We start from the raw sequence: 144,179 nt of genomic DNA on the forward strand, positions 1-144,179 counted from the left end.
GAATGCAACAAGTTGGTTTTAAGTCAGAATAATGCCCGTAATTATAAATAGACATGGTTCAGACTTAAAATACAAAAGAAATATAAATGGATAAACATTTACATAAAGAAACTAGACATGCATATAGAAAGGATCTTTTTTACAGATCTCAAAAATGATCTCCCATTAGGGAGATATGATTCTAACAAAATGGGTAAAAAAACAAAACCTCAAAAGTGACACTGTATAACATGGTTGCAGTTTTTGGCCAAACTCAAACAATAAAATACCATAAAAATTGATAAAAAAATTACATGACAAAACTAGACTCAATGGTAGAAATTTCTCTTTTTACAGATTTGAAATATCATCTTTGATTAAGGAGAAATCACTCCAACAAATTGGTCTAATTTCAGGGAACATCTGGATGAGGGTAAACAAAAGGGTGTGAATCCTGATTTTTTTGAGGGATTAAACCAACTCAAATTGATCTGATTTTTTGTGTGGATCCCGAAAACATATTAATAAATATGTGGTAAAAACATTAGAACAAAATAAGACCTAATTATATGCAAAATGATGAAGGCAAAAACAGACCAGAATTGAAAATATCATCTCAACACAATTGAATGGAATAGAATCTCAAAATCGCATTGATCCAATGATCAAAATGTGAGATCTATCATTCTAGATCTTAGATGATAATTAAAATGATGTAGAAATATAAATTGAAGCATATAAAATAAAATCAGAATTATTGGGTTATAAATTGAAATTGATTTTGCTCATAAAATATAGAATTTGATCTATTAAAGATCAAATCCTAATTCTAAATGGCTAAAATGAAAATACACAATATAAATAGCAATTTAAATGGATCAAAATATAAAAAATGAAAATTTACATAGAATTAAACTAGATCTACATTGTTATTACACGAAATTGAAAGAAAGTGCAAGAAAGAAAGGAAGAAAGGGGGGGGCAATTTTTGAGAAATTAAAAAAAATAGAAAGAAAGAAAAATCAAAAGAAAGGGAGAGAGAGGGCCTACCTTGGGCTTCTTCTTTCTTGCTCCAGCCACCAACTCCAAAGTTAAGCCACCAATGCAAAAGAAGAGAGTTTTCTTCTTTGAAAAACTCATCAATCTCATGGGAAAAGGAAGGAGAGAGAGAGAGAGAGAAGAAAAGAAGGGAAAGATAGAACTTTTTTTGTTCTCTCAATTTCTCAACTCTTCAACTTATGAGAAGAGAGACCCCCAAGGGGTCTAATTATAGTTTGAGAATGGGGTTGACTTTTGCAAAACTTTAGATATGGCACTAAAAATCTCAAGGAGAAGCCAAGCCCATGTAGGTATTTTTCTTTTTTGTAAATGGATGAAATGGTCTTTTTAGAAAAGCTAGGACACATGGCACCCATTGTAAATACCACAAATTTTTTAAAGTTTCAAAATTCCCTTTTTTTGCCCCATGACTTACCTTCTGAGTCATTCAGAAGGGAAATTGAATCAATTTCTAATCATTTCTCGGGTTCACTTGTTGAAGATCCGAAATTCAATTTCATTTTCTATACTTGACCCAATCTCGGATCCAGATCAGGCATCCAAATCCAATTCTGAGCCTGATTCTTCTATTTTCAATTCAAATCTAAAAATCTAAAATCAATTTTCTGTATGGCTCAGGTATTTCATTCAGATCCAAGCTCTATTTGGATTCATTCCTCTCATTTTTCCTCAATTCAAGATCCAAATTTGATCTCCATTCAAAACCTCAAATCTAGATCCATTTTTAAAATTCAATTTGTTTAAATTTGATTGCAAAAGCTCTCCTTTGCAAAATTCTCAAATTTCAAAGTCAATATTTTATAAAATCTTGTAAAACTCTATCTAGATCCCATCTCTTAAATCCCTCACATTTTCTTATATTTTAGGTTTTCTTTCAAAAAAGGGGTAAAATTTCAAAAAATAACTTTAGGCCCTTTTGAAAATCTTTGTAACTAAAACCTTCTCTTTGAAAATTTTGAAAAACTGAAAGAACTATTTTTGAAAAAATTGCAAATGTTCTCTCCTTTATAAACACAGGCGAAGGAGTGGGGAGGCAGGTCGATTCCCTACTTCATTAGCTACATCCATTTGCATCTATACTCAGATACAATGTGCAGCTCATCATATAATGCATTGTCATTCATCATTCATCTACACATCGACATCTGAAGCATATTAATATCCCATGTTTTTGTGCTGTTTGCTTTGTCTTTCAGCGTCGTTGCATTAGTCATTGCACGCCTGCACTTATCATTAGTCACACCGGAATTTGCAAGCATATCATAGTATAACATTAACATATCATTAGTTAGTTCACAACATTAGTTAGTTCACATCAGTTAGTTCACTACCTAGGCACACACACTAGTTAGTTCACAGCATATCATTCAATACAGTTGCATATGCAATTAGATATCATAGTTTAATTGAAATTGTGAAGCTTGTTGTGTACCTGAATCACAGTAGCGTGAGGTCTAAATCACAACAACATGAGGTCTGTTGCTTAATTGAAATTGAAATTGTATACCTAGAATTGTTTAGGTTGTTGTAAGGTCAATTTATTTTTGCACTTGCATATAAGCTTGTTGTGTGTGTGTTATGTTGCATACATTACATCAGTTAAAGTGGCAAGTGGGGCATTACTCATCGATGCTCGGGTTCAGCTTTGACATCTCCAGACCTGAAACTATCTTCACCTCCATCTTCTGGTAGATCAGAAGTCCAAAGAGTAAGATTATACTTCAGCAACTGCATGATCAAAGTGCTATCCTTGTAGGACTCTTCGCCTAAGGTATCCAACTCTGCAATTGCCTTGTCAAATGCTTGGTTTTCCAGATGACAAGCCCTATCAGGAGAATTGATAATTTCATAGTAGAAAACTTAGAAGTTGAGAGTAAGACTGAGGCGAATCGAGTGGGATGAAGGAAGGTCTTTGATGCAATTTGATAAGCCTTGCGAGATTGGTCTGATACTTCTTTTCTTTCCTGATCAGTCTTGAATTCTGTAAAATAGCAGTAATAATCACCCTTCATTTTGTAATAGAAGACAATGGATTCTCTTGTCCTAGATGAAGGAATTCGATGCTCATCAATAATGGTCAAGATATCATTGCAAGTCTTTGAGAATTCTTCTTCCACCTTCTGTTGATAGGTCTTGATGCGCTTGATATAAGTACTTGCACATATATCACACAGCAGTTAGTCTACGGCATATTATTCACCTGCACAGTAGATTAGATTAGTTAATTACCTGCACATTAGATTAGTTAATATCATTCATTGCACATTAGATCGGTACATTCACTTGCATATTAGCTTCATTACATCATATGCATTTGTTTCAATATCATCCTCATTATTCCCTTTGTTCTTTTGTTTACTTATATCTAAGTATTTCATTTGCATAAGCATGTCCTTTCAAGTATAAGAGGTGTCTTCATTGGCGTGAGTTTAGCCTTTGTGCATCGGCATTCCATTTTGATATCATATGCATAACAAATTTCATTCTTTGCATTGGATTTCATAGTGAAATCCTAATTCACATCGATTTCACTGTGAAATCCTGGAGCTACATCTATTGTGAGAATGCTATGTTCGGTTGTGAAATCATACTAATACATGTTGAGAGATGTGCTCTCACTCATTTGTTCATCGGCATATCACTCACTGTGTCATCTGCACCTCACGGCCTCCCATTCTCACATCATCCCATTCTCACAGCATATCACTCACTGTGTCATCTGCACCTCACAACCTCCCATTCTCACAGCACTCCATTCACTGTGTCATCTGCACCTCACGGCATCCCATTCTCATAGCATCTTCATTCACTGATATACCTCCATTCATTACATTATCTTGTTCTCATAACACTCCATCCACCACAGCATCTTCATTCACTGATATACCTCCATTCGTTACATTATCTTGTTCCCACAATACTCCATTCAACTGCAGTACATCAAATTTGTTGAGATCTCGGCAACTCTATATACTCTGATCATCTCTTCACAACAGAGCATCAGTTGGGCCTGATTCTGTCATCTACACTCATTTAGTTTAGCATATCATTTAGTTTAAGCATCGTGTGTGTTGTGTTGTTGCATCGTTGAGTGAGTTCAACTTGCTGAAGTCGATTGTCGATATTGATTTCTGAAATCGGTTTACTTGTATAAGTTCAAGTTGTGAGAGTTTGATGTATGAAATTGATTTTCTATGTGAAATCAAATTGAGAAATCTGCTGTGTGAGTTTAATCTGAGCAACATTTCAGAATCATATGCATTTAGCAGTGTGTTTGGCTAGCATTTAGCGAATGTGCGTATGTGTTTAGCACTACATGTTTACTTGTGTTTTAGCATTTAGCCGTTTAATGTGTATTTAGCGTTTGTTGTGAATGTGTGTCTGCTATTTAGCGATTGATGTATAAGTTAGTATTTTCACCTGTGTATGTTTAGTCTTTTTACTTTGCATTTGTTTGCATTAGCATTTAGCATTTAGCCTTCGTTTAGGAAACTTGCATTCATAATTGTATCGCATCCCTTCTAGCCACTCTTCTTTCATGTTGCATGTGTGTAGTTTAGCCTACAACTTCTGCCAGCAAACCATTCACTTTAATTGTTGCAAATGTGAGGCATACATTTTCTGTTTTGCGCCAGTTTGAGAAAGCCAGAAATACTAAATTTTAGTGGATTGGTTGAGGATACCGCGCACTGTACAGAGCTGAAACTTGTACCAGCACTTGTCGATGTTGCTCTTCAAACCGCTGCTAGCATTTTTGTTTCATCTCAAGTGCTATACATGTTGGCCTAAGTCTATTTGTGTTACAACATCATTGCATCATCATTTTACCTTCTGTTTTAGCTGCATCCATTTCTACATGTATTGTGCTTAGCCAAGATGTGTATCTCATCATTTGGTGCTTCGCTATTCATTCTTTATTTATACATCTGCATCTAAAGCGTACTAATTTCCCCTATCTTTGTGTTATCTTCTCTGTTTTTCTGCATCACTTACATTCATAACATCAAGTGACACAACATCCATTTAATTCATTGCATCTTATTCATTACTGAAATAACATTTCATCCCATAACTGCCTTTTGATTTTGTTACATTTTGTGTTTTTCTTATTTCACCTTGCTTTCACTGTTTGCTATCCCTGCCTGTGTACATCAACCTTCCTACATTTTGCATATACATATGCATTTACATTTCCTCTTAGCATACGCATTGCATTTAGGCATATGCATTTCCTCCTAGCATACGCATTGCATTTAGGCATATGTATATGTGTCTTCTCTTAGCATAGGCATTGCATTTAGGCATATGCAATGCATTTAGGCATATGCATATGCATTTCATCTTAAGTATATACATTGGATCTTAGTCGATGGATGTGCATCTCATATACGCATATGCATTGCATTTTAGCATATGCATGCGCATCTCATTTCAGCATATGCATATATACTTCATTTTGGCATAAGGCATATGCATTTCATTTTAGCATAAGCATATTCATTTTATCCTATGCATTTTACATATTGTCCATGTTATGCTTTACTTTGCAATTTCATTTGTTATCTTTTATTGTTTATCGTTTAGTAGCTTGTTAATTATAATCTCCATAATTTTCATCCTCTTTTATCTTGTATCTTTGTTGTTCTGTATCATCTTGTGTTTTTGCAGGAAATGAGAAAGATATTGGTTTCTCTTTTAGATTAGGGAATTTCAATATTCAATTTAAATTTGAAATTTGTAATAATTTTATTTAATGAGAATTTCTATTTTCTGACTAGCTTAGAATGGATGAGCATGTAGTTGCATTTCAAATTCTCGTAATTGATTGTGATATTTTGTTTTTATTTTCTTTCAAAAAGAGCATATGGTGAAACATGAATGGCATGTTGTTATCATCGCAAAATTTATCCCCTCCCTTGCGAGAAAGAAACGAATTTCGCGAGTCAAACTCGACCAAAGTTTTGAAAATGATTTTGAAAATTTACTCGCCTTCGTTTTTAAAATTTGCGGGAAAATTCCGTGAAATGGGATCCGCCTGTCGGTACGAGGTTCAACCGTTCCTGGCGCCTTTACCAGGGGTAATTGAACCAAGGATCAATTACGTGCTTTAATTTGACTCAAATAGCTAAATTATGCTCTATTTTTACTAGAATGCACAAAGAATCAGGCTTGTGCTATGAAATTTTTTAAAAAATGCAAGTTTGAGAAACTATGATGTTTGCTTTGGAAAATTGAAATGCATTTGGAAAATGATTGGAAAAGTGCTTGAAATTGGAGTTTTTGGGAAAATCATTGAATTTCATTGTAAATCAGAAATTTGCATTGAAAAGTGATTTCTCAGGAAAACTTGAAAATCTGAGAAAATTGGTTTTGAGATTGGAAACTTGGAATTGCTTTTATAAGAAAATGGATTTGAGAATCTTGAGAAAATCTGAGAAATTTATTGGAAAATGACTTTTGAAATGGAAAATGAATTCTCAGAAAAACTGAAAAATATGAGAAAATCGATTTCTGAAAACTTGGGATTTTGAAATTTAAGAATTTGAAAACATAGGAAAATCTTGATTTGAACTTGGGAAATGCTTTGAAATGTCATTTGAAAACTTAGGATTTTGAGAAAATCAGATCCTGAGAAAGACTTGGAAATTCTTGAGAAAATTGAATTTTCTGAAATTGAAATTGGAAAATGAGTTTAAAAATAATGCAATTTGAATGATATGAATGAATGAATATGAATTTGAAAAGGGAATTTCATTGAGGAATTGGGAAATCCTTTTGAAACTTTGAGAAATGCAGTGCATTTTTGAAGTTAGCCTAAGAGTGTAGGCTGAATGTGGCTGATATAAAGATCATAAATCTTGGTTTTCTTCGTATTCTGACTATGGCCATAAATACGAATCCCACCGAGTTTATAAACTCCATAAGAGCTTGTGCACGTGCCATTCGTGTAAACCATAGTGAATTTGAAATAATGTGCATGAATCATACATCACATATTGAAATTTGCATAAATTAAACTATATGCAATGCAACCCTATTCTAAGCAGAAAAGTAACTCTTATTCCAAATTATTACATTTGAGGTTACATTGAATTGAAATAAAAAATAAAAGCTAAGTCTTCTTCTTGAATGTTCCTGCAAAACTAGAAAACAAAGTTAGCACAAAAATGTAGGTTTTTCTGAATTTATCCAAAAATATGGAAAATTATCGAATATTATTCAGATATAAACCCAGAATCATACCCCCTTTGATATAAACATGAAAAATAATGAATAAATTTTGAAAATAAACTTGAAAATTCGAAATTGGGGTCAAAATGACCAAAATACCCCTGATGACCTTGAAATCAAGGTTTTATGAAAGAATTTTTTTGTAAATTTTGGAATTTTGAAAATCAAATGAAATAAATCAAACATAATATGATAAAATATGATGATATGCATGAAATTTTGGAGAATTAGAAATTGAAATTTCGAAATTTAGGTCAAAATGACCAAAATACCCCTGATAACAAGACTATGGCCTTGAAACCAGGGTTTTCTGAAATAAATTTTGCAAAATTGAAAAATATGAAATGCAAATGAGATTAAAATTAACCCTAATATGATTCTACATGCTTATGTACATGATAAAAACCCTAACATGGCGAAAATATCATAAAATATCGAATTTAACTTGATTTTCGCTTCTGAATTTAAAGATAAACTAACACATGGAGCAAATGAACTTGGAATTAAACCAAATTTGTCATGGACAACTAAAATAACCCTAGAAACATAATGGAGCTCGAAAATCTATTTTTTTGTATTTTTAAATATAGAAATTCAAATAAAAACCCTAAATTTTGTGATTTTTGCCTAAAATGTTGATTCTAAAGGAGATTTAGGATATCAAACTTCCATAAAAATTTCCCAAATTTTATGGGGTGACAGAGGACAGTAAGGAAAGGATTTTTGCCTTTTACTGTTACTGGTTTTGACCTATGGTCGGAGCTGTGACACTCCGGCAAGTCGGATCGGAATCCGGCGACTCTAGGATTTAGGGGAAACAGACAGGTTTCGGAATAAAATGTGGGAAAAATAGCAAAAAGATGGGAAAAAAGTTGAAATTGTGGGAAAATGTCCCTGACAAACAGAGAAAGATTTGATATTTTGACACCCTTGGGATTCGGGTTACGGTTTGGAAAAGGCCACACTGTTATCAGAGACCTAAATCTCTGGAATTTCTGGACATTGGAATCTGTTAGACAGAAAGAGAAAATCCGGGAAAAATAATTAAACAGATCCAAAAATTCCCACATTTTGGGAAATGACAGTAAATTATGTTAGGAACAACTTTCATGTTGAAAGTTTTTGCAGACGGTTACAGATTTGGCGGACTTGATGCATTAGGGTCTGTCTATACCTTGACAAAGGAAAATTGATATTTTCCCAGAGGTCTGAGAAATCCGATTTTTTTAAGAGGGCAAAACTGCTTGGAAAAACATAAAAATTTCTAGATCACTAGTAGATTCAACGATGAATCCACTATGATTTTTGGATGATGATCCGGATCTCCCACAAGGGTGGTGCCGGAGGTTTTTGTCTACTAAAGATGGATCTGGAATTCCCAGTGAGTTTGAAATCCAAACTCAGTTTTGGATTTATTTAATGGGACTATAAAATTCAAAGGGAATCAAATTTTCGGCAGAAAATTAACAACAAGTAAACCTAATTAACCTAAATTTTTTGAGATTTATGAATGAGAACTCGCACATGAAATAATGATAGTATTATGGCTACAACTTATAGATTCTAAATTAAATACAAACCAAAACCATACAAAGTGAACAACATGAATAATGAGACTAGAATAAATGCAATACTTAAATATGAACCTACATGGAATACGAAAATAAAAATAAAAAATAAAAATTGACAGGGATATGATTCCGTTTTGATGTTGGCTCTAAAATGAGAGATTCGATCCAACCGGTGGATGAACCTCTTATTTCACTAGCCTCAATAGACAAGGTGATTATCACATCTACTTGATTTAAAACTAGGAAAGAGACATTCATGTGATTTCGAATCTGACTTTTAACTTGATTCCATGACATTTATACAAAAGGAAATCCAAAGACCCCCAATCCATGGATTCCATGGATGAACATCGTAGGGGCTTTATTAATAGCTAATAGAAATCACAAATCAAGAGAATAGTGGCTCACCTTGAGGAGGAGTCTGCTGCAATGAAAAGGGCTGGTTGGAACAAGGTTGCAAGGAAGGTTGGGCTGCAAGTAGTATCTTGATGGTGCTGGACTGGTGGTGAAGGTAGAAGACTGCAGTTGTTGAAGGAAGTGACTGGATTTGCTTGAAGATTTCCTTTGATGTTGCGAAGCTTGAAGGGGACTGGACTCGGCTGCAATAAGGAAGCTATGATAAAGGCGGTTGTAGATGGCTGGAGGCTCCCTTTGATGCCGCAAAGCTTGAAACTGGTTGGATCCGGAGGAGGCTGAAGGATGTTGCTGGGCTTCAAGGTGGCTGGAAGATGTTATAGTTGTTGGAGGAGACTAAGGATGGCAGCTTGTGAAGGAGAGAGGGAGCTGAGGATAGAGGTCAAGATGCACATCCGTATGTGCCCTTTTTGTTATAACTTAGGAAAAATAAAACCAAAGACCTAAGTTTCTAATGAAAAAAATGGGTTAATGGGAGATGAAGGTGGCTGTCAAAGTGTGGTTGACGCAGGTGGCTGGAGAAGGGAGGTGCTGTTTGTTGTGGCTACAAGCTGGTGGTTGTTGTGGATCCCTGGTGGAGCTGGCTGCAACAGTTTGAAAATCGGAGGTGGTTGCACCCAATGAAAGGCCTTCACATACTGTAATGGCTGGTGGAGGTCAGCTGCTACCAAAAACAATGATGGAGCCTGTTGATACTCCAAGGGAGTTGCTGAAGCAAAGGAGTTGGAGGATGCAGATGCTGTGATCGATGGCTGCAATGGTGCTGTGCGTGGAGGCTTCCAGTTGGTGTTGCTGAGGGCTGCAAGGGTGTTGTTTCAATGGCTGGAAGCTGCAACCAAGGGGTGAGAAAGAGAGAGTTCAAGGGAGAGAGAGAGATGCGTGAGATCAGAGGAATAGGCTGCAGTCGTTCTTTTTTCTTCTTCTTTCTCTTATCACAACTTAGGTTTTGATAAAAATCAAAACCTAAGTTTCTAATATTGTTTCAAGAAACAGCATACGTGAATGGTTGTAGCCATATTTCTTTGGAGGAAATAGGGAGGGAGTAAGAAAGAAAGGGGAAAGAAGGGAAAGAAAAGGAAAGAAGAGGGGAAGAAGGAAAAGGAAAGGAAAAGAAGAAAAGAGAGGGAAAGAAGAAGAAGGAGGGGGCTGGAAAAAAAGCCTACGTAAGTGGAGATGGAGGAAAGAAAGGAGGAAAGAAAGAAAGAAAAAGGGAAGAAGAAAGAAAGAAGGAAAGAAAAGAAAAATAATAAAAAATAAAAAAAATAAAATGGAGGAAGAAAGAAAGGAAATGGTCTGGATTGAGGGCTAGGATGGTCAACCCCCTTGTGGGTCCCACCTTAGGAAAATAAAATAATAAAATAAAACAAGCAAAAAAAAATAAAGGAAAAAGGTAAATTTTTTTCTTTTTTATAAATTAAAACAGAAAAAGCAAATGGATGGGCCATCTCAGAGCGGGTCCAAATTCCACTTTTGAAATTCATTTTGACGATTAAAGGGGTAAAATAGTCTTTCAGAAAATTTCCAAACGAAACGAGCTATTTGTGGCAGTTTTTGAAACGAGCTCGGATTTTGAAGTTCAATACCCCGTTGCGAAGCAAATCCAGTGTAGAATTTAAAATGTAATTTTGAAAGAAATCCAAATTGTTTTTCTCGAGAAAATGCTTTCAACAAAATGAGCTATTTTTGGCAGTTTTTGAAACGAGCTTGGATTTTGAAGTTCAATACCCCGTTGCAAAGCAAATTCAGTGTAGAATTCAAAAAAAATTGAGTTTGAAATAAATCCAGATTATTTTTGTTGAGAAAATATTTCCAAATTTAGACTCTTGGTGGTAAAATGTCAATTTTGGAAACCCAGGGTTTGAAATTGATTTCTGAAAGCTTTTAAAACTCGATCTGGATTGAAATTTATAAAACTGGAGTTCTGGACTTCGAAAATGAAATGAAATGTGATGAAATGTTATGAAATGCTGAGAAATGATATAAAATGACATGAAATGCTATGCGAAATGCAGACCCTGAATGAAGAATTTTGGATGTCAGACCCCGATTGACACTTGTATCAGTTCAAAAAGTGTTAAAATTGACAAAATCTGCAAAAATGGTTGAAGAAATGATTTTCGAGCTCTGCCAAGCTAGAGTGACACTGAAAATTAGGGTTTGAGCTGGATTCAACTGAAATGAACTGGATTGAGCTGGGTTTTAGAGTTTCAGAACTCAAATGAACTCACCGGACACTGACTCAACTGACCTTTCCAACTGAATTTTCAAGAAAAGCTACCATTTTTACAGAAATGGTATGGAATGGTTATTGGAATGAAGTGAATTACGAACCTGAACTGGGTTTGAGATGAAACAAAGGTCAGTAATACTGAGGTGAACTAAAATCGAAGCTTGAACACTAGCTCAATTGGCTGAACTCGACTCAATTTCAGTTGAAAGAGCTGAAATGGACTAAAATGGGCTCTTGGACACTTGGAAATGGTTTTGAACTGAAACTGGAGCGCTTGAACTTCTGATGAGCTCAAGTTAGACTCTAGGGAGTATAACTGACTATGAATGACTGATTCAGAGACAATTGGCTTGGATTTGAGTGAGAAATGAGCTCATTTCTGAAGAGATGATCCCATTTTGGCAGTAATGGTCAGAAATGAAAATGGCCTGTTCATTGTGAGTTCAGATGAGCTTGAGATGATTGACATTCTAAATGTTCTGAACTGACCAATGAGCTTGGTTGACTCCGACTAACTGGGGTCCGGGATGACCTAGGGGTAAAATGGTAATTTTCTAAATAAAAGTTGGTAAAATGGTGAATTTCTGAAACTGACTCGGGGTTTGACTCCTACACTGACCTAACAGGGTTGACACTGCACTTGGAGGGTTGTTTGAGAATGGATGAGGAAAATTTGGGGTGTTTACACATGTGCACCCTTTAATAGAGGATAAATAAAACTAAATAAAGTTCGTATTTACGACCACAATCGGAATACGAATAATACTTCGAATTATTATTCTTTATTAAAATACAATTCATTTTCAAAAATCATCGTATTTTCAAATATATTTTCTTCCTTTATTAGAATCTAAGATAAAGATTAAATCAAAGTATAATGATGGCCATAGTCATAAATATACAAAAATTTAATCTTGTTTTAATTCTATAAAGGCACAAAATTCATTTTATTTTTTCTTGGAATTTAGATAAAGATTAAATCAGAATATGTTTGTGACCATAGTCATGAATATATTAAAATTTAATCTTATTTCAATTCTATTAGAGAATAAAATTTGATTTTAATTCTAATTTTAAACAAATTCTTTTAAATGCATTCATCATTTAAGATAAAATTGTGCATCCTTATTTTCAAAATTATTCAAAACATTTTCAATTTCAAAGCATTTTCCAAGTGATTTTTGAAATTTATTTTCTATTTAATTTTATTTTCAAGAATTAAATTCAAAACTGTTTTCGAAATTGAATTTCAACTTCAAATTTAAAATCTTTTCTAAATTCAAAGTATCTTCAAAACCATTTTCAAAATCCAAAATAAATTCAATTGTGTTTTCAATTTCTATTTCAATTTCAATTATCAAATTCGAATTCGATCTTCAATTTAAAATTCCTATTTCAAATTCAGAATTCAATTCTAAACTTCAAATTCAAAATCTTTATTCTAAGTTTTAATTTCAAATTTCATTTTCAATTTCAAAAGTACGAATTCAAGTCTCAATAAAAATTTTATTTCAACTTTTAAATTCCAATTCAATTTCAATTTACAAGTTCATCTTTCAAAACTCAATCTTCCATAATTCCAAACTTCAATTCTAATTTCAAGTTCAATTTTGATTTCAAATCTCAAAATCAATTCTTAAAGTTTAATTCTCAATTCAAAATCAATTCAAATTCTATTTTCAATCAATTTCAGATTTCAAAGTTCTCGAATTTGAGACTGATTTCAAAATCTTCAATTTCAAGCTTTTTTATTCAAGTTCACTTCAAATTTCAACCCTCCAATTCACAAATCGATTTCTGAATTTCAAAATTTACTTCTCAAAAGGATGTTTTCAAATTCATTTCAGAATCACTTGGAAAAATCCAAATTTCTAAAATATCTTCAAAGAGCATACACATTTTTTTCAAGTTCAAATAGCACAAGCCTGATTCATTGTGCATTTAGGACTTAGAATAATTTCTTAGTCAAATTTAGGCAAAGCAAAGTCACAAATTTGATCCATGGTTTGATTACCCTTGGTAAAGGCGCCAGGAACTGTTGAACCTCGTACCGACAAGCGAATCTCGTCTCCTCATTTTCCCGCAAATTTCAAAATAGAGGCGAAGAATTTTAAAATATCTTTTTTAAAAGATTAAGTGGACCTTGCAGAGAGTTTCTATCTTTTTTTCCTTTCAAAAGGAAAAGAAAGGGAAAAAATTTTCAGCGATCACAGGTTTGGCGACCATGATAGGACTTGTCTTCGTTTGATCGAATTAACGCCTTTGCCTTGTTTAAATTCGTCTAAGTCATTATTCACAAATGTCAGCTTCATTTTTCATGCAAACTTAGGAGCCTAGACTCTGACCCAGCTGGCATGATTCATATAGGCTTAAGTATGGTTTGGTAGGACTAAATTGAGGAGATTTATTCATGCTCACTTAGACTTAGGTCTGAAATATAATCCTCCTCAATTTAGGGATTGAATGCAATGAATATATACAAGTTTGTGGTTCTTAATGATTTTCAAAATTCTATTTCTTTAGGACTTTTCATTAGAGACATCTGGTTTCTTGCATATTGATCATATTTTTTAAAACATCCCTACCTATATTGTCTCGGTCTTCACATTGTTGGGCTTTCTCACTGAACCATAGTTTGGGAAAAATCCTCACAACTGGGCCAATTATTTGGGCTAATACCCCCCCTGCCACGTACTAAGGGTCATAGTCTAAAGTATATCGGCAGGTGCTCAAGGATGTTGGAAAACTATTTACCTTAGAATCAGAGAATTATTCTTATGTCACATACTTCAAGCTTCAGCTTGAGTATATCAGCATATCTTGATTGGAATCAGATGATTTAAACCTTAGAGTTCGGATCAGGGTCCTACAGCTATTTCAAAATTTGTGTATTTGGAGTCAGCTTTTAGGGAGTGTTGTTTGTGCATCCCTGTTTGTACAGCTTTGATTATGTAATACTTGTGTATTCTCTTATATTTCCTTACCTTTTTCAGAATATTTTTTCTCAAACCCTGGGTATTTGTTTCAAAATTTTCTCTCTATTTTCAAAACCTCAGTGTATATTTCCTCTTTCCATATTTCTTCAAATCAATTTTCTAAAAACCCGAGAAATCCTTTTCTAAATTCTTCTCTATTTTTTTAAAACTGTAGGTGATTTTCTTTCTTTTCTTCCTTTCTTCTGGATCTCGAATTTCCAACCTTATTTTAATCTTGCATGCTATTTTCCTCAAAAATCGTGTATTCTCCTCTTTTCTTTTTCTCGTGAATTTTGATCCCTATATTTCAATCCCACTATCTAATTTTTAAATCTCTTCACCATATTTTTCTCATGCTTTCTAGTAAATCCTCTGATCATTTCAGTGAGACTTGTCAGCCCGAATCTTCTATTTTCTTACTCACTCGGTTGTCATGGTTGGCGACCCTGCCTGGGTAACAAGGCGTATTTTCAATTGTTTACTTTCTTTATGGGAGTGATAACGCAATTGTCATGACTTTCGTGATGACCCAATCTCTGATAATGGGATATCTTTTCCAAATTGTCAACCTGATTCTCAAACATCTCCATCATCATCTCTCTTTCTTCCAAAATTTCTTCAGTCTAAACCACCCCCTCTGTTCTGCAGGAAGCTTTGGCATTGTCACAAAATCCAATTAAAAGATTGCATCATCTCAGTGTGTCAGTTATAACAGTAGTAGCGAGCAAGAGATGGATTCTTCGAGATCTGTCAGAAGGCAGGGTCAAACAAGCATGGATGACATTGATCCCTCCATATGTCAGTTGTTCAAAAGAATGATTATCAAGATACAGTCAGAGCAATCCGGTGCAAGTTCAAAGAAGAGACCCTCCAAGGAGAAATCTAAGGGCAAGCCTGTGAAGAAGCATGTCAAAATTGCCAAGGAAAGAATTCAGTATAAAGATACCTCAGAAGTGACAGATTCTACAGATGAAATCTCTGATGAAGAACAAGAGGCATCCCGACCGGCTCGCCAAGTATTCAAGAAGCAAATCCTAGAGTTTGAACCTGTCAATAAGCCCAAGGATCAGCTAGATGTCAATCACATCCAACTACAGTTGAGGGAAATAAGTCGCTTAGTCAAAGACCTTGGATTTCTATGATGGCTTCACGGAATGCGTAAAATTCAAGGCACCTGCCAGGGAAAAGACGCATGTTGCCTCATCCAAGAACATCACTAACAACAACAAAAAAACAACGTAGGAGGCAGAAGCAACAATAAAGGCAAAAAGGGAGACACCTTCAAACAAGATTATAAATCATTTCAGTCAAGCTCTCACCAGAAATCCCTGCAGAAAGAAAAGATAAAGTGTGACAGTTAGGATGGCGACCGCCAGTTTACTCCTCTGAAGCAGCCACTCGAAGAAGTCCTTGAATGCATGTTGGCCAAGAGACTAGTCAGGCTCCCAAGAGCCACAAACTCTCCCACAATCATGGGAAGATTCCTGAATCAATTCTGTAAATTCCATCGAGTAGTAGAACATGACACTGACTACTACTTCATCTTCAAAAATATTGTTCAAGACTGCATCAGAAAGAGTTTTCTTGTCGAAGACAAAGAAGGAGACCGACCAGCTGCCTCGCCCAAGACTGTTCAATCCCGCTCCCAGCATAAGGCAAACACTCAGCAGAAACCAAAACACGATGGTTGGGGTTACAATCATGAATTCACTCCTCTAGATTAGCCTCTCAAGAAGGTTCTTGAGTATATGCTGGTCAAGAAAATGGAAGGATTGACTTTGCAAATTCCACAAAGCAATGAGGCACGATACTGAACATTGCTTCATCTTTAAGAATATTGTGCAAGATTGCATTGACAGAGAGCTACTTATGAAAGATAAGGAGAAGAGTCAGCCAACTCTCTCGTCGACACCTTCCCCAGCCACTCAAGAGGATGACGATGTCAATGCTCTCTCGTTCCTTTCATTTTGCTTTTGTCATTTTTAAAGTGAGAGTGTAGTCCCAGTTCTTTTTCCTCCTTATGATGTCATGTCATTCCCTAGTTGTTAATATTTTAGTAATGAAGCATTAAGTTTCTTTGCATCTCTATCCAATATTTCTTTCCTTTGCTATATTGGGGTATCTTTTATTTTGAAATTCTATTTTCACTTCCAACGTCTTGTATACAGACAGGACTGGACAAAAAATTTTTATCATCAAATTTTATTAATTTTCATCAATTTCCTATTATTTTCCCTCTTTAGGATAAGGGACAATCCTGACATCATTCATGAGAGCGATAGGATTACCTATAGGGGTTTGTCCAAAATTGCAAATTTATAAAAAAAAATACAAAATCTCCATCATGATCACTGAGAGCTTTTCAAAGCAACATTCTTTTTCAAAATCTTGGGTTGAGTCTTTTCGTCAAAACCATTTCTTACTGATCTCTTTCCAAAATTCAACCTTCAAGGCGAGTCTTTTCGTCAAAAATTAAATTTTTACCAATCCTTTTCAAAGATCAATCCTCGTGTTGATCTTCTCTCTTCAAACCTGGTTTCAAACCAGTCATTTCCAATCAATCCTCGAATTGATCTCTTTCTTTCAAAACTGACTTTGAACCGGTCATTTTGAATCAACCCTCATGTTGATCTTCTTTTTCCAAAACTAGTTTTGAACCAGTCATTTTGAATCAACCCTCGTGTTGACCTTTTTTTCCTAAAACTGGTTTTGAACCGGTCATTTCGAATCAAACCTCATATTGATCTTCTTTTCCTAAAACTGGTTTTAAACTGGTCATTTCGAATTAATCATCGTATTGATCTCCTTTTTACAAAAATTGGTTTCGAATTGGTCATTTCAAATCAACCCTCGTGTTGATCTTCCTTTTTACAAAATCGGTTTCGAATCGGGTATTTCGAATTAATCCTTGTGTTGATCTTCTTTTTACAAAAACTAGTTTTGAACCAGTCATTTCAAATCAACCCTCGTGTTGATCTTCTTTTTTTCAAAATTGGTTTCAAACCGGACATTTCGAGTCAACCTTCGTGTTGATCGCCTTTTTTTTTACAAAACTAGTTTCGAATCGGTCATTTCAAATCAACCCGCATGTTGATCTTCTTTTTTTCAAAACTGGTTTCGAACCGGTCATTTCGAATCAATCCTTGTGTTGATCTTCTTTTTCCAAAATGGGTTTTGAATCAGTCATTTTTCAAAATCAACTCTCGTGTTGATCATTTTCTCAAAATCAGCTATTGGGTTGATCCTTTCTTTCAAAAATTACATGTCATCAGTCTCTCTTCGGGTTGATCCCTTTCTCAAAAATAATTTTTTACTGGTTTTCAAACTAAACATTTCCAATTTGCTTCAAAGATTCCATATGCAGGCAAGATCAAACAAAATCTTTCGTCGACAATTCTTCATCAATTTCCAACACTTTTCGTCAATCTATGGTTTTCCCATTCAAGATAAGGGATAATCCTGAAACCATTCATAGAAACAACACAGTCTTCTATAATAGTTCATTCAAATTGTGAATCTTCTTGAGTATAGAATTTTCACAAAAATATCATCACAATCATCAAAAATTCTCAGAGCACCAATATTTTGCCAAATTCAGGTTATAAGTCAAAACCTAGTCCTCGAGCTGGTTATTTTCAAAAAGAAACAAACTTTCGATCATAGATCGAATTATTTTCTAAACCCAATTTTTGCACTAGTCATTTTCAGTCTAATTTGCAACTTAATCCAACTTTTGAGTTGGACAAGTCTTTTCTTTAAAGATCTGAGTTTCGACTCGGACTTCCTTTTAAAAATTCAACTTTTGAGTTTGACAAGTTTTTCCTTTGAAGATTTGAGTTCTGACTCAGACTTCCTTTTAAAAACCCAACTTTCATGTTGGATCGATTTTTCCTTGAAGATCAGGGTTTCGACTTGAGTTTTCCTTCAGATTATTTTTCCTTTTGAAGATTCGGGTTCCGACTCGGGTTTTCCTTCAAATTAATTTTCTTTTGAAGATCCGAGTTTTGACTTGGGTTTTCCTTCAAATCTATTTTTTCTTGAAGATCCAGGTTCCGACTCGGGTTTTCTTTCAAACTAATTTTTCTTTGAAGATTTGAGTTTTGACTCAGACGATTTCTCAAGAACGAGCTCCGACTCGGACGATTTCTCAAAAATGAGTTCCAACTCGGATGATCTCTTTCAAAAATGAGTTTCGACTCGGACGATTTTTCAAAAACAAGTTTTGACTCAGACGATTTTCAAAAATGAGTTTTGATCGAACGATTTCTTCCAAAAATGAGTTTTGACTTGGATTTTCTTCCAAAAACGAGTTCTGACTCAGACTTTCTCTCAAAACTGAATTTTGACACAGACTTTCTTTCAAAAATCCAACTTATGAGTTGGACTTTCTTCAAAACTCAACCTTCGAGCGGGTAGAACTTTCAAAATTCAATTTCATGCCCAGACTTTCAGGTCAACCAATTCTATCAATTTCAATCATTTTTCAACTTTCGAGTTGCAATTCAATCATTTTCAATCTTTGGGTTGCAATTTTATCAATCTCAATTGTTTTCCAACCTTCAGGTTGCTTTTTTCGCCAAACAAGTATTTCGAGATTCGACCCTCGGGTTGAACTCATTCTCCAATTGGCCAAACATTTCAAATATCAATCAATTTTCTCTTGTGAAGGACCCTTTTCCTAGGGAGAGTTTGAGGGAGCTTGTTTCTTTCGCATGCAACCAATTTTTTGTTCGCAAGAACCCTTTTTCTAGGGAGAGTTTGAAGGGACTCATTTCTTTGTGGGCTGTTTGCAAAACAACAATCATTTTTTACACAAAGAAACCCTTTTTCAGGGAGAGTTTCGACGAAAGCTCATCTTCTTTGTGGCCCCCAATTTCTCATTTTGGCCTCCCCGCCATAGAGGATCCCCTTTTATAGAGAGAGTGTGATGGACTCGCTCCTTTGTGATATTCATCAATCTTACCCACTGGTCGCCTTTCCATAATAGAAGCCTAAGATTAGGAAGTTTTAATGAAAACTTAATTTCTCTTCAAAAGTTTCATTTTGCAAACACCTCATTTTTTAGGGAGTATTCATTACCCGTTCAGGTCAAGGGTCAAGCCTGAGCCTCTCTTTTGGAGAAAAAGATAAAAATTTAGTCACGAATGTGTCAATCTGATATCAAGCAATTATTTCACAAAGGATTTAAGAATATTTTGCCAATTTATCACCAAGAACAATTGTTGATTTCAATTTTATTGCACAAAATTATACCTCAAGCTACCTTCAATATTCTCTCTAAAAGAGCAAAGTTTTCACGAGGAAAGAACAAAATTCAACATTTTTTCTGTTGGTCGACCAAAAGGACGAAGAAAAATCTTTGATATGATTGGCAAAGGAGAATTCAATGAAGTTGAAAAGCCATAAGTGAATCGATATTGATCATATCTATGGCACATCTTTAAAGATGATCCTTTTGGCAATAAGGCAGCAGAATTATCCTGGGTAATAAAAAGAATTCACTCAATCTCAATATCTCTTCAATCATTCAAGCTGTCATTATTATCTGCGAAAGGGATCTCTCAGCTATCGTCAAGTTGAAGGTTGATGAACGAGTTAGACCCCCGAGACTAAAGGAGACTCAGATCATCTCTAAGTTGAAGGAGTATGTAACATGCCCTTCCCGAGAAAGTTTAAATCATCGCTAACTTTAAGGTTGATGCGATGAACCTCCCGACAATCCCTCAAAGATATCTGGTCGCTGTTATCATAAAACGCTTTTCAATCCAGTGAGACAATTTTATCAATCTAATTCTTGGGACCAAAGAAGACTCGGATCATCTCCAAGTTGAAGGAGTATATGACGTATCCTTCTAGAAAAAATCAGAACATCGCCAATTTGAAGGTTGATGTGATGAAATTGTCTCCAAGTCCCAAGAGAGCTTATTTTTCATGTCTCAAAAGAGCGTAAAAGATCAGTAAGAGACTTTCAATTAAAGAGACAACATCACAATTCCCGGGATCAAAGAAGACTCAAAAAATCTTCAAGTTGAAGAAGTTTATGATGTGTCCTTCCAAGGAAAATCAAAACATCACCGAGTTGAAGGCTGATGTGATGAAATTCTTGCCAAATCCCAAGAAAGCTCACTCTTTGGCTCAAAAGAGCACAAAAGGATCATCAAGGGTAAAACCCAGATATCAAGTTGTCGAAACTGTGAGAAATCATCTTTACCTATGTGAAATTCTTTATCAATATATTTTCATCTAATTGCTTTTAAGAAACTAAGGATATTTCTTTTTCTTTTCATATCAAGGAAATGAATAGCCTCCTTGAAGAAGCTCAACAACAACAAATTTGAATTTGATTCTCGATTCTACGGAGTTAACCCAATTAGAGTAAATACTCCAAGTAGAAAAAGGAATATTTTCACACAAATGTGTTCACATTTCAATCATTTTGAATTAACTACAATTTTTATCTTATTGGCAATCTTTTCTGGCTATCCTGACATGAAACAAGAACTTGATGTCCATTTTGATATATCCTGGCGTTCCTTTATCTCTCATTAGGACTTGATAACAGGAGTTTTTAAAGTCATTCCCTTTTGTTTGATTTGCGCATCTGGTTCTCAGATCTACACATTTCCTAATTTGTCCCCATTGTCCCACCGTAGACAGTTCATTTTCAGGTCAAAGGTGGAGCCTCTTTTTCTCGCAAAAAGGTCATTTTCAAACGCTATTCAGTCTCAGTCATGAGACTCCCTAATCAACTCCTTTTCAAAGCTTTAGAAACCCCCATTTTTCCTACCTTTTGCAACCCCTTTCGGATTCTTTTTGCGAAATCCAGAAGTCCCATCATAGTTTCTTCATTCGAAGATTCTGTATTTTTTATATTCGTTCACGTTAAGGATTATACATGTGCCTCGTTTCACGAGGTATTTTAATTCCCCTTCAGGATAAGAGCTAAAACCTGAATCATTTTCAAAAAAGTCATCTTTCAAACAGCTATTCAGTCTCAATCATGAGATGCCCCAATCGATCACTTTTTTAAAGCTTTAAGGAATCCCATTTTCATTTTCATGTCTCTTGTAACCTCATTCCAATGAGATACTCTTCACCCCTGTTCAGGTAAGGGTCAAACCTGAGCCTCATTCCACGAGGTATCTTTCGTCCCATCCAGGTCAAGGGCTAAACCTGAATCTTTCAAAAACTTATTTTGTCTCAGCCATGAGACCTTCCTCCAAAATCTCCTTTTTTCACAATTTTGGGGCTTTCATCCAAAAGTTTCATCATGATTTCTACGTTCTTCTTTATCAAAATCATTTTCACAATCAATCCTCCCATACTCAGTTTAGGTTTCCTAACTGAGATATTTTTATTTTGAAATTTGGTGTGTTTTTCTTTGCTACTAGCTCTGCTTTCAACCGGCTTAGCAGCAAATAGGGGCATCTGTAAACACCCCAAATTTTTTAAAGTTTCAAAATTCCCCTTTTTTGCCTCAGGACTCACCTTCTAAGTCATTCAGAAGGGCAATTGGGCAATTTCTAATCATTTCTTGGATTCACTTCCTTGTTAAAGATCCGAAATCCAATTTCATTTTCTATACTTGACCCAATCTTGGATCCAGATCAGGCATCCAAATCCAATTCTAAACTCGATTCTTCTATTTTTAATTCAAATCTAAAAATTCAAAATCAATTTTTTTTATGGCTCGGGTATTTTATTCAGATCCAATCTTTATTTGGATCCATTCCTCTCATTTTTCTTCAATTCGAGATCCAAATTCGATCTTTACTCAAAACCTCAGATCTAGATCCATTTTTAAAATTCAATTTATTTAAATTTGATTTCAAAAGCTCTCAATTGCAAAATCCTCAAATTTCAAAGTCAATATTTCGTAAAATCTTGTAAAACTCCATCTCGATCCCATCTCTTAAATCCCTTGCATTTTTCTTATATTTTAGGTTTTCTTTCAAAAAAGAGGCAAAAATTCAAAAAATAACTTTAGGCTCTTTTGAAAATATTTGTAACTAAAACCTTTTCTTTGAAAATTTTGAAAAGCTGAAAGGACTATTTTTAAAAATTTTGTAACCATTCTCTCCTTTATAAACACAGGCAAGGGAGAGGGGAGGCAAGTCGAGCTTGGGAGAAGAGTTAGTTTGGTAGAGTGAATTCCCCTCCTCTCCTTTTCACTCCTTCCTTCTTCCTCATTCCCTCCCTTTCCTTCCTCCCCATCTGAAGGCATTTTTCATCCGCTCTTCTTCACCAGAGGACGTTGAGAAGTCGACCAACTCGTTCTTCACATTAGTCTAGCCATGGTAAATCTCTTCTCTCACCCTTTCAATCTTTTTGGTTTATCTTAATGTCATCAATTAGAAGTATGCTTGCTTCTGTTATATACATATTGTATTTTATTTCTTTCCTATTTTCTTTCAAAGTTATGCATACGTGAATTTAAATTTATGTTGTTTAATAATTTTTCGTTAATACTATCGCATCTCACAACATATCGCATCTTTTTTTCTTTCTGTTGTTCTTCATTGTCCCTTATAGACATACTTTGCAGCATCGATCTTCATATAGCAGCATCAATCTGCATATTGCAATAGTAGGTCGCTTATTTCTTTTCTTTTCTTTTCTTTTCTTTTCTTCATTTGCATACCGCATACGTTCCAACATTACTTTCACTTCCATTTCTGCATCTTATTGCACTCTTGTATCTCATTTTATGCTACTCGTTATTTAGCATTGGTTCTTTCACTTGTTGCCATTTCATATTTCTCATTTGTATTTTATTTCATGCATTTTATTGATTACAATTCTGTGTGTTGGCATTTAGTGTTAGGTTTGCTGTGTTTTGCGATTTCATTTTCATCTGTATCTTATTTTCTCTTATTGCAATCTTTCTTCTTATTCACACTGATCTCCATCGCATCCGGTTGTTCATTGCATATCATCCCTTCAATAACATTTCTTGTGTTTCTTTCCTTTATCATCCGTATGTGATTTCATGTACATTTCATTTCCTATCCATCTACAACATTGCATTCCATCTGATGTAGCATCATCATATGCATTTCATCTTCTGTTTCATCCTTATTTATATTTCTAATTTCTGATATGCATTCATTATATTTACATTGTAGCATTCATTTCATTGGTGTTGTCGTTCCTACATATATCGCATCTCATTTCCTCTTTCTTCATTCATTCATTCCTGCTACTTCATGTGTTCATTATCTGCATCATATGCATTGTTTTCCTCTGCGTTTCTTCTATTTGCTTGCATTTTTCCTATTCATCGATTCCCTGCTTTATTAGATGTATCCATTTACATCTATACTCAAATACAATGTGTTGCTCATCATATGATGCATTGTCATTCATCATTCATCTACACATCGACATCTAAAGCATATTAATATCCCTTGTTTTTGTGTTGTTTGCTTTGTCTTTCTGCGTCGCTGCATTAGTCACAGCATGCCTGCACTTATCATTGGTCACATCGGAATTAGCAAGCATATCATAGTATAACATTAGCATATCATTAGTTCACAACATTAATTAGTTCACATCAGTTAGTTAACCAAACCAACTATGCACACACACTAGTTAGTTCACAGCATATCATTCAATACAGTTGCATATGCAATGAGTTATCATAGTTTAATTGAAATTGTGAAGCTTGTTGTGTACATGAATCACAGTATCGTGAGATCTAAATCACAGCAACATGAGGTATGTTGCTTAATTGAAATTGAAATTGTATACCTGGAATTGTTTAGTGTGCTGTAAGGTCGATTTTTTGTTGCACCTGCATATAAGCTTGTTGTGCGTGTGTTATGTTGAATGCATTAGGTCAGTTAAAGTGGCAAGTGGGGCATTACTCGTCAATGCTTGGGTTCAGCTTTGCAATCTCCATGCCTGAAACCATCTTCACCTCCTACTTCTGGTAGATCGGAAGTCCAAAGAGTAAGATTATACTTTAGCAACTGCATGATCAAAGTGTTGTCCTTGTAGGACTCCTCATCCAAGATATCCAACTCTGCAATTGCCCCGTCAAATGTTTGTTTTGCCAGATGACAAGCCCTCTCACAAGAATTGATAATTTCATAGTAGAAAACTAAGAAGTTGAGAGTAAGACTGAGGTGAATCGAGTGGGGGTGAAGGAAGCTCTATATTTGCAGTGTTTGATGCAATTTGATAAGCCTTGCGAGATTGGTCTGATACTTCTTTCTTTTCCCGATCAGTCTTGAATTCTGCAAAATAGCAGTAATAATCACCCTTCATTTTGTAATAGAAGATAGTGAATTCTCCTGTCCAAGATGAAGGAATCAGATACTCATCAATAATGGTCAAGATATCATTGCAGGTCTTTGAGAATTCTTCTTCCACCTTCTGTTGATAGGTCTTGATGCGCTTGACATAAGTACTTGCACATATACCACTCAACAGTTAGTCCACGCATATCATTCACCTGCATAGTAGATTAGATTAGTTAATTACCTGCACATTAGATTAGTTAATATCATTCATTGCACATTAGATCAGCACATTCACCTGCATATTAGCTTCATTACAGCATATGCACATCTGTATAATTCCCTGCATTTGTTTCAATATCATCCACATTATTCTCTATGTTCTTTTGTTTACTTATATCTAAGTATTTCATTTTCATAAGCATGTCCTTTCAAGTATAAGAGGTGTCACCATTGGCGTGAGTTTAGCCTTTGTGCATCGGCATTCCATTTCGGTATCATATGCATATCATATTTCATTCTTCGCATTGGATTTCATAGTGAAATCCTAATTCACATCGATTTCACTATGAAATCCCGGAGCTACATCGATTGTGAGAATGCTTTGTTCGGCTGTGAAATCAGACTAATACCTGCTGAGAGATGTTCTCTCACTCATCTGTTCACCGGCACCCCACGACATCCCATTCTCACAGCACATCACTCACTGTGTCATTTGCACCTCACGGCCTCCCATTCTCACATCATCTTCATTCACTGATATACCTCCATTCATTACATTATCTTGTTCCCATAACACTCCATCCACCACAGCATCTTCATTCATTGATATACCTCCATTCATTACATTATCTTGTTCCCATAATACTCCATTCCACCACAGTAAATCAAATTTGTTGAGATCTCGGTAACTCTATATACTCTGATTATCTCTTCACAACAGAGCATCAGCGGGGCATGATTCTGTCATCTACACTCATTCAGTTTAGCATATCATTCAGTTTAAGCATCATGTGTGTTGTGTTGTTTTATCGTTGTGTGAGTTCAACTTGCTGAAGTCGATTGCCGAAATCGATTTCTGAAATCGGTTTACTTGTGTAAGTTCAAGTTGTGAAAGTCTGATGTATGAAATTCATTTGTTGTGTGAAATCAATTTAAGAAATCTGTTGTGTGAGTTTAATTTGAGCAGCATATCATAATCATGTGCATTTCGCAGTGTGTTTGGCTAGCATTTAGCGAATGTGCGTATGTGTTTAGCACTACATGTTTACTTGTGCTTTAGCATTTAGCCGTTTAATGTGTGTTTAACATTTGTTGTGAATGTGTGTTTGTTGTTTAGCGATTGCTGTATAAGTTAGTATTTTCACCTGTGTATGTTTAGTCTTTTTTACTTTGCATTTATTTGCATTAGCATTTAGCCTTCGTTTAGGGAACTTGCATTCATGATTGTATCGCATCCCTTCTAGCCACTCTTCTTTCACGTTGCATGTGTGTAGTTCAGCCTAAAACTTTTGCCAGCGAACCATTCGCTTTAATTGTCGCAACTGTGAGGCATACATTTTTTGTTTTGAGCCAGTTTGAGAATGCCAGATCTGAAATACTAAATTTTAGTGGATTGGTTGAGGATACCGCGCACTGTACAGAGCTGGAACTTGAACCAGCACTTGTCGATGTTGCTCTTCAAACCGCTGTTAGCATTTCTGTTTCATCTCAAGTGCTATACATGTTGGCCTAAGTCTATTTGTGTTACAACATCATTGCATCATCATTTTACCTTTTGTTTTAGCTGCATCCATTTCTACTTGTATTATGCTTAGCCAAGATGTGTATCTCATCATTTGGTGCATGTAAACACCCCAAATGTTCCTCATCCATTCTCAAACACACCCCTCTTGCAGATGCCAACCCTGGTAGGTCACTAAAAGAGTCCAACCTCAAGTTTGTCTCAGTTTAGGTATCATTTTACCCCCTTTCATCAAGAAAAATACCATTTTACCCCTAGGTTATCCTAGATCCCTGTCAGTCAGAGTCAACCAAGCTCATTTTTAAGCTTAGAACAATTAGAATGTCAGTCATTTCTAGCTCATCTGAGCTCACGATGAGCAAATCATGTTCATTTCTAATCATTTCTGCCAAAATGGGTTCATTTCCTCTGAAAGGAGCTCATTTCCAACTCAAATCCATGCCAATTGTCCCTGAGTAAGTCATTCCTAGTCAATCCTATTTCTCTGAGTCTAGCTTGAGCTCACCAGAAGTTCAAGTGCTCTAATTTCAGTTCAAATTCGTTTCTCATTGTCTAGGAGTTCATTTTAGCCCATTTCAGCTCATTTTAGCTGAAATTTAGCTAAGTCCAGTCAGTTGAGCTAGTGTTTGAGCTTCAGTTTTAGTTCATCTCAGTATTACTGATCTTTATTCCAACTCAAATCCAGTCCTTGTTCGTAACTCAGTTCACTCCAAGGATCATTTCTCACAATTTCTCTGAAAATAACACTGTTTCTCAACCATTCAGTCTAGGAGTCTAGTTGAGCCAGTGTCTTGTCAATTCATTTGAGATCTGAAACCCTAGAACTTAGTTTATTAGTGTTTATTTCAGTTCAAACCAGTTAAAACCATAATTTTCAGTGTCACTTCTCGCTCTGTAGGGACAAAAACCATTTCTTGGACCATTTTGTTCATTTTATCAAAATCAACACTTTTTAAACTGGTACAACAGTCAATCGAGGTCCAATACATAAAATTCTCCATCCAGGGTCTGCATTTCACATGACATTTTATGTCGTTTCTCATCATTTCTCACCATTTTTCATAATTTCATATCATTTCATTACATTTTATCTCATTTTCGAGATCCAAAACTCCAATTTTGAAAATTCCAATCCAGATTCGAATTTTAAAGTTTTTTTGAAATCAAGTTCAAAACCTAGGTTTTCAAATTGACATTTTTACCCCCAATACTCTAAATTTAGAAATATTTTCCCGAGAAAACAATATGGATTCCTTTCAAACTTGATTTCCAAAATTTTAAACTGGATATTCTCTGCAAAGAGGTATAGAATTTCAAACTTTGAATTTCAATTCAAAATTGCCAAAAATCTTTCATTTAATCCAAAAATCTTTCTAAGGAATTTTATAAAATCATTTTACCCCTTTTGTTTGTCATTCTTTTAAAAAATAAGTGGGACCCACTCTAAGTGGCACCACACTTAAAAAAAATGTTTCTTTTTCCTTCTTTTTCTATTTTCTTTTTTCTTTTTTTTATTTTATTTCTTTATTTTATTTAGAGAAGGGAGTGGACCCCACAAGGGGGTCGACCCCCTCTCTCTCTCCACTTTCCCTTTTCCTTCTTCCCCTCTTTTTCTTTCCTTTCTTCTCCTTTTCCCTCCCTTTTTCCTTTCCTTCTTCTCTTCTTTTCTTTCTTTTCTTCTTCTTTCTTCTCTTTCCCTTTCCTTTCTTTCTTTTGTTTCCTTTCCTTTCTTCCTTCTCCCTTCCTCCTTGTCGCCAGCCCCTTCCTCTTCTTTTCTTCCTTTCTTTTCCCTTTTCTTTCTTTCATTTTCTTCTTTCCTTCTTCTCTTTCTTTCTTTCTTTCCTTCTTCTCCTTTTCCTTCCTCCCTTTCTTTCCTTCTTTCTTTATCTCCTTTCTTCATTTCTCCTTAAAGTTTTCTCCTCTTACTAAATCACATAAGCACCTACACGGCTAGACTCTTTCCTCTCTCTTCTCTTTATCTCTCTCCTTCTAACTCCCTCTTGCTCTTAACCCTAGCATTTTCTCTCCAACTCTCTCTTTGACCCTTGCTCTCCCTCACACAGCTACAGTCCTCCTCCTTGCTCCATTCTAACCATTGCAGCCTTGGTGCAACCCCTCCATTAGTGCAGCAAGCCACCTTCAACCGACGCCACCATCTTCACCTTCATTGCACCAGCCACCTTCATTGCTCCAGCCACATCAACTGTAGCAACCATCTTCAATGTCTTCACTGCAACAACCGTCCATTTGTAGTAGTCATAGAAGCCTCCATTGCAGCCTCATCAACACAACACTTTCCTCCAGCCGTGCAATAGCCCTCTAGCACCTACTTCTAGCCGCAGCTTCCTCTAGAGTCTCCTCCTTCTGCCGAACCAAACAAAGCCTTCCAAGGTAAAACCTTTTCTCACCTCTTTTTTTCTTTTTTTCTTGTTCCTATGAACTCACCATGTAAATCCAGTTAAAAAACTTGATTTACATGGCTGAGAAGCCACATCTCATGGGTTTACAAAGAGGTGAACCCAATCAAGGCTATGGAGGAAGGATTCATCTGATGCATGAATCAGATCCTCCCTTCTTACATCCACCAAAAAAAAAAGATGATTTGTATGCCTCTGCTTATTTTTGTTTTTCTTTTTACTGTTTTCATGTAGATGGCATGTTCTAGGAATCATACTTAGTTTATTTGACTGTTTTGCACGTATTCAATAGATTCATTAATGTTTGCCCAATAGCTTGTAGGTTTTGGTTTTACGCGTGAAGTTCAGTCGTTATTTTATGTAAAAATTTTCATCAATAAATCCTAAAACTTTCGTGAAGACCATGTTTATTTTTTGTTAGTTTCTTGCAAAAAAAACAGTTGCTTTTGGGTTTTGTGACCCCATTTAAAAAATAAAAAACCGGACCAGGTTTTCAACCCTGTGAAAATGTTGGATTCCTCTGTAGCGAAGTTGTTAATCTGAGATCTCCCTTATGGGAGATTTGATTCACAATCTGTAAAATATAGTAGATTCATGGCGAGATCTAGTATTTTACTAGATTTTATGGGATTTTTATGATAAAGATTACTATCTTTCAAAAATCGGGTTTTATAGACCATTGTATCAAGCCTGTTACAAGTCGTTGGAGTCCTAGATCAACCTAAATTGACTGTGGATTTCCGACCTGTAAGTTTAATGCTTTGTCTGTCAAAAGAGGAATTGATCCTCATGATATCCTCCATCATTTCCCATAATTTCAAGAATTTAAGAGTTAGATTTCTATTTTTCCTAGATTTTAAAAGTTTACCTATTGATTCTCTATTATTATAATTTCTTTGGATTTAGACCTTTGTTAATTTAGTGTGTCCTCTGCAACCATAGATAAAAATGCAAAATTGTCAAATAAGGATATGCTCCTCTGTTTGTTTGCAATTCCCCTGTAACATTTTAGGAATTGTTGTTACTGTTTACTATTTTTCCCCTAATTTTTATGAAAGCCTATCAGTTTGCCATTAATTTTAAACTCATCGGATTCTCATCGATTTTGCCAGAGTTGTAATTCTCTGACCATAGGTCCAATTCTAAACATGTAAAAGGCCAAAATCATTGCCTAACTGTCTACTGTCACTCTGTAAATTTTGGTGAATTTCTATGGTAAGTTAGTACCCAAAATTAGGCTGTCATTAGAGTAGGTTCAAGCTTATATGCAAAATCATGCAATTTTAGGGTTTTTTTTACTCATTTCCATATTGAAATAATACAAAAAAAATTGATTTTATTATTATATTCCATTTTTAGGGTCAATATAGGTGTCCATTCCAAGTTTTGTTTGATTTTGAGTTCAATTTCCATCTATGTTTCTTCTGTAAGTAATCAACCAAAGAGCATATTTCTTCATTCTTCATGTTATATGTCATCTTCCTTCTCAAGCGATTTCTTAGATTCATAGGTGTGAATGATACATTCTTGCAATCACCATTTATGTACGTGCATAAATTGTATGTCTTCTTTGTTATAATGTCGGCGCTATCAACTATTTTAGCAATTGCATCATGTGCTTCAGTTACTTTACAATGTGACCTTAATATAGGAATCATAAATCAAGCTGCTAATTCATTGTTATGATTACTGATTAAAGTATGAATTATATATTTTTCATTCGGAAGTTTTCTTAACACCATTCTCGTTGGACATCCACATCTTGAATCTAATTTGCTTCTTGTTGGATTTTCACTTGACTTCTTCTAACCTTCCTTAGAACAAACATATGTCTTTCTCACTAAGAGACCGTGTGCATTTTTTGACTAATAATTCCTTTGTAACACTGAAGCCAAGTTTGAAGGCATAATCATTATAAAATTTGTATGCAAGTTCCTCATTATTAAATTGTATTCGTTCTATGGGAACAAAGTCAAGTGTACTGTCATGATCGTGTCTAGCTCATTATCAAATTGCATTTCTTCTGCTGAAACATTCAAGTCAAGAGTGAATCTAATGTCTGCACCCTTCTTATCATGTGCATCATTAGTGCACATGTTCACTTCTTTAGGTGCCTCATTAGAACAAATGTTCACTTCTCCATAACTTTTCAATGATTGAGATACATCATCTTCAATGCAACTAGATGATAAGCTCACCACTGTCGTAAGCAAGATATCAATTTGCATTAGCTAGCGTATGCGTTTACTACGATTTATTCAAGATGCATATAACAATGGATATCGATTAGTTAAGCAAGTCAAAATAATGATTGAATGAATCACAATATTAAAACAGCAATGATTTGTTATTTACTTATACTATGCATTGAGTTGTTATTTACTATGCCAATAAAAGAAATAATTTATCATATATGTGTGTTGACGAAAGTGATTCACGTGACAACGATTTAATTATATCTATGATGCTGTGAAGCGATTTCAATAAAAATCGCTAAATGAACAAGGATTTGAATAAGCAAATCGCCACACACACGTTTTAAAATCATACCACAAATATCTTACAAATTGCTATAGAAATCACATAATATCTTTCAAATCGATATACATATTGTATAATATATTACAAATCGATACAACAATTCAGCACAATAGCTTACAAATCGATATTAACAAACAAAATAATATCTCACAAATTGATAGTATGTTACTACAACTGCGATTTGTGATACATTATATATACTGAGTGAATGAACGATACTTGATGGGGTAGAGGTCCTTCATCGCATCTGTAACAAAGCATTCTTGCCAACATGTCCCAACATCCTACAAATATCTTTAATTTTTCAATCGTCGAAAAGCCAACATCCACCTGCAATAACAAAACAATGCTTTAATGACACTCACGATGACATACATTCTTCATCAATAGCATGTTGATATGGAAAGGTACTCACGATGCCTTAAGGACACTTGTTGGAATATTTGTGCATCATTATTTTTTTTCATACTGCCCAACAAAAATGAAAAAGAAAAGAAGATGGTAAAAAAAGATGGTCAACAAATCCCTCTTTGACGTCCACTAATGATCGAACCAATCAATCGATTTATAGTTATCTCTATGAGGTAGGAACAAACCTGAGAATGTTTTGTAACAAAAGGTAGGAACGAGAAGGCGTCAATGTATTGTAACACAAGCTAAAAACCAAGGCGATAACTTGGACTCGCAGGAATGTGCAAAGCTATTTACGGGAGGGCATTTCCATAAAGCACATATCTATCTTACGTGAAGACATTTCCGTCAAACACATATCTATCTTTTTTATATGTTATTTTATTATAAAATCATCATGAGTAACATTGGCATATGAATTATTGCGGGTCCCAAGATATTTCTTTGTACACCCCCAAACACACGAATCTGTCATCGGGGGAGAACACACAACACCCTCTTGTCTTCCCAACAAACACATAATTTGGTATGAGCTCTAAAACTAGTTTTTCATCTAAAATCATGGTGTTTATCCAAACACACCTAAGTCTTATCATTTGTAATTTATTAACTTCAGGTTCTACCACAAGGGTTCTGCTCATTTAGTAAGGGGGCGACTTGTGATTGCCACCAAGTTGACCTGATGTCACAAGCTCAAAAACCACAGATGGTGTCCCTTGTCACAATGTCGAAGCTGGTGTACTCCCCGTTAGGCAAGGGGACCTCAAGGTATTACCAACCTGAGGCCAGTCAATGTGCGGTCAGTGTTTGGGGTTTTTTCTTTGGATTATCATTTTTTTTTAGTTCAAATACAGAGGGTGAATTTAACTCGGATCCGGACTTGCTGCCAAGTATTCGGACTAGGATTCAAATCTATCGCGAGCCGAACCGTATCCAACCCGTTTGCGCCCCATGTTAACTTAAGCGCGTCGGAGGCGGCATTCCTTTCTCGACGCAAAGCGCAAAACCCTAAAAGGCTAAAATCCGAGAGTTCCACCCATCTTTTTTCTTCTTCTCTTGGGTACTCTCTCTCTCTCTCTCTGGTTTTGTAGATTTTTAGCAAAGATCTGCTTTTCTTCGTCTTACTGACCTGAAAACCCCAATTCCTGACTCGATCGGAACTCAAGTCCCTCTTCTTGACCTTCATATGTACTGCTTTTCTCGCTTTCTGATCACCGGGCCGATTATTTGATCGGTTTGCAGGATTTTCTTTGTGCGATATGTTGGCATTATTTCTCAATCGAGATCGATGTGTTCCTTTGTTGCATTGAGTTTTCTTTTTTCTTTTTCTTCATTTCTTGTCTGTCTGTGAGCTGGAAAAAATGTACCCTACTGGGGGTGGTAATGCCTATGGGCAGCAATCGTATGCGCCGCAACATGGATATGGGCAATCTGTGAGTAACCTTTTTGAGCAATTCGTCTTCATTGAATGGCTTCAGCAGAAGATTTCTGTGCTATATGCTATCTATGTCCATTCCATTTTGCATTGAAATATTGGGTTTCCATAGGTTGCACCTGGGTACCATGGAACTTCTGCGATGACCCCTGATTCATTGCCATCTCGTCCCTCTGCGATGGTGGGCGGCCCTCAGGATGCGCATATGGGTGGTGGATTTCGCAGCCACTCCTCTGGAGGGGTGTTTAGCGGAGGATCGTCTGCACCTGCTCCCACACAGTATGGTTCACATTATGGGGCAGCTTATGGAGCTCCGCAAATGGTGATTTTCTATCCAATTAATAAAATAGTATGCATATGAGATGTCAATTGACTTTCTTCTAACTCTTTTGTCTTCTTGAATCTGGTGTTTTTCTTGTACCTGAGGAATATTTAGGCGTAGTGCTTCTGATCTATTTCTTGTGCATGTCCCTTGCGCTCCCTTCTTCTCTCTCTATCCTCTTTAATAAATAGTATGTTGTGGGCTTCATTTCTCATATGAATTCCAGCTTTGAAGATTGAAGTTCAGGCAGACTATTGCGACCATTGAATGTTTCTCATGGCTCGTTTAGTAGATGGAAATTGACACAACTCAAATTGTGCTGACTCTGCATCATGCGATAAGCCTCGTATTGGGATGTGGTTGACAGGTTTCGGGCACAAATGCTTTTTATCCAACTTTTCCCTAGTCTATGCATCATAGTGTTATATTTGAAGATGTTGGCACATGCTTTCTTCCTTTTTCAAATGTGTTATTTCCCACCTATCAACTCTCAATGTCTTAATGGCTTAGGTATATGCTTCAGATTTTCTCTCACCTTGTCGCAATTACTTTCCTTTGCTGAGGTCCCCTTGTGGCTCTTCACCTACCTTTTAGTACAAAGAACCAATGTCGTATCTTTGGGAGGTTTTAGTAATCGAGGGGGAGGAAGAAAGTGTCTTAAAGCTAAGGGATGAGAGAAGTGAACTCATGGGACTCTTTGCAATTTGGTTCCAGATAGGAGTTTGTGCCAGAATCTGGTCTTAGGTCCATATATATCAGCTTTGTCCTTAATAAGATGATCCTATGCAGGATAAGGGTCGAGGACCCCCTCATAGGTTCTGCGTGCTTCACTGAAATGATTTGGAATAAATAATCTTCTATCACAAACACACTTATCTACATTTTTTGAGCAAATACCCACACGCATGAGAAGGAAGAGAGACAAAGATGGTGGTTTATCAAAGAAGATCAACAAGGGAAAGAGGGAAAATGCAGTCAGTTGAGGAAAAAATTGTGTCATGTGCAAGGGATTAATGGGGAGAATATGGTGGTAGAGGACCGAAGTGAGACTTTAGGATTTGATTGTGAGAACTATTTCAAAGTAGAGGAAGCTCTTAACCTTCTAGGAGTGCTCATTTCAGGTGAGCTAATTGACAAGTAGGGAAGATGATAGTAAATCAGAAGCTTTTGCTGTGAAATAAGCATGAGGTAGGGAAAAGAGGCTTAGTAGGGAGTTGAGGATTCTATATTGGGGTGACAACCATGTGTACCGGGAGCTAGGTTGGGGGGTTGCTTGAGCTTGACATCTCAATAAAGATCAACTTTTGGGAACATAAGGGGATCAAATGGAAGGGGATATACCGATATAGAGTTGATAGATATTAAGTTGGTCAACCAGATTTGGTGGTGATGCAAATACTGTTGCAAGTTATCAAGTGGTTCTTTAAGAGGGATTTTAGTTAATGCAGAATTCACTGCATGGTTCAGATGGGAAGGTGAGGGATTGTGATGTCACCATTGAGTGGAGCTTGAAGGCACAATGATGGGAACATATTCCAAGCAATAGTTTATTGCCCAATAAGCAGTTTTGAGAAAGATGAAATCGAGGGATGTGGGTATGGTTAGATGTATCAAAGATGAAATGCACAGGGTTTTAGTCAAAGATGAGGAGATTAAGAAGAGATGGAAAGATTATTTTGATAAGCTATTTAGTGAAAGTCATGCTCAAGATCTTGGAGACTTCTCCATTCCTTTTCATGAGATGAATCGTGACTTCATGCGCAAGATTCAAAAGAAAGAAATTGCAGAGGCTTTGAAGAAAATGAAATCAAGAAGGGCAGTTGGCCCAGATGGTATACCTATCGAGGCTTGGAAATGCTTGGGAGAGAAAGGTTTAGAATGGTTGACAAATCTTTTTAACAAGATTTGGCGGACAAATAAGATGCCTAATGAGTGGTGGAAGAGTACTTTGGTGCCTCTATATAAGAATAAGGGTGATATACAAGATTGCACAAACTATCGTGGTATAAAACTCATGAGTCATACTATGAAACTTTGGGAGAGGGTGATTGAGTCTAGGTTGAGGAAAGTTGTCATGATATCGGAGAATCAATTTGGTTTTATGCTTGGAAGATCAACTATGGAAGCTATACATCTTTTTAGACAACTTATTGAGAGAAATAGAGAGAGGAACAAAGATTTGCATATGGTTTTTATTGATTTGGAGAAGGCATACGATAGAGTACCTAAGGACGTTCTCTGGTGGACAATGATGAAGAAAGGTGTTTCTCTCAAGTACATTAGTATAATTAAGGATATGTATGAAGGAGTAGTAACCAATGTCCGCACTTGTGGAGGGGTGACAACCAATTTTCCTATAACAGTTGGGTTACATCAAGGATCTGCTTTAACCCCTTTCCTATTTGCTATAGTGATGGATGAGCTTATGAGATCAATTCAAGAAAATGTGCCGTGGTGTATGTTGTTTGCGGATGATATTGTTTTGATTGATGAGTCGAGAGTTGGGGTTAATGCTAAGTTAGAATTATGGAGACGGACATTGGAAGCAAGAGGTTTTAAGTTGAGTAAGAGTAAGACAGAATACATGGAATGTCGGTTTAGTAAGCAACAAAGTAGTGATGGGAGTGTAGTGAAGCTTGGTGAGCAAGAAATACCGGTGGATGATTGTTTCAAATATTTGGGATCTATCATTCAAAAGTATGGAGAAATTGATGGAGATGTAAATCATAGGATAAAGGTTGGGTGGATGAAATGGAAAAGTGCAACTGGAGTGTTGTGCGATCGTAGAATGCCATTGCGGTTGAAGGAAAAGTTTTATAGGACGTCTATTAGGCCCGCTTTACTATATGGTACGGAATGTTGGGCTGCCAAGAGAAATCATATTCAAAAAATGAGTGTAGCTGAGATGCGTATGCTGAGATGGATGTGTGGAAATACAATAAAAGATAAGATTCGGAACGAGGAGATACGTAAAAAGGTAGGCGTTGCACCCATTGAAAATAAGATGAGAGAGAATCGTTTACGGTGGTTTGGACATATTCGGCGAAGGCCTAATGATGCTTCAGTTAGAAGGATGGAGAAATGGGAAAATATATTAGTTAAAAGAGGTCGGGGTAGGCCTAGGAAGACATCGATGGAGGTGATAGGAAATGATATGAATGCTTTGAACCTCACCGAGGACATGGCATTGGATAGAAATGATTGGAGGAGAAGGATTCATGTGGAAGACCTTGAATGATTTTCTTTTTTGGTTCATATCGCCGATCCCAATTGTTTTGGGATGAAGGCGTAGTTGTTGTTGTTGTTGTAAGCAGCCTTGAGAAAAACTTCCGTTGGGAGGAAATAAAAATCTGGTTAGAGTGCAGTATGATGGTCCATGGGCATTGGAGATGGGACTTCAACACTACTCTAAGGGTGGAAGAAGGCAACATTTTTGTTTGTTGAGGACCAATTGTTAGACGATTTGGAAAGTTTACAAGTGATTGGGCAATGGTGGATGTGCACATGGGACTAAGGAGGGAAGTTATACTCATGATCTAAGAGCAAGAGTTCACCTTGCTTGAAGAAGTTAGATTGATCTCTGGTTTTGCAAGAATTTTTGGAAAAATATCAAGATTTGAGAGCGAGAATTCACATCAACTCAATATAGGAGTATGAGTTCATCTCGTTAGTTTCAGATGATATGATAGGATCTGAGCAATTGAAGTGTTTAGGTATGAATTTTGGTGGAAGCACATTCTAAGATTTGATGACTTGGGCGGTAATGGTGAGGTCTCCACAACAAAAAAGGGAAATGGTTGAATTTAAGGTGATGTGTGGATAACTTGCTATGTCAGGAGTCAACTAATTACATGGTCAAGGGAGATGGCAAAAGATGAATCTAGTGGGATGTTGACTGGGAGGACAAGCTAGAAATGTGGCAGTAGATACTAGAACAGTCAAAGGAATTGGATCATGGGTTTATGGAAAAAACATTGGGGTCTATTTTACATGGGAACTTCTACCAGACCTTTGTGCTTGTGTCATAACATGTTGACTTGGGTGCTTGTACTAAGTCTTTTTGGGTATGGGGCAATTGAGTTTTGGACATGAACCGACCAATTTTATCCTTTTATGTTTTGGTCAACTCATGGTCAAGACATGAGATCGAAAGTGTACAATTATTATCTATATACTCAGGAGCAGAACCAAGGGAGGGTGAGCAAGGGCCATGGACCCCCAAGAACAAAAAATGCATATTTAAAGCTTATATGGGTCAATTATAATCTTGGATAGTCAGGGGCGATTAGGTAAGTTATAAATTTTGCAATTTTGGGTTTTGAGAGTTTTCTGTAACAAGGAAACATATATTGTTTAGGGAGCAGACAGTTGGAATTCCTCTTTGTTTCTCAAAATCATCATCTTATCATATCCCTAGTATCCCTTCTCATCTGGGCTTCTCTAGTCTCCATACCCTAGAGTCCTGGATGGCTAGTTGAACTATTGCAGTTCTTGAAAAGTAAGGAATGAAGAAGCCTAACAGACCCCAAGAGGAGTTGCAGTCTTTTAACCTGCAAGTTTAGGTCTTCTCTCTCTCTATGTGCATTGTATTAGCAGGAGTCAGCAGGTATATGTTAAGTAAGTCAATGTTACCCATAAATATGGAGCCATATGCTTATCTAGGATGCATATGTTTTCAAGTGTCTATTGTCCATTTGCATGTAGAATAATATTGGAGTACATTCATATAAGTTCGAATAAGGGGGTAGATTCATGTATGCCCATAATTATAAAGTACAAATATGCATGTTATGTTATTTGATAGCCATGTACATGTTTCATCGCTTGCACATTTCATTGAAAGTACCAAGATCTGTATGCCCTTGTGAGAGTGAATGACATCATCTTCATCCAAACATGGCCAAATAGACGTGTACAAAAGTCAAGAAATGTAGAGGTCTCCTTAGATATATACAAAAATATAACTTTTCTCATGCTAATTATATTTCTTTTTATTTTTTTTTATGTTTTTTCAATATTTTATTTTTCTTATGTATAAGCTTTGATTTGTGTTCTCAATCTATAAGTTATCATTGATAAAATTTGAATAGCAATAGTACAAAAGCAATAGATGCTATTATGTGTGTGTGTGTGACTGGTCCCCCTATAAATTTTCTAGTTCCATCCTTGTATATACATATCGATTATTAATTGTTAAGCTAACTATATACTTTTAGGTGTCTTGTTCATTGAGAATATTAACTTTATACATAGAGGATTTTTTGGGAGATAACACAATTGTGCAGTTCACATGCTCATTTAAATGTGCTTTTAAATAAATAAATGAATGTTATCTGAAGTTATACCTTTTAAGTTAATGTTAGCAGCAGTGAACTGTCCTCTCTTTCAAAACTAGTATTTTGATATGTTTTTCGACAAATCTAACCATATGGATATGATCTCCATGGTCAAAAACCTACATAAAGAATCTTTGATCATATTTTTTGGTGTGTAGGTAGGATTTTATAACGTAGAAAATGTCAGAAATTTTAAAACCATTGATTTTTAAATACTTGTAAAATCCTATATGTATATGAAAAAAAGCCTGATCCAAGAGTCTGATTGTAGGTTTTCGACCATGGAGATGACATTTGTACGATCTGATTTTCCGAAAAACATTTCTAAATTCAAATGTTGAAGGTGAGGACCATTCCCTTTCTCTGAGAGAGAGATGCAAGCATGCTAAATAGTTTTTCCAGATTTTTCTGTGTTTTTTTCGCGATTCCTACCCCATATGGCATGGTCAATTTACTAGGAATCATCTCCCGGATCACGTGTTTACGATGAAAAAAAACAATATTTGGAGCGTTGAAAATTTACAAAGATTTTGGACCGTTGATTTTTCAAACCTTATAAAAACCCACCCATGTGTTAGAATCGAATGCTCCATGAGCTGATCCTTATGAAATCAAGTACGTAGATCAAATCTCTATGGTCAGCATTTAAAAATAAAACGGAAAAAGCCTGAAAATCCATTTAGCATGTTTCATTTAGCAATGTTTGCATCACTCTCTCTCTACCTATACAACAACAACAACTACGCCTTCATCCCAAAACAATTGGGGTCGGCGATATGAACCAAAAAAGAAAATCATTTTGGGTCTTCCACATGAATCCTTCTCCTCCAATCATTTCTATCCAATGCCATGTCCTCGGTGAGGTTCAAAGCATTCATATCCTTTCCTATCACCTCCATCCATGTCTTCCTAGGCCTACCCCGACCTCTTTTAACTAATATATTTTCCCATTTCTCCATCCTTCTAACTGGAGCATCATTAGGCCTTCGCCGAATATGTCCAAACCACCGTAAACGATTCTCTCTCATCTTATTTTCAATGGGTGCAACGCCTACCTTCTTACGTATCTCCTCGTTCCGAATCTTATCTTTTATTATATTTCCACACATCCATCTCAGCATACGCATCTCAGCTACACTCATTTTTTGAATATGATCTCTCTACCTATATAGGGAAAATATTTGCTAGTAATGAAGGTTAAGAACTAATAAGCTAGAAGTCATATGTGCAATCAATCTAACCACATAGATGTGATAAAGATGGTTTGTTGCTAAGGATCAAACCTTGGATCGTGCTTTTCTGATGTAAAAATGTGATCTTTTGAGTTATAAAATTTTGGCACATTGTGGGCCATTGATTTTTGGACCCCTTTAAAAACCTAATTACTTGTCATAATCACACGATTCGAAACAAGTTTCCTACTAAACAAATCATGTAGATCACATCCGTAACATTTGATCTACAAAAAATTGAAATTTTTTGATGAAAAGAGTGATTTCTACTCATTAGTTCCTTACCTTCATTAGTAGCCAATATTTACCCATATATAGTTCTGGTCTTCAAAGCTAAAATCTAACCTTTGGATCATGTTTAGCACAATCTAGTTGCTATTTTCAGGTGGTAAGTTGGTTCTACCATGATATTTTGGACCATTTTTAAAATATGTTCATTTTCATGAATTGTGCGACATTGATTTTTTTTCCTATCTTAAAAAACAAAAATTCAACCTTACTATATGTTCGTGATGATTAAACTTGCCAACATGTTAAATAAATCACTCTAAATACATCCTTATGGTGCGATCGAACATTTGGCAACTAGATCAATGCAAACAAGGGTGCGTACCACCACATGGTATTGTGGTTTAGAACCACAATATATTTTATCACACTCACACTCTTACACATACATGCACACCCACATATATACAGCTGTATCCCACACTGTCGTTGGGAACGGGAGAAAACACAAGATTTTTCAATCTTATGGTGTCAGTTAGTAGAAGTGTCAAAACCTGTGTAACACAGACTCTTCTAACAGGGCACCACACCTATGTTGCACCCACGCCTGGGTGTGACACTTGGAGGTGAAGTTAACCACATCGAGGTCCATTTCTATCCAAAAGTAGATTCAGTTAACCCTAATCAAGTCCATTTTTATCTAATATTATATATACAAATACATAAATTCACACACATACACGAAGTGTTAACTTAAAACTGTTAAAAATTATATATACCCTCCCCGCACCCCCACATCCAAGTTTTTTTAAAGTGCCGCATCCGCATCCGCACCTTCACCCACACCCGCACCTATGTGACATAGGTCAAAGCATTTAGTGGATATAGTTGTATGATAGACAGTTAGAAGGATGTTATAGAATACTTTAGAGGAAGTTCAGTTCAACAACAAGATGAGGTGTCTTAGTAGGTCTTCCTCTTAAACGTATTTTGGAGGAAGGTAGAAGCCAAGAGCTACTAAAACAAGATGCCGATGTGCATTGAGATCAGATACAAATTTGCTTACTCAGATCACTTACAGATTTGGATCCGATTCAAGTCAGTTTTGTAGGTTGGATTTAATTCAGGTTTGGATCAAAATCTGATCTTGTTGCATCTTTTACATGTAAAAGTTTATTTTTAATCTTTTTTTTTTACTGGATTCAATTTTATGGTATACTCAACCTGCTTGATTGGACATGTTACGGATTCAAGTTCACATTCATGTCTACTGTTTCTATGTTGGATTCAGTTCAGATATACCATGATTTGGCATGCTTCCAATCAGTTTGCACCCCTAGTATTATGTGCATGGTATTTTTATAGGAATGCTAAAGGAAGCACATTCAATTGAGATGGAAGGCAAAATGTTGAGTAAAACAAGAGTCTGAAAGGCATCTTTCCTGGTGGGAAGGATGGCCTTACTAGACGTGCTAGGGAGTCTTCCTAATTATTACTTAGCATCTAATTACAAGATTTCTGAAAAGGTAGAGAAAAGAATAAATAGGCACTTTTGAGTTTTTTTGCGGAATGGCAAAGGCATGCAATGAAAAAGCTACCAGATTTGATGGAGCCAGGTATGTGTTCCTATAGTTAGAGGTGGATTGGGTATTAAAAAAATTAAACTTTTTAACAAAGCCCTCTTGATGGAGTCTTTGTGACACCAGTTGGGAGGATGGCAGCTGGGAGAGATTGTTTAGAACCAAATATGGGTTAAAGGTTGGCCATGACAATTGAGTGATGACATGCAGGTTCTGGTCTATGTCAACGAGGGTATGGGTACGAAGGGTACGAGATGGTAATTTTTAAAAATGTGGGTACGAGGACACGGCTATATATATATATGTATATATATAAAGAGTTTGGGTCTTGATCAGGTTTGGACCTATCCAAACTCCCCAAACTCAAAAACCTTCATTGACTAGTCCAAACCTGGTCAAGAAGGATGTGTTATAAAAGGGGAAGGGCTACACCCCTTCCCCTTTTTGGTTTTTCTCTCTCGAACGTTCTCCCCTCTCTCTCTCTCTCATGCCCGCGCGCACCCTTTCCCCTTTGTATAGAAAAAATTGAAAGGCTTTCGGGAGATGAGAGAGAGAGGGAGGGGGTTATTGGGTAAAAAATTTGAAAAAAAATGGTCTGAGACTCGACCCGTACTAGTACCTGCGCTCATGTCGCCCCGTGTTGACACAGGTACGCCGGCTAAGCTGCCGTGTCACGGTGACATAGGTTTTGGCATTGGGAAGGGGCTAAATCAATGTGAAAAGCGTTAAGGTGAAGCGTAGCACTCCACCAAAAACTGAAGTGAGGCATAAAGCGTAAGCCTCAATTAAAAAAAACTTAAAAAATTCCTTTAAAAATATCTAAAAATATAAATAAAAGAAATGCAACATACCAACATTTCACAATTGAAAAAATCATGTTTTAACATCATTACAGCTTGATCAAAATTGCGATTTCCTAAAAATACCATGTTGAACACATCCATGGGGTCAAATTTATCAGATAAATCTCACATCTTTGACCTTTTTCTAGAGAGTATGGTACAATCAAGTATTCCAAATATAATCCAGTGTATGTGCATGCCCCTGCATTCATACCTATGCATTCATGAGTGCAAATATAAACTTATTTTCAACAAATGGCATTTTTACATAAGGAAACTCATGAAAACTTAGGTCTAACACCACCATTGTGTGAATTTGAGGCTGTAAAAAGGAACACCACAGAGAAGTGTAAATCTAATGAAATATACGTACACATTCTCAACAAATGACACCCTTATGGAAGAAAGTCCGTGCAAACTTAAGTCTAAAGCTGTTACGTGCTCAACTATAGGTAATATAAATTATTAATAAACATAAGATAAACTTTAAGGGCACTTATATGCAAGGAGTATGCATTATTATGATCAGATCACAAGCGTAAAACTCAAAAGTATAAGCAGAGAGAGAGAGAGCGTGCGCCAGCGCCTGTGTGTGATCAAAGTATAAGCAAAGAGAGAGAGAGAGAGAGAGAGAGAGAGAGAGAGAGAGAGAGAGAGAGAGAGAGAGAGGACACTGCCTTCTTCTTCTTCTTTTCAGCAGAGAGAGAGAGAGAGGGAGGAGGGCGAGAGATGAGAGTGAGAGACGAGAGGGCAAGTCCCTAATCAGTCGGGACTCCCCCTTTTCTAGGTCCATTTGCCTCATAAAAAATGAGGTGAACGCCTAAGGCTCAGGCACGCCTCACCGTAAGACGTGCGTCTCAGTAAGTTTATGCTTTATATGTGTGCCTCAAGGCACAAAGGGCCTCACCTCAAGGCGTGGTGCGCTTTTTGCGCCTTGAGGCGTGTTTTTAACAACACTGGGATAAATAGTCTGTTTCAACAATTTAAAGCCAGAATCTTGATTAAACTATCACCAAGGAAAACATCCTTTTGGAGCCATGGGTTGAGAGTTGTCCGCTGAGTGAAATTTATCCATCAATTTTCACTTTGGCCAGATTCCAGTTGGTGTCTTTTGTTGATATTTGGTTGGCTTTTATAAGTTGGGAAGTGATTCTAGGATAGTGAATTAAATGACTGGTTCAAGTTACTGAACACATTGCAACAATGGAAACTAACAACCAAAGGTGATTATTTGAAATGGCTCATGGCTTCAGATGGAGCCTTCTTAGTGAAATCATGCTATGGATCATTATTGCCCCATGTCATGGAATTCATTTCAATCAAAGCAATCTGTGGATTTGGGTCTTCCTGTAGGGCAAAGATATTCTGTTGGCTGATTTTGCAGATGGTTTATTCACACAAGGCCATTTGAAGAGAGCAGGTGTTCATTTGACATGAGGAAAATGCCCAACATCTATTCGGGAACTATAGCTATCCAGCAGGCATTAAAACTAAATTGGAATGATATGATGCCATAGATAGGCTGGAATAAGGACATCTGATCTTTAATCCTGGGTGCGAGGATTGAGAACAGGAAAGAGTTGCTATGCAGTATGGAGGGCTGCTGTAGTCTTGATGAAATATTTAGCTAGATCACAATAAAAGGATTTTTAAAGGATAAAATCAATATTTTCTATCCAATATAGATGTGCCGGCCAAGATGAAGTGGACGTATTTTGAATTATCCTGGAGAGATCTTAGAAGTCAAGTTTTGGGGTGTGGTTGACTAATCTTGGTTATTTCTATTACATTGTGCATGTTCTTGTGTCCTTTATAATCTCTATCAAATTGTTGTCTATATGTTTGGTTAAGTTTTTTGTTTTTTTGGGTGATCACTCATAGGCTCATAGCTTCTTTTATACTCGAAATAATGCTTCTCTTTTCCCTCAAAAACAAATATTCGGTTCCTTTTGATTTTCCCTAAAAAAACTGTTCATTTTGTATTAATGGTCTCCATTTTTGCAGATTTCAACATGTGCACCCCCTTCTCGCATGTTGCTATTTACGCATCTAACCCTTCTCTTGGAACCAACGTCTTTGCTTGGGGTGTTCTATGCTAAGAAACCACATATTTGATGATTTCCTACATACACATTTTATGTCCTTGGTTCTCTCATTTAGTTGAGAGGAAGTTACCACTCTGGTTTTGTGTCTGCCAATTTCACCATGGCTGCTTGTTTGAAGTTCACCCCTCTACTCTATCAATGTTGAATAAGGAGAAGAATGAGATGAAGAAGAGGAGAGAAGATGCTAGTAGTGCTACCCTTTTATGAATATATCATCAACTTGATGTTGGGAATTAAGAAACTTTGTTTTTCTATCTTGTATTTTCTCTCAAACAAAAATGAGTCATTGTGCATATGTTTGGATTTGTCATGAAAAATTGTATTTGTTGCAACCAAAGTTGTAAGTATCTTATCGCTACCCGTATCGGTTAGGCCCAAATTAAGACCGCATCATATCATAAAATATCATAAATTTGTAATATTTTTTTTTTAAAAAAAAATCCAAAAAATCAAGAAAAATAAGAAAAAACTAGCAAAAAATCTAAAAAAAGCATATCATATAAAACAATTGATGAATTGCACAAAATACAACCATAAAATCACATATGAATCATTATGTCTATATGAGCTGCATAAGACATCATCAAACATCAACTAATATAGAATCATAGATAATATTGCATGCATATCTTACAGGAACACCGCAAAATATTAAATATTTTGCAATTAAGAACATGCCACAAGACTCATGATTTCATATTACATAAACAAAAACAAAATTACCAAGCTTATGAACAATTAAGTGTTAAATAACAGTCTTTTCAAATCATATTATATAAAACCTTAATAATCATCTTCATCATCATTATCTTCTTCTTCTCCTCCTCCTTTGACATCCATATCGTTTACAAGATACGTGGGTCTTCATCTACCTCTTGTGCTCTTTCCAAGTTGATCCACTGAATGTCCTCTTTATTAAAAAAAAGTCTTTGCTTCTTCTTTATCCCATGCATCTATTCATAACAAATCTAGTAGCTACACTATGAATAAACTAAAAACCCATGCTTATTATAAATAAATTTAGTAATCTTTCAAGTGTCTACTTTATCTCATCCATGTTGTCGATGTTTTCAAGCATGATGTCTGTGCAATGGGCAACACACGAGATCCAAAAGAATGACTAAAAAATTTCTACCAATTCTTTACATGTTGCTTTATAATTTGTTGTATTATTAGTAATAAATTGCGCAATATTTTGAGGTTGAACCTTTTTTCCAACCTAATAGAAAACTTTGAGCAATACATATGCTATCTTGGGCATATCAGACAAATCAATTGACTTAAAAAACATAGTTCTTTTGGGGCAATATAATTTTTTTTATCAAGGTCTTTGATTTTCTGTCTGTCCACCCACCTGCCATGATGTTACACCCAGTTTCTCTCCATGACTGTCTCATCTCATCACAATTTGCCTTCACTTCTTTCACATTATTATTTAAAACTTTTCCTCTCAAAGCATGATATGAAGGCATTTTATATTCAAACCCGATATTGGTTATGACATTTGTTATGACTTGAAAATAAAAAGAATTTGCTGCATTGAAAGGAATGCAAGCATCATAGAACCATCTCCCAACGCAACATTCGCCTGCTCAACTAAATATTGAGGACTAATAGCACTACGAATGTCAGGTTGTGCCCCAGGAGCAGTCCTAGGAGGAAAAAAACTCCTAGTAGAGCCTCTAACTCTACCTCCTCGAAGAACTCTCTTTTTTTTTGTGCCTGCGATGACACTAATATTGACACCAACCACACCTCTTTCCTTTGCTGTAGAAATTACTACTGATTCTATGCTAGGGGTTGTAGGATTATAAGTAGGGAGTTCATCTTCGTCATATACATCCTTCCAGGGCTCCACATACTCCATTTCGGCATCATTCATCTCTCTTTCTTGTCTTTTTCCTCTCAGACCATGAAGTAATTGTTGACATTGCCATTTCATGACATCCAACAATTTTCTTGACGTGCATGTGACATTCTTCAACCGAGAGATACCACCCGAAAATGTATCTTGACAATAGTTGCATTTAATTTTTAATTGGTTTTCATTTATTACTTGAGTTCCCCATTGCCATGTTGGATCCTCTCATGCCATCTTCTCTCCAAAAAACTCAATAGGAAGCAAAAAATAGAGATTTTTTTACCTTAAACCACTTCCTTGAGTGAAAAAATAGACTTGACAAATTAAAAAAGCCCTCTCTCTAGCGCATGGATTGAAGTGTGATATTCTCCCTTTTATATTTCATTATCCTTTTTAGTGCTCTCACATGGACATTTATAGGGTGATACTCAAACCTGTATAATTGCGAACTAATGCTATGCTCTGGCCATGCTGTGATATATCTCTGCATTAGTAATAGGTTCACCACCTTCTCTTCACATTTTCTTTTCCAATTCGATTGAGGTATTCACATGTTTGAAATTGGACAGTTGGACTTCTGCAACATATCAATTGCATATTTTTTGTTGTTGATATAATATTGATTGTAATAAACTTAAATCCCAAGAAAGTATTTGAGCATGTCAAGGTCCTTCAATTTGAATTGCTCCATGACTCTGAACTTCTAGTTATTATGATATCATCGGCATATAAAATAATAATGACAATGTCTTTTTCTCCTTCAAATATAAATAACGATTTGTCCATCATGGACTTATGAAACTTTTCCACCACGGACTTGTGAAATTATATCCTTGAAGGCATTGTCAAAGCTTTGTAATCTTGTCTTAGAAGCCTACTTCGGCATAGATAAATCTGTAGAATTTACAAACTTTACAAATCTATTTCATAAAAACCAAATTCTTGACATCCAGCTAATACAATGACATTCACAAGATGTGACTGACTGCGTGTTTTTTCATATCCATTTATATTGCTGGTTATAATCCTTTGCTGCTAGTTGTGTCTTAAACTTTTCTATTGTTCCATTTGACTTGTATTTCACCTTACATACACATTTGTTTCCTACTATATTTCGGTCTCTTGGTCTTTTGACAATATTCCAGGTACCATTTATATGCATCACTTCTATTTCTTTAGTCGATGCTTCAGTCCAACTTGGGTAACTTCATGAAATGTTGTGAGCTATTTAACCTTACTAGTTTCATGAAAGAATAATTAGAACCATAGTCACCAATCTTGTTTTTGAGAATTTCTTGGTTGGAATTTTTAAGTGGTTTTCCTCTGGAAAATCTTGGAAAAATCTTGATTCTTTAAAACAAATAAAATATGCAAATTTTTTTGAAAAGATAAGGAAGAATAGGTTTAACAATATTTTCTCATGAAAATATAAAGAAACAGTTAGAAAAGTTTTTAAAAATAAAGAAATAAAAATAAAAATACATATTCAAAACAAATACAATAAGTGATTTTTAAATTATCATGATATTATTGCAATATTTAAAAAATATCACAATATTTTGAAGTTTTTATTGGTTACAACAGTACACCTGATAATATCATGATATTTTGAAAATATTGTCTATATTGGTGGCTATGACTGGAATTCATGAGTAAATGCTTCATAACAGGCACATATCTCAATATGAGTTTCTCTTGTAGATCTTGTCTTGAAATTTGTCTTGTATTTCTATCAATAGATTAAGTTCATCACTTTATTTTGGTCTTTGACAGTGCATTTTTTATTGATGACCGGTTCCATTGGCTTAAGTATTCCAACTCTTGTTTGTGCTAGTCAAGCTTCTGAAGAATGTGCATCTTTTATTAAACTTTCAATTTTATTCCTGCTACTGAATCACCATTGGTTGTTTGAGTATTATCATATTATTGTTCATATTTCTTATAAATGGCTGGAATGGTCTCCATCATTGCATTTTCTTCTTTATCCTTTGATTCTTCTCTATTGAGCTGTTTCTCTACAAAGAAAGGTTTATGACTAGTAACATTTAAAACACTACGATTCTCTTTTATATTAAGAGATTGATATGCATGTAGGTAGAGTCAATCGATATTGAATGAATAGATTCGGAAACAACTTCATCCTTGAGTTACATCTATGTGAATATAGCACCATCAACCAAAACTCTACTTCAATTTATAATTTGATGCCTTTCCAGTTAGTACTTCATAAGACAATGCTTTCTTAAAGCAACAGTTGGATATGACTTGAACTTGACAAAATACTTCATCGATTCATTATTACGATGGCCTAAGCCGTGATGCCAGTTTTTGGCATCTTTATTAACTTACATGGACAAAACATATGTTCTTGACTCCTTATGGGTGAAAGTTTCAGGTAGTAAAAATCAAGACAGTTACCACTAGAAAATGTGGGCCCTTTGTCTCAATCCTTTAATAGAACACAAGTGTGAGTAAGAGCAAAGTTTTTGTTGTTCTCTTTGGTAAATGAAGAAATAAAGATGAAGAGAATGCGAGTTTTAGCTGAATATGATTCAAATCTGAGTAGACCTTTTGTTCAGCACAATGGGAAAGAGAAGAAAGATTAGATGAGAAAGAAAAGAAAAAGAAGAAAAGGAATCAGATTTCTGCTGAAAATATGACTCATATCCAATCTGATCTGATGATTTGTGTGGTCTGTGTGCATTTGTGCAGTTCGTAGTATCCCTCTTCTTGCTTATTTGTTGATCATTCAAAGTTGTGTACTTGCCGTCTCTAAATAGCCATACATTGATTGTCGAGGACATCGAGCCCTGTGATCAATTACATACCCTTTATGCATATTGTGTTTTGTTCTAAAATTTCTTTTCTTCAAAAGCAGATCAATGTGGAAGCAGCTACTCTTTTCTTTTCCCTTTTTTTTGTTGAGTTTTTTCTATGCTTATTGATGATTACACAAAGTTCTAGTCATAGTGCCTACTGAAAGATGTTTCAATAGCTGGAATTATATCCTTAGGCAAGTTTGTAGCTCTAAACATGCATTGAACTTTGTCATTAACGCATGTTCTGAATTCAAACATGAGCCAATCCTGGTCCATAGTTAAGCTGGGATTCATTAAAGTTGAGCAGCTCTATGTGAGTGTTTTTTTCAGGGTGTATTTGTCTTGCTCTTCTTGTTTGATACAAATTTTGGAGACGATACTTTTATTGCATTGTCTTGAGATGGCCTCCCTTTCTTTGAGGCCAAGATAACCTCCCTCACTACTAACATTTACATACATATCTGAAAACTATGGAAGATTCCTTTTTCGTGGTTGACATGCTGTTTGTCTTGTTTGTGATGGGCGTGGGAATGAGACTTCTTTCTGCATCCACCTTGTAGCTTATGGTAAGTTGATTCAACTTCAAGAGTTTTTGGTTTTGCAGTTGGATGTAGTCAGTGGGAAGGGCATGGGTTTGTCAGCCCTTCAGGATCGTGCTGGCGGATCTTCTAAGTTTTCTTCTGGGGATATTGGATCCAGCTTGGGTTTGAAAACCAGCGATTATATTCCATCATCAGACCATGGATATGGCCGTAAGAGTGACCAGTTTGCGAAGGGACAGGTCTCTGAATACCCTTTGGATAGGAGTCATTATGTCGAAAATCAGAACACATACATCGGAAGAGACTTGCGAAGTGAATCAGCAAGAATATACTCTGACTATGCTGGTCTTGGTCATCAATATCAGGTATTTTTGTTTCCCTTTGCGACATTATTTTTCTTTTATCCTCCTTCATTTGCATATCTGCAGAGTGGATAGGAATTTTTGGCTTAAATGGACATAGTCTGATGGCTTGTTTATTTTTTCTGGATTCTATTTTTGCAGTCTGATCTACGTGATCAGGTACTAATGCTCCTGCTTTTGGTTAACTTCCTTTGTTTAGGAATTCATAGTTGGAATAAGCTGTCTGATCTGTATCTTTCTTTTAAATAGGTTTCTTTGATGCATCACCAACAGTTACTGCAGGCTGAGACAGATCTGAAGCAGAGTTTATCAGCTTCTGCTCTAGATGCAAGCATGAGGTACTTGTCTCTCGATAAAGGCATTTAATGTAGTCCAGATTGTGATGGTGATTGGACAATCTTTCCTGTTCAGTGAAAACGTCAATGTTACCATGCTTTGCAATTACTGTTGTGCTTGTTCATCATTATCTTATAAATTCTGCATATTTTTTTATCAATTATGCTGCTACCACCGAGTTAAATGCATTTCCCCCTACATTTATTAGAATAGTTATGCACCTTACTGCACTGAGTAGCATATGAATTTCTGGCAGACCAAGTGGTTATCTTGCAGCAAGGAGTGGTACAGCCCGGCATGGATCTCAAGATCCTGCCTCATACGGTGCAAGGATGGATGCTGATGACCGCAGTTTATCTGCAATTGGTGGTTCTTCGTATGCTGGACAACATCCAGCATCAATTCTGGGTACTGCTGGAAGGAGTAACATTGATGATCTTTACCATACACATGGGTCTTCTGGTTCAGGTTATGGGGTTGGGTTACCTCCTGGTCGTGATTATAGTGCTGGAAAAGGACTCGGGAATGTGCTTGACTATGCTGGAGCTGTTTCTTCTCGTGCCGGTCATCTGAGCATTGGAGGTTCTCGGCTGGAAGATCGAAAAGATGATCGAGGTGTACTTCGTCACGAATTTGAGATTAGGGAGGAGGATCGTCACAGAGATCTTGCACGTGAGAGAGAGAAAGAAAGGGAAAGGGAAAGGGAAAGGGAGAGGGAGAGGGAGAGGGAGAGGGAGAGGGAGAGGGAGAGGGAGAGAGCACGCATGATTGAACGTCGCGAGGAGAGAGACCGTGAACGTGAACGTAAACGTGAACGTGAACGTGAACGTGAAGTTAGACGTAAACGGACTCCTCCGAGGATCACAAGGGATCATCAAGGTTCAAGGGAGCACTCTTTGAGAAAGGAGTCAACACGCCATGAAGCTGTGCATAGGTGGAACTTGAAGCTTTCTAGTGTCATAATAGTAAACTAGGTTGATGCTGTTATGGTCCATTTTTTAACTAAACTTTGTGTTTTGTCATACTGCTTGAAGGCGTCATTCACCTCTTAAAGAAAGGAGGAGAGAGTATATCTGCAAGGTACAAAGCATTTAAGATCTTAATATCTTCCATACTGTTCAGGACAAAGTCGACCTTCACGTGGTGGAGTTAGGGACTTCGTTGGTCCTGTCTATTTTAGATAATTCCAACTTGATTCTTTTTGTGCATTTGAATTTCCTGCATGATCAGTACATAGGGCGATGACTGCTAGGATGCAGCTGGGTGCTGTTTAAACTAGTTAGGAGATTTTAGATACTATCATTTCATAAGTTACTTCTTGTGTATGAGTGCTCGCAGTCCATGTTACTAGTTGATTGTTCAAACTTAAAGGAGTGTTGCTGCTGATATTTTATGTAAAAAATGTCATACCATTTGCTAGGCCTTGGTTGATTGGAAAATATTTATCCTCAATCACAAGTAAAATGTTTATGGAAATATATGAGGCTCTAATGTATTTATTTATTTATTTAAATTGACAAACCAAGGTGTTTCATGTTCATGGATTTGACTTCAATTTGTTCATTTTACAAGTTTATCAAAATCAAAGAAACAAAACAAAAGTGTGAATTTCATCATCATTTTGTTACATAAACTCTTCATGAGTGATCCTTTCCCTAGCAGGTTCTGCGGAGATGTATATAGTTTCAAATCTAGTGAGCTATTTCTTTTTTCAGGTTTATCCATTCTCTTTGGTGGATGCTGAAAGAGATTTTGTGTCCATCACCAAACGCTATTCCAGGCTACCAGTTTCTCCAGAATTTAGCAAGGTAAATCTTCTTGCTATAAATATATGCACAGTATAAGTTGGCAGTACATCTGGGGTTCAGTCTTTTCTGAGCTAGTTATGCCTGATGCAGTATTTGTCATTTGACATATTTGCAGCTTGTCATTTACTGGCCAAAACATAACCTAAATGTTTCGTTCCACACCCCTGTCAGGTATGTTAAACTGCTACATTTTTCTCTTCCAAAATGAAATTGCATACTTGTTCTCCTATTTTAGGTAGATTCTTGCTTGTGTCAGAGGAGCATTCTTCCAGATGTGGTATTCATGCTGGTATTTAAGTTTGAAAGGCCAAGTCATAGTTTTCCTATCTGAACTTTTACTTATTTCTATTTCTAAGTGAAACATGTGTCAATGATGTTTGTCTAATGGATTGCTTGACTTGGATGACACTGTATTCTTCCCTGATGTTATAATCATTTCTGTCAAGTTAATGTCAATCCTGATAATTGGCTTGATTCCATATGTTTCAATAGTTCAAAAACAATGCCAGGGAAGGATGATGGCCTTTCTCAATTGAAAAAGGCAAAAAATGGTGAATGTCTATGAAAACGACAAGTTGCCTTGCCTTATATTTCATTTAGGTTTCCAGGTACTGATCTAAAAGCCCAACTTTGAGTAATTCTTCAGATCTTTATATGTCAAATTCTTTATATACTCAGTGAAGTTGTGAAAAGAAGTCGTTTTTCATATCTGGATTTGGATATGAGATCCATATCCAAACCAAGTTCATTATGCCACATGTCTATTAATGGGTTCAATTGTATTTAAGCCTGTTGTGTAAAGGGTATTTTTGTACCCTAATATTTGTATTAACTCATACTTGATGAAAAGCCTAATGCGCAGATCCCTGATTGAGGGTTTTCAACAGCACACGTTCTCCCTCCCATTCTCTTTCTATTCTTGTGACTTAACATCGAAATCTGCAATTTCTGACATGGTATTAAAGCACCAGATCCAAACCTGTCGCAAGAGGTGTATTTTGGATGAAGCGAGATCAGGCGTTGGTTTCCTATATCACTTCTACCCTGTCGCTAGAGGTGCTTGTGGCAATCCTAGATGACTGCTCAACTATGCAGTTATGGCACCGACTGATTCAGACATATTCTCAAGTTTCTTAGACCTAAGTACTGTTTTTAAAGGAGTTTCAAATGCTGAAAAATGACTTGATGACTATCATGAAATACTTAAACAAAATGAAAACTATTATAGATCAATTTTCCATCGTGGGTTGTGTACTTTGTGACAAAGATATGGTGCAACAAACTTTGAGGGGGCTGGGACCCGATTATCATATGATAGTTACTTTCTTATTGTGTTTACCAGATTTACCTACATTTGAAGATCTTCGTGCCAAGCTTTTTCAGTATGAGATGACTATGAAGGGATTTTTTGAAGGGACTCATGTTCACATTGGCGCACAAGATCCGCTTGCCACAAGGGTTACTTATGGGCGAGAACGTGGTAGGTATGATTTTCGAGAGAAGGGTGGTCAAGGAAGGAATGAACAAAGAAGTCGTGGCATAATACCTACACCCAACGTCCCTCCTAATTTGCAGAGGCAAAAGATAATACTCACTTGTTTTCTATGCAACAAAAGAGGGCATATCAAAGCCGATTGCTGGTTTAACCCCCAAAATAGAGGAAAGCAATCAGAGATAAGAAAGGGGACAAATAATTTGAAGAACAATGAAGAAGTCAAATTGTTATTGTCTATCTTATCTGAATTAAACTTAAAACAGAATGATCAGGGTACTTGGTATGTTGATTTCGGTGAAGCCACTCATGTTATTGGTGATGCTGGTAAGCTCCTAACTCTTGTTCCTTATGTTGGTAGAAATAATATAATCATCGGGGATGGATCTCACTACCTCATTTCTCACATTGGAAACTCTGTCATTCCTATGTCAAAATCCTCGCTCACTCTTTCAAATGTCATTCATGCTCCTAACATCAAGACAAATATTGTTTCTGTTTCTAATCTTGTTGATGATATTAATGCTTTAGTTGAGTTTACTCATTTTTCTGTTCATATCAAGGACCTTCACCCGAGGAAAACGTTCGCTGAAGGCGTCTTTCAGGAGAATCCTTCTACTCGTGTTTGGCCTGTTGGTTCCACCTTGGAGCTCACCTCACTGTCCTCTTCAGTACTTCCTAAAAGTGTCTTTAATCTTTCTGAATGAATTCAGCCGAATCTTTGGCATGGTCGTCTGGGTCATTGTAGCAGTCATTTTATTGAAAAGCTTGTCTTAAAGAGCCTTATTCCCATGTCAAGTTTAGGATTAAGTGTTGATGATAAAAAATGTTCTAGTTGTCTTCAGTGTAAGAGTCATGTTCTCTCATTTCATTCTATTAATAAAAGAGCTTCAAGGCTATTTGAAATGATCTGTTCTGATGTCTGGGGTCCTGCTCTAGTTTTGTCTATGTCTGGAATTAGATATTATTTCATATTTGTTGATAGCTATTCTCGCTAAACATGGATTTTCTTTATGAAATGCAAAGTTATTTCAGAATTTTCATTCATTTGTTAAGAATCAATTTTCTGAAAATATTCTATGTTTTTAATGTGGTGGAGAAGGTGATTTCTCTTCAAATGACTTCATTAATTTCCTCCAAACTAATGGAATAAGTAGGCGGGTGTTTTGCTCTTATACACCTCAACAAAATGAGACTGCTGAGCGGAAGCATCACCATATTGTTGAGAGTGCAATGAGCATGATGCATGATAGTAACCTTCCAGTTACCTTTTGGGCAAAAGCTTTTCATTTAGCGGTCTATGTCATAAATCGATTGCCCATGAATATCTTGAAAGATAAATCACCCTGTTTTTCTTTACTTGGAGTTCATCCAAATTATCATAATTTCCGTGTATTCGGTTGTGTATGTTATATTCATGTTGATAGTTCAATGCGGCACAAGTTACATGATAAGGCCTTGAAGTGAAGATTTGTGGGATATGCTGATGATTATAAAGGGTATAGATGCTATGACCTCGTGAGTAAGCGCATCAAAATATTTAAGAATGTTGTTTTTGATGAACTAAACTTTGATCATCATGTTAACACTTCTGAAATTGAGGTTTATCAGCCCTGGTTGAACTCTAATCTCTTTTCTAGTGTATCATCCACACAAAAGACTCGGGAAAGCATGATATTCGTACCACACTTGGCACCCGAAAGGTATAAATGCATCGTTTACTCTCTACGTGAGGAGGCACTCTCTATCTCTAATAAGGAGATAAACTCTTCTTCTGTTCCTCTTCAATTCCTTGATCCCAGAAGATCTACTCGCTCTCGACATCCGATTGAAAGGTGAGTTAGTTATGAGAATTTCACGATGGACTTCCCACTCTTTCTAACCTCTTTAGGTAAGGAAGATCAATCCACAATATTTTATCAAGACGCAAATTCCAAAAGGTGGATCGAAGCTATGAATGAAGAAATGAAGGCTCTTCATGAATGTGGTACTTGGGATATTGTTCTCTGACCACATGATAGAAATGTTGTTGAGTCAAAGTGGGCGTATAAAATAAAGTACAAGCCATATAGTACTATTGAACGATACATGGTGAGACTGATTACAAAGGGTTTTACACAAGAGCAAGAACAAGACTATGATGAGACCTTCAGTTCGGTTGTGAAAATGGGCACCATCAGAATTATATTATCATTAGCTGTTGAGCATTAGTGGACACTTAGTCAACTGGATGTCAAAAATGCGTTTCTGCATGTGAACCTGAAAGATGAAGTGTACATGGAGCAACCCATTGGATATGTAGAAGGAATCTCCATGGAATACGTGTGCAGGTTAAAGAGAGTTATATATGGTTTGAAGCAAGTGTTTCGATCTTGGTTTAACAGTTTTTCTCTTGAAGTAGAGAAATATGGTTTTAGTCGATATCTTTTTTATCATTCTTTTTTCATATTCAAATGCAAATATATACTTATCCTGTTGTTGATATATGTAGATGACGTTATCATTACAGGTAACTCTAATGAACATATTGAGCAAGTCAAAGAGCTCTTGAACCACAGATTTAAGATGAAGGATCTTGGTAAACTGCAATATTTTCTTAGAGTTGAAGTTCACAGGACTACTGAGGGCATGACTCTCACCCAACATAAGTATACCATTGATCTTCTCAGCAAGGCAGATATGAAAGATTGCAAACCTCTAGGTACACCCCATATACTTTATCAGAAACTCAGTTCTCAAGATGGAGAATTGTACGAGGACCTTACAAGATATCACAAGATAGTAGGGATGCTTCAATATCTCAGTTTCACTCAGTCTGATATTGTCTACTCAGTTAACCAGGTATCTCAGTTCATGCATGAGCCACATGTTGGGCATATGAAAGTTGTTAAACGTATTCTTCGGTATTTAAAAGGAACTATCGGAGATGGTCTTATGTATAGAAAGAGTATGAATGCACATCATGCGCATGAACTTCTTGCTTACACAGATGCAGACTGGGCAGAAGATCCAGATAAGCGTAGGTCGGTCTCAAGTTATTGTGTTTTCATTGGTCTAAATCTAGTTTATTGGAACAGTAGGAAACAAAAGGCCATTGCCAGATCGAGCACAAAAGCCGAATATAGATCAATGGCAGCTGCAACAACCGAAGTAACATGAATTAGACACTTGTTGACAGAAGTAGGAGAATCAATCTCTCGATGTCTTCCCTTATGTGACAATCAAAGTGCCATTAACATGTCCTTCAATCCCATCTACCACAGTCGTGCCAAGCATATTGAAATAGATCAATATTTTGTAAGACAGAAGGTTGAAGAGAAGAAAATTGAACCTGAATTTGTTCAGACTAATGATCAAGTTGCTGACTTGATCATGGACAGATTTTGGATGTTAAAAGGCAAGTTGTTCATGGTTCAAAATCATGTACAACTTGAGGGAGGGTGAAAAGAAGTCGTTTTTCATATCTGGGTTTGGATCTGAGATCCAGATCCAAACCAATTTCATTATGCTGCACGTCTATTAATGAGTTCAATTGTATTTAAGCCTGTTGTGTCAAGGGTATTTTTGTACCCTAATATTTGTATTAACTCATACTTAATGAAAAGCCTAATGCGCAAATCCCTGATTGAGGGTTTTCAGCAGCACACGTTCTCTCTCCCATTCTCTCTATTCTTGTGACTGAACATCGGAATCTGCAATTTCTGACAAGTTGATATATGTTAGCTTTGCTAAGAGTATGTTTGAGCCTTCAGGGTCAACCAAGTAGTACTTATCAAATTGCCCAACCGATCACCAAGAATTTCAACCGTGTTGGACTCCCTCTGTTATTTTTTGCTGGCATAACAGACCAGTGTGTAATGCTTCTCCAAGAATGAATTTTACTGTTTTGTGCAGCTTTGAGCATGAGCTATTTGAAATTGATGGCAATATGGAGAAAAAACAACTATCAACAGAACCAACTACGGAGGAAAATGCGGGGAAATCTTCTGGTGTGAGAACAGTCTGGAATGCAAAGGTAGAATGCTTTGATATTAAAATGTCTAAATACTTGTTTGTATTTTTATCAAACTAATGGGGTCATTTTCTTGATCCTATTTATTTGTTTGTGGATGGTTGGCCCTTTCTTCACAAAACAAATAGGAGGGTGTTATGGAATGGGACACCTAGTTTCATACTTGCAAGGCTTTCTCTAGATTATGCCCTTACATTACAAGTAGTTGGGTTTTACCTAAATATTTCTTGATGTCGAAATCGTCTGTAATTTGATATGTTTTTTACCAGCAATTTTGGCCGCCAAACATTCTCAAAATGGTGTGAATTGTGTAAGCATTAAGCCAATGTTGCAAAGCGTGGCTATACTAAGGTGCATCCAAGTGGACCCAAAAGTTAGTGTTAATTTTAGACTTATGGCTGTCAGCAGGACCATGCCTTAAAGGGGAAGGGCATAAGTATCTTGAGCCAGGCCTTCAAGACAGAGGGCATTACATGTCTTAGTGAGGCACATTCCAACAGTTTTAAAATGGCCATGGGAGAGGTGAATGACAAGATGAAGCCACCAATAAGCTAACAATCTTTGCCACCCATCCTCTCTCTCTCTCTCTCTCTCTCTCGTGTGCACACACACAAACACCGATGGATGAGCATGTGCAAGCATGTATACAGGCACATGGAGATAATACTGACAAAAGAGATGAACACACACACAGACAAAAACATACACCTGTAGAAAGACACACATTCATGAAGATGGGGGAAGGTGAGGGAAGGCAGGTGGAAGAAGGAAACACCTGTTATTCAGCAGTAGCAGTGACATCATTATGTGATGAATGTCATACATTGCCTTTTAATTACTTTTCAATGATTGACCACATTTTCCTTTAAAATGGTAGTTGTCAGTTGATTAGATTCTATCACATATACAAAGACATGAGTATGGGACTTAACATGGGCACGCGTTATACGACTGGGGTGCACAACTATATAATGTGAATTATCAGTTCAATAGTTCCTGTTTAGCAGACATATGGACATTCCTTGCTTGTTATCTGCCAATTATTCACGAACCATTGTGGGGGCACACACACACGTGTGTGTGTGTGTATAGCTGCCTACCACAAGCGAACAAGTGTTTTCTGGTTGTTTTTTGCAAATCTGACATGATTTTTTCATTAAAAAACATGATTTTTTAAAGATTTGAATATTTATGAAAATCATAGACCGTCAATTTTTAAACCTTATAAAAACCTACCTGTGTGTCGGAATCGGACGATCCAAGAGTCACTTCCTATAAGATCAAGCATAGAGAACACATCTGTACTGTCAGATTTAAGAAAAACATGAAAACCCCCTTCAAAAGCCCAGTATACTGGCAGTAGGCTAGAAAAGTGGTAGGCAGCTACCACCTACTCTCTTTATCTGTGTGTGTGTCTATATAGATAAACATTGGGGCAACATTACCTATTGTTAAATATCTAACTTTATGTCTTTTTCAAATTCAAATAGATCTTGAAAGTCGGGCATACTTCAAAATTGATCCCTCTCTAGGTAAATCTCCTTAATTTGATTATGAATCCCTTTTTGAAGAATCCACGAGTACAGACTAAGGTGAAGATTCAAAACAGATATTGATTATATATTACAAATTATTATTCAATTTGAATTGAATAATAATTTGTAATATATAGAATAAATAGCATTATAAGTTTATGGTTAGTTTAGTTATAGTAAATAATTAATAAGATAAAGACCAGAAAATAACACATTTGATTTCATTATTTTCTAATTAATAAGATAATATAAATAGTTTTTAATTTATATATATTTTTTCATTTCGTGCTTTCATTTGAAATGAAAAAATAAAACAAACTGATTTTTATTTTTGAGCAAGTTGATTGTGAAACCCTTTTGTAGAATGTCAAATATTTATTTTTACATCTTCTATGCGAAAATGCTCAAATCTCATAAGATCTTCATTCTTACTCAAAAGGTCCAAAATGTATATTAGACTTATTGAGACAATTATAAGTCCTAGGAGTCAATTTTGCTCAATAGAAATATGTTTTCAAGATGATTTCTCTTTTCATGTTATCCAATCCATCGTAAAAGGTAAAAGGGAGTGCCCTCCTGCCTCATAGTAGCCTCGATCATACATCTTTGTTGATATATCCAGATAACAAGTAGAAGCATAAAGTGAAGCATTTTGAAGCTACAAAGATAGTTATTAAAGCACTGCATAAAAATTCCTCCTAGAGTAGCTATTAATACATATACCAAAAACTCTATTATAGCCATTTCTTAAATTCATTGTACTCTACGGATAGAGGAATACATAGAGTTGAATATACTAGAATAAGAAGTTGAAAGATCATTGAATTGTTCATTTAGAAATTTCCTGAAAAGCTGATCATAGGTTCTTTTCTTCATTAGATCGATAAGGGGGTGGTTATGCTCATTATTAAACTTGTGGAAGCGATGAAGATAATCAAAGTGTACCTTTTTTTATCAGAGGTTGAATTGTTCATCAAAAGGATTTGGCCAAAATTAGGATAGATCTTGGGAAAACAAAACACACACATATATATATATATGTGCATGGTCACATATTTTATACATATATATGTGTATTTATTATTTTGTAATAAGGATTGCCTCCTAGGGGCATATTTGTCATTTTTCACATGTAATAGGCCCTGCCCATTAGGGGCAGATTGGCTATTTTTATTTTCTTTTATTTTTCTCTTTTTTGGTCTTATACTCTTATGTCATTAGCCTATATAGCGGTTGGGGCCTCCCAACAACTATAATTCTAGCCATTGGGAGCTCCCCAACAGCTGCTATGAGCTCTCCTTTGCCCTCTCCCTCTTGTCTATTTAAGGGACTTCTAGTCCTTTTTATTGTCATGCTTCTCTTGAGCATTTTGACATCTAATAAAATTATATTTTTATACATTGAGTGTAGCCTTTTAGTGGCTTGTGTATGCTCTTGAGTGTTGCTTTCTAGCCCTTAGTGGCTTTTGTGCATGTCCCTTAGTGGACATGTGTACGTGTGCACTTCTATTCCCTATTTCATTACATGGTATCAATGCCAATAGGCTCTTGATTCTACTGGAGACCTACGTGGTGATCGAGCTTCATCTTGGGAAACATGCCAAAACTTTCAACCTTCGTCAGCTCTCTCTTGCTCTTTTTCATCTAGTTGCTTCATCTTGGGAAAAATGTGTCACTCTCTTCCACGGTACGCTGAATACCATGCAATGACTACTACTTCAAAAGTTGTTTGGTTGAGGAGTATTTTAAAGGACATGGGTATAATCATCTACGTTCGCGAAGAGTTTTTCAGAGGCACTATTGAGCTTCCCTACGTAACATCTGAATATCAACTCACATACTTTTTCACCAAAGCATTGCTAGCACCTCACTTTTATTTTTTGCTTGGCAAACTTTCGGTGATCTCAGTGTTCGTTTAAAGGGGGTGTTAAATATATATTTGCCTGATCACATATTTTATATGTCTATTTATTCTTTTGTAATAAGTAATGCCTTCTATGGGCATATTTGTCATTTTACACGTGTAATAGGACCTGCCCATTAAGGGCAGATTGGTTATTTTCATTTTCTTTTATTTTCTCTATTTTTGTCCTTTACTCTTTTCATAAGGGCATTTATGTCATTAGCCTATAAAGTTGTTGGGGCCTCCTAACAAATATTATAAGTATTGTATTGTATCGTACGATAAATATCATTACTATGGAAAAAAGCAATACAATACAGTCGTATTGCGAGTATATCGTACGATACAAATTTGTATCGTGCCTTATCTTATGATACATGTGTATAGTATGATACACCTTTGGTGCACTTTAAAAATGGACAACACTTGTTTTTTATTTTTTGGGTTTTAAAGACCTCTTGAGGGTCGACTTCCTTATTTTTGTAGAGGCCATTAGAGGGGTTATCCATGCACCATAGGAGTCGTGAGAGTGATTTGGGGGCCGATTTGTGTTCAAGGGAGAGGTTTTTTGTGGTTGGCTCAAGAGTATATTTTCACCATTTTTCTATTCAAGAAAGTGGGTTAAGGTAGGTCTATATTACGAGTAAAATTACAAAACTATCATCGAATTTTTTTTGCCTTAGGGGCTCATGGTTCGAACTCCCACACCTTACAGGCAAGGGGCACTACCTCCATGCAACCCCCACCAACTTATCACGTAGTTGGATCTGCGAAAATTAGGGATTTATATTAAGGTAAAAATCAGGCTCCACACTCCTCCAATAAAGATGACATCAGATGATCCAACATGGTAACGGGGCACTCAAATAATGAGTAGAAACCGATTGAAAATAGAGTGCAACTCTTGCTATATTACTTTTGTTTATGTAATATAAAAGTATGAATCTTGTGTCATGTTCTTATGCGTAAGATATTTAATAGATATTTAATATTTTGTATTATTCTTGTGAGATAGTAGATGTTTGAATTCTGCTCATAACGACATCATTGATTCTTGTGATATGATTTTTTTAGAATTTTTGTTATTTTTTCTATTTTTTCATATTTTTTTTTGAAAATTTTAGATTTTTTTATTAAAAAATTATGTTTTTTACAATACAATATGTATCTTATTTTGGGCCCAACCAATATGAGTAACAATATAATACTTACAACCTTGCTCCCAACAAGTGTAATTCTGGCCCTTAGTGGCTTTTCTGTATGTCTTTTAGAGCACGTTTGATGGCGCATCTCGCGGGACGAAAATCACAAAATAATTTCATTTTTAAGAAACATTGGACGCGGCAGATGCGAGAACGTCATCCACCGCATCCATAAAAGTGTGTTATTTTCGTTTTCCACCTATTACGAAAATAACAAGGACGGGGAACAAATTAAAAAAAATGCATTATCAGGTGCACCCTTCTCTCTCTTTCTCTTGTGCAGAGTCTAGAGGGGCGGCGACCGGGCCGAGGGACTGGCGGAGGCGAGGGCGGTCGGGCAGAGGTGAGTGCAGCTAGGCCGATGGGCTTCAAGCAACACTCTCCTCTTCCTACCTCAACACTCCTCTTCCTCGTCTCTTCATGAAGTCTCCCTTCCTCCTGTTCTTGCCTCCTGACTGCTTCTTTCTGCTTTGTTGAACTCTTTATTTTTTGTGCTTCGTTTTCTCTCTCGTTTTGCTTCTCTAGAGAGTTTCTCAGAGGGATAAAAAAAGGTCGATGGTGGGAAACGATACGGGAAGCGGAAGCGAGAAGAAATGCATTTTAAAATGTAAAGAAAGCGGGAAGCGAGGAATAAAAAAATGCATTTTAAAATGTAAAGAAAGCGGGAAGCGAGGAATAAAAAAATATATAAGAATTGAATATGAATCAAAATGAAACACAAATAAAAACTAAAATAAAAGTAACCAATATTAAATTTCATGATTTTTTAGTGTAAGATTTGAATTTTTAACAAAATCTAAAAATGATGACTACCAATTTAGAGAAAGCACATGAAAATGAGCAAACACATAAAAAACATAACAAGTTAAGAGAACATGTAAGAAGAATAGATGAAGCGCGTGGAAAGCATAGGAGAAGCCTGGGAGAATCGAGGAGTATCATGCTTCCAAAGCAAGTTTTCGGGAAGCGAGTTTCCCACCTATCTAAAAATCTTTTGGTAAATTTGGCTTGGTCCAGGGTCACATGTCAAAGAAGCTGATCGAGGAAGACCATAGAAGAGGAGATTTACCAAGAAAGTCTTGTAATTATGTTTATGAAAAACATATTGAAACTTGTCATAGAAGACTAGGTTATCCAAGTGTATTTAAACTTTCTCTTTTTCCTTTTTTGGGAAAATTTTGTAATGAGAAAGATTTGTGTAAAGATTGCATACTTGAAAAAATGAAAACTCTTCCTTTTTCTTCTAGAATTCATGACACTAAAAGACTTTTTGAATTAGTGCACTGGATTTGTGGGGATCCGCTCGAGTCATGTCTAAAGGAAGATGCTCCTATTATGTTATTTTTGTTGATGATTATACTAAGATATACTTGGATTTATTTTTTAAGGAAAAATCTGAAAGTTTCTCTTTCTTTAAAGAATTTCGTAACTTAGTTAAAAATCAACATTCATACTTTTTGTTTGGATCCAGGAGGTGATTTTTATCAAATGAGTTTAAATGTTATTTGAAAGAAAATAAAATTTCACATAAAAAATTATGTCCACGAACCCCTCAAAAATTGGGTTTGCCGAAGGAGAACATAGGCATATCATAGAAATCACTAGAACCTTACTTGTTTCAAAAGATGTTCCTAAAAACTTTTGGTCCGAAGCCACTCTCACCGTGGTCTATTTAATAAATAGAATGCCATCTTTCGCTTTGAAAAACATCTCCCTCTTAGAAAACTCTTTGAAATTGAAACATATTTTAAAAGACTAAGGGTTTTTTGTTGCGAATGTTTTGTGCTTTGTGAAAGAAAAGATAAGTTATCTTCAATGACCATTGAATGTGTATTTATTGGTTATGGAGAACGACAAAAAGGTTGTAGATGTTTTGATTTAAAAAATGAGAAACTATATATTTCGAGAAATATGACTTTCCTTGAAAATGAGAATGATTTCGAGAAATAAATAAATGAGAAAGATAATGATTATTCTTTTTTATTTGATTCATTGCCCAAGGAAGTAAGCGAATCATCAAGCATTGATGAAGTATGTGAGAGTGATATTGATTGAATCATTAATGAACCTAGTACTAATGACGATGATCATGATGATATTTTTTGGGGCATTGTTGGTAATGATAATGATGTTAACAAAACCAATGATGTTCGCGAGATTAAAGTCTATTCCTGACAAAACAATAAGGAACACCCATGTGCACTTGATAAGTATATGCAAAATCAATCCGTAAATGAAACATGCCTTAGGAGGTCCAATTCTATATCCAAAGCTCTTAGTAGATTTGTATCTTATGAGTCCTCTCCTAAGTATAGAGCATGTCTACTGGCTATTCATGCCTTCTATGAACCATCCACACACAAAGAGCTCAAGGATTATCCTCACTCGGTAGAAGCTATGTAAATTCAATTAGATTCCCTCTATAGAGCCAAAACTTAGGAAATAGTAAGTCTTCTTGTAGGTAAGAAAACCATCAGATGTTGATGAGTATTCAAAGTTAAAACCAAGTGTGATGGAACATTAGAACGATACAAAGCTAGGTTAGTAGCTAAGGGGTATACTCAAGAATACAATATTGATTATGAAGAAACTTTTGCACGTGTAGCTAGAATGACAAGTGTTAGGACTTTCATAGCAGTAGTCTTAATTAAGAAATGACCAATTTACCAATTAGATGCTAAACGTGTATTTTTTAATGGAGATCTTAACGAAGAAGTGCGTATGGATCCTCCACTCGGGTTGGACATTAGAGAAGGTAAAGTTTTTCGGTTTACAAAAGCCTTATATGGTTTTAAGCAAGCTCCTAAAGTTTGGTATGGATGTTTTAGTAAAGTTATGATTAATCTTGGTTTTATTTCTTGTTACACCTCTTTTTATAAGGACTGCATAGACAAACATCATTATTTTAGTGTTATATGCAGATGGCATGATTATTACTGGTAGTTATACAAAAGGAATTGAACATGTATAGCATATTCTTAAAAATAATTTTGGTATGGCTGACCTTTGGGTTTTTATGGTATTTTTGAGGTATCGAAGTTACATATTCTCCTCGTGGGTATGTTTTATCTTAAATGAAATTGGCATCCAAGGTTGTTGCTAGGTCAGGATTGTTAGATGAAAAGATTGTTGACATACTTGAAGTAATCAATGGTAAATTAAGAGCTAATGATGAGATTCCGCTGGACGATCCAACGCCATATAAACCACTTTAGTTCATATAAGTGCAGTCATGCGAATCATTCGTTACATCAAGAACACTCTAACTAAAGGATTATTTCTTTCCTCTTCTTTTAGTCTAAATTTGATTGCTTATACTGATTCATATTGGGGTGGCAATCCTAATGATCGTATTTCTAGAAGTTGTATTTTTCTTTGTGACTTTTTTATTTCTTGGAGGTATAAGAATCAACAAAATATATCACTCTCTTCCATGGTACGCTGAGTACCGTGCAATGACTACTACATAAATTGTTTGCTTGAGGAGTCTTTTAAAGGACATGGGTATAATCATCTCTACTCCATCAAAGATGTGTTGCAATAACAAGAGCGTTATCTATATCGCCATCAATCGCACATTCCATGAGCGCATAAAGTACATTGAGATGGATCGTCACTACGTTCGCGAAGAGTTTCTCAGAGGCACTATTGAGCTTCCCTATGTAACATCTGAATATCAACTCACATACTTTTTTCACCAAAGCATTGCCAGCACCTCTCTTTTATTTTTTGCTTGGCAAACTTTTGGTGATCTAAGTGTTAGTTTAAGGGGGGGGGGGTGTTAAATATATATGTGCCTGATCACATACTTTATACATATATGTCTATTTATTCTTTTGTAATAAGTAATGCCTTCTAGGGTCATATTTGTCATTTTACATGTGCAATTGGACGTGCCCATTAGGGGCATAATGGTTATTTTCATTTTCTTTTATTTTTCTCTATTTTTTCCTTCACTCTTTTCATAAGGGCATTTATGTCATTAACCCATAAGGTTGTTGGGGTCTCCCAACAACTATATTTCTAGCTCTTGGGGCCTCTCAATAAATGTTGTAAGTATTGTACCGTATCGTACAATACATATCATTACTATAGGAAAAAGCAATACAATACACTTGTATTCAATACGAGTGTGTATCGTACAATGCAACCCTATATCGTGCCCTATCTTACGATACATGTGTATAATATGATATACCTTCGATGCACTTTAAAAAGGAAGGACACTTGTTTTTTATTTTTTGGGTTTTAAATACCTCTTGTGGGCCGACTTCCTTATTTTTGTAGAGGCTATTAGAGGGGTATCCATGCACCCTAGGAGTCGTGAGAGCGATTTGGGGGCCGATTGTAATGAAATGGTGGCCTTCCACACAAGCACTTGAATCCACCACAAGAATGTCTAAAAAGACACTTCAAGTAAAACCCATAAAAGGGTATAAAAGGAAATCACAACAATGAAATAAAAATATCTTTATTAATAACAATAATGCTTAACAAGCATTTTGGATGATTTACATGGAAGGGGTTCACCCCTATTTATACAAAGAAGAACAAGTGGGGAGAGCTCATTTGGAGCTCTCCCAAGAAAGAGACGTTGGACTGAGTCCAACGGCTCTTATTATAGCTGTTGGACTAGAGTCCAACAACTATATCTCAGTCAAGTTCCAACTGGAACTTGACTGAAAAAGGGTATCTAGTTCCTATTGAAATAGATACAAAAAATATAAATAAAAGGAAAAGTAAAAAATAAAAAAATAAATATAGATAATAATAGTATTATTTTATATATTTATATGTTATATTTTAACACTCCCCCTCAAACTTACGGTACAATGAGCAAAAAATTGTCTAAGAGAAAGTGAAATCTAGGAGCAGCGAGAGGCTTGGTAAAGAAATCTGCTAATTGGTATTCTGATGTAACATATGGCAGATCAATGGTTTCATGTAGATATTTCTCTCTGACGTAGTGACAGTACATTTCAATATGTTTGGTGTGTTCATGAAATGTTAAGTTGTTTGCAATATAGATTGTACTGTTGTTGTCATAGCACATACGTGAAGCTTGTGTTGCTTCAACTCTCATGTCGTTGAGCAGACGTCTGAGCCAAACTACTTTCATAGTCGTGGTTGCCATGGTTTGGTATTCAACTTTTGTGGACGAGAGAGAGACCTTCTGTTGTTTTTTGCATCTTCCCGAAATTAATGATTCACCTAGAAAAACACAAAAACCAGTAGTTGAGTGTCTGTTATTAGGATCACCTCCCCAATCAACATCAATATATGCAATTAGATCTAATGAGGAGGTAGAAGACGAGAAAAGTCCTCGTGAAGGAGAGGATTTAATATATCTAACAATACGCAGAACGACTCCTATGTGGACTGTGGTAGGAACATGTTGAAACTGACTGGCTGTATGTACAACATGTGCTATGTTTGATCTAGTAATAAAAATATAGGAAAGTGCTCTGATAAGCTGTCTGTAAGGAGTAGGATTTTTGAGAGGTTCTCCATCGTCAGTTTTCATCTTAACATTGACAACTTCTGGAGTGTCCACTTTCTTATCATCTGTAATTTCAGACCTGGAAACAATATCAAAAGCAAACTTAGATTGAGACATTAAATACCCTCGAGGAGAATAAACAACTTCAATTTCTAAGAAATATCTTAATGATCCTAAATCAGTCATTTCAAAATGAGTTTTAAGAAGTTTTTTTGATATTTTCAACTCCCTGTTTATCGCCTCTGGTGATGATCATGTCATCCATATAGAGAAGTACTATAATCCCTGCATCAGAACTCTTAATAAACAAAACAGTCAAACATGATTGAAAACCAATATTAAGCATAACCCAACTAAACCTGTCATACCAAACTTCTGATGCTTGTTTAAGACTATAAAGAGTCTTTTCTAAACGAAGAACTAAAAAAATACCATTGGGAATACTAATACCAAGTGGAGCTTCCATGTACACTTCTTCAACTAATTTACCATTTAAAAAAGCATTTTTGACATCCATCTGAAATATGAGTCATTTTTTAATAGAAGCTAAGTCAATTAATGTTCTAACAATTGTCATACGAGCAACTGGGCCAAAGGTTTCTTCATAATCAATGTCGTATTCTTGGGCATAGCCTTTGGCCACTAATCGAGCTTTGTATCTTTCAACAGTTCCATCACTCTTGGTTTGAACTTTGTAAACCCATCAACACCCTTTAGGTTTCTTACCTAGAGGAAGATCTTGAATAGTCCAAGTAGAAGCTTTTTCAAGTGCATCTAACTCAGTTCTCATGGCTTCTATCCATTCTACATGATTTTTGGCTTGAGAGTACTATGATGGTTCCTCATATGAGTGTATTAGTGCAATAACCACCCCTATAGGTGGGTGAAAAAGATTCGTATGACACAAATTTTCCAGGAGGTCTTGAGACTCGGGGCGACCTTCTGGTTGGTACTTCAGAATATTTTTCAAGTGTACATGGAAGATTTGACTCACTTCGTCTTGAATATTGTAATCTAATATCCCTATGAATTTGCTCTTCATTGTGTTCAACATCAATAGTACTTTGATCACTGTCAAAGTCATATTCAAGATTAGGTTTTGATATTAGATTTATCAGAAAAGAGTATTCAGTGACTTTCTTAGGTTTTTCAAAATCAAAGAAACTTTCATTTTCTAGAAAAGAGACGTTTCTTGATACATATAATTTGTCATTTTGAAAGTCAAAATACCTATAACTTTTTTGATTATCAGCATATCCTGAAAAGGCATAGGGAAATATGCATACTCTCAATCTAGAGTAGTCTGGGAAAATATTCACAAGTTTTTCAATAGGAGTTATATTTTTCAAAGAGGAAGATGACATTCGATTAATTAGATAGGTAGCAGTTAGGACAATTTCTGCCCAAAAAACCTTTGGAACTTGATTTGCTATTCATAATGTCCTAGTTGTTTTCATACAGTTAGTCCATTTTGTTGTGGTGTATATGGACACGACCTTTGGTGTGTAATGCCATTTAAATTGCGATAATCCTTGAATTCTTTGGACATAAATTCTCCCCCTTAGTCTGCGCGAAAAATGAAAAATATCATTTTGAAACTTATTTTTAACCATATTATGAAATGTTTGAAAGTATGAAAAGACTTCAGATTTATGTTTAAGAAAATAAATCCATGTATGTCTAGAAAAATCGTCGACAAAGATGACATAGTATGCAAATCCTCTTTTTGAAATGATTGGTGCAGGACCCCAAACATCCGAATGTACAAGTTCAAATGGTCTAGATGAAATAAAGGTTCTATCATGAAATAGTAACTTTTTCATTTTGCCAAGAATACAATATTTACAAATGAAATAGAATTACAAAATTTTTCTAGACTTGGAAAATATTGGATCTTGGCTATATGAGGATGACCAAGTCTTTTGTGCCATAAATCCAACTCAATTTTCTGAATATTATAACAAAAAGCATTCTTAGACAATTCCAAAAAATCCATGTATAGAGTCCTCCTTCTCTATGGCCTTCTCCAATCAGCTTGTCTGACTGGCGATCCTGTATTTAACAACCAGGAGAAGAAAATGAGACATTACATCCATAATCAGATATTTGAGAAACAAATAAAAGATTTAAATTTAGCTTAGGAATAAATCTGACTTCTGGAATAAAAAATTTCTTAGTTTTATGGACTCTTTCAAAATTTCCTGTTCTTTTTATTTCAAGAGAGGTTTCATCAGTTGTAAAAGCTTTTGACGCACTTGATTTATTTTTAAAATATTCGGATAGACTATTGTCATTTGAGGTCATATGAAAAGAAGCACCAGAGTCAAGAAGCCAAGGAAAGTTACCTGGATTGGAGAAGGATGAAACCACTGCTCCAGTTGAGGCTTCTGACGAGGAGGAAACTTCTTTGATAAGAGGTTGGAGAATCTTCATTAATTGAGTCATAGAAACCAGTGCATCTTGATCTTTGAGTTCCGATCCCGTAGTCATAGCTTTCTTTTCTCTGAGCTCTTTTAGTTTAGGACACTGAGGCCTATAGTGCCTTGGTTCATGGCAAATAACTTTTTTCCTGTCATAATCATCATTCTGTTTGTTGAAATGAGGAGGCCTGTTAGTGCGTACATGATTACCCGGTCTAGACAAGCTAGAATGGAATCCTCTTCGGTTTTTGAAGTATTCTTTCTAATTCTATTTTCCTTCATAGTTAGTTCCTTTATGGTATCAATAATAGAAGAAACTTTTTCTCAATGAAGAGGAGCCAATTTAGTCGACTCGAATTCCGGTCTCAAACCGTTTATAAATTGATAAAAATGCTCTATATCAAGTTATTTTTGACGGAGATCAATGTCTTCAGGACAATGCCATTTCGGCTCTAAAAGAATCAATTCTTCCCAAAGTTCGGACAACTCATTGTAATATTCTCGAATGGTTTTATCTTTTTGAGTCATTGTCCGAATTTGGTCTTGTAAATTGCAGACATGTGCAATATCTTTAAGGGAATACATATTTTTGAGGTATTTTCAAGCCTTATCGGCATTCTCGAACTTAGCAAGACTAGAGCATTTCTTAATGTCTACGCTATTAATTAACCATGCATAATTTTTGCATGCCCTATCCTCCCCTTTTTCCATTTCTTTTCATAAATTTCTAAAGCCTTCTTCTTCTCCCCTTTCGTTAGAGAGGCTTCTTTATCACCCTCTTTTTTAGTGAGAGATAGTTTAGGTTCCGAATCAGAACTATCCACTAGTCTATATCCATAATCGAAGCCCACATTACATAATTTGTATCATTTAGCTTCATGGGTACGATGGTGATTTTATCATTATCATTATCATCCATCTTTTACAAGAGTGAAATAATAGAAAGAGAGAAGAAGAGATAAGAGGCAAAGAGAGTAATGAATAATACAAACTTTTGTAGCAAGCGTTACTTCAATAGCCTCTTTCTTCAAACAAACCTTCTTGAGTCAAGAACAAGGTGATGAAACATTTTTTGCAGGTGAGGCATGAAAAACGAGGCAGAAGCTTTTTACGATCTAAGATCTCCACGGCTCTGGTACCATGTAATGAAATGGTGACCTTCCACACAAGCACTTGAATCCACCACAAGAATGTCCAAAAAGACACTTCAAGTAAAACCCATAAAAGGGTATAAAAGAAAAACACAACAATCAAATAATAATAATATCTTTATTAATAACAATAATGCTTAAGAAACATTTTGGATGATTTACATGGAAGGGGTTCACCCCTATTTATACAAAGAAGAACAAGTGGGGAGAGCTTATTTGGAGCTCTCCCAAGAAAGAGTCGTTGGACTCTAGTCCAATGGCTCTTATTATAGCTGTCAACAGCTATATCTCGGTCAAGTTTCAACTGGAACTTGATTGAAAAAGGGTATCTAGTTCCTATTGAACTAGATACAAAAAAATATAAATAAAAGCAAAAGTAAAAAATAAAAAAACAAAAATATATAATAATAAATATAATAATATTATTATTTTATATATTTATATGTTACATTTTAACACCGATCTGTGTGCAAGGGAGAGGGTTTTTGCGGTTTGCTAAGTAAGAGTGCATTTCCACCATTTTTTCATTAAAGAAAGTGGGTTAAGGTAAAAAGTCTCTATTACGAGTAAAATTAGAAAACTATCATTGAATTTTTTTTGCATGCTTCGAACCTCCACACCTTACGGGCAAGGGGCACTACCCCCATGCAACCCCCTATCAACTTACCACACAGTTGGATCTGCGAAAATTATGGATATATGTCAAGGTAAAAATCAATCTCCACACTCCAATAAAGATGACATCATATGATCCAACATGGTAATGTGACAATCAAATAATGAGTAGAAACCAATTGAAAATCGAGTGCAACTATTGATATAGTACTTTTGTTTATGTAATATGAAAGTATAAATCTTATGGCATGTTCTTAAGCGTAAGATATTTAATGTTTTGCATTGTTCTTGTGAGATAGTAGATGTCTGCTGATGTCGTAAGTAGCTTAAAGAGACATCATTGATTCATGTGTTATGATTTTTTTAGAATTTTTGTTATTTTTTCTGTTTTTTCATATATTTTTGATATTTTTGAATTTTTTTTAATAAAAAAGTATGTTTTTACGATACAATACATATCTTATTTTGGGCCCAACCGATACGATTAACAATACAATAATTACAACCTTGCTCCCAACAACTATAATTCTAGCCGTTGGGAGCTCTCCAACAACTACTATGGGCTCTCCCTCAGGTCTATTTAATGGACTTCTAGTCCCCTTCATTGTCTTGCTTTTCTTGAGCATTTTGACATCTAATAAAAATATATTTCATACAATGTGAGTATATCCCTTTAGTGGCTTGTGTGTGCTCTCGAGTGCTGCTCTCTAGCTCTTAGTGGCTTTTGTTTATGTCCCTTAGAGCACTTTTGCTGGTGCGTCTGACGAGACGAAAATCACAAAAGAACTTCATTTTTAACAAATGTTGGATGCGGCAGACGCGCGAAACGCTGTCTGCTGCGTCCATAAAAGTATGTTATTTTCGTTCTACCTCCTGTTATGAAAAGAACAGGGACGGGGGAAACAAATTAAAAAAAATGCATCGTTGGGTGCACCCGATTCTCTCTCTCTCTCTCTCTCCTATGCAACGTCTAGAAGGGCGGCACAGAAGGGCGGTAGCCAGGCAGAGGGATCGACGGAGGTGAGGGCGGCCAGGCCAATGGGCTTCAGGCAACACTCTTCCTGCCTAAACACTCTCTTCTTCCTCGTCTCTTTTGGTAGTCTCCCTTCGTTCTATTCTTGCTCCTAACTGCTTCTTCTTGCTTTGTCTAACTCTTTTCGTTTTCGTGCTTCGTTTTCTCTCTCGTTTTGCTTCAGTTTCTAAGAAGGATCGAAAATTGCTTTTCATTCTTTTATGATTTATTTTCTTGTATTACCCAAATTTTAAACATTTTTTAGTTTTTAGATCCAATTCGATATCTATATCCGAAGTTAGAATCCATAATAAACATGTTAAAACACTCATATGGTGATTTAATATACCACCCAAGGATCCATAAACATGTTAGAATCCATATCAAAGAATTACAAAAACTCACCCAAGGATCCGACGCATCACATATTTAATATACCAAACCACAAACCAAACTGTGCAAAAAAATAAATCACACTATTGATTTAATGAAAATGCTAAATAGTCTAGAACATGAAAATCAACTATATCAACTCAAGCCACTCTGTTAGAAACCAGAACACTAGTCACACAACTCGTAGTCTCCAGCCAACTAATCAGGACATCACTGAGCATCCGTGCCTGAAAAACAATTTTAAAAAAACGGGAAAGAACCAAAGTCCTTTGTACGAATTCTTTTAAAAATCTAAACAGTAAAGGAAATAGCATAAACAGATTCATACATAAATTTTAGAGGAATATCACAAAGAACAATTTACCACAATCAATATACCATTCGCCAAATATGCATAAATGCATGAATCAATGAACATGCATGAATAACTTATTAAGTTATTTATCAGAGTTGCTTTTGCATGCATGTTCCTATTAAATGCACGTAAGTTTAATTTCTACTTTTCCTTAAACCCGCGTATACTCAAAACGGGAACAACTTCTCAAAGTTTAAGTTAGGTTCCCAGTTGTAGCTTAACACAATTTGTATTTTATTACTGGGTTCCACACTTGTTTCTCGATCGATATTAGGAATCCTCACTGAGTCAACGCCACCACTCCCAGGCATAGTGGTTGAAATCTCCTTAAAACTATGGTCGGGAGGTGAACCATCATATCGGGTTTAGGGCACAAACACACACAACGTTTTAGTATCCCCACGGTCCTCCATGACCGCCAGCAAAGATTCTCACACTGTGGAAGAGATATCAAGGAAGAAATTAATTACATTGTTCAGTCTTTTTTACTATTTCAAAACAAATTTCAGGTTCTTTACGTAAGAACCGTTTTTCAAATCTACATGCAAAATACACAAATTTGGGCTCTGGCCCTCACAATTTAACAATGCAATTAACTTTAGAAAACCACTAAATTTTCTGAAATAAATTTTGTAATGCATAATTAAAACCAACAACAATTGGAGCAACACATGCTCTCAGCTTACACGGCCGCAATGGTTCACATTTGACCACCAACACATCTCAACGTTGATTTATGAATCTTTGCAAAAATTTCAGTAAGCATGCAACACACACATTGATTCCAAACATTCAAAACACTCAAAATGAACCTACATGAAGCCAAATGCATGTGCATGCGAATAGATGCTTGCAGAACACATTATCATGATCAATTCAATGCATAAACAACCAAACATGCATATGATCACGGTTACGCAAACATCAAAAAAATTCAGATTTCATGCGTATGATATGCACAATTGCAAACATGATCAAATAACGATCAGTTTTCTGTAGCATCTCAAAAAGAATACATACATCAATCTTAAATATATACATGACCAAACTCATGTATTCAAACAACTATGCAAAATTTTTTACCAATTAAACAACTGGGGCCTATCCATGTTAATGATCAAATTCATGTACATGGGTAAAAAATACGCATTTCCAGTATGCTGGCTGATCCATCTACATGATTAAATGGGTCGGCCAAACCCAAAACTATGATCATAATATCCTGGACCATGTGCTGGCTGATCCATGTATACGATTAAGATTATGTACATGGATTGGCCAGACCATCAAGCATGCATATATCACTCTGCACAAGCTACATATATGCATCAATAAAACTAAAACCTATAATAATATGCAGATGCATGAGCATGTAATTCAAAACATTACATTTTAATGCATGAACATGTGGTTTAGCTAATCAAAATCAAAACATTGCATTCAGATGCATGTGCATGCAGTTTAGCTAATAAAAAAAATCAAAATATTACATTCAGATGCATGAGCATATAATCGAACAATTTGAATCAAGACAAAAAATTTTATTCAGATGTATAGGCATGTAGCCGGACAGGTCTGAATCAAGAACTGAAAAGACATGTTGTGTGTTCCAATGCACAACAGATCGGACCAGATCTGCATTCATATACTCAGCAGATCTGAACCAGATCTGCCCAAGTATCCACTCGGCAGATCAGAACCAGATCTTCACGAACATATATGCTCGGCAGATATGAATAAAAACATATATTTTAGATGCCTTATTTCATATACATGTGCATGCAACTTATATAGTCTGAAACAGTAAAACCCATTCAACTATATGCATGTCAAAAAATTATTAGGTTTGAACATATATATATATATATATGCATGAACAAAAGAAATCTGAACCATATAATGCTTTCAGAAACAAACTAAAAGAATTCATCACATGAACTGTTGCACATATTCAGCTGTATGATTAAGATGGTTGACAGGACTGAATATATATATATATATATATATATATATATATATATATATATATATATATATATATTCAGCATGTATGGCCATAAAAAAATCGACAACATATATTCAGATATATTAATATCTATGTCACATGGGTGCGGGTGTGGGGTGCGGCAAAAAAAATTATATATATATTATATAATTTTTAAGTTTTATCAGTTAACATCATTAACACTAATGAAATAAAAAACAATTATCACAATATCATCAAATCAATCCATCATGCATGCAATAAATCAAATTAACAATCTACAATTCTATTCTACAAGACTATTAGCTCTAGCTTTACTACGGTTATTCGAGTAGCATATACCATCAAACAAACTATAACTGATTTAATGAGTTATTCACAGTTTCACAGTCTGAATTAGTTCATACTTACACTGAATTAGTTCATACTTACACATGCATGGCTTAATCTTTGAGACAAGCATATGACTACTGGCAGGATCAACCCGGTAGCATCCCTCGTAAACATCGCAGCACTGGCCTGAAGGCCGCGCAACTGCGAAGCGTCATCCGTCGATTTCGACATTGAAAATATCAGTGCAGGAAGGAGAGCTGTTTCGACTCCCCACTTGAGCCAACACATACCGAACATCCGAAAGCCCACATAGCGGCAAGGGGAGGGGCCGAGCCCCGTCCCTGCGCTCCCTGTTGGCAGGGGAGGGGCCGAGCCCCCTCTCTGCGCCCTCTTTGTGTAGGGGAGGGGCCGAGCTCCCTCCTTGCCATCCCTCTTTGTGCAGGGGAGGGGCCGAGCCCCCTTCCTGCACTCTCTGTTGGCAGGGGAGGGGTCGAGCCCCCTCCTTGTGCCCTCTTTGTGCAGGGGAGGGGTCAAGCCCCCTCCTTGCGCTCCCTGTTGGCAGGAGAGGGGCCGAGCCCCCTCCCTGTCCTCCCTCTTTGTGCAGGGGAGGGGCCGAGCCCCCTCCTTGCACTCTCTGTTGGCAGGGGAGGGGCCGAGCCCCCTCCCTGCGCCCTCTTTGTACAGGGGAGGGGTCGAGCTACCTCCCTGCACTCTTTGTTGGCAGGGGAGGGGCCGAGCCCCCTCCCTGCACCCTCTTTGTGCAGGGGATGGGTCGAAGAGGAGAGTAGAGGGAGTCAGAGAGGAGAGGAGGAGAGCAAAGAGGAGAGAGCATACCTGGAGAGGAGCGGTCGGCGACGGCCTCGCGGTCCGGCGAAGGCTTCAGGAGGAGAGGTCGGGAAGAGAGGAAGGGAGGATTAGGGCAAAAATTTGACCTAATCCACCCCTAAGCAACACATTTATCGGGTGATTTTTTTTAAAGTTTAAAAAAAGACACAAATGACCCTGGGTGCGTTGACCGCACCTAGGGTCACGTTGACCGCACCGGGTGCTGCACCCGCACGCGCGACGCGACGCGGGTGCGACACCCGTTTTGCCGAGTTCCTATGACATAGATTAATATCAAACTCATCACATCCGAACCTTTATGCATGCCTTTTAGATGCAAATTTAATAAAACCCATACAGCTAAATTCTGGTGCCTCTTTGCATGACGAGAAATTTGAACATATACATATTCACAAATATATTCAATGGCATGAACAATAAAAATCACTAAACTTGTTTATATGCATCATATGTGTATTTGCTATGCATAAGCCATGAAACAGAAAATCGACATGCCTATTCTTGGATTTAAAATCGTCAAATCTGAGAATGTATATGCCTATACATATTCAGATGCATGAATCAAGGAATCAACATATATATATATATATATATATATATATATATATATATTCAAAATTTTGATGCATAAGGGAAATCATCATCCATAAAAACAATAAATTTACATATATATATATATTCGACATTATGTGTATATATATATATACATTATACATAAAATCAGATTTCCCTTTTTTCCTCTAATATCTATACATAAATCGATTTATACATATTCCCAGCCCAAAAAATTTAGAGAGAAACCCGTAGCTTGATTCAAAGCGTGGAAAAAGATCCGAAAAATCGATGGATGCTTTAGAAAAACTACTTTTTTTCTTCTTTTTTTCTTTCTTCCTTTTCTTTTCTCTCATTCTTTCTTTTTTTTCTCTCTCCTCACGAGTTTTGAGTTTTCTCTCTTTTTTTCTCTATCTCACTCTCTTTCTCTCTTTATCTCTTTCTCTCTCTAGAAACTCGAGTTCTAGAGAGAGGCTTAGATAAGTCCTTTTTTATATTGTTTTGTTTTATTTTTTTATTTTATTTTATTTTTTAATAGCTTCTAGATAAGGGTGACGTCCGCTCTAGAGCTCTCTTTTAGAGAGTAGAGTTCTACCAAAAGTAGAACTCTACCTCTTCTAGATCTTTTGTTATTTTATTAATTATTTATTATTTAATTAATTATTTTCATTTAATATCCTAAAGAATATTTTAGATGGTGTCGCCCCCCCCTAGAAGACTCTTTAGGCAGGTAAAACTCTACCTCATCCTCTTTAAATTTAAAGGTTGATTTTAAAGTTTTAAAATAACAATGGATGGATTTCAGATCCAAATTTGGATTCATGATCCAAATCCATATGATCCTACTTGGACCATATCCTAGTCAATATGGATCTTGGATTGGGTCTAGATCCATATTAACTTGGATTAAACAGAGCGGATCCAATCCGACCCAATCTATAAAATGTCAAAAATGGAGGCAGGTCATTTTTGAAAAATGCGATCTTCGGGTCAACCGTAATCCGATTTCAAAAAAACAGGTCACTAACTAATCAATATTCCGAGGCGGATCTAACGGTGTTCATAGTTGAATTTTGCTTCTTAATTTCACTTGAATTTTTGCTCAAATTTAAATGTTAAAAACCAAAAATTTCTAAAATTATAATTATCTCTACTAGGACTTATCAGTGGGCTCTGGACCATGCTCAGACTCAGCTGACTTCACCTATAAAATTAACTTATTTTCCATGATTTTATCAATTTCAAATAAATATATAATTTAAAAATATAATTATTTTTCATGATTTTATCAATTTTAAATAAATATATAATTTAAAAATTATATTTTTACATTTTAAAAATCATGAAAAATATCCGATATTACACTAACACGTTTCATTGTGTACATGAAGGGTTATGTCATGTCGACATGGGAGTATGAGGCCTATCTTATGTGTTTGTTAACATAGATTAGAATGTGCTCTCTTTGTTTTGCAAGTTCCAAAATTTCTCTAAAATCTCTTGGTTCTTGTAGCTGAAAAGTAAGGTCACTCTTTGCCCACCTTAAGGTAGTTTGGGAATTGGAAGACCCTAGCCTCAACGTAGAATTGCTATCTATGGTGGAAATATTTGTTTTTTCCTTTTTGTGCACTGCTCCTAGAGCTTGGTTATAGCTGATATTCTTGAAAATCTGTGCTTATGCTTGACCTTGTACCGTTTAATAGTTTAAAAGCAAATGACACTGGGTTAGCTCACCTTGCTAGGGAGTGAACACGATTGTTCGTGGCTTCCCGAACATCCTGAATTTGAACTGCAGGGTATATATTCGTTGTCTTAGGTACTGAAGCTAAGGGGAGACCTACCTAGTGGGCTGAGGGTTCTGCAAGAGGTCGCTAAGGGTAGAGACTCTGAGGGTTCTACACCAGAGGGTTCTATGCAGGGGTTAGTAAATGTGGGTCCCTCACGGCCATCCTAAAATAAACCGACTGTTTTCCTTGTCAAAAGAAAAAAAGCAAATGAAAGATTAAGTTTGATATTCAACTATTTTGTGTTCCTTTAAATGACATACTGTTTAGTTATGCACTTGTCCCTTTAAACATTAATTTAAAAAATGCACTAGAAAAAAGTCTTTACTCATGCTTCTATTAGCTACTGATTGCTCTACAAATGTATATTTGTTTACATGGTCTTTGTTGAAGTCTTGGCTAAGGCAGTGTGCTTTAATTTCACAGGTAATTTTGATGAGTGGAATAAGTCCTGATGCTTTTGAGGACTTATCCTCTAATAAAAGCTTGGGTGATAGGATTCCACACTATAATAATATTTTGAGGTTTGCTGTTCTGAAAAAAGACCATTGCTTTATGGCAATTGGAGGCTGTTGGAGCAGCGAAATTGATGGTGGTGATCCATCTTTGGATCACACTGCTTTGATTCGAACAGCTTTAAGGTGCAAGCCTACAAAGACGTTTTTCTGATTCTCAATTCTTCTACTTTCATTCTTCATTATTTTTTTCTACTGAAGAAAATTAAAACTTTATTCTCTTGACAGGCATACGAAAGAAATTACCCAACTTGATTTGCACAATTGTATTCACTGGAATCGCTTTCTGGAGGTAATTTCTTTTTCTGGTTGTGATTGCTGATCTCCCTTATGTTGTTTCGGTTCAGTTCCTTTTATTTTTTTTATAATAATGTCACCAAATGGTAATTGGAAGATCTGGATAATTTTTCTTGTGATATTATTGCTCTTGGTTATTCTGTTATGCAATTCTTGGGGATGGTGTTTCTTGTGCATAACATGGATTTTTTGCAGTCTGGTTTCATGTCCAATAAATCCAAAACACTTTGTTCATGCTATGGTTGTATATTGTTCATCATGTGAATACAGTTTGATCTAGATTGCTGTTAGTGATACTGGAACCACTCGGGTTTAGTTGAAAGAGATTTAAATACATGATTTTAGTTGTAACACTATTGTATATGTGACTGAAACATGTATATGAGCAAAAATACAAAACTCTTTTGAACTTAGAACAAGAGGCTAAAAGGACTTACTATGCATAACAATTATGACATCCTTTTATTTTGTTGTAATATCATCTTCCATGGCCTTTATGGTGGCAATGACTGTCAAATTTTAATTTAATATCTATTCAACAAAATTTTCCTTTAATAATGGTATTATGGCTCTTCGAATGTTCTGCATTTATGATGGTCATTGTGTTAACACGAACCCAAAATTGATACCAGCAACTGCAGAGCAGAGAGAGCACAGAGGTTTGCTCTTAATGATTTGATTCTCTGTGAAGAGCTGCACCTCTATGATTCATTATATAAACAATAACCCTAATAGGGTGGGATACAACACAATACAAAGAATTAGAAGCAATTACATCTGTCCCATAAGGGACGTTGCATAAATAGCACACACAAAATACATAAATTACCAACAGGCCCAATACAGACGTCACTTTCAGAATTTACCAATTTATCCTTCACCTGTTCTAACACTCCCCTTCAAGTTATACATGGCATTGCCATGTGACATGCATAACTTGCTCTTCAGAAAATTATGTCTATCTCTTGATAACCCCTTGGTGAATATATCTGCCTCCTGCTAATCTGAATCATCAATTTTTTTTTCATCTCCTCTGACTCAATTTTGTCCCTTGATAAAATGATAATCAATTTGAAATGCTTTGATCTATCATGCAAAACCGGATTGGTTTCTATTGCTATTGTGCTCTTATCACAATATAATAATAGATTTTGAAACCTTTAGTCTGAGTGCCCGTAGAAAATCTCTCACCCATGAAACTTCTGTTATTAAACTTTACAAGGCTCTATATTCCGCTTCCTAACTTGTCCTGGCAGTACTTTTCTGTTTTCTGCTTTTCCAACATATGATATTCTGTCCTAATTATACATAATAACCAGATACCAACCTCCTTTGATCCAGATCGCGAGCCCAATCAACATCAAAATATCCAATAACATGCTGTATACACAATTTTCTGGGATCATTCTTACGATGTAATAAACCATGACAAAGAGTTCCTTTGACATACCTCATTATCCACTTCAATGCTTCCAAATGAATATCCCTTGGAGAGTACATAAATTGACATACCTGGTTTACAACGAATGCTATATCTGGTCTTGTAATGGTCAGATACTGCAATGCTCCAACCATGCTGTGATATCTTTCTGGATCTGCAAGAAGCTTTCCTTCACTCAGATATAGTTTCTTATTCATGCATGCTGGAGTATCTATGGGCTTACAATTATGCATTTTAAACTTGTGCAGCATAGCATACACATTTTTTGTTGTGGCAACCTCATACAATCTCTGTTTCTGTCCACTTCAATGCCCAAGAAATATTTGAGTTGGCCAAGATCTTTCATCTTAAACATGTCATTTAGAAAAATCTTGATTTCTTGAATCAAACTTGAGCTCCTTGTAACTATAATATCATCAACATAAAGTATTATAATCACAATTCCATCAGAACCATGATAAATACATGAGTTATCAACTATGTCACATGGGTGTGGGTGCGGCAAAAAAAAATATATATATATATATATATAAATATATAAATAAAACCAGATTTTCCCTAAAATCCAATGGTAAAAAAAATAATCTGATTCTCGTTGCTTTAAAACCCAACGTGAACATCTATAAATAAAACCAATTTTTTCCCTAAAATCCAACGTGAACCTCTGTAAAAAAAATCTGTTTCTCGTTGCTTTAGAACCCAACATGAACGTCTATAAATAAAACCAGATTATTCCCTAAAATCCAACATGAACCTCTGTAAAAAAAATCTGATTCTCGTTGCTTTTAAACCCAACGTGAACATCTATAAATAACACCAGATTTTTCTTTAAAATCCAATGTGAATTTCTGTAAAAAAAAATCTGGTTCTCGTTGCTTTAAAACCCAACGTGAACATCTATAAATAAAACCAGATTTTTCAACACCTAAAATTACATATTTTTCATCAATCTAAATGAGAGAGATTGAAGGAGAGAATGAGAGACAAAGAGAATGCATACCAGACGGTGTCGCTCGAGGTCGTCGTCGGCGTTGGGGTAGGGAGATTGGTTGTTGTCGACGTTGGGATCGGGTCGTCTCCGGCATCGGGTCGTCGCATAGTCGAGGTCGGGATTAGGGCAAATTTTTTTTGCCCTAATCCTCCTCTCAGCCCTTTTTTATCGGGCTTTGTTTTTTTAAAAGTCCAAACATTGGACAGTTATAACCCAGGGTCGGGTTGACCGCATCAGGTGCCGCACCTGCACGCCCACCCGCGTCGCATCGCATCACATCGATGTAGGTACGGCACCTGGTTGGCCGAATCCCTGTGACTTAGGTTATCATCTGGAATCTTTCTAAAACCTTGTTCCTTGATAGTATTATAAACTATGTCACACGGACTCGGCTAAGGAGGTGCCGCACCCGAGTCGACACGCCCCGACACGGGTGCGGACTTGGGTGTGGCTTCGGACTCGGCCCGGACTCGGTCAACGCCGAGTCGGACTCGGTCAATGAGTCCAGGCCGAGTCCGTCCACATTTTGGACTCGGTCAACTTTGACCGAGTCCAAAAATGTCCCTAAAAAACCAATTTTTTATATTTTTTATTTAAAAAAATATATATAAAAAAGTGACAATGCTGCAGTCACAGCACAGTGCACAGTCTGTGCAGTGTGCACAGTCTGCAGTGTGCACAGTGCACAGTGCACAGTCTGTGACTGTGTGCACAGTCACAGTGCTGTGGACTGTGCACAGTCACAGTCTTTGACTGTGCACAGTCATGTGACTGTGCACAGTCACACGGACTGTGCTGTGGCATTTTAAAAATAAAATTATATATATATATATATATATATATATATATATATATATATATATATTTGCCGAGACCCGTGTCCGAAAATTTTAAAATTGTGCCGCACCCGTGTCGCACCCGCACCCGCACCCATGTGACATAGATTATAAAAGTTGTCAAACCAGGTCCTTTAAATAGATCGATTCCACTTACACACATATCTTCTCGGATCTGCATGTGAAAAACCTAAGGGCTGCTCCGGGTATACCTCTTTTTTAAGCTCGTGCGACAACACATTTTTAACTTCTAACTGAAACAAGGGCCAATCAAAAGACAAAGCAAGGGATAATATTATTCTTACGCTAACAATATTCGCTACAGGCCTAAAAATTTCTTCATAGTTCCTTCTTTGTTGTTGATTTTAACCTTTAGCAACCAACCTTACTTTAAACCACTCTATGCTCCCATTATATTTTATTTGATCTTATACACCCATTTGCTGGCCACAGCATTTTATTTTTAGGTTTCTCTACAATAGTCCATATATAATTTTGATACATGGCTTCTATTTCATCTTTCATAGCCTCTATCCACCTTCTATCCTTAGAGGTATCTATAATGCTGTTTGGCTCCTTAACCTTATATACTTATGAATATCTGAAAATAAATTGAAAAGTTTTCATAAGAAATAAATCTGTCAACTGGATGTCGGACTCTTGATGATCTTCTCAACCCTTCATGCTGATTAGCTTCATTGGTTGTTGTCCTTTTCCCATCATCTGTGGATTGTTGTTGCTTTAGTTGTCATAGGTGCTAGGCAGATCCTAGGCGGTGAGCCCCTAAAAAGGCTTAGCCGGGGTCTGGGCGGTACCCCAAATAAAAAAAATTAAAAACATAAAAAGCATAATAAGAAACATGTATGCAATATAAAATCAATCAACAATATGCAATAGACAAATACTATGTTGTTGAACACTGTAAAACAATTATATCACATAACCTTAGCTTGCCCAAACAAATTAAAGAATAAATTAACGATTGAATAAACAAACCATACGACTAACAATGTGAATGAACAATACACAAAAAAATAAAATCATGTATACAAAAAAATTAACAACAATAGACAAATAATGCCTTCTTAACAATAGACATAATGCAAGCAATCAACAAATAATATGTCTTCCTCTTCTTCTTCTCAACAATAGACATAATACAAGCAATAGACAAATAACATGTCTTTTCCTTCTTGAAGAAGAAAACAAATGATTTTTTTTAAAAAGATTTTCAAACAAAAAACTTTAAAAGAAAGAAAAAAGCCTAGGCAGTAATATAGGGCCCCACCGCCCAAACCTGGTCGCCCAGGAGGTGGGCCTTCACCTAGGCGCCACATTTGAAAACTAAGGCTGACGTTGATCGATCGACTGTTGATATGCTATGTCACATGGGTGCGGGTGCGGGGATTCAGCACTTCCAAAAAACTCGGGTGCGGCAGGGGCAAAAATGTATATATATATATATATATATATATATATATATATATATATATATATATATATATATATATATATATATATATATATATATAAAGGGGGTCGGGGGAACACGCGGGTTTTTCAAATTTCATTGCACGATAGCACAAGCAAGGCTACCACCATCATGGAGAGAGAAAATCCCTTATGAAAAAAAGGATCAGCTGACAGCAGCTGTCAGCTGCTGACAGAACAGCTGCTGTCAGCAGATGACAGACAGCTGCTGCTGCTGTCAGCAGCTGACAGACAGCTGCTGTCAGCAGTTTTTTTTTTTTTTAAATTAAAAAAAATTTCGCAGCCCATTTCATAGGGAAAATTTTAAAAAAAAATCCAAAAAAATGGACCTAAATGATCCTGGGTGCTGTCAATGCATCCAGGAACGGGTTGACTGCACCCGGTGCCGCACCCGCTGCACCCTGCTAGCCGAATCCCTGTGACATAGTTGATATGTAGTATTCAACTTTCTCCTATGTAACCGCGACCCGTCGTTTCAGCTGTCTTAATCGTGTCAACACATGTCGAGACTGGGGTGGGTACAGGGCACAGTGTGGGTACATTGCGGGTTGGGTCCCGTATTGAATCGGGTCAGGATGGGTCTAACACACACTCGAACCTTAGAAAACATTTACAATCCCCCCACCCCTCGAAACCCCAGACCCTCTTTGCTCTCCCAAAACCCTTAACCTGTCTCTCTCTCGTCTCGCTCTTCCCCCCTCTTTGGCTTTCGTCTTCCCCTTCTCTCTCCCTCTGGTCTTGACTTCACCCTTGTCTCTCTCTCTATTCACCTCTCTTGATTTACCCTCTCTCTCTCTCACCATCCCCCCTCTCTCTCCATCTCACTGCAATAATGAGAGAGAGAGACTATGTAACACCAACTCTTCTAACAGGTCATCGCATCCGCATGCGGCACTTAGACACAACTTCATTTGTGTCAGGTGAAGTCAACCACACCGAGGTTCATTTCTATCCAAAAGTAGATCCAATGTTAAGTTGTACATGTATATATATGTATTTTCATACATATATATATATTGTTGGTTTATATTGTACATATAAACATATATATATATTCATATATATGTATATATATATATTATGTATAAATGATGTAATAGGTAAATACCCATTATGGGTATTTTGGTCATTTCAGTTCTTGTAATAGGTTGTGCCCATTAGGGGAAAATTAGTGCTTTATTTTATTCTTTTCTTTTTGTCTTTTTATGTTTTCAAAGGGACTATTTTGTCAAAACTAAATATAGTTGTTAGGTTCTTTTTTGACTAGTCAACATAGAATTGATGAGGCAATAGAGCTGTTGGAACAATCTAACATCTCTATTGAGGTCTCCCTCTCTCTTGTATATGTATAAATAGGGGTTTTTATTCCTTTTCATTTGCCAATGCTTCTCTTAAGCATTTTTGCTCAATAACGATAAATATTTTTATGTTTTCTGTTCTTCTATTTAGTTTAATGTTTTATATGCACCTATGTCACATGGATGCGAGTGCGGGTGCAGGGATGCGGCACTTTAAAAAACCTTGGGTGCGAGAGTGCGGCATGGCAAAAATGTAAAAAATTATATATATTATATTATATATATATAATTTTGAAGTTTTAATAGTTAATAATGTCATAATATCATTCATCATGCATGCAATATATCAAATTAACAATTCTACAATTTTTTTCTACATCATAAAAACTAACACCGCAATTAAATCAACCTAAATATCATTCAAATAAGTAATGCAGAAAATAACTAAATTACATACAAAAAATATATCCTATAATGTATATGACGATGAAGTAATTGATCCTAATAATTTTTTGCTTCATCATCAAATGCATCATAAAAAAGGAGACTGTGTTAAGATAAATCCATGTTTGTCATGTTGAAATCATGCTCTCCCTCAAAGTCACACTCTTCTGAGTTTACATTCCAAAATTTGGATGTTCCTTGTATGCGTTACAAACCTAATTTGAAAATGTTAAATACAATACAAGTATATTTAAATGAAAAACTAAGAAAGAATCAAATAACTAAGAGCAAATTAGTACTTGTATTAATCATTGGCTCGCGAAAGTAGTCGAAGATTTCAATGAACATATACTAAATCCTCTGCACGCTTGCTGGTGAGTTTGTTTATCTTCATGTTGTGGATTTGAGAATATGTGCTCAAATTTCTTTCACAACATGATGAACTAGCAGGCTGAGATAACAATCTAAATGCAAGACGTTGGGGAAGGTGTTTCTGATCCAAATGTTGACCACCATGTAATAGGATCTATATTATTCTGCTCTCTCGCGAGTAATACTTGTCCATATAATCTCGAAAATGCAATTTTTTCAAACTCTTGTGTGACTTGATTTAGAATATGTGATTATGGATGAAGTCTTGTCATACACATATTTCTATGCCTTGATATCTCTGAGTCTAAATTTGGAGGGACATGACCAATACCACCTTTCAGCCACTTTTTTGCATAGTATTTTGGATTAAGAGAATGTGCCATGCAATGCAAAGGAATATTACTCTTATCTCATCTTCTGACTAAAATTGAATGAATATGGTTAAAAAATTCTGAATCATTCAATGCAGAATTTTTTTCTTCATGCTTGAAAACTACAACTTGTATTTTTTCAATCATATTATCCCACATTTCATAAACTCTGTGAAGCATGAGCTCATCCTTACCAACTTTTCTCAACATTTCCCAAATAGGTTGCGTAAATTGAAGGAAGCATACAATCTGTCCCAAAACTCATCATCAACAATGAATTTCTTAATTTCTCGAGCCTTGACATCATCATCAACACGATAGAATGTACAATTTTCATCAGTCACCATGCTACCCAAACCATTCTTCACTTTTTTAATCCTCTTCACCATCACAATGATGGACGCAAAACGTGTTTCAACGACCTTCAACAATTTCAGGTCAGAATTTCTAATGCCTATTAACACGATGGTGGTTAACAAAAAATTTCTAATGCTTTTGACATATCTTTCTAAATCTTTAATCCATGAACATAAAGCATATGCTTGTGAATTTTCTTCTTCTTTGGGGTTGCAAATGCTCTTTAGGGTCATATTTAAGCTGTGTGCTATACAGAGAGTCCAAAAAATATGAGGGTACTCACTCTCCAAACTCAACGTTGCACTTTTACAAACTGGAGCATTGTCTGTAATGATTTGTATTACTTTATAATCACCCACTTCTTTTATGACTTCTATAAACAACCCCTTCAAATACTCCATATTTTTATATTCCCCAAATGCATCAACTGCTTTCAAGAATACTGTACCTCTAAGCGAAGAAGCAATGAAATTGATTAGTGGACGTCTTTGAATATCTGTCTATCCATCAGAAACAATAGAAACTCTATTTTGCTCCGAATATTTTTTAATCTCTAACAACCTTTCCACATTTGTCCTCTCTTCTGCAAGAAGTGTGGTTCATAGTTTTTCTGAGCTTGGAGACACGTAGCCACTCAAATTACAATTTGCCAAAGATGTTACTAAATCCTTCCAATAAGGACTTATAGCCGCAGTAAATGGTAGTGAACTAGAATAAAATACCTCCCTACATTTTCTATCTATATTCTCCCTTTCATATGTATTGAATAATGCTTGTATCGTTTCTCTACCTCCTACATTGATTTTTTTTTTCAGCATCTTTTTGGTGACTTCCAAATGGCACACTAATTGCACAAAAATCACTCATTGTTTTTCTCTTCTTATATTCTTCTTGTATTGTTTTCGAATTGCCTCGTCAACTTTTATGCATCCTGAAATGACAAATGAGCATTCACTCTTGTGTAAGACTCAACAAAATCTCTTTCAAAGAGGTTGCATCGAAATCTCTTGTTTCTACCACCTCCTTCTCCAGATTTTGCAAGCTCATCTACATGTACCTATAGTGGTCCCACATCATCACTCCCACCATAACTATCAGCAACACTAGTAGCCAAACTCACATGTGGGGATGGGGATGACGCAAGTTCTTTCCCTTTATCTGTCGTTTTTGTCCTGAAAGCACAAAAAAAAATTATATTAAAATCAATTATGCAACACAATCAAGATTTATAATATTGAGTGCAAAGTCAATAACATATACAATAAGTTTAAAAAATATAGTAGTAGTACGTATAAATAAATACCGAAAGTTACGAGAAAAACATATAAACATTAATCATTAATATAAAAGTGATCACTCCTAAACATGGGATTATAAAAAATATATTTTATAGGATTAATTAAGCACTCGTGAAAACACCGAGATATATCGCTAATTTTATAGTTTTGAAGTGTCTTATTTTTTTATTAAGAAATCATGATCCAAGAGTCGATTCTCACTAAATCAAGCATGCTAAACACATCTAATGGTTCCGATCTGTCATAAAAACATACTTTTTCATTAAGAATTCATGATCCAAGAGTCGATTCTCACTAAATCAAGCATGCTAAACACATCTAATGGTTCAGATCTGTCATAAGTTATGACAGATACGAACCATTAGATGTGTTTAGCATGCTTGATTTAGTGAGAATCGACTCTTGGATCATGATTTCTTAATGAAAAAATATGTTTTTATGAGAAAAAAACCTATATAGGTAAGATTTCGGTGATCCAAAAGTCGGAAAGACAGTCGGCAGGGCAATGCCTCTGTCGGGAAATATTGACATTCGTCGGGGCTTTGCCTCTGCTGGAGAATAACAAGGCCCTCTGCCAAAAAGATTGTTGGTAGGGGCCTCGCCCCTGCCGGAAGAAAGATGGTCGATAGGGGAAAGGCCCTTGCCGAAAGAGGACTGCCGGCAAGGGCCTCACCCTTGCCGGAAAAACGACTGACGATAGGGGCAAAGCCCTTGACAGAGAAAGCCCGTCGACAGGGGTCCTGCCCTACCAGAAAAACAATCCGCAGGGGCAAAACCCCCTGCCAGGAAAATGGCGGTCGGTAGGGGCTTTGCCCCTGCCATGAATGCCAATGTCAGGGGCTTTGCCTTTGCCAGAAGGTATAGTCGGCGGGGGCAAGCCCCTGCATGAGGAGATGGAGGGAGGCAGGGCTTCGCCCTTCCTGCCGAAACTTTGAGCGACAAGGGTGAAGCCCCTGCCAGATAGGACTCAAGCGACAAAGAGGGGGAGGGGCGCGACAGGGCCGCCGACTCTCCAATAGCACAAAGAGGTGGGAGGGAGGGGCGACAGGGGCTGCCAACCACCTGCCGACCCTCAGTTAGGCCCTAAAGGAGAGGGGGAGGGTGGTAGGGGCCACCGGCCACCTGCTGGACTCCCTCTTGCAAACAGAGAGGGAGGAAGGCGCGACAGGGGCCACCGGCCTCTTGCTGGCGAACACAGGGAGAGGGAGGAAGGAGAAGACAAAGGGAAAAGTAGAGGAAGAGGAGTGTACCTGTGAGCTCCGACCGTCGTTGGGGTTGTGGGTGGCGTTGACGTTGGCGATCGCCGGTGGTCTGCGACAAGGGAGAGGAGGAGGTGGCGTCGGGCTCCCGTGAGAGACGCCGGGAGGAGAGGAGGTGAGCGAGAGAGTAGAGGAGCACGAGAGAGGAGAGGAGAGGAGAGGAGAGGAGAGGAGAGGAAAGGTCCAGCGAAGGTCCGCGGCGGCGTCATAGTCCGGCAGAGAGATCAACGTCGGGGTTCGGTTACGAAGTCAGGAGGAGATGCAGAAAGAATTAGGGCAAAAAAAAATGCCCTAATCCTCTCTTCACAACCCTTTTGATCGGGCCAATTTTGTAAGTCCGAAAGTAGCACCAAAAAGACCCTGGGTGCATTGACCACACCCAGGGTCTGGTTAACCGCGCACACGCGTCGCATTGCGTCTACGCGGGTGCGTCACCTGGTTTGCCGAATCCCTGTGACTTAGATATGCACTTAGTGCTTTTATTGTTGCCCTTTGTTGGCTATTGTATTGTCCCATAATGGACTTGTGCTTGTGTATATTGTGATTGTGATCTTGTAAGCCCTTAGTGGCATTGGTTTGTGCTTGTGCACTTATGTGAATGTGATCTTGTAAGCCTTTAGTGGCATTGTTTTTGCATTTTTTTGCTATTTCATTATATGGTATCAGAGCCAAGTAATTCTTGGCATTTTGTCTGTTGGGTGATCGTTGTGTGGCTTGGATTCAAAGGAAATCTTGTCCCGGTCTGCATCTTATATTCTTAAAAAAAATATATTTGTTATTTTTTATTAAAAAAACTTTTAATATTTTTTAATTATCATTGTACTTGTTTTTGTTAAATATCTTATAAGGCTTATTTGTTTAATCTTGTGAAATTATATATATGTATATGAAATCATGTTTGAATCTTAATTTTTCAAAACTTGCTTTATTTGATATATATGTATATAATCTTGTATGCTTGAGCATGTATTGTTGGCATTTAAAAAAACTTTAAATATTTTTTAATTATCATTGGACTTGTTTTTGTTAAATATCTTATAAGGCTTATTTGTTTAATCTTGTGAAATTATATATATGTGTATTTATGTAATCATGTTTGAATCTTAATTTTTCAAAACTTGCTTTATTTGATATATATGTATATAATCTTGTATGGTTGAGCGTGTATTGTTGGCATTTAGATGCTTTATTTGAACAAGTCATGATTATAAATGTTAATTCATGTCCGTATTTATTATTGAACTTTGTTTTGTTCTCTTTTGAAAAATTACCATATATTTTAAAATAATGAGATATTTTAAAATAATGATGTTATGCATATTTCACAAGTATGATCTTATGAAATTTTGCTTAAACTTGTGTTTAATATTTTTCTTTACTCTTGGTTTATTAAAAATGGCATATGAAGTGTTAAAAATCATGATCTAACTTATGAATAAGTAATTTTTATGTTAATATTTGATCGTACACTCATGAATGCTTTACATGATGAATACGATTGTTTATTCATGCATAAGGTATTGAGCATAATTTCTTATGGGAAGTCATTCACTTTAATAAATGCCATTTATGGCTCTTTTGTGGGACAATAATAGTTATGATATTATGTGTTTCTCTTATTGATCCTTTTTGTGGTACTTATGATTATGTTATTTTTTTAGTCTCCTGGCATTATTTTACATGAGATTATGTTGCATACTTAGTTTTTAATAAAATATAAAAGACTTTTGATTCATTGCATACTTGTTATTTATAAAATATAAATTTTTATATTGTGCCCTTAGTGCCTTAATCTATCACTTGCATATACATGAGTTTTTTGATCTCTTTATGAGTATCCATGATTAGTTGTACTTGTGTATGTACTTGGTTTTCTATATAGTACTTTGAGAATCTCTATATATGTTTTGGCCCTTTTTAATGTCATATGACATTTATTGTCTCATAGTAGACTTGTAATCTCAATTGAGTTATCTCTCTATATAACTTGCTTATATTTATATGATTGCATTGCATTTGATTGCATCAATTGACACTTGTTGTACATATGATTGCACTATATTCATTCAAAGTTTTCATCTACCGTTATTAGGATTTGATTTGAAACTTTATTTTTTCAAATTGGTTCTTATATATTAACTCACTTATTTGGAAATTGACTTTTGTTTGTATTTATTGCCTTCTTATGGCATTTGTATTGTCCATCACAATCTTTTATATAATGCATAATTTTTCTTAGCCTTGATATTGTTGAATCAAAGATGTTTGTTGGGCTGAGTTGTGTGCACCTTGTTTTATGTCAGTTTAGATTGTCAACTTATAGTTTGGCTTATGTGATCTCTGATTGTGTGAGTTTGTTGAATTACTCATTTGTTTTTTACCATTGTCTTTATTATGGATGTTTATAATTATGTGTATCTGTGATGCCTATCTATTTTTGAAACCATGGTGTTTCGAAAGATTGTTAAAGATTGATATTCTTATTAGTGATATTAGCTTGTTGTTATTACAAGCTCTTTTACCTTGCTTGCTTCCTCCTATTATGCCTCTTATCTAAGTGTCATTATATATAGACAAAATATGTTTATTCATACCTTTGTGTGTGTGTGTGTTTTAGCTCATTAGTGGCGTTTTTGTTGTACTCAATGTTATAAAAAATGTGCCTTAAGCCGCAAAAGGCGTGCCTTGCCTTGAGGTGCGGCCCTCTGTGCCTCAAGGCCCATTTTTTTTTTACAACAAGATTTCTGAGGCATGATCAACAAGATTTTTGTAGGTTAATCTCATATATTTTCCAATTATTTCAGTTATGTAATCAGTTTCTTAGTATATTACTATATTTTAACTTTTGTTGATTAATCTCGTATATTTTTCACTTATTTCAATTATGTAATTAGTTTTTTAATATATTTTAACTTTTGTTGGTTAATCTCATACATTTTCTAGTTATGTAATCAGTTTTTAGTTACTTTTATATGTTAATCTCATATTTTTTAGAATAATCTCATATATTTTAACTTTTGTAGGTTAATCTCATATATTTTCCAGTTATTTCAGTTGTGTAATCAGTTTCTTAGTATATTTTAACTTTTGTTGGTTAATCTCATATATTTTCCAGTTATGTAATCAGTTTTTAGTTACTTTTATATGTTAATCTCATATTTTTTAGAATAATCTCATATATTTTAACTTTTGTAGGTTAATCTCATATATTTTTCAATTATTTCAGTTATGTAATCAGTTTCTTAGTATATTTTAACTTTTGTTGGTTAATCTCATATATTTTCCAGTTAAGTAATCAGTTTTTTAGTTACTTTTATATGTTAATCTCATATTTTTTAGAATAATCTCATATATTTTAACTTTTGTTGGTTAATCTCATATATTTTCCAGTTATGTGATCAGTTTCTTAGTATATTTTATCTTTTGTTGGTTAATCTCATATATTTTCCAGTTATGTAATCATTTTTTAGTTACTTTTATATGTTAATCTCATATTTTTTAGAATAATCTTATATATTTTATTTTTTGTAGGTTAATCTCATATATATATTTTAACTTTTGTTGGTTAATCTCATATATTTTCCAGTTATGTAATCAGTTTTTTAGTTACTTTTATATGTTAATCTCATATTTTCCAGTTATGTAATCATTTTTTTAGTTACTTTTATATGTTAATCTCATATTTTTTAGAATAATCTCATATATTTTGACTTTTGTAGGTTAATCTCATATATTTTCCAGTTATTTCAGTTATGTAATCAATTTCTTAGTATATTTTAACTTTTGTTGGTTAATCTCATATATTTTCCAGTTATGTAATCAGTTTTTTAGTTACTTTTATATGTTAATCTCATAGTTTTAGTACTTATTTGAGATTTTCTATTTCTTATTGGTTGTTATTTCATCAATAAGGCATTTCTTTATTTATTTATATTTTTAGATTTTTTTTTATAATTTTTTATGAGGCTTACGCCTCGCCTCGGTTTTTGGTGTAGCGCCTCGCTACGCCTCAACGCTTTTCACAACACTCGTTGTGGTCGATGATACACTTATTTTTAAGTGTTATTATATGTAGACAGGGGATGTGTTTTAATGTGGTGAGTTATGTGTACCATTTGGTTATACTCTTGATCTTGTCGCTGATGCACTTGTTTTGAGTGTCATTATATGTAGACAAAAGATGTTTATCTACACCTCCTTTTGTGTGGTTTTTGCCATTACTGACATTCTTGTTATACTCTTGCTCTAGTCGTTGATATACTTGTTTTGAGTATCATTACATGTAGACAAAAGATGTTTATTCTCACTTTTATGTGATTTTTAGCTCTTTATTGACATGGTGATTATGCTCTTGTTTTAGTCGTTGGTACACTTGATTTTTGAGGTTTGGAGGCCTAGTGAGGTGATTACTTGTGGTGGTCAAACTATTGTTAAAGTTTGCAAAATATAACTTCTTGATATTTGTGAGAATTTAAATTTCTTCATAATTTTCGCAAATCGGTATTGATTTGCAAATATCATTCTCTTTGTTACTTGGGATTTTTAAAAACTCTCTTTGAAATTTCTAAACTTTTACTAGTTTTTTCTTGCATGGAAGATGTTTATGGATAAAAATTTCAAGCATTTTTGCATACTTGTGATGTTTAATAAAAATCTTATTCTTTATATTTTGACCTTTCTTGTGTGTTTTCCATTGTGGGTTTTGAGAGTGTGCTTCTTAATTAAACACTTGTGTGTTGTCTACTAGATATTGGACACTTTGGTTTGTAATCGAAGGATACTTGTTTCTTTACATTAAATTCATGTATTCTATGTGCATTTTATTGATAAAAATAGTTATTTTTATTGTTGTTTCATGTGCATTAAATATGATTTAATTGTATATATGTGTGTGTTTCATATTAATTAGCTTCACATTATTGTATGCATGAATTTAATTAGCTCCTCTCTTCGTGATCGGTCTCTTTTTGAAGTGCTATATTTTATATGCATGTTATTTGAAATGCTTGCGATATTATTTATGCATAATTGTTTATCTCTTCTTGATGATTTATGTATCCTTTAGTGATCACATCTTCTTATCGATCAACATTTATGTCTTCTTAAAAAATATGTTGATTTTGAGTTTATGGTTTAATTTCATAAAAATTGATCCTTGAGGATTACTCCTTATCTTTTTTAATGATTCCTTCATTTTTCTAAAAATTATTACCCTTTTTTTAAAATTCTACGTGTTATTGTTGTTTTGAAAGTATATTATTTTTTAAAACTTTATAACTATTGAGTCAAGATATTTTCCGTGCGTAGTTGGAACCTTTGTTTTGTTCTCTCTACATGTTCCTAAAGATGTGATGGATTGAGAAAAAAATATATTTGACGCATCATATCATGAAGATGGAGATAGCTGATGAGTGCATTTATAGACGATTACCAATGAAGACATTCATAGACTTGTATTTGCAATATTCTCTGATGTGACATAAAGATATTGACTTCCATTGAAGACACTTGAAGACTTTGATCCTTCCTCTTGATTCTTTTTGTATTTTCAAACTTTTCGTATATCACACCGTAAGTTTGAAGGAGAGTGTTAAGTTATACATGTATATATATTTTATTTATAAACGATGTAATAATTAAATACCCATTAGGGGTATTTTGGTTATTTCAGTTCTTGTAATAGGCTGTGCCCATTAGTGGCAAACTAATACTTTATTTTATGTTTTTTCTTTTTTGTCTTTTTCTGTTTTTATAGGAACTATTTGGTCAAATACCAAATATAGTTGTTAGGGTCTTTTTTGATTAGTTAACATAGAGTTGACGAGTCAATGGAGCTGTTGTAACACTCCAGTAGCTCTATTGAGGTCTCCCTCTCTCTTGTATGTGTATAAATATGACCTTTTATCCCCTTTTCATTTTCCAATGCTTCTCTTAAGCATTTATGCTCAATAAAGATAAATATTTTTATGTTTTGTGTTATTCTATTTAGTTCTTTAATGTTTTATATGCACTTAGTGCTTTTGTTTGTGCCCTTTGTTGGTTATTATATTGTCCCATGGGGGACTTGTGCTTGTGCACATAATGATTCTGATCCAATAAGCTCTTAGTGACATTGTTTTTGCATTTTTCACTATTTTATTACAATTAACACTATCTAAGTCTAATTTTATCTATACTATATATATAAATACATAAATGCACACACATACATGTAGTGTTAACTTAAAACTATTAAAAATTATATATATACCCTCCCCGCACCCAAGATTTTTTAAAGTGTCACATCGCTGCATCCACACCCTTATCTGCACCTGCATCTACACCGGCACCTATGTGACATAGGAGAGAGAGAGGGGCTATGCCTTTCCCCTTTTATAACTTGGTTCAACGAAGTTGGTTTCGTCCACCAGGTTTGGTCAAATCCAAACCTGGTCAATGAAGCTAAAAAACGAGTTTTATTTTCAACGAAGCTAAAAAAAAACTCTTTCTCTTTATATATATATATATATATATATATATATATATATATAGCCGTGTTCCCGTACCCTCATTTTTTGAAATTACCCTGTTGTACCCTCTGTACCCGTACCCAGGTGACAAACTTTCTCCTTTTATACACTGCATACTTCTTTTGTTGCAGTCCTGCACCATCCACTTTGAGGGGCTGATTCTCATGTTCATCAGCCTGCTCATTATTGTTGGACTGAACTTATTCAGTTGTATTTTCATCTTCAAATTGTCCTTGACCTTGATTCAGCTCTATAATCTGCTGAAATTCGTCACCAATATAGGGCTGTTTTTCTGGATTAACTGTGGACAGGTTCACCTTAGGTGGCTGGCATATAAAAAACAGCTCGTGAACAACACTGCGACTGCTATTTTTTTTCTCTATTATTGCTGTTAAACAAATCCCTGTAACAAACTTCATTAAAAATAACATGTCGCGATATGTACATGTTTTTTCTGAATCGAAAAACATCTATAGCCTTTATGTTCATCTGAACATCCAACAAACACACATTTCAGCCTTGGGGTAACTTCTTCGTATGGGATTGATCCAGAGTTACCGGAAGTTATATAGGGTTCTATTGTTTTTCTAACAAGCGGAGCAAACCACTTTTCTTTTAGTAGATATCATCTGAAGTTATCACTTGACTGGTGGTAGTTCCTATATTTGTTCTCTGTTTTTGTGGTGGATGTGTATAATATGGTTCAGTGGTGAAGATTATTTCTGAGTTAAAGAGATGTATATTATAGTAGTCTCTTTTATGTATTATTTCTTTTGATATATTACAAAATGAAATGTGAAATGATAAGATGCAAAAGATTTATACAAAATGAAATGTGAAATTATAAGATGCACATCAAATCTTTTGCATCTAGAGTACTCTCACGGGTTTTGTACTAGTGAGTGTGTGTATCATTGTCACCCATATTGCCAATATTTTTATAATATCGCCAAAAATCAAGTAAGCCAATAATATCTGCAATAATCATGATTTTTTCAAAATATCACCGGAAATGATAAGTTCGTGATTTTATCATGATATTTTTTGAATTTTTATATATTTTAATCCCATTTTTTGTATTTTTAAAACTTTTCAAACTTATTTCCTTATATTTTTGCATGAAAAATGACATAAAAACATGTTATTTTCCTCACTGAAAATTTCTTCGAGAAAAACCATTGGCAAGAAATTACCTTGAATGGAACGGGTGAGTATGATATATATATATATATATATATATATATATATATATATATATATATATATATATCAAAGCAATAGAGTCCCAACCATGAGAGAGAGAGAGCAAAGACGATGAGAAGTGAAACTTCATTAGCCTTCAAAATTTATAGAATACAACCATAAAAGGGGACTTCCCTTCACACTAAAAAGTTAAATGCGTATGATACACAATTTTTATCACTACCCCTCAAACTTTAGATGACGCAAGAAGAATCATCCCAAGTTTGAAAAGAAATGAACCAAAATGTAAAGGATCGAGACTTTTAGTAAACACATTTGCAATTTGATCCTTGGAGCCCACATGCTCAAGAGAAACTCCATCTTCATATGCCTACTTATTTAAATGACAATCTATCTCAATATTCTTTGTTCTTTCATGAAACTCTGGATTCTTTGCAAAATGAATAACACTCATATTGTCACAATATAAGGAAGTCTGACCATCAATAGGCACCCCTAACTCGCTCAATATCCACCTTATGCATATAATCTCTGTCGCGATCTGTGCCATTGCCCTGAATTTTGCTTTTACTGTAGATAAGACAACTCTTTGTTGCTAGAGTTGCTTCTTCCTTTTTCATGAGACTAATGAGCTACCTAGTAAAACACAAAAATCTGTGGTAGAGAGACAAACTTGGATGGAGCCACAAAGGACTAAGATCTGTGGATCAGGATATTGAGAAGAACATCCCACAATGCATGGTGCCTCTCATATATTTGATAATCCGAAGTATAATAACCAAATGAACTGATCTGGGATAACCCATAAACTGACTAACAGACTCAGGTCCAATTCAGACCTAGGTCTGCTTTGACGCAAGACCGAGTCTGACTTGGGTCAGAATAGGTCCATGTCCAATTCAGATCTGGGTTGCTTTGACCCAAGTCTGAATCTAAACAGATCCAGGTCAATCATACCTGAGTCTGACCCAGTTAACACCTGTCTGCTTGCTTGCGCCAGGTGTTGTAAAACTATAAAAAAATAAAAAAAGGGGAAAAGGGGAGTGAAAAAGGAGAGATTGAGAGAGAGAGAACCTCGATGTGTACCCAACAGATGAGGAGGGGACGGAAAAAGCAGAGAAGCAAAAGGGAGCAGGAGAGGAGGAAGAAATGGAGGAGGCATTACAATATATATATATATATATATATATAATATGAGAGAGAGAGAGAGAGAGAGAGAGAGAGAGAGAGAGAGAGAGAGAGAGAGAGAGAGAGAGAGAGAGAGAGAGAGAGAGAGGGGTGGGGCTCTCGCTAAAAGGGACGCATGAGGAGGGAGGTACATACTTGAAGGTGCAATGGAGTTATGGAGGAGGGGCTGACCCTCTGCCCCTTTTTTCTTCCATTTCTTTTCTTTTTTTTTTAACTTGAAAGTCTGAAATTGGACTCGGTCAACGCTGACTGGGTCCTGTTTCAGACAGTTTTGAGTTTGGGTGCAGTTGGCCGCACACCCAAAAAGTTTGACCTCACCCGGTGCAGCGAGTCCCGCATCACACCGCAGCAGGTGCTGCACCCGCGTTGTGACATAGGTTGCCCCTTATTTCGACATTATTGGCAAACTCTGCCATCCATATGTGCACTTCTAACTGGTCTCCAATGCCAGCTAAATATTTCAAAGGATGAGTGTTTGTGTTCTTGTAAGCTTCTGTTAATTGAATGGATGCATCTTTCATGAAATAAAGCTTCTATGTTATTGGCATTGAAATTGAACAATTTTCCTTATCTATGTATTCTAGAGATTGATTGTTTTCCAAATTTAGGTATGTGTTGCTAATATTTGTCTGGTAGCAGATTCATTATGACAGAGTTGGCAAGAATGGATTGTTCAGCCACAAAGAAATATCTGTATATTTTGTTCCAAATTTATCTGAGTGTCTCTCTTCTCTTGATGTTTGGCAAACTCAATGGCTTGCTCGAAGGCAGGCCAGGTTAGAGATGGAACAAGTGGGCTTGAAAAGGGAAAAGGTCTGCATATGTGTTTGTCTTTTCACTTTGATTTTTTTTCATACAGAATTTGGATTGGTGACTATTTTATTTATTTATTTATTTATTTTATTTCTGTTTGTATAGAGTAAATCTGGCAAAAAGAAAGATGTAAAAGGTACACAATACATGGTCAGATTCTTTTCTCCTTGCTTGCACATCATGCCTATCAAATGATTAAACTGTTTCTCTGTTCTGTAGGAAACTCAGGTGATGGTAAGTTGGAGGATGGCAACTCTGCTGAAACCAGAAAGGACATGACATTGGATCTTGATGCCAAAACACAAACTGAGATTGTTAAAACAGAAACTAGTTTAGTAGAGGATGAGAATATCAAAGACACAAAGGAAGGGGATGGTGCAAAGATTGATGAAGAAAAGAAAACTGATGGAAGCAGGGTTGAGAAAACTGTTATTGATAGGGAAGCAAAGGCTGTCGATGCAGATCATAAGCAACATGAGATGAAGGATGAACATAATGACATTGAAGAACCAGGTGATATCTCTGCTGCTCAGGAAATCGAGGTTCAGAAATCTGGAAAGAAACAGGTTGTTAGGAAGGTAGTTACTAAAAAGGGTGTGAAGGGGAAAGTTGCTATGAAAGAACAGAGGGGTGAAACTGCAGATGCTGGGAAAAATGAGAACAAAGACAATGAAACGGATGACAAAGAACCAAATGCTAGAAAAGAACCTGATGCAGCTAAACCTGAAGTTAAGAAAGTTGGGAAGCGGAAAGTCATTAGAAAGGCAATTAAAAAAAAGGTTGTTGTAAAGGCAGAAAAATCTACTCCTGGTTCAGGTGATAATCAAGATAATGAGATGGGCGTTATGGAGGCAGAACATAAGGAAAAAGAACAGGAAAACAGGGAGAATCAAGATGGGCATACCAACGAACAGGAAAATGGTTCCAGTAAAAAGATGGCTTTGGTCGAAAAGAAAGATGAGGTGGATCTGGAAAATAAAGAAAAGACTACTGATAAAGGATCCGTGGTTGAGAAAGAAGACAGGGTAAAAATGGAGATTGTTTCTATCAAGCACAATGATTTCAAGGCTGATCATCAACCTAATAAGGACAAATTGAAAGTTGAAAATGATAAGAGCAAAGATGGCAGGGACTCTGGTGAGACTAAAGAGAAATCATCTAAAGAAACAAAAGAAATGCTGAAGCGATTTTCAGAAAAACCTCCACAGTGCCCTGGTTTGTTTTTAGAGATTAAAGCGAGCAAAGAATTAAAAGTGAGTTGGCATATAATCTCATAACAGTTGTAAACTTGATAGTTAACTATGATTTTTAATATGAAAAGCAATTAAAGGACTTTGCTTATTTTGAATTTCTTTGTTGTAGCTCCGTTCAACCTCATTCTCATTAGAGGGTCTGCTTGATTATAGTGACAAGGATGCTGAAGAATCTACATTTGAGGTACTCAGATTTTCAGTTTTCAACTGTCCATCCTTTCCAATGTGTTAGTGTCAGTGACATATACTTGTATAACATGATTGAAGTCTCAGAGGAAAAATGTCACTCCAATTAATATTCTTAAAATTTCAAATTCTGCTACTTATTTACAGGGATATATATATATATATATATATATATATATATATATATATATATATATATATATATATATATATATATATATATATATATATATATATATATATTCATCTGCATTCCATGTGTGCTTTGCAGCTTTCTCTATTTGCTGAGATTTTGCATGAACTGCTTCAGTATCAAATGGGATGCCGCATTTTGGCTTCTCTTGAGGTCAGTATTGCCTCAAGTCCCATCTCACCATTTGGTTGCTTGTCTTAATTCAAAGTCATAAATATCTCTTACTCATTGGGCATGATTGCTGTTCCATAAATTGGGTGATAGAGGCTGCGCCTGAACTTTGTGAACAAGGGAAATGAACGAAAAAGGTCACGAGATAGGAATCCTGACAAGGGGAATGAGGATGAAAGATCTGCAAGGAAACGTCCGAAAGGTTCTGATGAGTTTCCTGTAGGGAGTGACTCTGGAAAACCTGGGATGACTGGTGCAAGTGATCTGAATACTGAAAGAATAATTGTTGACCCTAAGGTGGAAGCTGCTGCATCTGAACAAGTTGAGATGGATGATGCAGCAAATGATGATCAAGAAATGAAGGATGATAGTCCTTTAAATGTCAGAAATCTTGAGGCAAGTACTGCTATTTAAATTTTCATGTTCAACAGTTTAATCATCGATGTGGTTCTTGGTGGAGTGCTTGTGGCCATTTTTTTCACTTGTTAGAACTGTTTGGTCTTAATCTGTCACATGGGTACGGGTATGTAGGGTACGACACGGCAATTTCAAAAATTGCGGGTACGGGGATACGGCTATATATATATATATATATATATATATATATATATATATATATATATATATCGGAAGATTTGGGGTGTGGATGAATTTTTTTTAAAGCAAGGGAGGGGGATGAAATTTTGTAAAATAACATGTAAAATAAAAGGGGTTGCCCCTTTTTCATTTCTTTTTCGAGGCTACTACAAGAAGAGGAAGGAGAAGAAGACTTGGCCCAGGTACGCTTCCCCCTTCCCCCCCCCCCCCCCCCCCCCCCCCCCCCTCTCTTTTCGGGTGAAAAGCTGGATTTGAGGTTGGACCTGACCGGAATTGACCCACAACATACCCTTGTCGCCCCTGATACCCATACCGATGGGTCTTTTGCCATGTCTATGTTATATAGATCTTAATATGATTTCTTCTGACTTTCTCATTTTTTCTTCTATTCATGCTGATAGTGGCTGTCAAGATCATAATCTTTTGTGATGTCTGCATATCTGGATCCTCACATAATTGGAAACAAATGTTTTTCTAATAATACTGGCATGGTGTATGTTTCCAGCAATAAACCGTGCAAAAAAAATGGTTCCAAGGCCTTCGTTGCCGTTGCATTCAAATACTTGGTGAAAGCATGTGACTTATGTTATCTTGGTAGAAGTAAAACATGCCTCCTTAACTCTCTCTTCATATCCCAAGAACTGTGTGTTGCTCTTCACAATTGCCTCACTGTCAGTGTTATGAAAAGTGTTGAGGCGTAGCGAGGCGCTCCACCAAAAACCGAGGCAAGGCGTAAGCCTCAACAAATTTTTTTTTGAAAACTTTAAAAAAATTATAAAAAATATCTACAAATACAAATAAATAAAGAAATGCTTTATTGATGAAATAACAACCAATAAGAAATAAAAAATCTCAAATAAGTACTAAAAAATATGAGATTAACATATAAAAGTAACTAATTATATAACTGGAAATATATGAGATTAACCAAAAAAACTTAAAATTTACTAAGAAACTGATTACATAACTGAAATAACTGGAAAATATATGAGATTAACATATAAAAGTAACTAAAAAAATAATTACATAACTGGAAAATATATGAGATTAACCAACAAAAGATAAAATATATTAAGAAACCGATTACATAACTGGAAAATATATGAGATTAACCAAAAAATGTTAAAATATATGAAGATTATTCTAAAAAATATGAGATTAACATATAAAAGTAACTAAAAAACTGATTACATAACTGGAAAATATATGAGATTAACCAAAAAAAGTTAAAATATACTAAGAAACTGATTACATAACTGAAATAACTGGAAAATATATAAGATTAACCTACAAAAGTTAAAATATATGAGATTATTCTAAAAAATGTGAGATTAACATATAAGAGTAACTAAAAACTGATTACATAACTGGAAAATATATGACATTAACCAACAAAAGTTAAAATATACTTAAAAACTGATTACATAACTGAAATAACTGAAAAATATGAGATTAACCTACAAAAGTTAAAATATATGAGATTATTCTAAAAAATATGAGATTAACATATAAAATTAACTAAAAAACTGATTACATAACTGAAAAATATATGAGATTAACCAACAAAAGTTAAAATATATTAAGAAACTAATTACATGACTCAAATAACTGAAAAATATACGAGATTAACCAACAAAAGTTAAAATATAGTAATATACTAATAAACTTATTACATAACTGAAATAACTGGAAAATATATGAGATTAACCTACAAAAACTTTGTTGATTATGTCTATGAAATCTTGTTGTAAAATTTTTTATTTCTTTTTTGCGCCTCAGGCTTGCGCCTTGAGGCACAAAGGGCCGCACCTCAAGGCGAGGCACACCTTTTGCCCCTCAAGGCACATTTTTGATAACACTGCTCACTATCTTTGTCATTGATGATCATGATTTTGAAACAACCATGTATACTAGTGTCATGCTGTACCACTTAATATGTGGCTATGAAATTGTTAGTGCTTCATTAACACAAGCAGCAGTTGACATGAGCTTCTAGCCTTCTACCATAATAACAAAGGGGAACAACTTCATTAATTTTATCCTCTCAATTATACTCCTATATTTACCATTTATTGTTTGCATTAGTTTTGGTGGCAGCCTACTGATTGTATGGTACGTTGTGTTGCCACTCAATACATATTCTTTTTCCTTTAAAGTGTCCCTGCCATAACTTTGCATTCATGTCTGTTAACAGACATGAATGCATGTTCCAGTTAATGCAATAGACATGATTTTAACCAATTTGTCCTACATGTTATATCCTTTTTCAATTTGTGATGCTTTTGGTTTTTGTTTTTCAATATTTGGGTTTATGTTAACCAGGTTTACCAAAACCTGGTTTAACAATTTGTATGGGAAAAAATTAAACCTGGTTTAACAATTTGTATGGGAAAAGACCTAGTAAATAAGTTTATTCTTTTCCCTCTTTTAGGCGTTGTCTGGCCACCAACGGTTGGCAGGTGACTACACTGTTGTTGCTCATGTTGAACGGCACGACTCCAGCCATTTCTGGCTGTTGGATGGCTGGAAAAAGACACAAAACAAATCTGAAAAAAGTAGAAAACCTTTGGTTGTTTTCTGATGACCCAGCGGCTGGAAGACAGCCCCGCCTTGGTACCATCCACACTGGAAGGCACCAACTGGCCACTTTCTGGCCATTGGATGGCCGGAAAATGGCTTCTGGTGGCTTCCATCCACCATTTGGTTAGAAAAAGATTGGCCAGTGGCTGGTTTAGACAAGATAGGGAAGAGTTGAGGTGGGTGATAGGGGTTGAGTGTAATGGGGGTTACAACCTGATATACTGGGTTTTGAAATTAAAAAACTTCCTCAACTAGGTTTTCTAAAACGTGGTTTGTGAAAGTGGGTTTATCCACACATTTGCCAGAACCTGGTTTAGGTCCAATAACTGGCGTTTCAATGGGATTTTCAGTGTCAGCCAAATGACACTTCGACTGTTTGACACATTTGGTTTTTGTTTTGACATGTTCTGGTTCATTTGTCCATCTTTTTTCTATTTTTGTGCTTTACTGTCCACTCTCATCTGCAAGAAACCATGTCATATGTTTTCTCCAACTCTCATCTCAGAATAAGAAACTTTGGAAACACTGGGTCTGCTTGAGGTTGTAATAATTGAAGACTCTTTATTACTGAATTTTCCTTTTTACAAATGTTCTAAAATTTGATTAACTTTTTATTTTTATGGCAGAAAATTTGGTGATCTTTCAGCTTAAATCTTGTTTAAGATTACTGAAATTTCATGTGCACATATATTCATATCCTTTGGTGAAAGCTTTTAGGTCATTTTAGCTTTGAACCCAGCTCTTTCAAAATCATTGCTATCTGAAAATGTTATAGCCCTTGGTGAATATGGCCTATGTTACTACCCTGAATTATAGCGAAGACTATGCCTTCTACCGAAGGCTGTCATGTGTACAACTGTGGAATGTTGGTTGTGCTTGCTGCTGTGGAATATGGAATATGGAGGCCATACACTGTTGTGGCATAATGGAGAAATCCTGTGACAGGCTGAATTATTGTGATTGGAAAGTGAGGCTGAATTACTCTGATGGAAGAGTGAGGATATGTGATTAACTAATGTTTTCAATTAAAGACGTGTTTCCAGCTGCTATCTGATGTCACATGGACCTGATTATGCTTGCAGGTACGTGGATACGGGTTGCAGACATGAGAATTAATGCATAAGGAAACAATTTTTGTGTGTTAAATTACTTTTTTCTTTTTTATAACATGGTTGCGTAATGGCATCACAATGAATATTCTCGGTACATGTATTTATATAGGACTACAAAATTCCTATTTCACAGTAGATAGTTAATTAGTCAACGCTCTAGTTCATAAAAAGGAAACATGAATGAAGAAATGGGAGTAGCTCAGTTTGTCTGGTGCAAGCATCAGCATTTTTGCCATGTTGACATGGGTATACAAGTGACTGATGTAGCCACGCATCTTCCATATAGTATTTTTTCCAGCATTCTAGTTGTCATCCTAGTGAATGACTTCTTTCTTTGGTAACAAGTTTAGGATGCTAGTTTTGTTAAATCAAAGAGCTTCGTTAACGGCAACTGAAAGGGATTTGTCATGTTTATTGCCCTTCATTCTATTTTTGGATAATTATGAAGCCTTCTTTTTATGATCTAGGAAGGAGATGAAAATAAAATGGATGACTCTGATGAAACCAATCATAAGAAGGTTGATTTGGTTAAAGAAACTGGGAAAGATGAAAAGGTGAAGCTGGAAGGGAAACACAAGGATACAATTGAGGATGAGAAGTCTGTCTCTGAGAGGGTGGAGGATGTGGTAAAAGAGCCTTTGGTAGACAAGGAACTACTGCAGGTATGCTGTTCATTGATTGGCCATCATTCTAAGAATGAGGTGCTTTACCTCTCCATTTATCAAAGCTCTAGCCTTACTGAATTAAATTTGTCATTTGAGCAGGCATTCCGTTTTTTTGATCGAAATAGAGTAGGCCATATTAAGGTAATTGTTTGGTTTTTTGTTGAATTTTCTTGAAAGTGAACATCATTTAACATGTGTCTTCCGATTATTGCTTTATTTTGGTGTGTATTTTGCAGGTTAAAGACATGCGAACTATCATTCATAACTTGGGAAAGTTCCTTTCCAACAGAGATGTCAAGGTTAGGTGTTTATACCTTTCGCATGTTCTGTTGGGGGCCCATATTCTGTTCTATTAGGTGACTAGGCTGATTGTGCTTCTCTATGCTTTGTATAGGAACTAGTGCAGAGTGCTCTCCTAGAAACCAACACACCAAGGGACAACCGCATCTTCTACGAGAAACTGGTTCTCTCCGACAATTGAATTAGAAGTTTCAGCTAGCTGTTCGTGCAAAACTGCTCCTGATACAAGTGGAGGGATTGTAGGACCCAGTATGATAATGCAAATCATACTGGAATGTGTTTTTAATCTTTATAATGGCAATGAAAAACAATCTGAACTTATTGGACTGTCTTATCGTTGTTAGCTTCATGCTTGAATGTCTAACCAAGTGGCTGGGAAAGCAAGATGTTGAAGTGACGAAGTACTGGAGGAGTGTCAACATTGGTTAAGTAACCTATTGTCGAATGCTAAAAATGGAATATATTTTTGCTTCACCAGTGTCTATGAGTTTTGTTGATCGGTTTTGTAAACTAAGAGCCATATATTTTTCCTTCCAAAGTTTCGTTTTCGATTCATTCATAACGAGGAGATAATTGATAAATCCTCCTTTGAAAGGATGACAATTTTTTTTAGATCTTTAGTTAGGTGCTGCCAAAAATGAGTTTTCATTTCAGTTATTTTTTATCCTTTTCTCTTACATGATCTCCAACATTCTCTCAATTCTTCATAAATGCTCTCTCAAATAGCCCAGAAGGTCTTAATCATTTGGAAGGGGCTACTTGTAATATCACCAAGTTGACAGCTTGAAACCTAGAGGGTTCGTTCCATGCAGCAAGCTTGAAGCTGGGTTTACTAATTGGAGATCTGTCTAGAGGGATCTCAATGAATTGGATTTTATTCAATGTCTAACCAAATCCTATTTCATTAGATTTGGTATTCCCAAAATCATATTTGACTATAATTGGATGTATAGCCTCAGAGTTTTACGCAGCTGTTAGGCTGATGAGCCAGTGCGACCAGGTCTTATAGCCGGGTGCAGTTTTTTTGGGTTATAAATTCAAGAAGATGTGTTTTTGATTTTTTGCTATGAAATTTGATCAACATCTTCATGAATATCTGAATCCAATTACACGTAAAAGTTGGAAAGCAAGTAATAAGCAACACCACCAAGTACGATGTGAGAAAAAGGTACATAGAATTAGTTTTTATTTAGATGCATATTTTAAGTATTTTACTAAAAAATACTTAGTCATATTTGTAAATTTTACTGATAAAAACCTAGATTGCACTAGCTTTTGGACATAATGTTGAAGTTGGATGCTAATTAGAAAATATAACAAATTTGGGTAATTGATTTTTTCTTAACAGTTTTTGCTCTTTTGTCGCTTAAAAAATTAGCCGCCCACTTTTCTAAGTTGTCGCTTGAAAAAAAAAATTGCGTTATGTAAGTTATTGCCTGAAATTGTCTGTAAATATAATAACAATGACATAAATTTCAATAATAAACCAACTCTTGTAACATAAATAAGTATTAACCTGGATTTCAAATTGGATAACACAATAAATTTTTTGACAGTGAGTTTTTTTATAAAGTTTTGCAGGTGCCTGTGCTGCATACACCAGGTTGGGATTCCCTTTTAGAATAGATAGCTAGGCCTTCCGTGCGGCTATTAAGTTAAACATTTCTAGGCAGATCGTGCATATGGCCCTAGAGAGGTCCCTGCGCCTTTTCATATAGAGGAACCCGAAAAAGATAAAAGTCAACCTCCAAAAAATGTGGACCGCATGCGGCTTGCATGATTATAATATTTATTTCATTCATGACAAATGTGCTTTTAAGAATTTTAGAAGATCCTAGGGAAGTATAGCCTGAAGTTCATTGTTTTGCATTAGCTGCATAGCCTTTGGAGTATTAAACATCTCGCTTTTGCATAGTAACAGAGACCACTTCTTGTTGACCATGATCCATGATTATCTTAAAAAAAATGTGACCAGAGCATGCTTCCTCACCATACATCCGGAGGTAAGTATTAGCTCAACACACATTCATTTGAGTTTCAACCTTTGCCGGCAGGTAGCTATATGGTTGGAGCTTGCCTCTCTACCATAGACCCGAGATAAGTATTGGCCTCATGTACACCTCTCTTTCTTTCCTTTGCTTTGTGTTTTTTTGTGCTTTTTCTATTCTTTTCTGTATAATTTGTGCTTTTTCCTATTCTTTTTTTTTTCACAAATTTTCTGCACCCGAAACTTTCAAGAATAGGCTTTTGAGATTTATTATTTTTATTTCTTGAGTATATAGAGTTGGTTATTAACATGGTTCCTTTGTGGACTTATGCTGATTTCTAGTAGCTCAATCAGGAACATCACAAATGTGCTACTTGCAGCCTTGAATTAGTTTGAATGAACTAAGATTGGATTGATTTTTCTATAATAAACTCATTCATTTGGATTCTGTGTAAGATTGACTGTATTTGAGAATCATTGTTTTTTAGAAAATGGTAGAATATAACATCTTTCCTAAAATTGGAGATTGTTTTCAAAACCTTTTCCAAAAGAATTGCTCATGTCTGCAGTTTTGGGATAAAATTTTCCAAATATATGAGTGACCGGGTCAGCAGGCCTTATTTCAAGACTTATGATATTGAGACAATCTTTTCATCATAGAGTTCCTAGTTCTGCAAAAGGTAGTCAAGGATTTAGAAAATGTTGAAAAAAACAAACATTTTTGTTTAAATTTCAAAAACCATGTTATTTTGAAATGAGTGCACAAACTATCGTGGTATAAAACTCATGAGTCATACTATGAAACTTTGGGAGAGGGTGATTGAGTCTAGGTTGAGGAAGGTTGTCATGATATCAGAGAATCAATTTGGTTTTATGCCTGGAAGATCAACTATGGAAGCTATACATCTTCTTAGACAACTTATGGAGAGAAATAGAGAGAGGAACAAAGATTTGCATATGGTTTTTGTTGATTTGGAGAAGGCATGCGATAAAGTACCTAGGGACGTTCTCTGGTAGACAATGATGAAGAAAGGTGTTTCTCTCAAGTACATTAGTATAATTAAAGATATGTATGAAGGAGTAGTAACCAATGTTCGCACTTGTGGAGGGGTGACAACCAACTTTCCTATAACGGTTGGGTTACATCAAGGATCTGCATTAAGCCCATTCCTATTTGCTATAGTGATGGATGAGCTTACGAGATCAATTCAAGAAAATGTGCCGTGGTGTATGTTGTTTGCTGATGATATTGTTTTGATTGATGAGTCTAGAGCTGGGGTTAATGCTAAGTTAGAATTATGGAGACAGACATTGGAAGCAAGAGGTTTTAAGTTGAGTAAGAGTAAGACAGAATACATGGAATGTCAGTTTTGTAAGCAACGAAGTAGTGATGAGAGTGTAGTGAAGCTTGATGAGCAAGAAATACCGATGGATGATTGTTTCAAATATTTGAGATCTATCATTCAAAAGTATGGATAAATCGATGGAGATGTAAATCATAGGATAAAGGTTGGGTGGATGAAATGGAAATGTGCAACTGGAGTGTTATGAGATCATAGAATGCCATTGCGGTTGAAGGGAAAGTTTTATAGGATGACTATTAGGCCCGCTTTACTATATGGTACAAAATGTTGGGCTGCCAAGAGACATCATATTCAAAAAATGAGTGTAGCTGAGATGCGTATGCTGAGATGAATGTGTAGAAATACATTAAAAGATAAGATTCGGAACGAGGAGATACGTAAGAAGGTAGGCGTTGCACACATTGAAAATAAGATGAGAGAGAATCATTTACGGTGGTTTGGACATATTCGGCGAAGGCCTAATGATGCGCCAGTTAGAAGGATGGATAAATGGGAAAATATATTAGTTAAAAGAGGTCGAGGTAGGCCTAGGAAGACATGGACGGAGGTGATAGGAAAGGATATGAATGCTTTGAACCTCACCGAGGACATGGTATTGGATAGAAATGATTGGAGGAGAAGGATTCATGTGGAAGACCCAGAATGATTTTCTTTTTTGGTTCATATCGCCGACCCCAATTGTTTTGGGATGAAGGTGTAGTTGTTGTTGTTGAGTACCGTCACCAAAATTCTTTCAGATATCAAAATGACACACAAGATTTTTGAACCAGTTTTTTGAGATTTTGGGAATATCAGTATCTTCATTTTTTTTAAAATTTAAGGATTTTTACATTTTTCACTTCTTTGAAATTTTCTAAATTTTCATCATTTTTTTGGTGATTTTTAGTGGTTTTGAGATTTTTCAATTTTTTTTTCTAGATTTAATATTTACAAGTTTCATGTTTTGTTTTCATTCCCCTACCTGGACTCAGAGAATGATGATCCAATTATCACTGGATTAAAGAGAAACATAGATTATATTTCAAGAAAACATTTATTAGACAGGGCTGCCATTCAGGTTTCTAAAGATGCGGAATCCAATTCCTTGTCAAAGACTTAAGTATCCATGGTTGGGAGGAGTTGTTGGATCATCGGAGCAACTTTCCATACCTTATTCTGCAATGACTTTTGTCTGGTATCAACTTTTCTTTCTGCCCTCTTGCCATGGGAGTTTTGATCTCTTTCCTTCTTTTACTTTTTCTACCCCTATCATGTTTCTTACTCAAAATCTTAGTGCCTAAGCTTCTGTTTTGCTTGACAGGCCTTGAGATCTCTTGACCTTCCACACCCTGCCATGCTTCTTTGATAACTAAACCATCATCAGCCTTGCCCATATTTTCAAAGGATTTGGATTTCAAAAGAATTTTCTGACACTATTCGAACTCCCTTTGCCTTTCCCAAATTCTGATTTTTCTATGGGAATTTCTTATTTATTGTAGGCATGTCGATAGGATTTTTGGTTTGGAGAAAATATCATTTCGGCATATCTTTTTCTGAGAGGGTGGGAGGAAGATTTGTTATGGCTTGAGAAACCAAGGCCGCTAAGTTTTCAGGTTCAGTAGTTGGAAGAACTTTGACTTTTTGAAGGATGTAAAGTGCCCTTTGGTGTTCAGATGAGGATTTTATTAGTTTCTAATTGGAAATATTGGCCATGGTCACTGTCGGTTGGTTTTCAATGTCATATCCTTTTCTAGGGATTGCACTAGGGTTTTGACTAGAGGATGGTTCCCTAATGATTCTTTTAATGTTTTGGTTGTCCTTTGGTTTGGACCCTACTTTTATCTTGGGAGTTTGGGTCCTTCTTGGAACTATCTTGGCTTGGAATTCTGCGTCAACTTGAACTTTCGGAATAATACAGATGCATGTAGAATAGGCAGTTGGTGAAGTAACTTCAATTTGTGCTTTGTTTTTGGAAGTCATTTCTCCTTGGACAAAGATTCTTATTTGATTATTTTTTTAGGCAAGAAAATTTTGAATTTTTGGTTGGAGAAGAATATAGTGTTTTCCAAGGATAATCTTGCAAGCAAGGTTTCATTTGTTTTTTCTTCTAAGGCTTTATAGAGAAAGTATCATCCTCATGGGAACCTGAGAGGATCTCATTGTGAGACAGGTCTTGAGAGGAGACGAATTATTCTTGAGGAAATGGGAATCGACAAATTTTCTTGGGAAGATTGGATTTCTATTATTTCTAGGGAAGAAATTAGGATTATAACTCGGGATTTATGGCTGGATTCCAATCATGTATATGCTCTACTGCCTTATATTGTTACTTTGCATTTTTTGATGATCTGAGAAAGGATTTTGGTAAAATCCTAGATCATGGTTAAAAGGAGAGGGTTTCTTACCATAAGTCAATGCCAGATGTGGTAACCTACCACCTTGAATGACTTTATACTCGTTTTATGAGCGAATTTGTATTTTCTAGATGCCGAGGTATCTCGAGGATTTAATGAGTTAGCGAGAATTTGTTCTAGAAGCCCTCTCAACCCTTACCCAGTTTGTATAGTCGCGGTCTTCTCAAGGAATGATATACAAGAGGTTTATGAATTTGGATCTCCCTTCATTTACAAAAAAATCAGACTCGAAGAAGGTTGAATTTTGGATTCAAGAGATCAAGAGAGTGTTCGAGATCTTGGGGGTACCCAATGTGAAAAAAACTCTTTTTGGTTTGTACCGATTGATCGAGGATGCCGCAAGGTGGTGGAAGGCCACCAAGGAGATCCACTTCGGTGGAGTTGCCACCATACCCTGGGATCGATCTGTTTTCCTGAACAGTGCTTCCTTGAATATGTCAGGGATAAGAAGGCAAGGTCTTGGAGCTAAGACAAGGTAGCTCTACCCTGCGAGTAAGTTCTACCACTTAAAGAGATATTACCCAAATATGTTCTTAACAGAGAAGGCTCGAGCGCTGAAGTTTTCCTAGGGATTTGCGACAGGCTTCACTTTAAGGTCCTCGTAGAGTGGCCTCAGACAATGTTGGTGGCGATAGAGGTGGCAAACATCATTGATGAGGACTAGAGGTCCTTAAAGAAAAGGCAGACCAGAGCAGAGTCACCGTCATCTTCTTCTGAGATAAAGAAGGATTCTCATAAATCCTTCAATAAGTCATTCCAGCGACCAACCCTGTACCAGAGGCAACAACGGTTCAGGGGTTGCCATCAGAGGCAGTCTGCTGGGAGGTGCCAAAGATGTTAGTAGGACCACCCTTGACAACCATGTCCTAGGTAGATAGGTGCATGCTTGCATTGTAGCCAAAAGAGCCACTACTTGAGATTTTATCTATAGAAGTTGACCTTACCCCCGCCTTTGCAGCAACAGTCGTTATCGCAGCAGATCCAACATCAGTCTGAGTCGACCCAATAGTAGAAGAGGATCACGGGCTTTGTGTACGCAACCACAGTTGATGAGTTGAGCCTAAGTCATTAGGTTATCGAAGATACTTTTGACATTGTTTATTTTTTTGCCCATGTATTGTTTGATTCTGGTGCAAGACATTCTTTTGTGTCAAAGAAATTCACTCAGTTGTTGGATATTCCAGCAATCAAGATGGATAGTTGTGTGGCGATAACCAAACATTTAGGAGCGAAGACCTTTTGTGTGTTGCATTTTTCATGAGTTGTTGTTTCGATTGAGAGTCAAGTGTTTCCAACAAACCTTATACTTTTTAAGATGGCAGGCTTTGATGTCATTATCTAGATGAATTGGCTTTACAAACACTCGTTAGTTTGAAGTGTTGTGAGCATAGGGTCCTCTTGGAGAGACCTGATTAACCCATAGTAGAGTTTTGTGTGGTTCGGCCTTCCAGTGATGGGTGAGTGATCTCTTCATTGAAGGCTTTGAAATTCGTGTGTTGTGAAGGTCAGATGTTCCCCACTAGCATAGTTGCCTTAAACCATGAAGAGGCATCGATGTACAACATGAAGATTGTTCGTAAGTTTGCGAACGTGTTTTTTGAAGACTTAACAGGATTTTTGCCACTAAGAGACATGGAGTTTTCCTTCGATTTGGTGCCTAGTATAACTCCTATATCCAAAGCACTATATTGTATGGTGCCATCAGAGTTGACAAAACTGAAAAAGCAACTAGAGGAGTTGTTGGAGCAAAGTTTCATCCGACCAAGTGTTTTATTGTGGGGAGCTCCAGTTCTTTGTGATTGTACATCGACTGTAGGACAAATAGGGTGTTCTCCAAGATAGATTTGAGGACTGTATATCATCAGTTGAGGATCAAAGTAGAGGATGTACCAAAGAGAGCATTTTATACTCGATATGGGCATTACGTGTTCTTAGTGATATTGTTCAGGTTGACGAATGTTTCGATAATTTTTATGGATATAATAAATCATGTTTTTCATTAGTACCTGGATCAGTTCATGATAGTGTTTATTAATGATATATTGGTGAATTCTAATTACGAGGAGCAACATAGAACTCATATTCATATTATGTTGGAGACACTGCGAGAACATAAGCTCTTTGCTAAGTTCTCAAAGTATGAATTTTGGCTTGATCATGTCATGTTTTTGAGCCACATTATTTTGGGTAGTGGTATTAAGGTGAATCCAATGACAGTTGAAGTAGTGATGGCTTGGGAGCAGTCGAAGAGCATCATGGAAGTTCATAGCTTCTTGGGTTTAGTTAGCTACTATAGAAAATTCATTCAGAACATCACCAAAATAATAGCCCCAATGACAAAGTTGTTAAATAAGGAAGCCAAGTATGTGTGGACTCCGTCGTGTGATGAGAGCTTCAGGATTCTCAAGGATAAGCTAATTTTAGCCTTACCCAGTGGTTTAGGAGGCTTCATTGTTTATAACGATGTTTTAAGTGTTGGCTTAGGTTGTGTGTTAATGCAACATGATAGGGTGATCACTTATGCCTCGAGATAGTTGAGAACCCATGAGTGTAATTACTTGATTCATGATCTGGAGTTAACTGCAATCATTTTTGCATTAAAGTTATAAAAACATTATCTGTATGAACCATAAGGGTCTCAAGTATATCTTTTTGTAGAAGATGATGAATTTGAGGCAGAGGAGATGGCTAGAGTTCTTAAAAGATTACAATTTATTTATATCATACCATCCAAGAAAAGCTAATGTAGTTGCTGATGTAATGAGCATGAAGGCTTTGATTTTGTACCTGATCAGTTAGGATTGGGATCTTCTACAAAGTTTCATTGATTGATAGTCGTTTGCAGAGAGTTCAAGCTGTATTTTATGCTCTGGTTGCTAGGCTAGAGATTCTGGACATGTTCGATCTTTCCTAGAAAGTGAGTCCTGATTATGGCAAGTTCATGGCAAAGGCCAACAAGGTCGATTCCCATTTTTTGGGCAACATTGATGGTGTTGTTCATTTCATGTAGCGATTGTGGGTTCCTAGCAATTCCACCTTAAGGGAAGAGATTTTGGCATATGCTCACTGATCGAGGTACTCTATTCATCCTGTGAGTAACAAGATGCTTAAGGATCTTCAGACAGTTTTTGGTGGAATGGTATGAAGAAGGAAGCAACCAATTTTGTTGTGAGATGTCTCACATGCCAACAGGTGAAGACAGAGCATTCGAGACCTGGAGGTTTTTTGCAGCCTTTGAAAATCTCTGAGCAGAAGTGGGATGATATCACCATGGATTTTGTCATTGGTCTACTGAGAACCTGTAGAAATAACGACACGATTTGGGAGATTATGGATAGGCTAACGAAGTTAGACCATTTATTGTCGATCAATAGGAACAAATCTTTGGAGAGTGATAGATTTGTATGTTGATGAGATCATTCATCTTCACGGTGTTCCGTGATCTATTGCATCAAATCATGATCCTAGCTTTATTTTATATTTTTAAAAATAGTTAGTGCACTTTTTACGAAGCTAGAGTTCAATACTGCTTTCCATCCTCAGATAGATGGTCAGTTAAAGAGGACTATCAAGACCTTGGAGGATAAGTGTGAAATTCCACTAGAGGGGGGGGGGTGAATAGTGAAATACGATGCAAGTTGATATAATAAAAAATAAAGCAATAAGGCACAACACAATAAACACAAGATTTATACTGGTTCGGTCAAAACCCTGACCTACATCCAGTCCCCAAGCAAACCACTTGAGCTTTCCACTATAACATCCGAGTCATCGGATAAATAGTACAACACCCTCTTCCTCAGAGGTCTTCTTCTCTCAACAGAGAAGGGGCACACCCTCTTCCTCAGAGGTCTTTTTCTCTCAACAGAGAAGGGGCACACCCTCTTCCACAGAGGTCTTCTTCTCTCAACAGAGAAGGACAATACCCTCTTTCACATAGGTCTTCTTCTCTCAACAGAGAAGGGCAACACCCTCTTTCACAGAGGTCTACTTCTTTCAACAAAGAAGGAATACAGTGAATAACAAAAAGTTACAATACTTCCTATAGAACCTTCAGGATGATATGAATGCACGAATGAAGGATTCTTAGAATGTTCTGTTTGTCACTCAGAAGATACTCTTTGTCAAAGAGTTATTTTTGACTTTTTCTCTTTCTTTTTCTAGGCTCTCTTTCAAATATCGAATAAGTATTTTTCTCGTTGTAAGCTCACTTGTCTATTCCATTCCCTTCTATGTTTGAATAGTTCATTTTAGTGTGTTTTTATAGCTTAAAAAAATAGTCGTTGGCTTTTTGAAATCGTAGCCCTTTTGAGATGTGAAATGTCATGTCATTTCAAAAAACATCTTTAGAGGAATTCGAGAAAGTCTTCTTTCCATAAAAGTAAAATATAGGGTACACTAGTCGTTGTAATATTTTAGGTAATACATATTTTATGTAAAAAGTTTATTTCTTACAATAATACATTGAACGTTGGATTGTAGGTTGTCATGTGGTTTTGTCTTTATCCTAATTAATGATTTGTGGTACATAGGTACTTCTTTACTTTAAATGAGTGTAAGTACAATGAGTGCTTTGAGATATTTATTTGTACATAGTCATGTCAAGTGTTTTCTTTATGTTGTGTTTTTCAAAGTCTACAGAGAGAATGAAGACTACAAGTAAGTCGACATTCTTGAGAAGGATATTTAACAAGGATTCTTTACAGAAGGTATTTAATGCTATACAAAGAGAATGATGACTTTAAGTAAGTCGACATTCTATGAGTTTGTAAAAAGGTAACTAGAGTCTTTTCAAAACATATTATATTTGGTTTCTTTGTGTAGCCGATTTCATGTTTTGTCTTTTTCCTATATTTGAAATCATTTCTTTAAAGAGGGTAACTAGAGTCTTTTTCAAAACATATTATATTTGTTTTCTTTGTGTAGTCGATTTCATGTTTTGTCTTTTTCCTATATTTGAAATCATTTCTTTAAAGAAGGTAACTAGAGTCTTTTCAAAGCATATTATATTTGTTTTCTTTGTGTAGCCGATTTCATGTTTTGTCTTTTTTCTATATTTGAAATCATTTCTTTGTCTTGTATATGATATAAGGTACAATTATTATATTTTGAAATCATGTCAAAATACCTTTTTCATAAAGGGTTGTAAGACGGTACAATTATTTGTTTTCAAAAAGGAGCTTTTTGAAACTATCGTATACTTTTATGAAATAGCTTTTATGAGTGAGTATGTAATATGCAATATGCATCCTTCTGAAGGTTCTGTTACAAATGACTCTAAAGAAGAAAAAAAATCTTCAACTTGAGGAAGCCGATCTCTTTAGAAGGTCTTTAGGAGTGCATGGCTCAACAAGCTTTTTCTTCAAGGAGTATGATTGCATCATAGTTGTACTTGAACAAGAGGTCTCCATCCTTTTTGAGTGAGATATCCTTGCATCAAATACTCGTTAGATATATGGCAAAACATATCCAGTCATTATATAGCATTTTTCAAGAAGACATATTATCATATCTTATGAAATTAAATAAGATAGTGTATCATATTATGTGACATCAAAACAGAGTTTCTCAACATTCTCCCCCTTTTTGATGATGACAAAATATGCTCCCCCTGTAAAAAAGACATTATGCATAGAAATAATAATATCATAAATATTAAAAAAATGTTTAAAGAGAGAATATTTCTCCAATAATGGAGACAAGTTTTCTCCCCCTTTCTCACGGACAAAAAGGAAGGGATCAAAGTATCAGAGTTATTACAGACCAAAAGTGATTAAAGTTATTAGAGTCCCAAAAAAATAAGTTTATTTTGAGCCGGAGGAAGGGTGAAACTTTCAGAGTAATGCATCTTGGCCGAGTTGTAGTGAAGCTTGATTCTGCAGAAGGAGATCCTGGGTGTTCTGGACAGTGACAAGAGCTGTGAAGATGTCAAGGTCAGAAGTTGCTGCTTGATCTGCTTCGTGAGGGCCTTCGTCGTCAAAGTTTAGAGGAGAAGACTCTTCTTCATGGAGAGAGGAGTCATCAATTATATTGTTTGAGTAGTAGACGACATCTGTTGCAAGAGGAATCTGGAAGAATTCAAGAATGAGTGTGATGAAATATCCGAAGGGAAGAGACTTAAAAGAACGAAAGTTGATCATGTTGTGGAAGATGACACTGGACCAGTTGATGGGAAAGGCAGAGAAGATGGCATAAAGAAGAAGGGAGACTTCATTTGCAATAAATCCCCTGGAGGGCGACTTGGGGACGATATTGGAGGAAAGAATTTTGGATAACAATAGAGCATGAGGTTTGAGATTGCTCTCATGCCATGGGAAGTGAGTGGAGCGAGTGGAGAGGAGGATTTTCTGAAACACAGAGTGGTCGAGAGGAACAATGTTGGGAAGTTCAATACCGTAAGAAGAAATATTCAAAATATTGCCTAACTGAGATATGTCAAAGGAGAAAATTTTTCCATGTACCATGGAAGTGATAGAAGAGTGATCATGGTCGATAGAAAGGTTGATGTAGAAAACTTTGATAAGGTGAGGATAGATGGGCATTTGTTTTGGAGAGGCTAGAACATGAATAAGTTCAGAAAGGGAAGTTTGTAAGTCAAACGCTGGAAAGGCTTCAAGGTGAACCAAGCTGCCTGGTAGGATTGTCAAAGATTTTATGTAGTGATAAGTGTGAATGAGATCCGGAAATCTCAACTCCGAAGCTTGGAGTAAGTCGGATGTGCAAGAGAATGCCATTGCAAGAGCCTAAAAGAAACGAGCAAGAGAGAAGATCTTGGAAGGAGTAAGGGTTTGTAAGAGAATAGAGAAAATCGTGGGAAAGAGATATGAATCAATCTAATAAATAGAAGAAGAAAAATAATAGTGATAAGAAATGAATGACATTGGAAGTGAAGGATTTTTAGATTTTAGTGGAAAGAGGAAATGCGTGAGTTGTAAAATAAGAGACTTGTGAATGACAAATCAAATCAATTTCAGAAGATAGCATATTATATTAGTGAAGATATTAAGGACATAGTTTCAAAATAAATTTTTTTATATATGTAACAAATTTTCTATGGGCAATCTTGTTGGATAGTGAGAAGAGTCATGAATTGAGTATGGAGTGTCATATTAAACGTAAGAGAAAGAATGATTCAAGAGTTTTTAAAGATTTTCGTGAAGATCATGAAGAATAGAGAGTGAATAATGGCCTAATAAGAACAAACAACTTTTTCAAAGATTTACTTTATGTGAAAGCATTCCAAAATCGTGAAGAGGGAGTTTGGAATAGGACAAACATGAGAGTATGAGGAAATGCAATAATTTCTTATTTAAAAAGTGTATATTTTGATATACGTGAAAGGAAATAGGTCATAGGGTGATCATGTGATGTGTACTTTGAAAGATATGACATTTTTGAAAGAAAAGAATGACTTAAAAAATGTGTCATGATTAATGTGTTTTCACATTTGTAATTTTTATGAGTATACGTAAATATGAGAAGGACACACTTTGACTTTGAATAGTGGTAAGAGAGATGATGAGACAAAAAGAGAAAGAGTCAAAAATATATTTAAAAAAAAATAAAAATTGATAAATGATAGATTAAAAAATAAGAATAGACATGGAGAAGTCAGATTCAAAAATCTAAAATATATAATAAAAAATGTAATCGAGAGATGAAATGAGGAGACAAAAGATATTCATGAGTGAAGAGTAATAATTGCTTATATAAGAAATATTTTTATGGATATGCGTGGAAGGAGTAAGAGTAGTCATAGAGAAAAGTGAGATGACATATATGGATTTTCGAGTAGGATAGGAATAAAAAAAACAAGAAAAAATTCATGATTGATATGAGATAAAAGACATAAAATAAAGTTATGATTGACATGAATTAATGTTTATTTGATAAACATATTTTTAAAGAAACTCGATTGGAGGAAGTTCATAGTTTTTAGAGAATAAAGTTAAGTTTTAAACTAGTAAAGGAGTCAAAATCACGGATTGAAAAGAATGGAGGCTCAATTCGTATGAGAGAGAGAGAGAAGGATGGTACTAAAGGTACTAATGAGAATAAAAAAAAATGAAGGACAAGTTTTTTGAATAATTTTTCATAAAATGTGCGAAGGATGAAAGGACGATAATAGATTATACTTAGGATATGATATAACAGATGATGTAGTAAGATTTTACGTGAAATATGACAGCTTGATTTTGAAAAAGGTGGTGAAGAAAATAAGAAGGATAAACACTCGATTTATTTACCATAAAGTTTAGTGAAGTGTCTTAATAGGAGGAAAGGAAGTCATGAAAAGGGATATATCACTTGAAAAAATAACATAAGTGAGGAACACAATATCATGTTGAATCTCGGATAGCTTATCGTAACAAAAGTGATAAAAGGTGTTATGAGATGAGTGATGTGGACAATGTCATGATAGCTTTTAATATGATTAGTTCTTATGGATATGAGTGAAAGGAGATAGGACAAAGAGTCATTATGGATGTGTACTTGAAAGATGACAAGTTGAAAGACATAAAGAATGCGTCTTATAAGAGTTTAGAGTATACGTGAATATGGAAACCTAGTTTGAAAAAAATCGATAAGAAGAAAAAAACTTTTAAAGTAAGATTTTAACAAAACTTATAAGTATTATAATAAGTGTGATTAATTTATAAGTCACTTAGTTTGCATATTCCTAGTTCTCTTCTAATTCATGTAAAGTCTTCATGTTTCAATGGTTTAGTGAATATGTCTGCTAACTGTTGATTAGTGGGTATGAATTCGAGTTTAATTATGTTGTTTAAGACTTGTTCTCTTAAGAAGTGGTGTCTTATTTGAATGTGCTTAGTTCGTGAGTGTAAAATAGGATTCTTAGATAAGTTTATAGCACTAGTATTATCACAGAAAATAGTTGTATTTTCAAAATTTAAACCAAAATCTTTTAAGGTTTGTTTCATCCAGATAACTTGTGTACAGGCTAGGCTAGCAGCAATGTATTCGGCTTCAGTAGTTGATAAGGATACACAGTTTTGTTTCTTACTGAACCATGATACAAGTGAGTGCCCTAGCATATGACATGTTCCACTTGTGCTTTTTCTGTCAGATTTACTTCCAGCAAAGTCAGCATCGCTGTATGAGATTAAATCAAATGTAGAGGATTTTGAATAGAATAATCCAAAATCAACTGTGTTTTTTAAATATCCCATTATTCTTTTTACAGCTTTAAGATGTGATTCTTTTGGATTTGACTGAAATCTAGCACACAAGCAAACACTGAACATAATATCTGGACGGCTAGCAGTTAAATATAGTAGTGATCCTATCATACCTCGGTATACCTTTGTATCCACAGACTTACCATCTTCATCTTTGTCCAAAACAGTAGTAGTGCTCATAGGAGTGGTTTTTGAAGCAGTTGAGTTCATGTTGAACCTCTTCAGAAGTTCACGAGCATACTTAGATTGATTGATGAAAACTCCATCCTTGGTTTGCTTAATATGCAGTCCAAGAAAGTAGTTGAGTTCTCCCATCATACTCATTTCGAATTCCTTCTGCATGGACTTAGAAAATTCTTCACAGAGAGTGCTGTTAGTAGATCCAAAGATGATATCGTCTACATATATTTGAACAATTAGGGTATGATTATTTACTATTTTCACAAATAATGTCGAGTCTGCTTTACCTACAGAAAAACCAGTTTTTAATAGAAAGGTTTTGAGTCTATCATACCAAGCACGAGGTGCTTGTTTTAGGCCATATAAAGCACGTTTTAGTTTGAAAACATGATCTGGATATTGTTCATTTTCAAATCCTGGAGGTTGTTTTACATAAACTTCTTCATTTATAAAACCATTTAAAAAGACACTTTTAACATCCATTTGATATAATTTGAAATCCATATAGCTTGCATATGCTAAAAATATTCTAATAGATTCAAGTCTAGCAACAGGAGCAAATGTTTCATCAAAATCAATACCTTCCTCCTGGTTGTATCCTTGAGCTACTAGTCTGACCTTGTTTCTTATAACATTACCTGTTTCATCTAGCTTGTTTCTGAAGATCCATCTTGTCCTAATGATCGGATGATCCTTTGGTCTTGGTACAAGATCCCAAACTTCATTCCTTTGGAATTGATTCAGTTCTTTAGTCATGGTTAGCATCCAGAACTCATCGATGATGGCTTCATCAATCTTCTTTGGTTCAAGTTGAGAAATGAATGCCATGTTTGCAATCCGTTCTAGCTGAGCTCTAGTCTGAACCCTCTTTGTCAGTTCTCCCAAAATCTGCTTTTGAGGATGATCTTTGATATCGACAAATGTTCTTTGATGATCATCTTCATTAGACTTAGCTGTGTTATCTAAAAATAAATCTGTACTTTCAACATCATCATCGTTAGTTTGCTTATGAACAGATTGATCAATAGATTCACAGAAACTAACATGCATAGATTCTTCAATAGACTTAGAACTCTTATTGAAAACCCTGTATGCTTTACTATGACTTGAATGTCCTAAAAATATGCCTTCAATAGATTTAGCATCAAATTTATCTAGGCTATCTTTTGTGTTTAGGATAAAGCATTTACAACCAAAGACTTTGAAATAGTCTATTCTTAGAGTTCAGTCATAGAATAGTTCATAGGGAGTTTTATTTAATAAGGGTCTAATAAGAACTCTATTTGTTATGTAGCATGCAGTATTAACAGCTTCTGCCCCAAAAGATTTAGCAAGATTATTGTGTTGGAGCATAGTTCTAGCAGATTCCTGAAGGGTTCTATTCTTTCTTTCTACTACACCATTTTGAGGTGCAGCTCTAGGAAAGGCAAAGTTATGAGAAATACCATGCAAGTTACAAAATTTTTCAAAAAGTTCATTTTCAAATTCTCCTCCATGGTCACTACGGATTTTAACAATAGAACAAGATTTTTCATTTTGTAATTTTTTACATAAAATTTCAAATTGACAAAACGTATCACTTTTGTTTTTCAAAAATATTACCCAAGTAAATCTTGAGTAGTCATCTACAATGGCAAAAACGTATTTATTGTGATTATGACTAGCTACTCTAGAAGGACCAAAGAGATCCAGGTGGAGAAGCTCTAGAGGTCTTTTGCTTGAAATGATATTTTTTTTATTTAAAGGATGATTTAGACAGTTTTCCGAATTGACATGCATCACAAAAGTAATCCTTTTTAAAAGATATTTTGGGTAACCCACGTACTAACTTATCTTTAGCTAATTTAGACATGTACTTAGAATTGACATGACCCATTCTCATGTGCCATAGATGTTGAGAGTCATTATTAGCTATGAGGCAATGTTCTGTGATGTTTTCTAGGTATAGTTCATATATATTATTTTTTCTTATACCTTTTAAGATAATATTTTCGTTGGTGTCTGCTATAAGACAAGCATTATGATTAAAGCTAACATTATAACCTGTATCACACATTTGACTAATACTTAGAAGGTTATGTTTTAAGCCTTTAACCAGGATAACGTCTTTGATAAGAGGTTTATCTATATTTCCAATATTACCAATACCTATTATCAAACCTTTGTTGTTATCTCCAAAGATGACGGTTCCTCCTTCCTTTTTATGAAAAACAACAAAGAGGTCTGAATGTCCAGTCATGTGTTTTGAACATCCACTGTCTAGAATCCATCTATTCTTCTTGTTTGGAGCAGAGCTTTCTGCCATGAAGCACATGTTGGCGGTTTCTGCTTCATCATCATTTGACTCTTCACTGGTGGATGGTTCTGAATCATCCCATTGAGCATGCAGAGCCTTTTTCTTGAAGAACCTTTTATTTGGTTCCTCAGTCTTGGATTTTCTTTTGAGAAGAGGACAGTCACGTCTCAGGTGACCTGGCTTATTACACTGGTAGCACATAGAATCTTCTTTTGGGTCTTTTCTTTCTTTGTGCTTATTTGGAAGCCGGTTCCTTCTCATAAAGTGCTGAAATTTTCTGGTGAGTAGCGCAATCTCAGTTTCTTTTTCTGAGTCTTCATCCTCAGAAAGGGCTGAGAAGGCTAGAGTTTTCTTCAAAGGTTGTTCTTCTTCCCTTCTTTCCTTCATGTGGACTTCATATGCCATAAGATTTCCTATTAGATCGTCCAGGGAAAGTTTGGATAAATCTTGAGCTTCTTCAATAGCAGTAGTCTTTTTCTTCCAATCAGTTGTGAGAGATCTCAAGAATTTCTTCACCTTTTCTGTCTGAGAGTGGGTTACACCCAGAGATTTCAGATCGTTGGTGATGTTGGTGAATCTGGTGAACATCTCTGTGATGGGTTCATCTTTGTTCATTTTAAACAACTCATATTTTCTAACAAGAGATGAGATTTTGGCTTCTTTCACTTTGTTGGTTCCTTCATGAATAACCTCCAAAGAATGTCAAATATCATATGCAGATTCACATATAGATATTCTATTGAATTCATTCTGATCGATGGCACAATATAAGGCATTCATAGCCTTTGCATTTAGGTTTGCCATTTTCTTTTCTTTATCAGACCATAAGTTATAGTCTGCGGAAGGAGAGGTGTATGGATGCTCAACAATTTTCCATACAGCAAAATCTATGGATTTGAGAAATATAGCCATTTTGCACTTCCAGTATCCATAGTTGGAGCCGTTGAAGAAAGCAGGACGAGATGCGTGTTGACCTTCAATATCACGAGCATAAGAGGTAGATGCCATATGTGCTGAAAGACTTGTTATGTCAAAACCAGCAAACCTGCTCTGATACCAAATAAAATTCCACTAGAGGGGGGGGTGAATAGTGAAATACGATGCAAGTTGATATAATAAAAAATAAAGCAATAAGGCACAACACAATAAACACATGATTTATACTGGTTCGGTCAAAACCCTGACCTACATCCAGTCCCCAAGCAAACCACTTGAGCTTTCCACTATAACATCCGAGTCACCGGATAAATAGTACAACACCCTCTTCCTCAGAGGTCTTCTTCTCTCAACAGAGAAGAGGCACACCCTCTTCCACAGAGGTCTTCTTCTCTCAACAGAGAAGGACAACACCCTCTTTCACAGAGGTCTTCTTCTCTCAATAGAGAAGGGCAACACCCTCTTTCACAGAGGTCTACTTCTTTCAACAAAGAAGGAATACAGCGAATAACAGAAAGTTACAATACTTTCTATAGAACCTTCAGGATGATATGAATGCACGAATGAAGGATTCTCAGAATGTTCTGTTTGTCACTCAGAAGATACTCTTTGTCAAAGAGTTATTTTTGACTTTTTCTCTTTCTTTTTCTAGGCTCTCTTTCAAATATCGAATAGGTATTTTTCTCGTTGTAAGCTCACTTGTCTATTCCATTCTCTTTTATGTTTGAATAGTTCATTTTAGTGTGTTTTTATAGCTTAAAAAAATAGTCGTTGGCTTTTTGAAATCGTAGCCTTTTTGAGATGTGAAATGTCATGTCATTTCAAAAAACATCTTTAGAGGAATTCGAGAAAGTTTTCTTTCCATAAAAGTAAAATATAGGGTACACTAGTCGTAATATTTTAGGTAATACATATTTTATGTAAAAAGTTTATTTCTTACAATAGTACATTTAACGTTGGATTATAGGTTGTCATGTGGTTTTGTCTTTATCCTAATTAATGATTTGTGGTACATAGGTACTTTTTTACTTTAAATGAGTGTAAGTACAATGAGTGCTTTGAGATATTTATTTGTATATAGTCATGTCAAGTGTTTTCTTTATGTTGTGTTTTTCAAAGTCTACAGAGAGAATGAAGACTACAAGTAAGTCGACATTCTTGAGAAGGATATTTAACAAGGATTCTTTACAGAAGGTATTTAATGCTATACAAAGAGAATGATGACTTTAAGTAAGTCGACATTCTATGAGTTTGTAAAAAGGTAACTAGAGTCTTTTCAAAATATATTATATTTGGTTTCTTTATGTAGCCGATTTCATGTTTTGTCTTTTTCCTATATTTGAAATCATTTCTTTAAAGAGGGTGACTAGAGTCTTTTTCAAAACATATTATATTTGTTTTCTTTGTGTAGTCGATTTCATGTTTTGTCTTTTTCCTATATTTGAAATCATTTCTTTAAAGAAGGTAACTAGAGTCTTTTCAAAGCATATTATATTTGTTTTCTTTGTGTAGCCGATTTCATGTTTTGTCTTTTTTCTATATTTGAAATCATTTTTTTGTCTTGTATATGATATAAGGTACAATTATTACATTTTGAAATCATGTCAAAATACCTTTTTCATAAAGGGTTGTAAGAAGGTACAATTATTTGTTTTCAAAAAGGAGCTTTTTGAAACTATCGTATACTTTTATGAAATAGCTTTTATGAGTGAATATGTAATATGCAATATGCAACCTTCTGAAGGTTCTGTTACAAATGACTCTAAAGAAGAAAAAAAATCTTCAACTTGAGGAAGCTGATCTCTTTAGAAGGTCTTTAGGAGTGCATGGCTCAACACGCTTTTTCTTCAAGGAGTATGATTGCATCATAGTTGTACTTGAACAAGAGGTCTCCATCCTTTTTGAGTGAGATATCCTTGCATCAAATACTCGTTAGATATATGGCAAAACATATCCAGTCATTATATAACATTTTTCAAGAAGAAATATTATCATATCTTATGAAATTAAATAAGACAATGTATCATATTATGTGACATCAAAACAGAGTTTCTCAACAAAGTGTACCCTTCGCTTCTGTGTTTTGGAGTGGTCCAAAGAATGGGATAAGTGTTGAGAAACTATGTTTTGATGATACATGATAAATATGATATGCTTTCATGATGCATATATATGATACATGATAAATACATGATATGCTTTCATGAGATATGATAAATATGATATGCTTTCATATGTGAAACTGAATATGTTATATTATGACTGGATATGATGTGCTATGTATTTAACGAGTATTTGATGCAAGGTTATTTCACTTAAGAAGAGTGAAGACAACTTGATCAAGTGCAACTATTTAATGCAATCATACTACTTTGAAGAAAAAGCTTGATGAACCATACATCCATAAAGATTATTCAAGAAGATCGGCTACCTCAAGATGAAGATTTTTTTCTTCTTTAGAGTCATATGTAACAGAACCTTCAGAAGCATGCATATTTCATATTAGACTATATGCTTTGAAATCATACAAGCCATTTATTTACAAAAAGTTAAGCTTTCATAAAAGGATACGTTATGTATATTGTAGCATTTCAAAAACACCTTTTTGAAACAAATCATTGTACTTCCTACAAGCATTTATGAAAAAGGCATTTTGACAAGATATAATAGCTCATGATTTCAAAAGCATTAATTGTACTTTCTTACAAGCATTTATGAAAAAGACATTTTGACAAGATATAATAGCTCATGATTTCAAAAGCATTAATTGTACCTTCTAACACGCATTTATGAAAAATACAACTTGAAAAGATATAAAAGCTAATGATTTCAAAAAAGACAAAATGAATTAATTCATAATACACAAACATTTATGTAAGAAATTTTGGTTCATAATACATAAGCATTTATGTAAGAAAAGATAAATTGTGAAAAGATGTATTGGTTCATAATACATAAGCATTTATGAAGAAAAGACAAAATGTGAAAAGATGTATTGGTTCATAATACACAAGCATTTATGTAAGAAAAGACAAAATATGAAAAGATGTATTGGTTCATAATACATAAGCATTTATGTAAGAAAAGACAAAATGCATTAGTTCATAATACACAAATATTTACGTAAGAAATTTTGGTTCATAATACATAAGCATTTATGTAAGAAAAGACAAATTGTGAAAAGATGTATTGGTTCATAATACATAAGCATTTATGAAAAAAAGGCAAAATGTGAAAAGATGTATTGGTTCATAATACATAAGCATTTATGTAAGAAAAGACAAAATATGAAAAGATGTATTGGTTCATAATACATAAGCATTTATGTAAGAAAAGACAAAATGCATTAGTTCATAATACACAAATATTTACGTAAGAAATTTTGGTTCATAATACATAAACATTTATGTAAGAAAAGACAAATTATGAAAAGATAATACACAAACATTTATTTGAGAAATGACTATTTGTAATATAAGTATTACTCAAGCATTTAGTGTACTTCACAACCATTCATCTTGAATTGACAATTTAAGAAAACAACTATTATTTTATATACAAGACAATTGTGTTTGAAAAAGACTTCATTTATTTTAAAATCCACATTCAAGAATGTCAACTTACTTAAAGTCATCATTCTTTCTGTAAGCATTAAATGCCTCCTCAAAAAACTTGTTTAGAAATGACTATCTTAATCCCACTCAAGAATGTCGACTTGCTTAAAGTCTTCATTCTCTGTATAGACAATAAGTAGCACATCATAAAGTATTTTGAGATTTGACCATTTACAAATTAAAGGACTCAAAGCATTTATTGTACTTACACCCATTTAAGTAAAGAAGTGACAATTTCTAAATAAAATACTTAAGTACTACAAATCATTAATTATAATAAAGACAAAACTACATGATGGCTTACACATCCAACGTTCAACGTACTATTATAAGAAAAAGACTTTTTACATAAAATATATCATACCTAAAATATTACAATGACTAGTGTACCCCAAATACTACTTTTATGGAAAGAAGACTTTTTCGAAAATCCATAAAGATGTTTTTTGAAATGACTTGACATCTCACATCCCAAAAATACTATCATTTCAAAAAGGCAACGACTATTTTTCTAAGGCTATATAAACACAATCAAATTAATTATTTCACATGGACATGTGAGCTTACAACGAGAAAAATTCTATTTGATATTTGAAAGAGAGCCTTGAAAAAGGAAGAGAAAAGAAAAAGAAAAGAAAGAGAAAAAGTCAAGAATAGCTCTTTGACAAAGAGTATTGTCTGAGTGAAAAGAACAGAACATTTTGAGAATCTTTCATTCGTGCATTCATATCATTCTGAAGGTTCTATAGGAAGTATTGTATCTTTCTGTTATTCACTGTATTCCTTCTTTGTTGAAAGAAGGAGACCTCTGAAAAAGAGGGTGTTGTCCTTCTCTGTTGAGAGAAGAAGACCTCTGTGAAAGAGAGTGTTCCCCTTCTCTGTTGAGAGAAGAAGACCTCTGTGGAAGAGGGTGTGCCCCTTCTCTGTTGAGAGAAGAAGACCTCTGAGGAAGAGGGTGTTGTACTATTTATCCGGTAACTCGGATGTTATAGTGGAAGGCTCAAGTGTTTTACTTGGGGACTGGATGTAGGTCAGTAACTTGGCCGAACCAGTATAAATCTTGTGTTTATTGTGTTGTGACTTATTGCCTTATTTTATTTTATCGATTTGCATCATATTTCACTATTCACCCCCCCCCCCTCTAGTGGAATTTCAATAAGCATGTTAAGCTGGTAGGGTTTGCATATAACAACTATCATGCGAGTATTCAGATAGCTCCGTAGTCGATCCTTGAATTGTTGGAGCGAAGTGGGAGAGCGAGTTCTAGAGTCTCTAGAAATTATTCAGCATTACTTATATCTGGTGCAAATGATTCGTCAGAAGTTGCTAACATCTCAAAGTAGGTGAAAGCATTATGTCGACAAGAGGCGCAAAGATCTAGTTTTCGCGGTGGGAGATCACGTCTTCGTGAACATCTCTCCCACTCAGAGCATCTTTCACTTTAGGAGGAAGGCCAAGCTAAGCCTTAGATACGTTGGACCTTTCGACGTGTTGGAGAGGATCAATGCGTCAGCTTATCGAGTGGCTTTGTAAGATCTATACAATTTCAAATTTTTAAATATATAAAAATGGGGATTTTATGGTTGATGCAAAAATTCTTATTTTCTATTTAAATGACATCGAGAGTAAACTATATCTTTATTTGGCAATTTTCTTGATAATTATAGTGTAATTGACAATTACTTGTTAATTAAAAATAATTTGTTATTTTTATTAAGTTATCAATTAATACATTTATTGATAGCTAGATTTAATTAACATGTAAATTATTAAGCATATTTTAATTGATACCTACTTATGTAATTAATTCAATTTGACCATTAATTTTAGAATTTTTATAAATATAAAGATAATTTTATATGAGTATTTTAATTTATATTATCTGACAAATATTGGTCAATTATAGTGATTTAATATTCACTTGCTAATTAGAACTAATTAGCATTAGTTTATTAATTAATTATCATTTATTTATTTATTAATGAGCATTTAGTTAGTAATTATAACTAATTAATATTTTTTTACTAATTAGCAAACATTTGAATAAAAAATATGCTTAAATAACATTACTTGGATTACTACACTTAATTTAACATATAATTTTGAAAATTTAAGTTAAGTTAAAATTTTAAAATGCATTGAATATATATATATATATATATATATATATATATATATATATATATATATAAATAAAGAAACTCAACATTTAAATCAGATTATGGATTTGGACCATACTCATTTGGATATGGGTCAAATCCAGTTCAAAAAGGGGATCCTTTATGGATTGGCCCTTGCCCCTTCCTATGTATTTCTAAAAGAAATAGGCCTACAAGCCTCTTTCTACTCATTTTCTCTCCTTTTTATTTATGTGAAAGTAGGAAAAGGCACTTTGAAATTTGAAAAATGGGACTTGGTTTGACTCCTTCTCAACCCTCCATCTTCTACTTTCAAGCTCAACCCTCCATCTCTAAACCCTACCTAAAAAAATAAAAAAGAAGAAGAGGGACTCAATCTTTTTCCCTCTCAATTTTTGTTTTTGGTCTTGGTTGAGGCTCTCTCCCCTAGCAATTTTTTTGCTTGAGAAGCCATTAAATCTTCAACTAAGTTTCTCCCTCACTCAAATCGGTGGAATAAGAAGTTCTTCTAAGTTTGGTGAGACCACACCACCTCTCTCTCACGTGTAGGTTGGGGTTCTCTTTGAACTCTACTCTATACGGTTTTAAAGTGGGTTCACTAACTCTCAAGAGTTTCATTGATTTTTTGCTCATTCTACACCGAATGTAGGATTGAACACCTCTCATAAAGTTTTTAGATGCTAGAATATGCATCCACCATGGTATATATTTGCATTTTTATATCCAAACATTTATTCATGATGTATATATGTTTGCATTTTTTATATGCAATCATTGATTCATGTATATATATTTGCATTTTTGATATGCAAGTGTTAATTCATGATGTATATGTTTTCCTCTTTTATATCCAGTCATGATAAATATATGTTTGTACTATTGATATACAAGCATTGATTCATGTATATGTTTGCATTTTTTATATTCATTCATGACATATATATTTTTGCATTTTTGATATGCAAGCATTGATTCATGATATATATGTTTGTATTTTTTTTATTCATTAAAGATGTATATGTTTGCATTCTTCATATTCATTCACAATGTATATGTTTGCAATTTTGATATTCATTCATGATACATATGTTTGCATTCTTGATATTTATTCATGATACATATGCTTTCATTTTTTATATTCATGTATTAATTCATGATATATATATATGTTTGCATTTTTTATATGCAAGCATTGATTTATGATGTATATATTTATATTTTTTATATATATTCATGATATATATGTTTGCATTTTTTATATGCAAGCATTGATTCATGATGTATATGTTTGCATTCTTGATATCCATTCATGATGTATATGTTTGTATTTTTTAGATTCATTCATGATGTATATGTTTGTATTTTTTATATTCATGCATTAATTCATATTTTAAATGCATGCATTTTTTATACTTGTAAATCTGAAACCATTGTCATTTCTGTTTTATTTCATTTGAAACTATAGACATTTTTTTTATTAAACCTGAAACTATAGTCATTTTTGTTTTAATGACTTTGAAACTATAGTCATTTTTGTTTTAATGATTCTAGAACGATAGTCATTCTATTTCATTAAACTTGAAATTTTAGTCATTCATGATGTATATATTTGCATTTTTTATATTCATGCATTGATTCATGTTTTAGATGTATGCATTTTTTATACTTATAAATCTAAAACTCTATTCATGTCTATTTTATTTCATCTGTAACTATAGATAATTAATTTCATTAAACCTTAAACTATAGTAAATTTTGTTTTAATGATTTTGTAACTCTAGTTATTTCGGTTTTAATGATTCTAGAATAATAGCCATTATATTTCATTAAACATGAAGCTATAATCATTTTTGTTTTAATGATTATGGAACTATAGTCATTCTATTTCATTAAACTTGAAACTACAATCATTTCTATTTTAATGATTTTGAAAATATAGTCATTTCTATTTTTATGATCCTGAGACTATAGTCATTTTTGTTTTAATGATTCTGAAACTATAGTCATTTTGTTTCATTAAATTTGAAACTATAGTTATTTTTGTTTTAATAATTCTGAAACTATTGTCATTTTTGTTTTAATGATTCTAGAACTATAGTCATTTATGTTTTACTGATTCTAGAACTAGTCATTCTGTTTCATTAAACTTGAAACTATAGTCATTTCTGTTTTAATGATTATGAAACTATAATCATTCTGTTTCATTAAACTTGAAACTATAGTCTTTTCTATTTTATTTCAGCTAAAACTATAAAATTTTTATTTAATAAATCTGAATTATATTCATTCTGTTTTAATAAATTTGGAACTATAGTCAGTTCAGATTTATTAAACCGACAACTATAATCATTTTTGTTTTAATATACCTATAACTGTAGATATTTTTAATTTTATGAATTTGAACTATAGTCATTTTGTTTTAATGAATCTGGAACTATAGTTCTAATTTATTAAACATGTAACTATAGTCATTTCTATTTTTATGAACCTATAACTATAATTTTTTTTTTAAAGAATCTGAACTATAGTTATTTTGTTTTAATGAATCTAAAACTACAGTCAGTTCTAATTTATTAAACCTGCAACTATACTCATTTTCGTTTTAATGAACCTATAACTATAGTTATTTTTGTTTTAATGAATCTAAAACTATAGTCATTTTTATTTAATGAATATGAAACTATAGTCAATTTTGATTTATTAAACCTAAAACTATAGTTATTTACATTTTAATGAATCTGAAACTATAATCAGTTCTGATTTATTAAACTTGAAAAATATAATCATTTTTGTTTTATGTACATTCATGATGGAACATAGGGGTTGATGAACCTGAAAGGTGCCTTAATGCTTATGAGATGTGCGACATGTGATGATACTATTTTAAGGAATGAAAGGGTATGTTTGTCACATAAATAATGAAAACCTTTGAGGCGCAAAGAGTGGTCCCATTATGAAAATACATGTTCACGTAAATTATAAGGCACTTGACTATTTTAAAGGCACCAGAGATTATAAAATGGGTTATGAACTCTCTAATAAAATATGTGAGTTACTCGAAAGGAGTACTAAGGCGATTGAGCCCCGAATGCCTAATGATGTGAGGATATGAGATAAAATCTAATAATCTAAATGTTGTTGATATCATCAATGAGAAAATCTCACTGATCAATTAGATACTTTGTGTAATGTGATTGTTGCAAAATTTTTCCTTTTCCTTTTTCTCTCTTTCCTCTTCCTTTTTCCTTCCTCTCCTTTTTCTCTTTTTGAAGGAGAGAAAGAAAGAAAGAAAGAAAGAAAGAAAGAAAAAAAGAAAGAAAAGAAACTCTTTTGCAAGGTCTCACTTGACCTTTATTTAAAAAAAAAGATATTTTGAAAATTAACTTGCCTCCATTTTTGAAAACTTGTGGCAAAAGCTAGAGAGACGGGATTCGCTCATCAGTACGAGGTTCAACCATTCCTGGCACCTTTACCAAGGGTAATTGAACCAAGGATCGAATCAATGCCTTTTGCTTTGACTAAATTTGTCTAAGTGATTTATTTTAAAATCCTAAAATGCACATCGAATCATGCATGTGCTTATGAAGATGCAAGGATGTATGCTTTTGAGAAATGCTTCAAAAACTTTAGATTTTTCCAAGTGAATTTTAAATAATTTTTGAAAATATCCTTGAAGAAATGGTTCAAAAGTTGAATTTGATTTGAAAAACTGAAGTCTGAATCTAAACTTGGCGTTTGTAATGAATTTGAGATTTTGAAAAGGGAGATTTGAAATTGAAAGTGAATTTGAAAGTTGAAAATGAATTTAGACTTTGAATTTGAAAATGAATTTGGAAATTGAGAATGAATTTAGACTTTGAATTTAGAATCAGAATTGAATTTAGGAATTGAAGTTGAATTTTGAAATAAGATAGAATTGAAAATAAAAGATGAATTTGAATTTGTAAATAAGAGTTGGAAAATGAGATGAAAAATGTGTTTGCAAAAAAAAAAAACTTGGAATTTGGAAAATAATTTAAAAAATGATTTGAAAAGAAATGCAATTCTATCCTAAATGATGAATGATTTGAAAGAATTTAAAGATTGAAATTTAAAAGCATATTTCATTCTTTAATAGAATTGAAATAAGATTAAATCATAATACATTCATGACTATGGTCACAAACATATTATAATATAATCTATATTTTAATTCTAATAAAGAATAAAATAATACATTCATGACTATGGGCACGTGCCATTCGTGTTCCACCATTGTGAATTTTTGAAATAAAGATAAAAATAAAATGAGTTATCACAAACAATTATGAGAATTATATGCTCATACATTCTATTTTAAGTTGGAAAGTAAAAATTCTCATTAATATCTAATTATTACAACCTTGAATTGAAATTGAGAATATAAAAAATCTCTAATCTAAGAAAGGAAATCTAATTTTTTCATGTATTCCTGCAAAACTGAGTTAGCATAAAGCAAAATGCAAAATATAGAAGAAAATTCTACATTGAAAGCAAAAATGCAAATGATTACACCTATTCTAATGAAGAATGCATATGCAAAATATCATATTTATGATAAATGAGAAAGGCATATAACATGCCCTATACTAATAAATAAATAAATAAATAAATAAATAAATAAATAAATAAATAAATAAATATATATATATATATATATATATATATATATATATATATATATATATATATATATATATATATATATATATATATATGCAGACAATATCTTAGGTTAATGAAAACCTATATATGAGAAGGTATATGCAATGCCTTAGTTTAAATGAAAATTTATATGTATTTGCTTAAGTATTTGTATATGCTTAATAAAAGAATGTCTATGCATTGCCTAAACATGATGCTCATATCAATGCTGAAATGCATATTGCATCCACCTATGGTGCTTATGCTAAGTGGAGATGTGGGTGCAATAGATGAAGTGGATGAAGTAATAGTGTGAGAGGTGCAACAGATGGTGGTAAGCAGTGACTGCGATATGCTGGGCTAATATAGCAGGTGCATGGATGTTGTTGTAGGTAAGTGTAGCATAGTGCTAGAGGTTACTGCTATGGGGGTACATGGCAAGGGGTTATAGCAGCACATTGGAGTGATAATGAATGTGTAGATGCAGGTGAAACTGTGTGCTAATATGCAGTGAATGTACCAAGTGGAGTGCTTGTGGAGGGGTAGCGAATGGTGCACAATGAGTGCGATAAAGAGAAACATGTGGTAAGCAGTGGCATGGTAGGTGTGCTCTGAAAGTGGCAACATACAGGTGATGGAAATAGTAGGTGAATATGCAGCAGTGAGATGAGGCATTGTGTGCAAGATGTGTACAGGGGAAGATGAGGTGTAGGAAGGTGGCTAATGGGTAATTGAAGAGGAAAAAGTGAATAGCAGGTGAAGTGGAAAGGCGTGCTGGAGGTTGCTGCTGTAAGTGATTGTTGTGAGGGGTGATAGGGGAATGGTAATTGCTATTGTGAAAAGTGTAGTGGAGTGCTGAGCATAGGTGCAACTGGTGGATTAGGTGGCAATGTGAGGTGAGAAAGGGTAGCAGGTGAAAATTGGGATGCCCATGGATGATGCTGGGGTGAAGTGCTAATAGGTATTGGTAAGGTGCAGTGAGGAATGTCGTGAGTGCCGAGCACAAGTGCGGCAAGTGTGTTAGATGTACTGCCAACGTTTAGCACATGTTTGGCAGAAGTGCTAGATTGTAGTACTGTTGGGAAGAAAGTGCAATTGCAGGTGAAGTGAGTGTAAGTGACTAAAGTATAGTGGGTATGGGTGCATAGATGTGAGGCAACTACATGGATGTTGTGGCAGTGATGATAGCAGAAGTGCTGCAGTGGTGAACTATGATATTACTGTAGGGATGATGGCAAAATGCAAAAAGGGGGGGTGGGGGGGTGGAGGGAGTGAAGTATAGGGTGGATGTATGCTCAGTATAGGTGATTGACAGTGAGTGTGAAGATGTGTATGCCAATGAAGTTGTAGCAGGGGGTGAGTGTTGTGTGGATGTGGAGTGAGGTGCAGCAGGTGGCATATGTGGCAGTGAAGGGTAGATACTACGTGTGAAATTGGGTGTGCAGTAGGGTATAGAAAATGCACAGGTGTTGTAGGAATGTAAAGGAAATGTAGATGTGCTGTGAGATGTTTAACTAAAGTGCATCTAGTGACACTATAACATTTTGTAAGGAAGAAATGTTGTGAAAAGCCGATGAAGGTGTTGGAGATAGTAGGTGAGTATGCAACAGGTAAGTATGAGTGTGGTGGAAGTGTTGTAGCAGGGTGATAGCAGGAAGTGTATATAAATATTAAAAATGAAGTGTTGGATGGTATATGCAACAGAGTGATGGAAATGAAGGTGTTGCACAGGGGATGATGGTTGCAGGAAATATAAAAACTATAACTGCTGTGGCAGGAGATACAAGTGGTGTGTTGCAGATGTCAGAATTTGCAATATCACTATTGACAAGCTTTCATTCCCTTGCAGTGATTCAAAAATTGTACGTAATAACATAGACTATAATGATGGTCATATTTAGCTACTATTCTTAAACACAAAATTTAAACAAAATGACACTAAATTAGATGCTAACATATGCAGGAATGACAAAAATAGTGGGATTAATGTAAACCGGATGCTAATAAGAGTACAATTCACAGATACAGCTTAATATACAAACCCAGTTTGGAATATGCAAGTGTACATATAGATAAAACAAAGAAGAATCTCAAAATGAGAAAGTAATGCTACTATAACTGAGCTGTTATACCCTGCGAGTGCTAATAATCAGCTCTGCTCAAACATGTATGTGTTTCCGATCCCAGTGGTAAACATGAGTATATTATGAAAGATGTAGGCTCAGAACATAACTTCGTTCTAGCTCAACATTTCCCTTTTTGATGCCCAAAACTTATATCCGCTACCTTCTTAGCCAAAACATCGTTTACATTATATGCATCCAGGATGGAAGCTTCAGAAGTGGCCAATATTTCAGGGCGTGATTGCAGGCAATCTGAGCACTTTCACTCCTATTACCCACTGTGTGATGCTATATATTTTTTTTGGGGCAGGTTCATCATGAGACAAGAGATTCTCGACTGAAGATTCAACTATTTGTCTCATTATCTGCTGAATGGGGCCATGCTGAAAACATATACTGAGATAAATGCAAAAATAAATCTTAAAGAAACCAGACAATCAGTTCTTTGAGGATGGTCGATAGAGAGCTAATGCTTGACCCAAACCGATATGGGTAAGAACCCATGGTAACAACAGAGACCAAACCAAAATACAGTGTCTGTGTGAAGTGTGGTGAACCATGCAAATACTGATGAGAACATAGTGCTGAAGAAAGAAACAAATTAGGAGATCTAGTTTTAAACCAGTAGAAAAGTGTATTTCAATGTATAACAGAGAGACGTTGCTTGGCAAATGCAGAAATCGATGAAAGGCTGATGCTCAGTGGTTTAGGGATTAAATCCAACTCAATACAGAAATTAGATTTGATGCAATTGCGATCACCATACTAAGCTTGATGCAGTCAGTAATTGGGTTTAATTTGATGTTTCAAATCAATTTACAGAACATTAACACCATTACTATGTTGAAACAGGGAGTTAATACAGTTGACGTGTAGATGCTGGGAATGAAAATTAATATGAAGTCTAAAATAATCGTAGCAAACAAACTGTATAGATGTTGGAGACTGGGTTGGCTGCCACACAAATGACACATAACTGATCAACGTCTGTTATTGGTTTTTACATCAAATCTAAAAGGAATCATCACAATGAAAACACGGGATTGCAAGATTTGACTTCAAACTAGGGGTGGATGGCGATTCATATTTGAACTAGATTCTAAAGAATGATGAAATAAAAACAGATGCCAATTACACAAAATGCTAAAAATAGAAATGCTGAATAGAATGTAATTAAGGATGTAGATGAGCTAATACACTAGTATTTGCGGAAAAGAGGATACATAGTGCGTTAATTTGAAATAAGAAAGAAAAAGAAGAAAAAAAAGGACACACAAAACAACAAATGGGATATAATTACAGATGAAAAAGGATTGTTGCAAAGACGATCTGATCTGATACTGGATCAGATCGGATGCTACTATGAGGGTCACTTCCGAATTTGTATAGACAATGCTGCATATGCTGGAATAAGAAATAAGAGGGGATCATGACGAACGACAACATTCAAACAGATATACAAAAGGAAATAAAATCTGAATTGAAACAAAGAGAAAACTAATTACAATAGCCAAGATGCAGAAACAACAATAGAAACATCTAATAAACATAAAGATAACAAAGTTGTTGCAATATGTAGCAATCGATACTGTTATAGATAGATTGATGCTATAAGCATGCTTTTATGAACACTAAGAGAAAAGGAAAAAGAAAAAGAAAGGAAAGACAAGATCGTAAAGAAACAAAATCAGGGAGAACGAGGTGAGGATAAAGAGGAGAAATAGCAAAAGAAAAAAAAGAAAGAAGGAAAAAAAGGAGGAAAACGGGAAGACTACTTATTGTGGGTTTGCACAAGGTTGGGAGAAAAGGGATCTTCCTCCGTATGCTTCAGTGGGATGAAGCTCTTTCACCAACGAGAGGGAATAGAGAAAAGAGGAAAAGAAGGAGAAGAAGAAGAGGGAGGAAGAAGAAGGAGAAGAGAAGGGAAAAGAGGGAAGAGGAGCAGAAGATCGGATGCGCCGGGGAGGGGTGAACAACGGATCAAAGAAGAGGACCCATGCGGCTTGGTTTTATAACGGAAGACCATTAGAGATCTTTCAGAAATGGTCCCTCTTTATTTTAAAAATTTTCAAGAAGGTGACCCCTTTTGCAAAGTTTTTCTCAAAAAGAGGGTTTAATTATAAACTTTTTTCAAGAAAGAGGGTCAAGCCACTTTTCGAGTTTTTTCTTTCAGGTTTCTGAAAGAAATATCCTAAAATATGAGAGAAATATGAGGGTTTTAGGAAATGGGATCTGTATAAGGTTTTTGGAGTATTTTTGTAAAAATATTTGTTTTGGAATTTTAAGATTTTCTGAAATGAGGTTTTTTGAGAAAATACAGGGTTAATTTCAAAAATTGAGATTAAAAAATGGATCTGGATCCTGAATTTTGAGAAAATATTGAGTTTGGATCTTGAATTGAGATTGGATCCATATAAAATAACTGAGAAAATACAGAGAATTGATTTTTTGAAAAATGGAAGATCCGGACTCAGAATTGGATTCAGATATCAGATTTGGATCCGAGATTGGGTCAGATACGGAAATTGAATTTGGATTTTAGATCTTCAACCAGTGGATCCGAGAAATGAATGGAGATTTTTTAGAAGTTGACCTGATTTATTCAGAAGATGGGGGCCAGGGGCAAAAAGAGAATTTAATTTTTTTTTTTTTTTGAAAATTTGGGGTGTTCACAGATGCCCCTTTTTGCTGCTAAGCCGGTTGAAAGCCGAGCTTAGTGGCAAAGAAAACATGCCAAATTTTTAGAAATGACCCATTAAGAAAATCTGAACTCGGTGTGGAAGAATTGTTTTGTGAAACATTATTCTCAAGTTTAGCACCTTATCCTGAATGGCTTTGGGAAGAAGATGAAATCCTCAAAAATGAAATAATTGAACAAAAGAAAATGAGGAAATCATGATAAGACTTTGGGATGAAGATCCCGAAATGGTGAAGAATGGAGATTTTGAAAAAGTCTCATGGCCGAGACAAAATAAGTTTTTTGGAAAGACTCATGTTTAGCCCTTAACCTGGATGGGACGAAGGTATTTCAAAATGAATTTCAGATTTAGCCCTTACCTGAATGGGGTTGAAATATATTGAAAACCATGATGGGACATTTTTTGAAAAATACCTCATGAGACGAGGTTCAAGTTCAATCCTTCCCTGAATGAATATGGAATATATGAATTCCTCGCCAGGATGGGGGAAAACCATGATGAGACTGGAAGAAATACCTCACCAGAATGAGGCAACTCTTTTTGTAAACCATGCTAGGTTACATCAAAATAGACATTGAGTATTTATTTCATTTTTGGATAACCAGAATTTTTTTCCAATAAGATGAAGTTGTAGTTGATTCAAATGCTTGAAAATGTGCATGTATGTGCAAAAAATATTCCCTCTTTTACCTAGAGTATTTCCTTCAAATGACGTTAACTCCATGAATTTAAGAGTCAAATTCAAATTTTAGCGCTGCTGATTTTCTTCAAGGAAGCTATCCATTTTCTTGTCATGAAAAGAAAAGAAATACTCTCAATTTCATAAAAGCAAGTAGTGAAAAGATATCGATAACCAAATTTTGCATGAAAAAAGATGATTCTTTGCAATTTTTGGCAATTTTGATATCTGAGATATACTTTTTGCACTTTTTAAGACATAGACTTGAAATCTTTTGTTGGGGTTTGACGAGAATTTCATCGCATCAACCTTCAATTTGGAGATGTTCTGATTTTCTCTAGAAGAACACTTCACACACTTCTTCAATTTGGAGATGATCAGGGTCTTTCTTGTTCCCGAAAATTGATAAAGATGTCTCGTTTGATAGTATGAATCAAATTTCTTTTAGGGTTTGTCAGAAGATTCATTGCATCAACCTTCAACTTGGCTATGATTTAAACTTTTTTCTGGAAGTACACGTCACAAACTTCTTCAACTTGAAGATGTTTCGAGTCTTCTTTGGCCCCGGGGGTCTAACTCGCATATCAGTCTTCAACTTGACGATAGTTGAGAGATCCCTTTTACATATAATCAATTATACTTTGCTTCATTAAGAACTTTGAGCATATTCTATATTGCTCAGAATATTTCTATTGCTTTCTTGCTAGAAAAATCATCTTTTAAAATGCACCATAGCTAGGATAAATATCAATTCGCTTCTGGCTTTTCAACATCATCAAAATTTCTTTGCTAATCATGAGGTGATTTTTTGTGTAGTAAGATATTGGAATCAATGAATGTTTTTAAAAAAAATGGCAAAGTATTTAAGAATCTTTCGTGAAATAATTACTCAATATTGATTTTGATGGGACCTTGAGCTGAAATCTAAAAGAAATAATGCGAAAATCGAGAACAACATTGATTTAAGTAAAAAAAAAAAACAACAACATCGGTTCAGCAAGGATTCAGTCTAGGAACCGCGGATCAGTAGGGATTCGACCTACGGATCACATTTTTGAAAATGAGATTGGTTCAAAAAGGGTTCAACCTAAGAACTTTGGATCAGGAGGGATTTGACCTACAGATCGCATTTCTGAAAGTGAAATTGGTTTAAAAAGGGGTTCAACCTAAGAACCGTGGATCATGAGGGATTCAACCTACATATCGTATTTGTGAAAGAGAAATTGGTTCAAAAAGGGGTTCAACCTAAGAACCGTGGATCAGTAGGAATTCAACCTACAAATCATATTTTTGAAAAACACTGGTCCAAAAAGGGTTCAACCTAAGGACTAGGGGTCAATAGAAATTCAACCTACAGATCACATTTTTGAAGATGAGATTGGTTCAAAAGGGGTTCAACCTAAGAACCACGGATCAGTAGGAATTCAACCTACATATCACATTTTTGAAAATGAGATTGGTTCAAAAGGGGTTCAATCTAAGAACTGAGAATCAGTAAGGGTTCAACCTACATATCACATTTTTGAAAATGAGATTGACTCAAAAGGGGTTTAACATAAGAACCACAGATCAGTAGGAATTCAACGTACAGATCACATTTTGAAAATGAGATTGGTTCAAAAGGGGTTCAACCTAAGAACTGCAGATCGGTAAGGGTTCAACCTACAGATCAAATATTTTAAAAAAATTAGTCTAAAAGGAGTTCAACCTAAGGATTGAGGATCAATAGGAATTCAACCTACAAATCATATTTTTGAAAAACACTGATCCAAAAGGGGTTCAACCTAAGGACTGGGGATCAGTAGGAATTCAACCTACAGATCACATTTTCAAAAAACACTAGTCCAACAGGGGTTCAACCTAAGGATTGTGAATTAGTAGGAATTCAACCTACATATCACATTTTTGAAAAAAAAACACTAGTCCAACAGGGGTTCAACCTAAGGATTGTGGATCAGTAGGAATTCAACCTACAGATTACATTTTTGAAAAACATTAGTCCAAAAGGGGTTCAACCTAAGAACTTATAAGTAGGAATTCAACCTACAGATCACATTTTTGAAAAACACTAGTCCAATAGGGGTTCAACCTAAGGACTGCGGATAAGTAGGAATTCAACCTACAGATCACATTTTTGAAAATGAATTGGTTCAAAAGGGGTTCAACCTAAGAACCACATTGATTCAATCAAGAACACAATCAATTTGCTGGGAATAATATCAGTTACTGGTATCCTTTAAAAATCCAGTGCTCGTACTGGTAGTCTTTTAAAATTCAGTGCTCGTACTGATAACTTTTTAAAATCCAGTGCTCGTACTGGTAGCCTTTTAAAGTCCAGTGCTCGTACTGGTATCCTTTAAAAAAATCCAGTGCTCGTACTGGTAATCTTTTAAAATACAGTGCTCGTATTGGTACTTTGCAAAAGTTCAGTCTTCATACTGGTCGCAACATAACTCTCA

At 35.2% G+C, this 144,179-nt stretch overlaps 1 protein-coding gene and 2 pseudogenes across 2 annotated transcripts; 1 reads left to right on the forward strand and 2 right to left on the reverse strand.

The window, feature by feature from the left end:
- Positions 1–2,661: 2,661 nt before the first annotated feature.
- LOC149816887 (14-3-3-like protein GF14 iota pseudogene) lies at positions 2,662–3,428 on the reverse strand (annotated as a pseudogene).
- Positions 3,429–24,328: 20,900 nt separating this feature from the next.
- On the reverse strand, positions 24,329–28,660 carry LOC149816888 (14-3-3-like protein GF14 iota pseudogene; annotated as a pseudogene).
- A 4,140-nt stretch (positions 28,661–32,800) lies between these two features.
- On the forward strand, positions 32,801–107,932 carry LOC149816889 (protein SHORT ROOT IN SALT MEDIUM 1-like). Of its 2 annotated transcripts, none has more exons than XM_089987493.1 (22): positions 32,801–33,246; positions 33,361–33,570; positions 50,178–50,480; positions 50,619–50,636; positions 50,727–50,815; positions 51,070–51,747; positions 51,848–51,893; positions 52,529–52,621; positions 52,737–52,792; positions 58,008–58,128; positions 80,136–80,350; positions 80,453–80,516; positions 100,219–100,392; positions 100,498–100,528; positions 100,612–101,645; positions 101,755–101,829; positions 102,103–102,177; positions 102,289–102,595; positions 106,956–107,146; positions 107,249–107,290; positions 107,386–107,448; positions 107,544–107,932. In XM_089987493.1, exons 1-22 carry the CDS (start codon positions 33,175–33,177, stop codon positions 107,628–107,630), a joined length of 4,044 nt encoding a protein of 1,347 aa, XP_089843619.1. In that variant the 5' UTR covers positions 32,801–33,174; the 3' UTR covers positions 107,631–107,932. The 2 variants fall into 2 exon arrangements, with proteins under 2 accessions (XP_089843619.1, XP_089843620.1); XM_089987494.1 differs by having other exon boundaries at positions 102,142–102,177.
- Positions 107,933–144,179: the final 36,247 nt, after the last annotated feature.

This window comes from Nuphar pumila, chromosome 14, assembly GCF_984573655.1.
Source record: "Nuphar pumila chromosome 14, dmNupPumi1.hap1.1, whole genome shotgun sequence".
Taxonomy (NCBI): Eukaryota; Viridiplantae; Streptophyta; class Magnoliopsida; order Nymphaeales; family Nymphaeaceae; genus Nuphar; species Nuphar pumila.

Excerpts from the sequence above, each read along its gene's own strand:
- LOC149816889 (XM_089987493.1), top strand. The coding sequence starts at position 33,175 with ATGTACCCTACTGGGGGTGGTAATGCCTATGGGCAGCAATCGTATGCG. Across the intron at positions 100,529-100,611 it reads CAAAAAGAAAGATGTAAAAG|GAAACTCAGGTGATGGTAAG; the intron begins GTACACAATACA and ends TCTGTTCTGTAG. Across the intron at positions 101,646-101,754 it reads AAGCGAGCAAAGAATTAAAA|CTCCGTTCAACCTCATTCTC; the intron begins GTGAGTTGGCAT and ends TCTTTGTTGTAG.